Source organism: Podarcis liolepis, assembly GCF_965112155.1.
Source record: "Podarcis liolepis genome assembly, chromosome: 13".
NCBI classification, from domain to species: domain Eukaryota; kingdom Metazoa; phylum Chordata; class Lepidosauria; order Squamata; family Lacertidae; genus Podarcis; species Podarcis liolepis.
In genome coordinates, this window is record NC_139573.1 from 38,207,215 (window position 1) to 38,316,248 (window position 109,034).

The 109,034-nt window shown below is 46.0% G+C and overlaps 3 protein-coding genes and 2 long non-coding RNA genes across 10 annotated transcripts; 3 read left to right on the plus strand and 2 right to left on the minus strand.

Annotated features, from left to right (window-relative positions):
* Window positions 1–30,530: 30,530 nt before the first annotated feature.
* Window positions 30,531–56,990, minus strand: KCNA7 (potassium voltage-gated channel subfamily A member 7). Its single transcript, XM_083469978.1, has 2 exons — window positions 55,734–56,990; window positions 30,531–33,741 (listed from the first exon to the last, which is right to left on the minus strand). Exons 1-2 carry the CDS (start codon window positions 56,307–56,309, stop codon window positions 32,860–32,862), a joined length of 1,458 nt encoding a protein of 485 aa, XP_083326104.1. The 5' UTR covers window positions 56,310–56,990; the 3' UTR covers window positions 30,531–32,859.
* Window positions 56,991–59,279: 2,289 nt separating this feature from the next.
* On the minus strand, window positions 59,280–62,270 carry LOC310690854. The gene is made up of 3 exons (XR_014518213.1): window positions 62,177–62,270; window positions 61,407–61,550; window positions 59,280–59,534 (listed from the first exon to the last, which is right to left on the minus strand). It is a non-coding gene; the product is annotated as an uncharacterized lncRNA (long non-coding RNA).
* Window positions 62,271–62,387: 117 nt separating this feature from the next.
* Window positions 62,388–77,380, plus strand: SNRNP70 (small nuclear ribonucleoprotein U1 subunit 70). Of its 4 annotated transcripts, none has more exons than XM_083470017.1 (10): window positions 62,388–62,526; window positions 64,491–64,647; window positions 64,786–64,848; window positions 65,084–65,138; window positions 65,338–65,402; window positions 66,631–66,693; window positions 67,570–67,651; window positions 74,581–74,682; window positions 75,760–75,847; window positions 76,429–77,380. In XM_083470017.1, exons 2-10 carry the CDS (start codon window positions 64,501–64,503, stop codon window positions 77,117–77,119), a joined length of 1,356 nt encoding a protein of 451 aa, XP_083326143.1. In that variant the 5' UTR covers window positions 62,388–62,526; window positions 64,491–64,500; the 3' UTR covers window positions 77,120–77,380. The 4 variants fall into 4 exon arrangements, with proteins under 4 accessions (XP_083326143.1, XP_083326145.1, XP_083326146.1 ...); XM_083470019.1 differs by having other exon boundaries at window positions 62,389–62,526; window positions 76,465–77,380; XM_083470020.1 differs by having other exon boundaries at window positions 62,391–62,526; window positions 64,488–64,647; window positions 76,465–77,380.
* On the plus strand, window positions 64,126–97,622 carry LOC310690831. The gene is made up of 2 exons (XR_014518175.1): window positions 64,126–64,272; window positions 93,105–97,622. It is a non-coding gene; the product is annotated as an uncharacterized lncRNA (long non-coding RNA).
* Window positions 80,910–97,622, plus strand: LIN7B (lin-7 homolog B, crumbs cell polarity complex component). 3 transcript variants are annotated; one of them, XR_014518158.1, is made up of 7 exons: window positions 82,386–82,612; window positions 83,145–83,263; window positions 85,055–85,126; window positions 88,044–88,253; window positions 89,646–89,809; window positions 92,261–97,029; window positions 97,174–97,622. XR_014518158.1 is itself a non-coding variant. In XM_083470320.1 (6 exons), exons 1-6 carry the CDS (start codon window positions 82,254–82,256, stop codon window positions 92,280–92,282), a joined length of 618 nt encoding a protein of 205 aa, XP_083326446.1. In that variant the 5' UTR covers window positions 80,910–82,253; the 3' UTR covers window positions 92,283–97,622. The 3 variants fall into 3 exon arrangements, 2 of the variants coding, with proteins under 2 accessions (XP_083326446.1, XP_083326445.1); XM_083470320.1 differs by lacking the exon at window positions 82,386–82,612 and adding an exon at window positions 80,910–82,284 and having other exon boundaries at window positions 92,261–97,622; XM_083470319.1 differs by having other exon boundaries at window positions 92,261–97,622.
* Window positions 97,623–109,034: the final 11,412 nt, after the last annotated feature.

A 109,034-nucleotide genomic window follows, 5' to 3' on the forward strand; every position in this document is an offset into this window, starting at 1 on the left:
CAACAACAATTTTCATCAGAGAAATGTTGGAGGGTATGCTGAATGTTATGGGAGCGGGGACAACAGAAAATGTTAGAATGGAATAGAGTGGCTGCACTCCTGACACACCACGCTGCAACATTTTATTGTAGGTCCCACATCCCTTCTATAAAACCAGCAGACATTTGTCATATAGACACTCCTGAGGGCCCTGAACTCAAGCAAAACAATAAAATAAAAATAAATCCCACCAAAGTCTTCCCAAATGAATTTTTATTGGGTACAAGTCCAATTCTCTCCCAACGTTTCACAGATGCTAATATTTGGGGCAGAGAATAATATCCCGATTTCAAAACAAACATTGCTTTACGAGCCTCATTGCCTCTGCTATTAAGTGTTGAAGGCTCTTGTCTGGCTGGCAGGCATATTCTTTTACTCTGCAGTCTTTCCCCCTACTTTTGGTGAAAGATAGTAGAATAACATGTTACCTACAGGCCTTGTGCTCATATGCTGTCATGTCGCCTTTTGTACATGTATGCGCATGCTTACATCTGTGTTAGGCGTGTCCACCCACACAAAGATTTAGGACACAATCCTTTCCTTTAATTACACTAGCTGAGGAGCTGCAAGACAGGGTGCGGAACCACCTTTTTTTAATGCCCAAAAGCCACATTCCCTTCTATGCAACTTTGCAAGGCCCTGGATAGCTAAGTTGGTTAGAGCGTGGTGCTGATAATGCCAAGGTTTGCAGGTATGATTCCGGTATGAGACACCTGCATATTCCTGCATCACAGCGAGTTGGACTACATGATCCTGTTATAAGAAAAACTGCTCCCTTTCCCTTATGGGGTATTCCAGAGTCCTTAAGTGGATTCCCTATTGGTAGGAGAAAATAACAGAGGCCAGTGGTACCTCAGGTTACAGATGCTTCAGGTTACAGACACTTCAGGTTACAGACTCCGCTAACCCAAAAATAGTACCTCAGGTTAAGAACTTTACCTCAGGATGAGAACAGAAATCGTGCAGCGGCAGCGGGAGGCCCCATTTGCTAAAGTGGTACCTCAGGTTAAGAGCAGTTTCAGGTTAAGAATGGACCTCCAGGACGAATTAAGTTCTTAATCCGAGGTACCAGTGTATTGAGAAGCAAAGCGGCTAGTAAGCCTGGTCTTTATTAAAGGAAACAAACTGTTGTAACAGAGTCCCCGCTCACCACACGCAGGAGGGAGGAGGAACCCAGAACAATGGTGCACAAGCTCTTATATAGATTTTTGAAATTGCCTACCCTGTAGCCCAAGACCACCCCCCAAAACATCATACATACATCACAGAAGGAGGCGGTCTACTGCAGAAATCATGTCTGCCGGGATACCTGATAATGGTCACTGATTGCATTACCTGGGCAGCCTGGCCATTCTTTTGTGATGGTTAATACTTTGGTTCCTGACTCCAGGTCACAGGCTCACCCTGTTCATACACAAATATGCCCTTGAGACAGGATTTGCAAGCAAAAAGACAACGGGAAGGCTTTTCCCATTTGCCTCCCTTACTGCAGAGGAATATTTGAGGTCCCTGGGAGAGTCAAAATGCCATCAGGTTTGCTCTCCCTTACTATTTCAGACACATGGCTCATATATTTAGATATGTGTGCATTTATGAATATTTATTCTATGTTTGAGACCTTAAAATTCTTATAACACAACTCTACAATTCTATGATTCTGAGAAGGGGCAGAAACAGCAGCAAATGTCTCCCCCCCCCCTCTTTTGTACAGTAGGCTTGTTTCTATGCGCAACTGAAGTATCCTTCTCTAACCTCCATCCAGGGAAGCAAGAAACATTCTCAGAGTTTGAGGGCAAATTTCAGCTGGGCAAAAACATGCCAGGAGGGTGAAATGTAGGGCCAGTGAAGAGTGCAGCCTGGAGAGAGTTTCAAGGGCCACATGGAGTGGCCCAGGGGCCGCATTCAGATCCTAGGCCTGCAGCCCCCCATCGCCGCTAGAGGATATGGCGAATGTTGCACCAGTGTAGTTTTGCTGCCGTATCTCTCTCGCTCTTTGGCGTATTTGCAGTGTGCGACTGCTTTACTCGCTTCTAGAAATCTGGAGAGGGAGCTAAACCCTAGAGAATAACAATTAAAGCAAATCACACCAACATAAATTTAAGAAGACATCTCCCCCCCCACCCCACCCTGCAAAGGGGTAGGTGCAGAAGTAGGGATAGTGATAGCGTAGGGACGGGTGTCAGGAAATAGGGACTGTCCCTGGAAATTCGGGACCACTGTAGGATTTGAACTCAATGCCACCTTGACATTCTGCCTATAATGGTGGAAAGAGTTAACGCCCCCAAAGAAAAGGACACAAGCAAATCATATGCAAGCTAAGGGGGAAAGCCTCTCCTCCTGACCCCAGCAAGCCATAAATGAGAATCTGAATACAAATTAGAAGATGGGGGTATGGGGAGTGTTTGCCAAACATCTTTGCAAGAGAATATTCATAACTGGCTTCTTTTGCCTTTGCTATGATTTATGTGATGCCTCCCACCCCCACCCCGAGCCAAGGAGAGACAACCATTTGGGACTCATCTACATTTGTAAAGATAAAGCGCTTTGTATGCGTTATAACACTGTGACACCAGATGTCACTGTGGAACCCCATTTTTTCGCCAATGAGATTTCCCTTTTATCTGACTTGCTTCTTTGATGTGTCTAGACCAGGCATGGGCAAACTCAGGCCTCCAGATGTTTTGGGACTACAACTCCCATCATCCCTAGCTAACAGGACCCCAGGGGTCAGGGATGATGGGAGTTGTAGTCCCAAAACATCTGGAGGCCCGAGTTTGCCCATGCCTGGTCTAGATCCAGGGAAGTTTTAAAAAAATGCTTAATGTTTTATTATGCTTTTTATATATGTTGGAAGCCTCCCAGAGTGGCTGGGGCAGCCCAGTCAGATGGATGGCGTACAAGTAATAAAATTACTATTCACATCGTCTCTTTGCCATTCATGTGGATGGTATATAGTGGAATATATTGCTATCAGTGCAGTAGTCCTGATAGTGTAGGAAGCCCTTTACAATTCTGCTTGTAGTTTACTGTGGAAAAACAATGATTAATAGCATGCCAAAAACTGCCCATCTGGAAACAGCCTGTTTGAAGTTGTGGAAAGGCATCTCTGAGCTCTGATGCAAAAGGTGATGGTGTCTTTTGTGCTAGGATGAAGGAAATATTGCAGCTGGTAGCATTTCAAACACCCTGTTTAGTATTTCGACATGCCAGCACGCACCAGGACTTAAACCTCCGTGGGTGTAGCCAGAGGGCGACAGGGGGCAGCTGCCCCCCCAATCAAGTAAATAAAAAAAAAATACTTAACTAACGGACCGATCGCATCACAGCTAGCTCAGTTCTTTCCCCTTCCAATAAAAGTCCTGCCCCCCCCCCAATTCCTGGCTATTGCCCATGATAACCTCCATTGTATCAGACAGAGAAGTGCTGATATTGCAGCAGAATCCCGTTTTCAGGCGAGTTATTGTCTGGCAATACATTTTAACTGTATTTAGTTATTTAATAAAGTTTATACACTACTTGCTAGTAAAGAAGAAGAAGAAGAAGAAGAAGAAGAAGAAGAAGAAGAAGAAGAAGAAAACTCTTATTTATTTATTATTTAGATATCACATTCGTGACTATTTTTTCTCACCAAATCGTGTGTATCTGAAGGCACTTCCAGACTACCCTTATTTTTGGGTAGAATTCAATCACATACAGTACCAACTAGCTCGGTTTGCGCCATTAAAGTTGATTTTGAGCTTTTTGTGCTTCACTCCCTGCCCTCTCAAAAGGAACTTTTTGCACGAAGGAACTAGATGGGTAAATGCTTTGGAAAGGGTGGGAGAATAACACTTGCAAATGAATCAGAATGAATGCTCAGGAAATAATAGCTGATGTTTCCTAACTAAGCTCCTGCAAACAAAATTCAGGGCGAATGTTCAACGTACAGCTCATCTCGACGTGACCTAAATACTATACAGGTCAGGATTTCAAAACTTCGTATGTGTCAGCGGCCAGAGAGCTGAGGCGGTCCTTGAGGTATTGTGGTCCTGAGCCGTTTAAGGTTTCATAGGTCAAAACCAGCACTTTGAATTGGGCCCAGAAACTAATTGACGGCCAGTGCAGTCAGACCAGGATCAACCTGGCTGCTGAATTCTGCACCAGCTGAAGTTTCCAAACCAACTTTGTATAACTCGTTGCAGTCAGTAATCTATCCTAGAGGTTAAAAGAACTGCAACTCAGTGCAGTGGTACCTCGGTTTTCGAATGTCTCCGTTGACGAACGTTTCGGAACTTGGATCGCCGTAAACCTGGAAGTAAATGCTTCCGTTTTCGAACGCACCTCAGAAGTAGAACTTCCAAGGCGGCTTCCTGTTTGAGTTTTCCGTTTTGAGGCTTCCGTATTGAGTTTTCAGTTGTTTCGGAACTCGAATGGTCTTCTGGAATGGATTACATTCGAAAACTGAGGTACCACTGCTTGAGCTTGCTTTTCCCTCCTCAATCCCATTCTTTTTTCCTCATTCGTTATATCCTTTTAGATTATAAGCCTGAAGGCAGGGACTATACCTTAATACTGGTTTGCCAGCAAGCCACTTGAGGCTTTGGGGCTAAAGGGCAGGGAATGGATGCTGTACACAATTTAAAAAATAGGTGGCGCTGTGGTCTAAACTACAGAGCCTAGGGCTTGCCGATCGGAAGGTCGGCGGTTCGAATCCCTGTGACATGGTGAACTCCTGTTGCTCGGACCCTGCTCCTGCCAACCTAGCAGTTCGAAAGCACATCAAAGTGCAAGTAGATAAATAGGTACCACTCCGGCGGGAAGGTAAACGGCGTTTCTGTGCGCTGCTCTGGTTCGCCAGAAGCGGCTTAGTCATGCTGGCCACATGACCCGGAAAACTGCGGACAAATGCTGTCTCCCTTGGCCAGGAAAGCGAGATAAGCGCCGCCGCAACCCCAGAGTCGTTCACGACTGGACTTAACTGTCAGGGTCCTTTACCTTTACCTTTAATATTGGATAACTTTGGCAGAAAATTTTCATGGTCTCCGGCCTGGTGTCCCTAACCACTTGCTACCCTCCTCCTGCAAAAGAACTCAGGATTGTTGGCTTGGCACACCCTGTTCCATTCAAGTTTGAATCCCTGCCTCCCTCCGTTTTGTCTCAAGCACAAACAGAAACACACTATTTGGACAAAGAATGTGAAATAATGGGTCAAATCATATGTTTTTAAGGGGTTTACTGGGGGGGGGAGGGGGGAAGGATGAATGAACCAATCAAGATCATTGCTGAGGTGGGAGGGAGAGGAAATTGCGGGGGGTGGGGGGGCTTGTCCCACATTTGGTAAATATTAGTGCCCTAATCCGCCAGTGCACAGCCATATGAACAATTCTTTTATTGTTCATTTTGCCCTTTTAAAAAACCATTTTCCAAATTAATAAAAGGGATGCTGGGAATGAATGTGCTTGAAGGGATATGTTTGCGAGGGCTTTGAAGTCTTCCCTTCCAGCCCTCTTAGATGGATGGATAGACGACTGGATGGATGAGGAAAAGGGAGGAACAGAGCAGGCAAGTAAATTAAAAATAACTGATGGCCTGGTTGTAACATCTGCTGAGCAAGCGAGAGAAACCCGATAACTCTTGAGCCCTTTTGTAATTCACAGGGACCAAAGAAATGCAAAAAAAGAGAGAGCAAAAGACCCCATGTTACATTTGTAAAAAGGTAAAGGACCCCTGACAGTTAAGTCCACTCACGAATGACTCTGGGATTGCAGCACTCATCTCGCTTTACAGGCTAAGGGAGCCAACATTTGTCCGCAGACAGTTTTTCCTGGTCATGTGGCCAGCATGACTAAGCCACTTCTGGCGAAACCAGAGCAGCGCATGGAAACGCCGTTTACCTTCCCGCCGGAGTGGTACCTATTTATCTACTTGCACTTTGACGTGCTTTCGAACTGCTAGGTTGGCAGGAGCTGGGACTGAAGAACAGGAGCTCACACTGTCATGGGGATTCGAACCACTGACCTTCTGATCGGCAAGCCCTAGGCTCACAGCACCACATTTGTACCTCACAAATAGATGGATGGATGGATAGATAGATATGGGGGAAATGGATGGAGGGAAACTGGGGGAAGGAGGAGAGAATGGGTGTGAACAATGAGGACTAGGGCCTTGCACAGAAGTAAGTACATAGGAAATGGCCTTATATCACCGGCCCATCCAGCTCAGTTTTGTCAATATACCGACTGCTGCTAGGCTTTCTGACTGTGGTTTCTCAGTTTGACCTGGAGATGTCAGGGACTGCGTTCATAACCTGAGTGTAGGGGAGTCAGGGAGAAAGAGGAGGAAGGCTCGTTCAGCATAGGCAGATAGACAGATGGACAGATGGATCTCTGTGTGAGCATGCATTTGGACTGCTCGGTCAAAATGAAAATTGCAACAGCAGCCAATCCAGTATGCACGATAAGTGACATCTGTTGCCGCCTGTAGGACAAGGCTATTTCCCAGAAATAAGGGAAGCCTGTTAAAATGATTGCATAGTCCCCCTGCCTTAAGAAGCATGGGGTGGGTGGTGATTCAGATAGGGTTGCCATATTTCAAAAAGTGAAAATCCAAACACAAGAGTTGAGCTTTTTCTTCTTCCTCCCAAAATCTCAAAATAAAATAAAATGAATTTCTGAGATATTTTAAAGGAAATTTGCCAAAATCTACACTTCCCGGATTTTCCCGGACATTTAAGCAATTTCTGCCAAAACGCTGTTCACGAGGGCTGAATCCTGGCTACGTCCAGGAAATTCCGGAGGCACATATGAGGAAGGTGGATGGGTGGATGGACCAACAAGTAGAAAGGACTTAAGTGGTGTAGTAAGCTGCTGATCAGAAGGTCGGTGGTTCGAATCCCCACGACGGGGAGAGCTCCTGTTGCTCTGTCCTAGCTCCTGCCAACCTAGCAGTTTGAAAGCACGTCAAAGTGCAAGTAGATAAATAGGTACCGCTCTGGTGGGAAGGTAAATGGCGTTTCCATGCGCTGCTCTGGTTCGCCAGAAGCAGCTTAGTCATGCTGGCCACATGACCCGGAAGCTGTACGCCGGCTCCCTCGACCAATAAAGCAAGATGAGCGTCACAACTCCAGAGTCGTCTGCAACTGGACCTAATGGTCAGGGGTCCCTTTACCTTTACCTACCCTCCTATACCTGCACCACCATGGTGAGCGAAAATGTTGTGTCTGTGTGTTTGCCATTAAGTCTGTTCCCGCCCCCCTTTTTTCTGAGTCTATATGTGCAGAACCACCAAGTCTCCCTATTTTCCAGGGACAGTCCTGGATTCATAGAAGCCGTCCCAGTTTCTGATTTGATCCCGGAATGTCCCACTTTTCTTTAGGACATTCTTGTTTTCACTGGAGGGTATGGAGTTCTGCGCGACCCCCGAGCCAAGTAACTATACAACCTTTAGAAGACATCTTTAGAAGGCAGCCCTGGATAGGGAAGGTGGGTTTTTTTCCTTCAGTGTTTAATGTTTTATTTTTTAAAAAAATATATATTGGAAGCCACCCAGAGTGGCAGGGGCAAGATGGGTGTGGTATAATGATAAATAAATATCTTTGCTCGAACACCCTTGAGCATTTTGGTTACTGATTTATTTAAGGCATTTAAATACCTCCCATCGTGCTGTTTATCCCAAGGTGGTTTGCAATGGAAATGAAAGCAAATGAACGTTATGCAATAAATTGATATCTAAACAGCACATTTATTTGTTTAACAGGCGTTTAAAATGCTTTTTAAGGCAAAATTGCCTCCCAAAGTGGTTTACAACCACATACAAATAAAATCTCCATAAAATACAACAATAAAACCATTTAAAACAGTTAAAATATCAATATTTATCCCATAAACATACATAACAGGATATCATACAATTTCTATTATTTATTATATTTTTAAGTCACCCTTCCATCCATAACCTATAATCTAACTCTGAAAAACAAATAATACAATGGGATAGTAAGGAGAGCAGCAGTGAAAATGCGATTCCCAGTGTTTAAAATACAGTAGCCTTCCAGTACCTAAAACACAAGCTGTTAGAAAGCCGGGAAAATAAAAAGTACCTAAAACTGATGCCTAAAAGATAATTGCTGTTGTGTATTATTATTACTATTATTAGCAACTATCAAATTATGTGGCTTTACAGAGTAACACGAAGAACAGCAACAACAAAAAAGGGTTTCTGACACACAATATAATTAATATAAATCTCATTACACGAGGCAGTCAGTATGTTACTTTCATAGCATGCAATTACCACAAAAAGACCGGTTCCCATATTGCTATTGAATTATCTCTCTCAGCAGCTCCAGACAACTTGTTTATTCAGCATCCACCCTGATCGTTTGCACTGAGCTTATGCAGAGTTTGGATTGTGTTGGGACTTTATTTTTCATTCATTTGTTCTTATTTGCTCATGAGGCAGATATATGACAATGAGCATTCACCCTGATCTGCTTGTGAGAAGTTGACACATCTTCCTGTTAATTGTTTGTCCCATCCCACACTTTCCAGTACAGTGGTACCTTGGGTTAAGTACTTAATTCGTTCTGGAGGTCCGTTCTTAACCTGAAACTGTTCTTAACCTGAAGCATCACTTTAGCTAATGGGGCCTCCTGCTGCTGTTGCGTCACTGGAGCACAATTTCTGTTCTCATCCTGAAGCAAAATTCTTAACCCGAGGTAATATTTCTGGGTTAGCGGAGTCTGTAACCTGAAGCATATGTAACCTGAAGCGTATGTAACCTGAGGTACCACTGTACATCTCTCTGTCACTTTCCTAATCAGGAAAAAAAATCTGAGTGTTTTTTTAAAAAAAGTGAATTTGTTGTGCTAGGGCAACAGAGTGAACAAACCTAAATTTCTGGAATCCTTCCTGCAAATTACTGACAGACTAGAGATGCACCACCACCTCTCTTGATTCAATTGCATGGTCTCCTGGATTACAATTGCTCCAACAGGCAGAAGAAAATCCTTAAATGGTTCTCAGAAATTTTCAAGTGGCCCCTGGAGAAAAAAGTTTGGGACCCACTGCTTTATAGAGAGCAGCTCATTTTCCTTTCTATGCAGAAGCACAGAGAGAGGATAGACGGCTCTGTGATATCCTGCCATTCCTCCAGCAAACGTAATTGTCACACTACTCTTTTCTCATTACTATTTCAATTCCTTACTTTTTAGCTGAGTCACAGAATCGCATAATTATAGAGTTGGAAGAGACCCCAGGGGTCATCTAGTCCAACCCCCTGCAATACAGGGATCCTGCCCACAACCGTCCCTGAGTGGGCTCAAACCACCAACCTTCTTGACTTCCCTCCACTCCCCCTCTTGGCTTCATTGTTTAACACTTATTCATGCACTTCCATAAAACCTTATATTCTTAATAATCCAATTTTAAACCTTCTTCATCTTAATACAAGTGAATTTTAAAAGTTATACTAATGTAAAAAAAAACCTACATAAATTTATGTGTGATTTTTTTACTGTTTTTTATTTTACTTTTTTAATAATGCTGTTGTTGTTTTTTGGGAAAATTAATAAATTGTTATATGTATAAAAAAGAACCACCAACCTTCTAGTTAGCAGCTGGATGCACTGACCCATTTTACCACAGACAGGGTAAATTATAGGTATGTGCAATTATAAAGCTGGTCATCTTACTGTTATATCTGCATATACTGCTTTGATTAATGCCAAATTGACTTTTGTGTGTACCTCCATAATATTTATTGGAACGAGGGAAAGTAGGCATAATGTTTATATTAGCTAAACAGCACTAGGTTGAGATTTTACAAGTGATTACTGCTGTCTTTGATTTCTCTTCTCCTCAACCCATTATGAATAAACTAAATCTAATTGTCCATAGTAGTCAGATATTCTGAACTATGAAAGGTGAAATGTCAGAGGTCCTAACTTGCCAGGCCTGGGTGGCAGTGCTTGACTAAATGAACCTCCTGGCTTTTAAGGGCTTCCGTTCTCTCTGAAGGAAGGCAAGGCCATCGCCACAAAGAAGGGGGCAATGGGTGCTCTTTTAGCAGGTAATGCAAACCATCTTCTTCCAAGCCCAGAGGCATCGGGGAGACAAGTGGGAGGGTACAACAGCAGCAAGAATACTCATTGCAAAGTATTGGAAGAAACATGATTTACCCACTCTGGAAGAATGGCAGATGAAGGTGATTGACTACATGGAATTGGCAGAAATGACTGGCAGAATCCGAGACCAGGGAGAAGAGTTGGTGAAAGAAGACTGGAAGAAATTTAAAGACTATTTACAGAAATATTGTAAAATTAATGAATGTTAGAAGGATGTTGGATAGAAACTAAGGGGTTTCCAGCTGTAATGCTTTAGGAGATACGAAAAAAAAAGGTTTACAAATGGGTAAAAGCTTAATGGTAAGGATTTGCTGAACTAACAAATTGAAGTGGAATACAAAGAAGGGAGGTATGAGGAGGTCTGGGGAAATAAGCATAAGGAAGATATGTTATGGAAAATTATTTGTTTTTTAACTGTTTTTATGTTGTATTTTGTTTCTTTTTATTTTATTTTTTTCATTGTTATATTTTAAAAAACTTTAATAAATATCTTTTGGGGGGGGAAAGAGAGAGAGACAAGTGGGAGGGAACAGGAAATACGGTTGACAATGCTATACATCCTGACCCTAGGTTTGCCCTCCTGCAACATTTGGTTATACAGTGGTACCTCGGGTTAAGAAATTAATTCATTCTGGAGGTCCGTTCTTAACCTGAAACTTTCTTAACCTGAGGTACCACTTTAAGTAATAGGGCCTCGTGCTGCCGCCGCGCGATTTCTGTTCTCATCCTGAAGCAAAGTTCTTAACCCGAGGTACTAGTTCTAGGTTAGCGGAGTCTGTAACCTGAAGCGTCTGTAACCTGAAGCGTCTGTAACCCAAGGTACCACTGTACTGTAGATACCATCCTTAAGGCTCATAATACCTTTCAATTAAAGGGACACGGGTGGCACTATGGTCTAAACCACTGAGCCTCTTGGGCTTGCTGATCAGATGGTCGGCGGTTCAAATCCCCCAACAGGGTGAGCTCCTATTGCTCTGTCCCAGCTCCTGCCAACCTAGCAGTTTGAAAGCACACCAGTGCAAGTCGATAAATAAGTCGATAAATGGGGAAGGTAAATGGCATTTCCGTGCACTCTGGTTTCCGTCATGGTGTTCTGTTGCACCACAAGCGGTTTAGTCATGCTGGCCACATGACCGGGAAAGGTGTCTGTGGACAAACACCGGCTCCCTCGGCCTGAAAGCAAGATGAGCGCTCGTTGCAACCCCATAGTCACCTTTGACTGGACTTAACCGTCCAGGGGTCCTTTACCCTTTTTTTTTTTTTAACCTTTCAATTGCAATACAGTGGTACCTCGGGTTGAGTAGTACTTAATTCATTCCGTACTTAACCTGAAACTGTTCTTAACCTGAAACACCACTTTAGCTAATGGTGCCTCCTGTTGCTGCCGCGCCGTCGGCACACAATTTCTCTTCTCATCCTGAAGCAAAGTTCTTAACCTGAAGCACTATTTCTGGGTTAGCGGAGTCTGTAACCTGAAGCGTATGTAACCTGAAGCATATGTAGCCTGAGGTACCACTGTAATGAGGAATTCAGTAATGTTTCCCTAAAACATTTTGTACGGAACCTCCAAATACTGCAATCATACCAAAAGGGATCTTATTATGCAGGCGAGTCCCCATTTACATGGGGGGTGACTGTCCTTGGGGATCCGGACATCTTCCATTCTGTGGATACGACCAAGCCAGTGTAGAGGTTGCTGAGACAGGATTTGCGAACGTGCTGGGAATGTGGGCTTGAGAGAGAGCACATCTTTGCCAGCCTTTTGCCTGTTGACGCCTCCTTCAAGTCTGGTAGGCAGGGGATGGAGGAGGCTGCTCCCGTTTCAAGCTATCCTCCGTGAAGCAGGTGTGGATTTCGGATTGACCTGACTTTCCCTGCCACTGCCAAATTATTTAATACCTGACATCTGATAGGAGCAAAACAGAGAGAGCGTGGAGGAAGCGAGAGGTGAAGAATCCAGATGGCATTGAAGAGAGAGGCCGGAGTATCAAAAAGGAGGGCGCTGGGACTGTGGGAAGAAGAACTGGCGATCATCAAAGGGACACGCCAGGGAGAAGACGCTTTGCCATGGCCCCCACCACATCCCTGGCAGAGATCACGAGGAAGGTGCCCTAATGATCATTAAAGGGGTGTGCTGGCAGGAAGGTCCCTTCAACACTGAGGGGGCCAGACCCCCTGCCCACAAATATTTAGGAAGTTAAAACACCTGACTCTCAGCACCTTTAGCAAATGACAGCTCCCAGAATCCTTTGGGGGAAAGCTGTGACTGTTTCTAGTGGTATGCCGTAAATATGTGGTGTGTATGTGGCCTGACTGAAAAATGCACAGGGAAGTGCCATTATGCTCGAGAGCTTTCTCCACTGCCCAAAAGAGAGGCACACTCCTCCTGCGAAATGCAGAAGGGATAGGCAAGAACATAGCCTTGTTGGCCTAGTGTAATAATAATAATTGCTTTTGAATTATGGTGCTGGAGGAGTCCCATGGACTGCAAGAAGATCAAACCTATCAATTCTGAAGGAAATCAGCCCTGAGTGCTCACTGGAAGGACAGATCGTGAAGCTGAGGCTCCAATACTTCAGCCACCTCATGAGAAGAGAAGACTCCCTGGAAAAGACCCTGATGTTGGGAAAGATGGAGGGCACAAGGAGAAGGGGACAGCAGAGGACGAGATGGTTGGATGGTGTTCTTGAAGCTACCAGCATGAGTTTGACCAAACTGCGGGAGGCAGTGGGAGACAGGAGTGCCTGGTGTGCTCTGGTCCATGGGGTCACGAAGAGTTGGACACGACCAAACAACTAAACAACAACAACAATTTATTATTTATGCCCCGCCCATCTTTCTGGGTTTCCCTATCCACTCTGAGCAGCCTCCAACCGAATATTAAAAACAACACAGCGTCAGACATTAAAAACTTCCCTAAACAGGGTCGCCTTCAGTTGTCTTTTAAAAGTAAAATAGTTGTTCATTGCCTTGACATCTGCTGGGAGGGTGTTCCACAGGGTGGGCACCACTACCGAAAAGGCCCTCTGCCTGGTCCCCTGTAACCTCACTTCTCGCAGCGAGGGAACCGCCAGAAGGCCCTCGGCGCTGGACCTCGGCTCGGAAACATACTGGGAGCTATGCTTAGTTGTTTCGTCCTGCTGCTAATCTAGTCGTCTTTCCCACACGCAATCCATCACAGAGACACCCGATGATGTAAATCACATTAGCACTCCTGCGTGTGGTGAAGTTCCCTCAGTGTACATTTCTTCTTGTCTAATGGCCTGTGGAAGCACAGCTTCCCGGTGGTTTGTTTGAAACAGACCCAGTAGCCACCTGGGAAATGACCTTATAAAGACGTTCCAGAGGAGAACGTGTGTGAGTCTGATGCGTCTGACAAAGCAAACGCTACAATAAATTAGTTAGCCTTTAAGATGCTGCAATACTTGAGCCTGAAAACAGTTGCTGAATGGGGTTAGGCCAGATGTTGTTTCCCCCCCTCTCATGTCTTTCAAAAAGCGATTGGTGCCTTCGCTTGTCGTAAATGAGTCGTACAACACACCCAGATGACGAAAACCGATAGCCTGTGAAAGAGGATAATGGATATGGCAGCGTTCGGTTTATTAGCAACCTTAATGTTTGTTCAGGCGTACCCTGATATTTTATAGCCATCGCTGATATTTTATAGGAAGATTCACTGGTTATCTTGAAATACATTGTGTATGCTAGTAGGCCATGTTAGCGCATTTTGGCCTGATTGTTCTTATTCTTTTCCAGCTGCTAAGTAAAGCTTTTCTCTCTGTTTACTTATGTTTCAAATAAAGTAAGACTGTGTTTAAAGGCTGGCTGGGCTATACATTGTGCTCTCTCCGAACTGCAACACAGTTATGCTGCACATTTTAGAGCTTCAAGAATACGCCATCGTTTTCAGCACTGTGTTGAGGTCCACTTCTGGATTGCTTTCGAATTTGTCATCATTTCGAGGGAGGGATTCGAGAGCACAAACCAGAAACTTGGGTTTCTGCAGTTAAGGTGGATGAAAGGGCTCTGTGGCCTAGCACAACAAAGCCAATTTTAAAAAGAGCCAGGGTTATTGCGGTTTGGAAGTGTGGGGGGAATGAATGACCACTAACAGGAAGTTGTGTGAATACCTCACAAGCTTACGTATCTACTCATTGCATCTTTCCTCCCCATGTTATCCTTGCAATAACTACCCTGTTGTTAGGGTAGGCTAAGGCACTGTGAGTGGCCCAAGGTTACCCAGAAAGTTTCAGGGCTGAGCAAGGATTTGAACCAGAGTGGATTTGATTTAAATCAAATCGATTTAAATCACAATTTAAATCACTAGTCATTAAGACTTGATTTAAATCACTAGTCAGTAAGACTTGATTTAAATCATTTTTTTTTTTTTTTTACAGAAAGACTCATTCTTGCTGGTATAATCTCAATATTTACAACCAGATGAAGGTTTCATTTTTGAAATAATAAATTTTCAGAGTAGTTTTTACAGTTATATCAAAAATTGCTGATTTGGTTATAGTATTAGAAATACAAAGGCAGGTAATTATGAAATTATTGTTTATATTTGGACAACTTTTCTGCTGTACTTTATTGGAAGGAGAAAAAAAAATCATATCCTTAATAACAATTTAAACTATTTATTTAACTAAAACAATAACGTTATAGCATATGTATCCATGTTTGTTAACTAATGTGGTTAAACGATTAAAAAACACACACCTTAGACTGAGTTTTAGCACACATGAAAAACTTAAAACAAATCCTTATTTCCTGATGAATAGCCTCTGGACTATAATGTAACTTAAATAGAAAACTATCTTTATAAAGATTTTTCCTCCAAAAGCATTTTATTTTCAAAAATCCGATTTAAATAAAAAAAATCTGATTTAAATAATAATAAAAAATTAAATTGCCTGGTGGCAAGAGCTGGGAAGGGATATAAGGTCAGCATTTTCCCTTCAGCTCTTTGCCACAGTAACACGTTCTCTGCCTTGCTGCGTTTGACTCCTTGCTTCCTGACCCTCGGACTCCTGACTTTGTGACTCCTTGCTTCCTGACCCTCGGACCCCTGACTTTGTGACTCCCGGCTCTCTGACCCTCAGACTCTTTTGGCTTTCTGACTCCTGGCTTCTGGACTCCTGTTCCTGCTCCCACCCCGTCATTTTGCCCCCAGTCCCGACGTCCCCAGCCAGGACTTTGATCGCCTGTGAACCAGACCGTGACAGATTGTTCATCTAGCATAGGTAGGCAAGCTAAGACCCGGGGGGCGGATCTGGCCCAATCACCTTCTAAATCCAGCCCCCGGACGGTCCAGGAATCAGCGTGTTTTTACATGAGTAGAAGGTGTGCTTTTATTTAAAATGCATCTCTGGGTCATTTGTGGGGCATAGGAATTCATTCATTCCTCCCCCCTTCAAAAAAAAAAGTCCGCCCCCCCCCCCAAGGTCTGAGGGACAGTGGAACAGCCCCCTGCTGAAAAAGTTTGCTGACTCCTAATCTTAGAGCAACAAAGTGTATTAATCCACTTGGATGGAATTACTCCCACAAATGACTAGACTTGTAAGTGGTCGGCACTGTGGTTACATATAGAAATAAATGGAGCAGCGTGAAACTATGAGCTGCAGGGGGCAGCAGGGAGAAAGAAAACAAGGGACACAGACAGGCTGCAAAAAGGTTTGCTGGGCAGCTTAATGCGTTACATCACATTTGAGCCACCCCCATTCAACTCATTACTGAAATGTTCCTTTTTGCCAAGGAGCTGTACGAGGAGTGAACACATGTATTCCTTCTCAGGGGAGGGAATCTCTTCTGTCTCCCCACTTTTCCACCCAGATGTGCCCCTGCCTTGCTGCCCTGCTTGCCTAATTTCCTGTTTTCCCCAGATGCTGAAAAGATGCTTTATGGGGGGTGGAAAGTGGGGGAATCTTGCTCCTAATCCCAGATTGACACTTGTTTTCTAACTAATAGGATCAAAAACAGACCAGAGAACTAGATCTGGAAGGGGAAATGTACAGCGGGAGGGTGCCCAACCCAGGGATCACCTTTTCCTAGGACCATTAAAATAGAAAGGTTTTTGGGTTCCAACTCTCTGCAAGCTTGCTTATATATTGTTGTTGAAGAAAAAAAAGGGGCTTTTTGATGTTTCGTTTCATCATTATTCAACGTGCTTTAATTGAAAGCAGAATCTAAAATAATTCACACCAGGCTAACCTAGACAGCATCTTAAAAAGCAGAGACATGACCTTGCTGACAAAGGTCCGTATAGTTAAAGCTATGGTTTTCCCAGTAGTGATGTATGGAAGTGAGAGCTGGACCATAAAGAAGGCTGATCGCCGAAGAATTGATGCTTTTGAATTATGGTGCTGGAGGAGACTCTTGAGAGTCCCATGGACTGCTAGAAGATCAAACACATCCATTCTTAAGGAAATCAGCCCTGAGTGCTCACTGGAAGGGCAGATCCTGAAGCTGAGACTCCAATACTTCAGCCACCTCATGAGAAGAGAAGACTCCCTGGAAAAGACCCTGATGTTGGGAAAGATGGAGAAGGAGAAGGGGACGACAGAGGACGAGATGGTTGGACCGTGTTCTCGAAGCTACCAACGTGAGTTTGACCAAGCTGCAGGAGGCAGTGGAAGACAGGAGTCCCTGGTGTACTCTGGTCCATGGGGTCATGAAGAGTCGGACACGACTAAACGACTAAACAACAACAACCCGAAAGACCACCTGCCCCCTGTATAGAGCTGTAGTTTGCAATCGGGTGTTGGGAATTGTAGCTCAGTGAGGGGTAAACTAGCATTCTTTGGAGGGGAAGTCATGGGCTTTAAATATATGGTATGTATGTAACCTAGAGGTCTCCCACTCTTACCTTCCCATCCTGCTTTGTGAACTTTCAAAAGGAGATATCTCACAGAGCGAAGCCCTCCTGCACACTCCTCTTTTCTGTCTGGAGGTGTCAATTGTCTGCCCAACTAGATGGGCTCCAAACAGCTGCTGGAATGGGAGGATTGCTCACCCCCCCCTTTTTTTCTTCTTCTTTTATGGGCGGAAATTGCATTCTGGCCAGTAAAAGCCAGATGCAGCAGATGTAGGGAAATGAGACTTGTATTGTTGGAGGCTGGTGCGGGGGAAGAGCAAACTTTAAAAATGGGCATGGTTGGTTGTTGCTGAAGTTGTCTGCCCATAAAAGGCTTAGTTAGTTAGCAGATGCCTCTCTGTAGTAAGATGTGTAATGCTAAGGCAGGCTCTTACCCAAGTACAAAATCCAAGATCAGGAAAAGAGATAACTCTTTGTACACTGGGCATCACCTTCTGAGGCAGTCCATTCCACGGTTGAACAGCTCTTACCATCAGAACTTTCTTCCTAATGTTTAGTTGGAAACTCCCAGTGGTACCTCAGGTTAAGTACTTAATTCATTCCGGAGGTCCGTTCTTAACCTGAAACTGTTCTTAACCTGAAGCACCACTTTAGCTAATGGGGCCTCCTGCTGCTGCCGCGCCACTGGAGCCCGATTTCTGTTCTCATCATGAAGCAAATTTCTTAACCTGAAGCACTATTTCTGGGTTAGCGGAGTATGTAACCTGAAGCGTATGTAACCTGAGGTACCACTGTAATTTGAATCCATTGGTTTGGATCCTGCCCTCTGGAGCAGCAGAAAACAAACTTGCTCTGTCTTCCATGTGGCAGACCTTCAGATATTTGAAGATGACTATCATATCACCTCTCAGGCAATTGAGATATGCTACTTATACAGCATTCCCCTGATCAACAAAGCTTGTAACACTATGAAAAAAGGAAAAAAATATTAGTCTGGCAATGGCCTGAAGGCCTTCAGTGTACCTGGCCAAAGAGGAAAGGACCCTGCCCCCCATGGGGCTGACAATCTAAAATATGGCATAGGAAAATCAAAAAGTGGGTATGAGGATGTTGCTAAAGTACAGCTCCCATAATCCCTGTCCATGTTTGCTGGGGCTGGTGAGAAGTGTAGTTCAATAAATATACAGAGAACCAAAGGTTCCCCACATAAAGGAAGCAGTAAACAGGAAAAAGATTATTAGGATTTTTATTATACTGTACATTATGATTTAACGGGATGCGGGTGGCGCTGTGGGTTAAACCACAGAGCCTAGGACTTGCCGAGCAGAAGGTTGGTGGTTTGAATCCCTGCGACGGGGTGAGCTCCCGTTGCTCGGTCCCTGCTCCTGCCAACCTAGCAGTTCGAAAGCACATCAAAGTGCAAGTAGATAAATAGGTACCGCTCTAGCAGGAGGGTAAACGGTGTTTCCATGCACTGCTCTGGTTCGCCAGAAGAGGTTTAGTCATGCTGGCCACATGACCCGGAAGCTGTACACCGGCTCCCTCGGCCAATAAAGCGAGACGAGAGCTGCAACCCCAGAGTCGGTCACAACTGGACCTAATGGTCAGGGGTCCCTTTACCTTTTACCTTTACATTGTGATTTACAGGGGAATGATAATCGTAATAAATTGCAGGTAGCCATGCTGGACGAAAAGGACCTTTATAAAGGCCATTGAAAATGCTGCAAAGAAGTCAAATGTTTACTTACATCAGAACTGCTCATCAAGGGTGTATGACTAAGAGTTTTGATGAACCTAAAAGCTTGCACGCTTCTTTGTAAGCTTTTTACCTGGTACTTATTATCAAAAAAGCAGGTGATGACAGGTGATGCACCTGGGCAGAACGTCCTGTGCAACTTTTAAAGGTACAGCTGCTCTCTCTGCCTGCAAATATTGAGGCTGTGCTGTCATAAGGGCAGACTCCCTGTGTCAACACACTTCACTCTCTCACCTGGTAGAGGTGCATCTGAGGCTGGCTGTCAGGGCTGAGATTAGCAGCACAAAATAACTGGTGAAAAGATCGTGCAGCGGCTGGCCTCATCCTCTTCCCACTTCAGGCCCTGGAGGGATGTGGGAAGTTGGCAGTCTCCCTCCTTGGTCATGAATATGTCCAGGAGGAAAAGGGATTAACAGAGCTAACTATAAAACAGACAGGAGTTTATTTGGCCCAGGGCTGGGGAGAGGTAACAGCATGGAGGAGAAGGTGGAGTCAGGGGTCCTTGGGTAAGATCAAAGCGAGGGATGTATCTCACATCCTTCCAATAATAATAATAATAATAATAATAATAATAATAATAATAATAATAATAATAATTGTTATTATTATTATTTTTATTTATATCCCACCCTCCTCAGCCAAAGCCGGGCTCAGGGCGGCTAACAACAATAAAATAATGCAACATTCTAAAATCATTTCATTATAAAATTAATTCAAATCAAATTGATGGCAACCATTGGGCTAGAGTTCTGTGAAGATTGCCAAAGGAGGGAGTCAAGCTGTGCCCTGGCCAAAGGCCTGGTGGAACAGCTCTGTCTTGCAGGCCCTGCAGAAAGATGTCAAGTCCCGCAGGGCCCTAGTCTCTTGTGACAGAGCGTTCCACCAGATCGGAGCCACAGCCGAAAAAGCCCTGGCTCTGGTTGAGGCCAGCCTAACCTCCCTGTGGCTCGGGACCTCCAAGATGTTTTTGTTTGAAGACTGTAAGTTCCTCTGTGGGACATACCAGGAGAGGCGGTCCCGTAGGTACGAGGGTCCTAGGCTGTATAGGGCTTTAAAGGTTAAAACCAGCACCTTAAACCTGATCCTGTACTCCACCGGGAGCCAGTGCAGCTGGTATAGCACCGGGTGAATGTGATCTCGCGGCGAGGACCCCGTAAGGAGTCTCGCTGCGGCATTCTGCACCCTCTGGAGTTTCTGAGTCAGTCTCAAGGGCAGCCCCGCGTAGAGCGAGTTACAATAATCCAGTCTGGAGGTGACCGTTGCGTGGATCACAGTGGCTAGGTTCCTTGGGAGACAGACATCTAGATTCCTTGGGAGACCAAAATGGTCGATCCGTGGTCCTGGAAGATGGATCGTTGTGTCTTTAAGAACTGTGTGCGTGCCAAGCAGATGTTCAACAGATGAAGCTTTCCAGGAACTGAGCTAGTGGTCGAGAGAGCTCTCGTGTTGAATTTCTGACTCCGTTAATGGCACAGGAATCCTGAAGTGAGACAGGTCAACAGCCCTATTTGTGAGGTTGGATTCCTGGCAGGATGAGCTCCATCCAGCTTTGTAGAGGACCAGGACAAAACTCTCTTCTGGTAGGCCCCTTCTGTGCCAGTGAGCCCTGATTGGCTTATTTGGTTGCAGCGGTCAAATCTCCTACAATGCCCAAGAATGATGCTAGGTGAGAAATTTGAAGGATGGTTAGATCTGGCCTCTGGTGCTGCTTGGAGAGCTGGATTGAGACGGGAGGAAATGGAGGAGTAATGCATGCCTCAGATGTAGGCATGACCAAGAATGCCAGCTCTGGTTCATGGGTCCTCAAGAAATAAAAGAGTTTTGGCTGGAAGAGATGTGAGAACAAGGAAGAACTGCCAGGGAAATTATGGCATGCCCACTTTCTCTAGAAGAAGTATACTTGCAAGAATACTGATTTTTCAGGAGTATGGCAAGAATATACGTACATCGGCTCTATATTTTGGAAAGCGATTTGTCTGTCAGTCTCGCTAGCTGTCCATCTGTTCTCTAGGTGTTCATTCATGTGCCTCTCAATATATTGTTGCCTGATTTGGCACAACGGTTCCTTATTTCAAGTAGATTGTTTTGGACTTATTCTGGATACTATCCAAAGCCATATTCATTCAAGATGATGGACTAGACTAAACTGGCACAAAGGTTTCTGAGATGGAGGAGCAGGTTTCGGTTTACGTTTGGAAACTGTTGGGTTGAATCAAGATGGCGGAGTGAACCGCTCTAAATCGCACTGATTTGTATATCTCTGAAGATAAATAAAGGTAAAAGGACCCCTGACTGTTAGGTCCAGTTGCGGACCCCTCTGGGGTTGCAGTGCTCATCTCTCTTTATTGGCTGAGGGAGCTGGCATACAGTTTCCGGGTCATGTGGCCAGCATGACTAAGCCACTTCTAGCGAACCAGAGCAGCACACAGAAATGCCATTTACCTTCCCGCTGGAGCGGTACCTATTTATCTACTTGCACTTTGATGTGCTTTGGAACTGCTAGGTTGGCAGGAGCAGGGACCGAGCAACGGGAGCTCACCCCGTCGTGGGGATTTGAACTGCCGACCTTCTGATCGGCAAGCCCTAGGCTCAGTGGTTTAGACCACAGCGCCACCCATGGCCCATCTCTAAAAATATTGCTGCCCTATTTGTCATGAAGATTCCTAAGATCGGGGAGCCTATGCTTGGACGTGGGACCTCATTTTGAATCAAGATGGTGGTATGAAATGTTCCAAATGGCACTAATTTGGCCGCCTCTGAAGATTTTGCCAACCAATGTGGTGTGATAGTTTCCAAGATCGAGGAGTGGGTTTGGGTGTGTGTTTGAATACCATTGGATGCCATTTTGAATCAAGATGGTGGACTGAACTGTTCCAAATGACGTGCATTTGCACACCTCATAAAAGTAAGATTTTGAATCAAGCTTTTGGACTGAACCTTTCGAAACTGCTTTGATTTGAACCAATTTTTACAGGAAATGTATTGGAATGTCCACTAGATTCAGCCAAAGCTGCAACTCTGAATTGAATCAGGCCAATTCAGCTGTTCAGCGATGAAACTGACTCCCTCAAATGGTGGGCTGTTCTTCACTAGAGGTTTTAAGCAGAGGCTGAATGTCCACTGGTCAGGAATTCTTCAGCTGAGATTCCTGCATCATAAGGCATTGTACTCTTTGAGTTCCTTCCACCTCTACAATTCTGTGATTCTGTGAATCAGTTCAGGTGGATCTGTGCTTTGACTGAGTCAGGTCAAAAAAGCCCTGAATTGCTCTAGGTTGGGCAGCCTGGAGCAACCGTCAGGGTGCAGGGCGTCAGACAGGAAGAAGGAGAGGTAGATAGTGTCTGCCAAGCGCAGTGTGGGGCTGTTTTCAAGAAGGCCTTTGAACAGCTCTTATACTGCACTGTGGCTGTTTGTTTCCAGCAGAGGAAGACACACACGCATATGCCAGTCTGAGCTGAACTGACCCTCAACTCTCTTATCACTGCAGGGGTCTGTTCTGCCAGCATTCTCCTTGCAGGGAATTCTGCACCCGGCAGAGTTGAACCCTCCTGCCCTCTGCAGGGCAGTCAGGGAGGAGGGGGAAAGAGACGCATCTCCTTATCACCCTCCCCTTCACTGTACAGGGTTTAAAAAAACCTCTTATTAGTAGACATTAGCTCTGCCCTCACCCCCGCCTGACTCCAGATCCAGATCATGTGTTCCCCAGATCCCTGGCTTGATCCAGCAGGAGAACAGCCGCAGCCCTAGAAACTAACAGAAAACACTATTTATAACTCTTGTTAATTTTTGTTTCTTAGAATTCCTGAGTGATACCTGGAACTTTCAACTGCTACTCTATACTGCATGGAAAGGCAAACTAAGGCCCGGGGGCTGGATCCAGCCCAATCGCCTTCTCAACAGGTGATTGACAGTCCAGGAATCAGTGTGTTTTTACATAAGTAGAATGTGTCCTTTTATTTAAAATGCATCTCTGGGTTATTTGTCGGGCATAGGAATTCATTCATTTTTATTCCCCCCCCCAAAAAAAAATATAGTCCGGCCCTACACAAGGTCTGAGGGACAGTGGACCGGCTCCCTGCTGAAAAAGTTTGCTGACCCCTGCTATACTGTATTGGGTTTGCTAGTTCTCATTCCCTTTGTAGGCACTGCCTCCTGGTGTACGCAACGGGGACCACTCCTTTCTTGTCACTGGACTCTAGAATTCCCTTTTTCCCCAGCGCTGCCTCGAGGGCCTGGGATTACCTGAATTAAGGTCGGGTGGGGGCTCCTGTGGGCTAGGAAGGCTGCTTGTTGAGACATCTTTCCTCAGCCAAAAGCCTCCCTCTCTCTTGCGCATCATTGAGTGGCATGGGAGCCCCTCTTGGGGGCAAAGAAGGTGGTGAAGTTTCCCTGTCAGGAATTACTGCCCCTCAGCGGGACATTCCTTTCCCCTCTGGGCTTTTCCCACTTCAAGGCCAAGGAGGAGGTAAACCCTGTTTCTCTCCTCCGCTTGATCTCTCATGTTACCAGGACAGGCTATTCTTAGCTACCTGGAGATGCAGCGTGTTTACGTTGGAGACAGAAGTTTGCCCTCAGCTGACGGGGAACCACGTGTGATTCCCTGGACCCAAAGTTAGCACAAGGCATATGGGGTGGGGCGTGTGACATCTGCCACTGCTGCCTCCAGTGACCCTGCTCTCAGATACCTACCTGCCTCCAGAATTACATATCTATCCATCCCTCCATCCTTTCATCTCCTCACTTGGAGCAAACCTTACCTTTAATACCATGCATACAAGTGTTTTCAAACCTTTCTGGATCCAGGAGTCTCACCTTCTACTTTTAGCAAGGGATCTACTTCTTATGCTTCTTCTTCTTATTAGAAGCAGCACCTTTCTCCTCCATCTTTCCTCATCCTTCTTTCTGTGGCTTTTTGCTTCTTCCCTCTGCCGTTTTGCATCAGCTTCGGACAAGTGTTCAGCTGCAGCCACCAGGGCCGGCCTAAGACATTTTGTTACCTGAGGCAAATGGTGCCTACCACCCTCACCCCACCTGGCCACAAGTCCAGGTGCGCAGTATCCAAGGCTGACAAAGTTATTTGGGCAACTGAGACAGAAATCCCCCCCAAAGCACCTGTCTCTCGAAGCAGGCAAGTAAATAAAAAGGCAGGGGAATCCATTTCCTGCTTTTTGTGACACGCAGAATTAGCTATCTGAGGCACATGTTTCACTCTGCTTAATAGTAGGGCCCACCCCAGTAGCCATTTTAGATGGACTTGTGGTCTATCAGCCAATGATCCCTCAGCTGAAGATTAGTAATGTATAACAAGAATAGCTCTCCCCTTATATCACAGACAGAATAATATTTACCATGTCATGGTTCCACTACGTAGCTCTAGAAAAAGCCCAGGAGCCCTGGGGGGAGATAAAGGTGGAAACCCACCACAGGTGATCTGACGCTGGGAGGCGCACAAAGGGCACCACCATTGTCTGCCCAATAGAAATCATTGCCCCCTCCTCTGTTCTTAGGCTTCCTTCAAAACTTCCCTGCCCCTTCTCTGGTTGTGTACAGTATTGTATAAATGTGGTTCAAAATGCAGCGAGGAAAATGACCTCCTTGCATTTTAGGCTGCTAATGTGTACACACGGCCAAATTTATGGAGGGTTAAGACCATCAAGAGGGACGCGGGTGGCGCTGTGGGTTAAACCACAGAGCCTAGGACCTGCCGATCAGTAGGTCGGCGGTTCGAATCCCCGCGACAGGGTGAGCTCCCGTTGCTCTGTCCCAGCTCCTGCTAACCTAGCAGTTCGAAAGCATGTCAACGGTGTTTCCGTGCACTGCTCTGGTTCGCCAGAAGCGGCTTAGTCATGCTGGCCACATGACCCGGAAGCTGTACGCCGGCTCCCTCGGCCAATAAAGCGAGAGGAGCACCGCAACCCCAGAGTCAGCCACAATTGGACCTAATGGTCAGGGGTCCCTTTACCTTTACCTTAAGACTATCAATGGCTTCTAGCCACCATGGCTATTTTGCTGTGCCTCCACAGCCACAGGCAGTAGTGGTTCTGCTGGGAACAGCAGGAGGGGAGAGGGGTCTTGTTCGCAGGTCCTGCTTACGGGCTTCCCACAGGCATCTGGCTGGCTTCTGTGAGAATAGGATGCTGGACAAATGAGCCACTGGCTTGATCCAGCAGAGTTCTTCTTGGGTTCTTAGAGAGCGCACTTGGAAAAAGGCCCCGTTCTGCAGATCTTAAATTTTGGAGCAGGTACTACTCCTCTTCTATCCCTAGTTGCTACAGACAAAAGGGGACAGATCGAAGGAATTCTGTGGTGGTAGGTGGTGGTGCATGTAAAATATAATAATAAAAATAATAAATAAAATAATTTATTTATACCCCGCCCATCTGGCTGAGCCTCCCCAGCCACTCTGGGCGGCTCCCAATCGAGTGTTAAAAACAATACAGCATGAAATATTAAAAACTTCCCTAAACAGGGCTGCCTTCAGATGTCTTTAAAAAATAAGATAGCTGCTTATTTCCTTGACATCTGATGGGAGGGCGTTCCACAGGGCGGGCGCCACTACCAAGAAGGCCCTCTGTCTGTATTGTCAGACATCCATCCAAACTTGAAACCTTGTCCAAAAGCCCTAAACATACCAACAACAATGATGGCGGTATGTCTGTTTTCTTGTAAATCTGTACAGAGGGGAGGAGAATTCATTTTGTGTGTGTGCATTGCACCCTGAAGCTTTACAGTGCAAAATTTCAAACTCTTCTGTCGCCACGTACATTGCTTTCTATGTGCTAGCCAAACCGAACTCAATTTAGCTGAATAATGCAGCCTTTCCCTCTCTAGGATTTGGTCCTCTTGCCAAGGCTTCATCTGGGCAACTGGTTTCCACCAGGGGACGCCCTCGCCCTCAGAGATGTCATCCCGCATTATGCCTTTTTTAACAAGAGTGTTCGGCTCCCCTAAAGTCTTGCTTGTCCAGCCAATTTTTTGTTGCCTGAGCCTAGTTGGAATCCAGGCTATTCTGGAAGCCTATATTTAAACTTTGCCACCTCAGCGGGCCAGAGGTGATGACTGGGCCTCCCAAGACAGGGATGGAGCTAGGCTTATGTACCATGAGGGAGAAGCTGAGAGGAGAGGCTAGCAGGGGGTTCATTCTGGGTTGCTCCTGAGCTAATCAAAGGCCTCTTTACCTCATCCTGGGTTTTGTTGACACAATCTGAAGAGGATCCCCGGTGGGGAAGGGAAATAGAAAACTCTTCTCTGTTCTCAACAAATAACAAGTGCCGTGTACTTTATTGTAGATAAATAAAACGGGATGAGAAACCTTTTCTCTTCACGGCAACATACAAGATGGCAGCTGGGAAGTTCTTCTATGAGAGAGAGAGAGACTTCTCTATAGCGAAAAGCAAAAGCAGTGTTCTGTAAAAAACACAACCTCTGACATCAGGTGGAAATCCAGAACCCCAGTAATCCATTGTGTCAGTCACTGGATTCATCAGTGTGTGACGTCCGGTTGAGAGTCCTCTTGAACGTCAAGTGTGAGTTTTTCAAAACGGCACTTGGCAAGCAAATCGGCAACTTCTCCAAATGTTGAAACGTGTCCAAATATTCCCCCGGAAGAAATGGCCTCATCATGAGCCTGTCATTGCTGACAGAAGCCAGTTGCCTAGGTACATAGGAAGATTGTTTCTTTGATAGAGGCCCAACTTAACTTCCGCTGGAAGGCGACAGAACTTCTGGTGAGCAGCCATGGGGCTAGTAAGTCAGATAAATAAGCATCAGCACCTGAGGTTCATTCGCTTGGCTATTCTCTTTGCAAGGGGCTGATCAAGCTGGAGGAACCAGGAAGCGTTTCCACTTCCACAATATGGGGTAGAGGCATTATCAGAGAGCAGACCTTGTGCCACTGCTGAAAGGTGTGATGGCATCAGAGGCAAAACATCGGGTGGGGTCCACTTGAAGCCCCCTTTCTTCTGAGGTTTCAAGACAAGGATGGGGAGATTCCATGTATGGACAGGGTCAGAAGACCCCCTTGCCAAAGGTATATTAAACCCTGCCTCTGAAATATGATGGGGTATTGTATCACAGAATCGAGCAATTGCTATGTATAGTTCACTTTTAACAAATTAGCTGTCATGGGAGATGCTTCACAGCATAGTTCCACAGTTAATCCTTGTGTGTGGACAATCCCCAGCAGGTATAGCTGCTACATAGCTGAGAACAACCAAACTGCCAATCTCTTACTCTGAAGCATTCCCACCCGCACCGCCCAATCATTTCCATGTTTACTCAGAAATATGTCCCACTGGGCTCACTGGGAAGCATGTGTCCTGGAAACATGTGTACCACTGCAGCCTTAATGGTGCTGCTATGGGAGGAGTGAGGAACCAGTTGCTCTCCATAAGTTATTGGACTACAACTCCCGTCGTCCCAGGCTGGCTGGGGTTGATGGGAATTGGAGTCTAATAACATCTGGTGGGGCACAGTGTTTCCCTATCCCTGCACTATGGAGTGAATCACATGCATATTACTGTTCCATGCACAACAGTTACGATGTATGAATAGCACTTGCAACTAACCTATGGTTACCAGATTTTTTTTCAATGAATCCGGGGACACTTTTTTTTTTTTTTGAAGCTGAGTAGCAACAGGGAGTCAGTAGTGGGGATGGTGAGGCAAAAGACCCTAGGGCCAAGCACACATGCATATTGTATAAAGGTGCAAAGTCCTTCTTTCGCACCCTGTGAAACATAAATGCATAGAGTTTTTAAAAAACTGGGCAATGGCGCGCTGCGTGCCCATAACTCCCGAGCCTCCCCCGATCTCCTGCCCCCTTCCCCCTTTATTTTGACCGATCGGGCGGCCGTTGCCCAGGAGGGGCACAAGGCGCGCGGTTTCTCTGCCAGGCAAGGTGCAAAGCCCTTTTTTCACACCCTGTGAAACATAAATGCGCAGAGTTTTTAAAAAACTGGGCAATGACCGCCTGCCCACAACTCCCAAACCTCCCCTGATCCGTCAAAACAAAGGGGGAAGGGGACAGGAGATCTGTACACCAGACATCCCCGGTTCCTTTTCGGCAGTGGCGGCGGAGGCAATCAGCAGCCCAGAGCCTGCCTGGTGGCGCAGTTGGCTCTGGCTGGCATCAGGAGCTGCTTACTGCTATGACGCCCACTATTTTTCCTCGCTGGAAGTCCCCATATGATGTGTTGCGCTCTGGGCTGCTGAGGCTGCCACTGCCACGTTTCCCGGGGACAGATTTGCAAATCCGGGGACTGCCCCCAGGAACCGGAGATGTCTGGTAACCCTAAACTAACAGCAACTTACACAGCTCAGGACTTTAATACCTTAAGGATTGCCTCTCCCCATATGAACCGACCCAGACCCTGCGTATGTCATTGGAGGCCCTTCTCACTGTATCTTTAATAGGTGCAGCTTTGGCTGTGGAATTTCTACCTGTGATGCAGCTGTTAAAGACCCAGAACCTCAATGGGGTGGGTGTGGGTGGGGAGAGAATGGCTGTCACTCTTATTTACTACACTATGCACTCAACAGTAGCACCAATTCAGAGAGTCATTCTCAGCAATTTACATGTCATTTTTACTTTTAACATGACAGCGCCCATCTCTAATGCCGTTTTTGTGCAGGTACACATAAGGCATTTATAAAATTCACCATAATTGCAGTTCTGCAATGGTAATGGAAGACTTAGAACTGAGCTACTCATGCAGCAGAATCACATGGTAGCCTTTCCTGGACAAGATTGCAAGAGAAGAGCAGCAGCTCTGAACATTCCCCTAAGACGGGGTTGTAATCTGCATATAGAAAACTAGCTCTTAAGGGGAAAGCAAGTCTATCTTCTGCACAGACAAGGAAAATGTGTATGGGAAAGCATGTGTCTGAGGGCAACAGATGACCACTTTTCTACATGATAAACTTATGCAACAGTTTTCACGTGGGTTCCAGATGTCTAGATCCACACAATAACAAGCTCCTGCTTCTAGACTACTGAATTGTATCTGTTCTTTAAAGAGTGACTTGTGTGTCCACAACAGCAGAGTAATAATTGCAAGGTAATTGAATATCAACAGCGACGCAGCCAGCGCAAGTTTGGTTAGCAACGACAGTGCAGCTATTCTGTACACAAATCACACTGCGGTTACTGGATTACACAGAGAAATTACATGCTACTTGGATGTTTGAAAAATGCAGCATACATGCGAGGTCACAGCTGTTACAGAGATGGTTGCCACCTATATTTGTGGTCCTGGTTGTTAAACAGCTACAATGCAGCCACTATGAGATCGAAGGTTTGCCTAGTGTGCAGCTATGAAGTTCCTCCTCTGTTAAAGGCACAGAGCAGCAATCAGAAAAGAAGGGGACAACCTAAATAAGAGTCACCTTTTTTTCTTCTTAGCTGTGTACACTGGCTTAAAATGCAGCTTTCTTTTCTCAATTCAGATTGAAGCTGCGGTTTGGGGGGGGGAAGCATCAAAACACAGTATTTCATAAGGAATTATGGGATAGATAAGGATTGTTGCTAATGTTGTACAGTACACAGCTTCCCAAACCAGCAGTGGGAGCACGCTGGGTGCAAAATAAATGGGAGTTTACTCCTTTCATTCCAATTCCAATGTGCTCCCACCAATGGTTCTTGAGGTTCAGTACACAGGACTGCAATGCATATGTAGCCTGCATTCTTGAAAAACGGTCCTCTGTGATGTGCTTTCCCTGATGATAAGAGCTGTTTGACAGTGGAACAGACTACCTTGGAAGGTGGAGGACTTCACTGGAGGTTTTTAAATAGAGATTGGATGGCCATCTGTCAGGGATTCTTTAGCTGTGATTCCTGCATCGCAAGGGCTTGGACTAGATGACCCTTTGGGCCCGCTTACAACTCTACAGTTCTACGATTCTATAAAACCAGCCTCCATCCAATTAGAAAACAGAAGCTGCAGCGAAGGTGAGGTTGTATACTTTGGAGACCAGCTATCATGCCTGTGCAGATGTCAGCACATGCACAGATATCAGCTTCAGCGAACTGGAGATCAAATCAGATAATGTGCTCTGGGTGAGAAACATCCCTCTTCCTCTCTCTGATGTGTAAAGCAATGTAAAAAAGAGACTTGAAACACAAATGGGAAGGGGTGACCTCACTGCATTTCAAGCTGCTAATGTGTACATATCCTGACACCTAGTTTAGTTGTAATAAGTGCACGTGCACAGTTTGGAGAATGTGGAAATAATTTCTCTCTCTCCCTTTTTCATAAAACTGGAACCCAGGGCATGCCACTGAAACCATTTGGCAGGAGATTTGACCATAGGCAAAGAGGAAGCGGTAACTTTGTGCAGTATGCAATTTGTGACATTAATCCACATTGCCCCAGATAAAAGTGGATGGTGCGCTACTAAGTATTACCCAGAAGTAAATGGGCCTAAGTTATTCGTAGAGGGCAATTCTGTCCGTGGCTGCTGGTCACAATGGCTGCTTGAAGCATCAAGTGAGGCAGTGTGCTGCTGAAGACCGTGGCCGTGTGCCACTGCTAGGATTACAACTGCTTGTAGGCTTCCCAGAGTTATCTAGTTGGCCATTGTGGGAAATATGATGCTGGATTAGATGGGCTTTTGATCTTACCCAGCGGAGCTCTGCTGGAGCCATACTTGCATAGATGGAACAGCACCTCAATGATCACAGGGTCCTGTCTTGTCCCTGCACACCAGTTACAATCTTCATCCACTGTGGTTTGCAATGTAAGTTAACACTCTGACATAACTTACAATTACCTTGCAAACCAAAATCTGATTGAAGAAGTGGGGGTGGGGAGGCAGTATTAGCATAACTGTAGCTACCCTTTTATTTATAGGTACCACAATCACCCTATTCTTAGGTAATTGCACGGCTCTTCATTTCAACCCAGACACCTTCAGCTTACTCACACACATTACTCACACAGTAGCTTTTATTCTCTTACGGCATAAGTCTTACGCACATCCTAATGAAGCCCAAGTAACTGTGGATTTCTTCTTCTTCATTTGTAAAGCATTTCTGCTCTGCGTTCTCTCTGCAGCCAGACAGGGCGAAAATGTCACTGTGGATGAATGAATGTAAACTTCCCCTTAGGTCTCGCTCTACCCAGCCTGTAAGACCAATGGAGCAGGAAACAATACATATTAAGACAAGAAAGGTGGCTGGGAGAGTAGGGATCGGTTGCTGGATACTTGCTGGGTTAAGACTTTTGAGAAACGCTTCACTTGTCCCCTCCTGCGCAAATATCTCAGGCTCGATCATAGGGGTTGACTTTGAAAGAGACATCACTTATCAGAGCAGAGATTCCCTGGAGGGAGTGACGGGTGCTCTTCAGCTGGCAGAAGACCAAACTGAGCTCACGTGGCTAAGTGTTTTGTAGCTAGCCAGACTGGGGTGGAAGAGGGCCGTGCTGTGGCTTGAGTGGATTTGAAAATGACTGAACTGAAGCGGAAGGCGATTTTTTGCCCAAGGATGCCAGAGAATTGTGACTGGGCTGAGAAGAAGGGTCAACTCAGAGGGAGCAATAAGGCAATCCCCTTTCGAGTTATGCAGGTGGGAAGGCTGTAGCTCAGTGGTAGAGCATCTGCTTTGAATGCAGAAGGTCCCAGTTTCAACCCCTGGTGTCTCAAAGTAAGGCTGGGGAGATTTCTACCTGCTATTTCTACCTGCTAGTTATGTAAGGTTTCCTGGGAGAGACACTGCCAGTCAGGGCAGATAGTACTGAGCTAGATGAACCAATGGTTTGACTCAGTAGGAGGCAGAATTCTAAGCTTAAGACATTCTGGTGCCAGAAGCAGAATGTTCAAGCAGTATTCTTCGCTCTCCTCCTTTCCATGGTGGTAAACATTTAATGCTATCTCAATCGAGGTGGCTGCCCTGTGGTTCTCCCTGGCCCATTGACTGTTCTAGCTGGGGCTGATGGGAGTTAGCATCTAGCGGGCCACCCCTGAACTCGGTAACTGATCAGCTGCTGCCCCTTCATGGGTGTCACCAAAATCTGAAGCATGATCTAGGCTGCCCTGCCCTGCCTAATGATCAGTAGGGAGTCAGTCCTAGAGATGGGGCAAAAGGTTTGGCTGTGCTGCACTCAACTGCCCTCTTGGGAGGGACACCGAAGCAGAAGAAGAGGACAGGCTTGGCATTTACCGCCTTGCGATGAATGGAAGAATGGTTTGGGGCTGAGTCTTGGAAGAAAAGGGAGAGCTGTCATAGGATCTGCATGCAATGCAGATGCTCTACCAGTCAGCTATGCTCACAACAAGAGTTATGTAAGCATTACACCTTTGTTGTAGCCTAAGAATTAACATGTGTCTGCCCCTATCCCTTTCACTGTGGATTGTCAGCAAAATGAAATATAGCCACCTAATGAAAGGGGATCCTATAAAGACGGACAGATGGATGCTGACAACTCCTTTGCTTCTGCCAGTTGTATCCTGGAGATGTATTTACAGTCCCCCCACCTCAATGCGCTAACAGTGTTCCCTATGATGCCCTGATTCAGAAGCGGGTGGCTGATGGCGTTCCCTTATTTATCCCCCGCTCTTGCTATTTGGGACCGGGTCGCTCTGGGTATGTTCCACTGTGCGCTCCAACAGATGTAACCCAAGAACGCATTGCTGTGATTTCATGGAGGCATCTTCATGCCAGAGCCTCTTTGACTCACAGAAGGATAGCGGCGTGTGACAAGGCAGAGGGAGAGGGGAGTAAAAAGGAGCAGAGGAGGGTAGGAGGGACTGTTTCTTCCTGGATGGACTGAGCCCTCAGCCAAACAAGCAAGGAGCAGAGCAAAAGGGTGTGTCTGTTTGTCTAACTGTCTCCTTGCGACCGAGTTCATGTGATGCCCCCTTATTTTGTGTCCTGCCATGTGCTCCGCCAGCAACCCACTGTGACTTGCCCCATCCCAAATTTAATCACAGCTGTCTTTCTCCTCCAGTCTCCTCTCTAAAAGTGATGCGAAAGGTTCTCTCTGTACCCAATGTACTGTCTTTGGGTTCGAAAGCCAAACCAGAGACCGGCGTTTGGGCTAATTGGTATTTTGGGTTTTGCTTTTGCAGAGCCTTCCAGTTAAGACAATGAGGTGCAGGGCTAAGTCAGGTCGGGGTGTGGGGATCGGTCACTTGGATAGGTAAGGTGGGTCACACTTGGGTTACGAGACGTTTGCTGGGGTTTTCCGAGTTGCCCATAGGCCCCACGCCGTCTAGCAGTTCCGAATTGGGCACAGTATGGGGGGTATCCCCATGGTGATGCTTCTCCTTGAGGTGGGCCCTCTCCCGGATAGCGGCAGGGGCAGGGGAGGGCGGCGGGGTGTATGGGCAGGTGGTAATGTGAATGTACTGCCCTGTCTCCTCGCACTCTGTCTCGCGGTGGTAGAAATAGCTGAAGTTGGAGACAATGACAGGCACCGGGAGGGAGATGGTGAGCACTCCAGCGATGGCACACAGGGAGCCTACAATTTTGCCACCTACAGTCTCAGGGTACATGTCGCCGTACCCCACGGTCGTCATGCTGACCACAGCCCACCAGAAGGCAGCAGGGATGCTGGTGAAGCTTGTGCCTTCGTGGTCAGCTTCGGCGAAGTAGACAGAGCTGGAGAACAGGATGACTCCGATGAAGAGGAAGAAGATGAGCAAGCCAAGCTCCCTCATGCTGGCCTTGAGTGTCTGTCCTAGGATCTGCAAGCCTTTGGAGTGCCTGGAGAGCTTGAAGATTCTGAAGACCCTCACCAACCGGATGACCCTGAGGATTGCCAAGGACATGGCTGGCTGGCCCACGCCCCGCTGGCGGGCAAACTCTGTGCCGAGGGCTACAAAGTAAGGGATGATGGCCACGAAATCAATCATGTTCATGACGTTCTTGAAGAAGGCGGGCTTACTGGGACAGGCGACGAACCGCACGAGGAGCTCAAAGGAGAACCAGCAGATGCAAATGGTCTCAACAATGAAGAAAGGGTCTTCAGCATGGGACTTTGGTGGTGGCAGGTGATGTACTATGCTGCTGTTCAAACGGTGATGGACCATCTGTGGAAAGCAGGAAGGGGTGGGAGAAAGAGAGAGATGTTAAGGCATGGTTGTGTTAATATGGCTTGTTAAACCTGAAAGAGTTCACAAAACTCTCTATCTGCAGCACAGCGAGAAATCTGGCTGTCATGCTGGACTCAAATATGATGCTTAGTACCAAGCTACACTGCTCATATGGGTTTTTTTCTGATTTTGGTTTTGTTTGAAATTCTTACTCTGTTTCAGCAGAATTATAACAAAAAATATCTGTATAGTACAAAGCATTAGGGTCAAGGGAAAGTGTTTAGTCCACTTCTTCAAAGTAAGATGCAAGGACTTGCATCCCTGGATATATTTTGTGCCATTCTGCCAACCTTTCCCCAAAGACCACTGCATCGCCTCCTTCAACACAGAAAACGGAAACAAAGCCTTCCTGCCTTCTTCACATTTCCCATTAACACAATCACAGCTAAAACACACAATTCACATCACTACCATAGCATTCACACTAGTTCAGTGTTTCCCAACCACTGTTCCGCGGCACACTAGTGTGCCGCGAGATGTTGCCTGGTGTGCCGCGGGAAAAATTAAAAAATTTGAAAGATTTTTTTTTTAAAGTCAAATTTTCGATTGGGGCGCCGTCACTAGATGACCCTTGGGGTTCCCTCCCTCCCTCCCGCTCTGCGCCTCCCTCCTCCTCCTCCGGGGAGGCCCTTCCTGGCTCTCAGCCAAGGCTTGGTGGCTGCCGCTCACTCACTCGCTCGCCCACCCGTCCCTCCATCCCTGCACCCGGCCTCTCCCCCTCCGTCCCCGGCGCGGGGGCTGCTGGGATCCGTAGTCCCCTCGCCCTTGGGCTCCGCGCCCGCGCGGGGTGCGCGAACTACGTTTCCCAGCGTGGCCTGGCGGGCCGGGCATTTTGTTTGAAGCGCTCTTCTCCCGGCCATGGAATGAGCGCAGCGGCGGCGGCCGGGCGGGCAGGGGCTCTTCCGCGCAGACCCCGCGCAGCCTGCCTGCGCCCCCGCGGAGATCGGGCGGCAGGATGGAGCCCGGGGATCCCCGCGGAGGCGGAGCGGCGGAGGCTGCCCCCCAGGTAGGGCTGCGTCGGGGGTTTTTTATTTTTGCAATGCTGCATCCGCGCCGGAGGGGACGCATCGGACCGCGGGGAGACCCCTTGGCGGGCGTGCAAGGCAATGCATGCGTGCAGGCGTTGCATGGAGTGCAGTGCAATGCAATGGCAACGTGGCGCCCTGCATGCATGCATGCAACTTCCACTGGTGCTCTGGACTTGGCAGGTGAGGGGGGTCCCCAGTGGGCGGCAGAGAGAGCCGGGAGGGCGAAGGGGAGCCGGGGGGGAGCAGCGCTCCCCCCGGGCTCGGCTCGGGGAGCAACTTCGGCGTCGTTGCGCCAGGTGTTGGAAGCGGAGGCTGGCGGGGGCCCCTCACCTGCAAAACCTGGTCGCCTCTCATATATTTCGTGCATTGCATTCATCGCCCGCTTTCTCCTCCAAGGAGCTCCCGGGGGCGCGCGTGGTTCTCCCCGTGTTATCCTCGCAACAACAGCCCTGCGAGGTGGGTCAGGCGAGTGGCCCAAGGGAGCACCCAGGGATTGTCCTGGCCAGGTGGGGTGATTTGAACCCTGCTCTCTGCCCGGTCTTCGTCCTCATTTAGCCCCCACATGTGCATGACTGTGCATGACTGAGGTTTTCCCCCCTCGTCTTGGCTATGGTGTGAGTCTGTGCTGTTAATTAAGGGGTTCTGCCTTCGGAGAAGATGAGCCAGCCCTCAAGGAGGTGATTATGTAATTTGCTAGCAAATCATGTCCCTCCCGGCGTGACGCTGCGCGCTGACGTCACGGGGCTGTAATGGTGGTGTGCCTCGAGATTTTTTTCATGAAACAAGTGTGCCTTTGCCCAAAAAAGGTTGGGAAACACTGCACTAGTTCCATACAAGGGCCGTGGCCGGTCCTCCACTCAGGCAGATGGGGCATCTGTCCTTGGTACTACTGAAGGATGCTGATGGGAGTGCCAAGGAAGCTGTATCTTACACTACAGCAGGTGTAGCCAACATTCTGCTCTCCAAAAGTGGTGGACTTCAACACCTATCAACCCCAACCAGCATGGTCAATGGTGAGGGATGATAGGAGTTGCAGGCTAAAGCACCACATTGCCTACCTCTGCCTGACAGGCTGTGCTGTCTGGGAGGCGGCAGCAAGTTCACAGAGCCAGCCTACAAGCATTCACAGTTGTACCACAGCTGCTGCACTACGGTCTATCTTGCTAGTGCCAGGCAAATCCTTCCACATAAGTATTATAGGTGATCTCCTGCTACTTTAAAGCCCTAAATGGCTTAGACCCCAAATATCTGGAAGTCCCCCTTCTTCCAGCACTACTGGGTGTTAAGATCAACAGAGGGGCCTATTTGGTAGTTTCACCACCCTCAGAAGTTCAGGGGTTGGTGGCCCAAGAGGGAGCACTCTTTCATAGCCCCCAAGGTGTGGAATTCCCTCTCCACAGAGGTGCATCTGCCACCTTCCTTGTATAGTTTCCATCATCTGCTGAAGACACACCTCTTTACCTTGCTTTTTGACACCTGAACATGGGTATAGCCAGGATTTATGTTAGCGGGGCAGAACCTCAGTTAGTTTTTTTATTGATTTACTTGATTGGGGGGGGGCAGAGTCCACTCCCTGGCTATGCCCATGTACTCAAATAACAACAACAACAACAACAACAACAACAACAACAACAACAACATTTATACCCCGCCCATCTAGCTGGGTTTCCCCAGCCATTTTTGGCAGCTCCCAACAGAATATTAAAAACACAATAAAACATCAAACATTAAAAACTTCCCTAAACAGAATTGCCTTCAGATGCCTTCTAAAAGTCAGATAGTTGTTTATTTCCTTGACATCTGATGGGAGGGCGTTTCACAGTGCAGGCGCCACTACCGAGAAAGCCCTCTGCCGAGATATATATTGTCATAGATTTGTAGGTGCTAGAGCAGGGGTCAGCAAACTTTTTCAGCAGGGGGCTGGTCCACTGTCCCTCAGACCTTGTGGGGGGTCGGACTATATATATATTTTTTGGGGGGGGATGAATGAATTCGTATGACCCACAAATAACCCAGAGATGCATTTTAAATAAAAGCACACATTCTACTCATGTAAAAACACCACGCAGGCCCCACAAATAACCCAGAGATGCATTATAAATAAAAGCACATATTCTTCTCATGTAAAAACACACTGATTCCCGGACAGATTTAGAAGACGATTGGGCCAGATCCGGCCCCTGGCCTTAGTTTGCCTACCCGTGTGCTAGAGTTTAATTAAGGCTTGGAGTACTAAAACTGGGAAATAGCCAGGCTCATGTGTCTTCAGGATAGATCCATGTATACCACAAGCTTCCAATCCTTTAATTAGCATATGTGCAAGACTAATGAACTTCCTAAACTGTGTATTAGACACCTCGCCAACCCCTTAATTTTAAAAGTGTTAAAAAGTAATAACCCTTGAGATGATTGTCTGGGGTAATGGGTCGTTCACACAAGAAGATCAAAGGAAGTGGGGCCTCTGTTAAAAGAGGCCAGTGCTTAGGTTAGGGAGGAGAGTAGGATGGGATGTGATTTTGGAAGCAAGGGAAGCTGCAGGGCACAGAGCAATGAAGCTGCTGTGGCTAGGGGAGAAGCAGGACTTGCATGGAATGCTGATGCTCTGATGCTCTCTGGCAGGTTCAGGTTGTATAGATGGGTAAATGAAACATATAACATAAAGACACCACAGTCTCTGCTGTGCCTCATTGTCCAAAAGGAAATAGAGACCCTTGTAAGTGTGCTTGAAACTCCCTGGAATCTCAAACTGCTCAGAGATTGAGGGTGGCGTGTAACAATACTTACTACTACTACTAGCCTTCATTGGCACAAGGTGTAACAATATTTTAGGCCCTACTCCGTTATCTTCATCGAAATCCATTTTAACTGTGTTAAATTGTATTTTTGAAATTACTCTTGGACCTCATGATGGCAAGGTAAGAAATCTACTATTGTTGTTCTTTATTATTTTACTTGGAAACCATCCAAAGCTACTTCAGCAGGAGGAGGAAAGCAACAGGCGCAAGCTGACTTTGGACGGCGGCAGCAAAAAAGAGCGACTTTGACCTATAAAAATAGGGAAAGCAGAAAGGAACAAAAGCAGGTGGAATGAAAAATGTGGAGCTAGGTCTAGAACACTAAAAAAACAAAAACCTTTGCTCAGCAGATTTAATAGCTCCCTGCTATCCTGTCTTCTTTTCCTAGTTTAGAAACTACATTCCACTGAATGCTTCATAATCCACCATATCAACACTGGCTAAGTACACATAATATATTTATAGCTCATGACCCCACCCCAAAAGAATCCTGGAAACTGTAGCTTCCCTCACATAGCTGCAATTCACAGCACCCTTATCCAACTACAGTTCCCAGGGCTCTTGAAATGTGTGTGCTTTAAATTAATGGTGTGTATGCAGCAACTGAGAAGTTCTCACTTTTCCCAAAAGACTTCCTCAACTTCCCCCCATATAATTCCTGTTCTGTACATGACACCACTGTTACACAATTTTTGCACCACAGAGAGCAGCTCAGGCTGTGCTTTCACATTGTACTCCATGACATCCTACGCACTCCATCCTGCAGATGACCTCTTCTTGGTTGTTCAGAATAATGGGGAAGCCAGGAACAGAGGTGGGCATGATTCAGAGATTGGTGGGTTACAGGCATTGATTCTTGGCCAGGGGTTTGCAACCTGCGGCTCCGGAGCCGCATGTGGCTCTTTTACACCTTTGCTGCGGCTCCAGGGCGGATACTAGCGAGGGGAGGAGGCGCATTGTGCGCCCCGACACTCCTCACTGTGGCAGACGCTGTACTGGCTGTGACATTGCATGGGGGCGGTGCGTGCGTTAGTCACACACCGTCCCGACGTCACCTTCCCGCCCGCTGTCAGATCGTGGCTCCGGAGATATATTTGTTTTAAATGTCACAATGGTTTTGCGGCTCCCAGTTGTTGTTTTTTCTTCGGAAACTGGTCCAAGTGGCTCTTTTTGTCTTAAAGGTTGCAGACCCCTGTTCTTGGCCATCACTGTGAGGTGCTCATTCATACATGGAGAGAAGGCAGAGTATGGTAGCTAAGAGACTTGGCTGTGAATCAGGAAGGAGGGAAGGGGAAGGGGAATTCTGTTCAGATTTTAATGCAAACCTTTCGTTTAACTGACACCTTCTCATATGCAAACCAAAACACAGCTAGCTTTCGAAATTTGCACTTCTTTGAATTTTGCATTGCACTTCTTCAACCAAATAGTGTGCATATGTTAGTGAAAAGAAATACAAGAATGTTTGCTTAAAGGTGTACATCAGGCAAAATTCAATACAAAAATGTGAATATCAAACAAATGTGGAAGATAGGAAAATGGGAAGCCAGAATGGGCAGATTCATTCTAACTGCAGGTCCCTGGTTGGAATCTTGCTACTGACACAAACCCATAGGCAAGCCATATCCTCAGCCTTTACAACCCCCTCTCTCTGCATCAGCAGTGTGGAAGACAATAACACTGGCATGCCTGGCTTAAAGGGTTGTTGTAAGAATTGTAGCTAGACACACACAGGAAGCACTTTGAACACTTACAAGTTGTATACTGGTGTTAAATATTATTTTATTAGTGTTCACCCTGAATGCTTCAATTGAATTAAGTTGAATGGACAGCACATTTTGTTCTGAATGGATGGTATTTTGTTTCTAATGCTTTGGAATTGAAAAGCAATGCAGTATCCAGAAAGGGTACATTCCTTTACTGATATGCATATACAAGAAAATGAGAAAGATGGAAGAGCTATTTATTTTTATCCTTTATAAGTTGGCAAGTGAGTTCTGTTAAGCAACTTAGGTCTCCTGTTCTGTTTCCACAGCTGGCCATTTCCCATCCTCACTGGAAACAAGCAATTTGAGGGAATCAAAGCAATTTTTGAGGGAACCTGTGAAGAACAGATGAAAGTTCTGGGTACGTTTAGCTCAGTGAAGAGAAAATTCTGGCTGTGTCACTATTCCTTTAAAACACGTTCAGAACACCCACCCCAACAGTTTGTTAAGAGTTGCTGGGAATTGTAATTCTGTGAAGCGCAAACTACAGTACCCAGAATTGGGGGGGGGGGGCATGAATGTACTTTGAATGTGTTTTAAAGATATAGTCTGTATGTAGCCACAGGGTAACTGTCTTCAAATATCTGAAGAGCTGTCAGACAGCAGATGGGAACAAATTTGTGGAAACTGCAAAGAAGCAGATTTTGGCTAAGCATTAGTAGAACATTCCTCATGGTAAGAGCTGTTTGACAGTGGGACAAACTGCCTCTGGAAATGGTGAGATCTGCTTTACTGGAGGCATTTAAGCAGAAGATAAATAGCTGCATCTTACAATGTAAATCCTGAACTGAGCATGGGACTAGTGTAGATGGCCTAGATGGTCCCATCTAAAACTTTATGATTTAGACCCTTTCTGAAACTCTATGATTCTGTGACTTGGGCTGCATACACACTATACATTTCAAGCACATGGCTTCTCTCAAAGAAACCTGGGAGCTGTAGCTTATTTAGATTGCTGGGAATTGCAGCACTGTGAGGGGTAAATTACAGTTCCCATGATCCTTTGTGGGAGCAAGTAATCTACTTTGGGGGATTCTTTGGGGGAAACCACATGGATCCACAGTGGGGTAGGGAGAGAAGGGTCATATCAAAATGTATATATTGCCCATTGGGAGCAGGGACACACACCAGCTTAGCCTATATATTCTCAGGGAGAATCAAAGCTGTTTCTAAAGTCTGGAGAAAAGCCGAATGTCAAGGTCAAACACCCCTCCCAACTCTGTCCTCTGGTCAGCTCTAATTTCCTGGCTCGCTAATTTTGACTCCTGTTCACTATGTAAGAAGGACTTGTTTGCTTTGCAAGCAAGTGAGGTGTGTAGTGGGTTAACGGGAATTCTGTCTCAGATCTGTTCGGACTCAGAATAGCCCCTGGACTAGGTCAGTCTGTCTGATGCCCATGTGTAGAGAGCATACTTAAGAGCTGCATTCAATGTCAGGCATACGCAGAGCATGTTTTAATGAACATGACTGCCATGCGTCCATTCATTTCAATTGGCCTCCCCTGAATAGAACTTAGTTGCTTCACACTGGCTTAGATGCAAACAAGGCTTCTTTACATTTGTGGCGGAGAGAACCCCGACAGTCTCCAGAGAAATCCTGCATTTTCCACGCAACCTGTGTCAGTTCCTTAGTGCCTACTGTTCTCCGGACAGCTCAGAGTGGAATCAGTTCAGCTGTCAAGCAATCTCTAATCCAGCTATTGGAAGGCCTCAGATTTACTTCACTCTGGTCTACAGAGGGAACTGCATCATTTGCCTTTAGAGACCACTCTCTAAAACCCATAGCACATCCTACATACTAATAGCAAAAATATTCTCCAAGCTAGATCCTTATCCATCCGAAACAGCACCACCTCCATGCAAGAGGGAGACATCAACCAGTTTAGGGCATCTCAGCAGTTTGCAAAAGTACAAAAAACCTTTTGGAGGAAATCCTAAAGGTGGAGAGAGAAAGCCCAGTTACAGCTTAATCAGTGGCATGCGGTGAAATTTTTTTTAGGGGAACAGTTAGGGCCAGAGGTACCAGTTTGAGAGGGCGATGAGCAGGGTAATGTTGCACATGTGATGTCCCAACATTCTGACATCATGCGCATGAGGTTCCTGGGCTTTGGGAAGGAGGCACCAGTGTGTTGGAGGGCAGGGGGTATACGCAGCTAATACTTGGGAGGCTTGGCGATAGCCTGGTACTGTCCCAATTCTCACCATTTTTGGTCCAACAGGAAATTAATTAAGTGACAGAAGCATCCTACCCACATTTGCCCTGGAGGAAACAGGACTGAAGTTGCCTTTGTTCTGCAATTTTATTATCCATTCTGACTCTTTAGAAGGCACAGGCTTTAGGCTTAAATAAAACAAATAATCTGTGCTAGGCCTCATGTAGAGGATCAAATCCTGCTGCCATTATGAGATTACGCAGACATATTGATCCTACTGATTTCCAGTGATTCAAACTGCAGATGTGTAGCTTGTTACTCCACCAGGGGAGTTCCACTGTATTTAGCCTCTCCTTGATTGCAATGCACATATTTCTATACTAACCAGAGTGCAGAAATTGTGTACAGTATTTCTGGGCCTGATTTAAGGTGCTCACCCTAGTGTTTAAAACTCTGGGTGACTTAGGTCCCAAATATCTGAATGAACGCCTCCTTCCCTACAGACGCTCTCAGAGGTTAAGATCAACAGAGGTGCATCACACACATTAATTTTACAGCTTTTGTGGTGTGCTGAATTCATGGGAGGGGTGAAGTGATGTACTTGAAAGGTATGGTGTGCATGCAGCAATTTGATGTCATTTAAATGGTGCCATAGTGGGCTGCCTCACCCTTTCTGAATTGTAGGGCTGGTCTAGTTTGCCCTATAATCACACCAGCAAGCTGAATGCTGGTTCCCTTCATGCCTGAGGTGAGCTGCCTGCACTTAAAAAACATTTATTTTAAACAGCCATATAATATTGATCCTTCACCTTAAAAAGCAAACTAATGAAAACAGTTGAAAACTCCTCTGGGAACTAGGGATAGGGATTTTTCAGAGCTTATTATGTGACAGAGAAAAGTCTGTTGAGTATTGAATGCTAAGGGCGTCCTCGAACTGGCCTCAGAGTACTTAAGGCATTAAATATTGTCTTCCTAGGCTCTTGACGGTTTAAGTCAATAGTTACAACATGAAAAGGGTAATTCACAAAGCTCCTTCCAGATCTGGAAAAAGGGTACTTCAGCCAAGGTGAGAGAAGGGTGAAACTAAAGGCGCTTCCAGACTGTCAGCATTTTGGGATGAGATTCAATTGCATTTCAGCACATTCAGATTCAGCGATTAAAGTTGAATTACAGATAGGTAGCCGTGTTGGTCTGCCATAGTCAAAATAAAAAATTCCTTCCAGTAGCACCTTAAAGACCAACTAAGTTAGTTCTTGGTATGAGCTTTCGTGTGCATGCACACTTCTTCAGATACCTGAAGAATCTGAAGAAGTGTGCATGCACACGAAAGCTCATACCAAGAACTAACTTAGTTGGTCTTTAAGGTGCTACTGGAAGGAATTTTTTATTTTAAAGTTGAATTGCAGCTCTTGCGCAACAAAACCCCTTCCTCTTCCCCCCAAAACAGGCTTTTTGCAGGAAGAAAAGTGATAAGGAGAAAGTGGGATAACATTTGCTTGTTGCAATGTTGCCTAACCTCTCCACAGACAAAACTGAATGAATGCTCAATAAATAGCTGACATCACGTCATCCCCTAACACAAACTTTCTGCAAACAAATCAGGATGAAGGCTTGATTAAACAGGTCATCTAGGAAGCAACTTTAGCCTCAAACATATGGAGGTTCTTCACATTTCAGAGGTCATCATGGCCTCACGAGAAAAGAGGGGAAATAAACTAAGGAAACTTCCAGATTGTCACCATTTTCAGGTAGTATTCAATCACATTCAGGTAAATTCAGGTTGCGAAATTATAGTTGATTGGGAAGTCTTGTGCAGCAAACCTGTTTCCTCAAGAGACTGGACTTTTTGTGATAAGGGTAGTGATGGGGGAATGCACTGGAAATTGTGGGGCAACAGTGGCTTTGACACAGTATCATCTAACTTCCCTGTAAACAAATCAGAATGAATGCTCAATAAATAGCCAACTTTCTCTAATCTGACTGCAAACAAATCAGGATGAATGTTCAATAAACAATTAACCAAACTGCAATCCAAACTGAGGCCACTGGCACAAGCCTCATCATGGCACAAAATCAGAGAAGCAAGGGGTGCAACAGAGGAATGTACACACTGTACACAGAAAGCACATTGAAAGCACATTACTTCCACCCAAGAATCCTGGGAACTGTAGTTTGTTAAGGGTGGTTGGAATTATTATTATTATTATTATTATTATTATTATTATTATTATATTTACATCCCACCTTTTCTCTTGACTGGGACTCAAGGCAACCTACAGATAAAGTAGAAACAGCTAAAACATTGGGGGGGGGACCATCATTAAAAAGAATTAAACATTAATAGAATTAAAACTATACATATGATCCATTAAAATTAGTAGTTCTGTGAGGGGATAAACTACAGTTCCCAAGATTTATTGGTGGGTCATGTGCTTTAAATGTATGGTGTGTACATAGCCATAGAACTGAAACAAAAATCAAATTGAGCAGAATTTTCAATTCCAGATCCCCAACCTCAACATTTGAGTTTTAGGGATGCTTTTAAATGTTAATCACACACCAGTAAATGTTACGGTAATTGCACTGGTTTTAGGTATGAGCTTGCTAAATTTACTATGCCCTTATTTTCGTTTGAGTGGCTCAAAACAACTGTTTTGGTCCTGCTCAGGTTCACCTTAACAACTAAATATACATTGCTCTTCAGTTAGCTATGTGTATATATGTGTATATTAGGGGTGTGGGAAACTCCTACTCAAGGGAACTAGCTTGGCGCAGCAATAACTGTGCCTTAGTTTAACCCCCGCCAGCTGCCATCAGGGCATTACATAAAACAGCTCTGCTGAATATAGTTCCAAGTAATTAGCCTGTGGTGTTGATGGCTTTCTAGACAGTGGTGGTGACCAAAATAAGACAACAAACGCCACAGATATGTCAGCTTCTCAGTTTCCGAGGGGATGGGGGGGTGGGCTTAAGACTGTGAAAGGAATATCTTGTGAGTGACCTGTATAAGGGTTAACTGTGTCTTGTGCAAGGAAAACAGCCACCTCCAGACTCTGTGTGCCCCTTCAGGAGGAGTCCCACAATGGGCACACAGAGAGCCCTATATTAAATTTGCAGGAGAGGGCTTTGGTTCAAGCAGTTATGAAACACCACTTTTTAAGTATAACTTAAACCTTGTGTCCCCAGCTCAAGCTACTTACGATACATTTTGCATAGCTGATCCCATACTACATAAAACAGTAACAGAAGTCTTCTGGAACTTAACACACTTTAAGATATCGCACTCTCACACACTTTCCCCCTGTCAATAATAGGAAAAGCCTTGCGGATGTTTTTAAAAGTTTATCACGATTTTATATTTGTTCTAAACCTATTCCCCTTTCCAAATGGCCTGTAATTGATACATTTTTCTATACTGTATTACACTGTGACTAAATCAGTAAGAAATTGCTACTCCGTTTTTTAAACAGGTTGCATAAATATGAGCTAGTTACTTGTGTTCAGTCTTATCTATTATTCATGTTGTTGTGAACCTAAAATGGAGGAGGGGAAGGAGCCACAAATGCTGCCCTGAGCTCCTTGGAGCAACCGGTTTGGTTGTGCTGGGTTCAGAGCCTTGGGGGCACTGCAACATTGATGTGGAATGGAAGGCAAGAGGAGTGGAGGCGTTGAATTTTGGCATCGCTGAAATCTGAGACCCCAAGGTCCACCACTGCTTGGAGGAAGGGTATGTGGAAACATAATAAATATATACGAAGTAAAAATGATCTTATGAGATAGGGCTACTCTAAAAGAGACTGGGCTGGATCCAGACTAAGTTAGTAGCACTTTAGTTTTATTGAAAACATCGGGAAGCTTGTTGTGTCCAATGCCCCACTGATTTCAGTGGAACAGAGATGGGCAACCTGCAACTCTCTTGATGTTGCTGGACTCCAACTCCCATCAACCCTATGCTGATGGGAGCTGGAATCCAACATCTGGCAGGCCACAGGCTCCCCATCACTAGACTCAAGCTTGACTAGCATAGTCCGGATCAACCCCAGTTATTCACCTGGGTAAATGTCTCTGGGTTTCCTGCAGCTCAATTCCCAAGGGACTGTGGTCGTATTCTGATTTTCCAAACCCACATACAAACAGGTCAATGTGTTCTTACAAGCAATCACACAAACAGTCTCAACCCCCACAACTCACCTAAACCCCTGCTCTGTTTTTTCCACCACACCAGGCACTGTAGAAGCCTGTTTTTTTATCCCCCAGTTCAGTCCATAAACCCAGAAGAACCCCAACCCTGAGCCCCCCAGTTTAGACAGCTGCTCTACCAACCCCCCCCCCATGGTCTGGCACTTGATATCCTTTAACTGGGGATGCCAGGATGGGTTGTGGGACACGCTGCATGAAAAGCATGTGCTCTACCACCAGGATCCAGTCCCTCCCTGCATAAGTCAGGGGATGGACAGGGCCCTCTGAGTTACCAGATGCATATATGTGTGTGATGAGCATCTCTCAACACTCAGTTTGTTCATTTCCTTGAAATTCAGATCTTTAAATTGCCCAAGATCAGCATGTGACTCCAAAACCCTTGATTGTTTGCACATGTAATACTTAAATTGTTGAGCTGGGGTTCTCTTTTTGCATCTGCCATATCTGTCATTTGTATTTTCTCTACACCTACACAAAATAGAATGTGCATTTTTAAAGAAGTCTGTCTTCCACTTTCTACCAAAGTTTATACACAGAGTAGACCCATTGAAAGTAATGGTCCTAAGTTAGGGACATGTCCATTAAGTTTAATGGGTATACTCCCAACAACATCCCAGTATGTACACTAATAATACAAAAGGCTCAAAAGTGATTTTAGTGTCATGTGCAAAACTACTTCAATTTAGCTATTCTTTCCATCCTGTTCATATAAGGTGCTGTATTGTAAACACACTGAGTTGTATTCAAGTAAGTATCCTACTCAGAGTACGTCCAGTGAAATTAATGAAACTAACTTAAAAAGGTAAAGGTAAAGGACCCCTGACAGGTCCAGTCGCGAACGACTCTGGGGTTGCAGCGCTCATCTCGCTTTACTGGCCGAGGGAGCTGACGTTTGTCCGCAGACGGTTTTTCCAGGTCATGTGGCCAGCATGACTAAGCCGCTTCTGGCGAAACCAGAGCAGTGCATGGAAATGCTGTTTACCTTCCCACCAGAGGGAGCTGGGACCGAACAACGGCAACTCACCCCGTCATGGGAATTCGAACCACCGACCTGATCGGCAAGCCTTAGGCTCAGTGGTTTAGACTACAGCGCCATCCGCGTCCCTGAAACTAACTTAGTCATGCCCATTAGTTTAAATGGGTCTGCTCCGAGATTGACTAAAGTTGGATGCAACCCATTTACCTGGAGAATTAAGCCCCACAGAACTGAGTGGGGCTAACTTCCAAGTTGACACAATAGCATTGCGCTGCATGAGCGATATCTACCTTCTGTGAAATGTGTCTGTTCAACCTGCAGTTCATCCTGTAGTAAAGTAAGTGGTCACGTGATTGCTCACGATGCAACTCAGTTACAGCTTACCCCACATTTAAAATGCCACTGAAACCTTTGAAAGAGGTTGGTGTTATTGACACACGCAAGGCATGACAACCACGTTCAAAGCACATTCTTTGCCTTGAATAATTGTGGGCACCATAGGTTACCCCTCAGAGTCACAATTCCCAGCAACTCTTAACAAACAGCCATGCCCAGAATTCTTTCATGGAAAGAATGTGCTATGGATGGATGTGCTTTAAAGGTATTATAGTGTGTACATAGCCTTTAGTCACATCCAAACTGTGCATTTAAAGCATGTTGCTCCCCACAGAGAATCCTGAGAACTGTGATTTGTTAAAGGTGCCAGGAATTGTAGCTCTCCGAGGGGTAAACTAATGTATGGTGTGAATACATTTGTGTTAAAGTACACAGCAATATAAGAAAGATGGGGAGCAGAGGAAAGAAAAGGAGTGAGAAAGATAGGGAAAAGTGAACATACATAGGAGACTAGAATGCATATCTGCTTTTATTTTATTTATTTTATTTATTATAATCTTTTTTCTTTCTCTTTCTCTTTATTTTATTTTCTGTAAAGTAGGTGTATGTAGTAAGTTTTGCAATGTGTGGTGTATATATTGTATTGTTGTGTAAGTTAATGTTGATTATTTAATAAATATTTTTCTGATAAAAAAATAGAATGCATATCTGTTATTCTGCTTGGATATGAATAAGGTGTAAGGGATGGATACATTGGCTGGGTTCACACCTTTACATGCTGTTTTATCATGGTTTTTTTGTTGTTGTTTTTTTTACTTGATCTTATTGCAGTTGTGAAGCAGGTCATAGTCAATAAAAGGAAACATAGAACACAAAGGAAGCCAGCCACCTTATACCAAGTCTGACCACTGGTTCATCCAGTTCAGCAATGGCCTGGTTCATACAACACGGTAAGTTAAACTATCACTTGCTGGGACTGTGCAACTGTGTGGGCTCTTGGAGAGGAGCTCTTAGCTGCTTTGCGTCTTCCTAGACCTTTTTAATGCCGCACTCAGCTAAGGCAAGGTTTGCCGTTGCATGTCATTCAAACCAGGACTTGGGGTTGAGCTCTCTCCTCACCAGTGTTCAAAATTCCCCTGGTGCCAGGCACATTCTGCAACTGGCGCGGGTCCAGTTGTGACCACGTGGAGATCTCTGAATACCAGGTTGGCAACCGACATCTCCATCTGGCTGACCCCTCCAGTTTTCTTAAGCAGGTAAGCAAAAAGGTAAAGGTAAAGGAACCCTGACCATTAGGTCCAATCATGACCGACTCTGGGGTTGCGGTGCTCATCTTGCTTTATTGGCCAAGGGAGCCGGTGTACATGTGGCCAGCATGAATAAGCCGCTTCTGGAGAACCAGAGCAGTGCACGGAAACGCCATTTACCTTCCCGCCGGAGTGGTACCTATTTATCTACTTGCACTTTGACGTGCTTTCAAACTGCTAGGTTGGCAGGAGCAGGGACCAAGCAACGGCAGCTCACCCCGTCACGGGGATTCGAACCGCCGACCTTCTGATTAGCAAGTCCTAGGCTCAGTGGTTTAACCCACAGCGCCACCCGCGTCCCTAGGTAAGCAAAAGAGCTTATTTATTGCAGTTATATGCCACCTTTTTCTCCAAAGAGTACACGGTTCACCCCCCTCCTCAGTTATTCCCTACAATGACCTTGTGAGGTAGGTTAAGTGGCTTGTCCTTCCACAAGACGCCTCAAACACCTATCCAGACATTCATTAATTTCTAGGTTAGATTTTCCTTTGAAATCCATGAGGACTAGAAACAAATGGGTGTGGAGATGTTCAGGATTTTGCTTAAAGGTTTTAATCATAGCTGCTGTCTCAGAAGAGAAAGCAAAAATTTGTGTTGGTAATTGAAATGACTGCTTACTTCCATTAAAAAGAGTCAAAACCTCACCTCGCTGAAATATGGAATTGTTAACTGTAATCAGTTCTCAATTAATCACTTCAAAGCAAGAACACTTATGTAGCAAAAACTTTTCATCCAGGCAGAAGGGGAAGAAAAACCCTTCCGAGCTGCATTATGCACCAGGTATCTCATCTCCATGGCTAAATAAACTTTTGTCATTTGCAAACGATTGGCTCAGCTACCATATATAGCTGGTGACCACCAGCATTTTAGCATCTGAGGGGGCTGGTATCAGCAACAGAATATTCTCTAACATTGCAGCTGCTCTGCAAGGGATCTGAAAAGTCAGTTTGACTAGGCACTTCAGGACTGATGGAGAAAGCAGAGGTGGGGTGCTGGCTAATCAGACAGATTATAAATAATAATAATTTTTAATAAAAAAAAATTTAATAATAAAGACCAAGAGGTGGGGGAGTTAAACATAGGAAGCAGAGAGGAAGGGTGAATGAAAGAAGAGATCATAGGAACATAGGAAACTGCCTTATATGAAGTCTGACTATTGGTCCATCTAGCTCAGTATTGTTTTTTGATGCCTGGCAATGGCTCTCTGGCATTTTATCCCCTAGTCCTATGTGGAGATGCTAGGGATTGAACCTGCAACCTAAAGCAGATGTGAAACTACCACTAAACTATGGGCCTTCATGCGAAGAAAAAAATAAGTTTGCTGAGAAGGAGGGACCTGAAAGAAGTATAGATGGAGAAGACTGGAGCCTGAGAGAAAGGTGCAAGGAGGGGGGTGCAGCAGAGAAAGGGGAGATGACAAGGAGAAGTGTAGCTAGAGACTAACTGTCCACAGGCTCCAGGGACAGAGGAGGCTGGGGGCTGCTGAACCATGGGGGCAAGATGAGGAAGAAGGTCCCTTTCAGTACAATCCTATGCAAGTATATTCAAAAGGAAGCCCCGCTAAGTTCAGTGGGGCATACTACCTACAAAGGCTGCAACCCTATATAGCACAATTACCTGGGAGCAAGTTCCACTGCACTTAACGGGCCTTGCTTCCGAGTAGACATGCATAGCATCGCAGTGTTAGTGCCCCATTACACCCATCCGCCAATTTTGACGACTCCTTCCTTGCAAGGGGGTTGGGGGAAATGTACAAAACACCAAGCTTTATTGTGAAACTCCCCAAATTTAGGTTCCAGAATTTAAAAAGGGCCCAGAGAGAACAGGTTGCTCTGAAAGAAGAAAATGGTTTCTCTTTGCAAAATGTTATTGGAAAGCGGCATTAGGATGCAGGTGTTTCTATTGGTGATGTAGATGCTTCCCTGCTTGCACCGAAACAGGTATCAGGTAAGGGAGGGTGTCTGTGTGATGCAGTCCATGATGTGGAGGGGCAGTGGGGGCTCTGCATGGCAGTGTGCCCCATAGGGATTCCCCTCTTGGCCTCAGAAGCCAGGTCCTTTTGGCCTTTAAAGCTAGAAACATCACATCAATTATCTCCTGCTGCCTCCCCTCATCCTGCTGCTGTCAGGATCCCTTGATAGTGAACACAGCACCAGGGGTGTTAATCCAGCCCACCTGCTCATGCCCCCTCCCACCCCCCCACCAGCCGCTGCTGCAGAGCCAGCAGCAGGTTAACGCCAGTCACACCAGCAGGAAGGCAGGCGCCAGAGAAATCTTGCTGGACAGCCAATTAGGGTGCCTAGGCTATCTCTGAGAGGATGGGGATTTGCAAGGTATGAGCAGAAAGTTTTTAGGAACGATGCACAGTGGTTATAAAGAGGATGGAGGTGGACAAATTAGTCAGATGCAGGCTGTGTACACGCTCCCATTTACTCTGTATCCAGTGTGCTCCCACCAATTATTTGGGAAGTGGTGTGCACAATGTCAGCCACAATCCATATCTATCCTGTCATTTCTTATGAAATACTGCATATAGATATGTTCCCCCCCCCAAAAAAAAGAACCCCAAACTAAATTTGATCTGCATTGAGAAAAAGAACAACCTGGCTGCATTTTAAGCTGGTAACTTACATATGGCTGTTGTGTTGTCATTTTTTAGTTGAAAAGGGAAAAAAATCATTGGTACTATCAGTTGCATCCAGACTCAGTTAGCTGTACTTGGGTCCCATTAAAATCAGTGGGACAAGTTAGTTACAAAGTCCCATAGATTTCACTGGGAATTAAACTTTCAGTACAACTAATTGTTGTAAACTTCCCCAAGTGATGTGTGAACACTAGAAGGCTGAGGTATAAATCCTTATGCAAATTAATCAATAAATGCTTCCAACCACAGCAACGACAGTTCGGTGTTAGTTTTCATCACTGAACAGAGTCTTATGTTTTGAAATAAGTCATCTTCTGCCTGATCACGTGAAGGAATTTGCTTAGATCAATTGAAGGACCAGAACTACCAGACACATGACTGAAAAAGAGCACACTCCATTTGAGAAATTCATTTGCTGTGTTGTGCAATGTTCCAACAAGAAAACAAGAAGAGCCTAAGTTAGGAAAGAGGAACCTATGGCCCTCCAGATACTGCCAGATTCTACCTCCCATCAGCCCCAAGCAAGCATGGGCAATGGTCAATGGTGATGGGAGTTGTAGTCTTAGAACATCTGGAGGGCCACAGATGCCACACCCTTGATGTAAATACAGATAACTCTAAGTCAACCTTCTTCAGTTAAATCTAACTAAATGGTCACGGCTCCCTCTCCCACATGCTGCCATACAGCTGAGTCCACCACATTCATCAAGGCTAATAGGTCTAATCCCCCTGCAAAGTTAAACACCCACCACACATACACCCTATTTCAATTCCTGCAGAGAAATACGACAGCTGGGAGCCAGAACTCCAGAGCCCTCTTGGAAAGTGTCTAGTGGTTTAGAGTAAACTAACTGTGGGACACAAATGTGTGTAACTATGACGACCTTTAGCAAATCATCTCAACTTTGACAGTGGACATTTTTGCCGGGATAAATACTGTAATAGGGGGGAAAGGAAACTTAACTCTTTCTCAGCCCAATGTTTTCCTGCCACAACTTCCCAGTTTTATCTGCCCACTAATTTCCTGCTGTGATTTCTCTCTGCCAAATACTCCTGCAGAGTTTTGAGTGCATGTTTCTGAAGGTCTAAGACGTTTGAAATGGCTCTCTAGAAAGGAGGTTAAATGGGTTGAGAGAGAGTGGAAATCAGGACTCTTGCATCCCATCCCTATCACTTAACTTTTGTACAGCTACAAATTACACAGGCACACTTGAACTTATTTTTTGGTCTCAGTGCTGGAGTGGTGATGGGAGGGCCTAGGTAGAAACATCTAGGTGAAGAGACTGTAAGGGAGAATTGACAAGGAGAGGAAGAGTTAAGCATCCACTTCCTGTCCACCATACTTGCTTGCAAACATCTCCCATCTTCATATTAATGATAAAGGGACAAATACAGGATTGGGAACTCCATGATATGCAGTCTTAGGGGAGGGAAAATAAATTTATCACATCCATACCATACAATTAAAGTACTCTTATGCCACATTAACAGTCATGGTTTCCCCCCAAATATCCAGGTGAACTGTAGCTGGGAACTGTAGCTCTGTGATGGTGAATTATTCCCGTCATTATTTGGGGGATGCCGTGACTGTTAAAGTGCTTTAAGAATGTGGATGTGACCAGAGAAGAGAGAGAGGAAAAAGAGATCAGAAACAGGACTCAGCTATCTCTGGTACTTCCGTGTAAAATATTATGTTATGGCCAAGCTCTCTAGTCAGCGGTTATTTCTAATAAGCTAAGATATTTTGCTGCCTGATAGGGAAAGCAGCAATTGGTGTTCTTCAGCTCAAGGTGAAGTGCCCAAAGCCAGTGAAGGTATATTGGTATTTGAGGCACAAAATCCTAGAAGCACACTCTTCCTGGGTGGCAAAAATACAACAGAGATAATGAAATAATAATTTATATGATGCCCTTTCATGATGCCCCAAATCACTTGCCTGAGGTGGCTGCTTCACTCTACCTCAAAGCATAAACTGCTGAGCTCTGTTTGAAAGCCATATCTTCCAACCTGGAATCTCTTAGTCCCTAGCACATAGGTTATGCTTGCTCACTGATGGGGGAAATGCATTCTACACAAGTTTTAGAGATAAGCCTTGGCTCAACATAGTCCCTCCCTATTCCCAGGATGATGGAATCTCTCTGTTCTTTCTAAGTCCCCTGATCTAATCATACCACACAGGAATCTTACTAGCCACTGTTATGGAATTACTCACTCCAAAGCCCTGTAGCACCCAGCTTTCATCCACCACTGCAGTTCTTTTCTTTTGCAGGTTTCCTTAAGAACCACTTAAAGATCCTACCACATGGATCCTATTTTTCTGACCAGTTTCACACTGGCATTCTTGATGTCCAGGTCTAAGGCCCCACCTGCACTATAAATGTAAAGCAATATCATAGACTTTAAACAGCAATGGGTCGTCTTTGTCCCTGCCAGCCCCAAATCCTGGGTTCTGTAATTTGCTAAGGGTGCTGAGAATTGTCAGGAGACTCCTATTTCCTTTACAGAGCTACAATTCTCGGAGTTCCTTGGAGAAATGGATTGTTAAACCACACTGGGAACTAAAGCTTTCTGAGGGGCATAGGGAATCTTCCAACAATTATCAGTACTCTTAACAAATGACACTTCCCAGGATTCTTTTGGGAAAGCCATGGCTATTTAAAGCAATAGGCTTCAAATGCACAGTGCAGATGGGACCTATATCCAAATCAGACAATATGTACTGAGTTACATTCAGTACAATGTATTTGTTGCTTTACATTCCACCAAGGTCAAAGCAGATCCAGTGGTCATGGAAGATGAACAGGACATAGTCTAGTAAAGAGTGAAAACAGTGTGTCCATTCCACAGCATCAGAAGATTGATTATAACCACCCGGCAGTGACTGGGGGTTAGAAATATCACAGATGGTGTAGGCACTGGAGATGGCAACATGATCTGGGGCTTCTGAAGGTTTGCAGTTTGGGGCTGTAGACTAGAAAAGGCATCTTTTCATAACATTAAACCTCCAAGTGTGAATTCATGCAAATGTTTCTCCCACTGCTACAGGATTGTTCCCAACAGAGACACATGTGTAGGTGGGACATCGGAAGGGTCCAAGGTATGGTGAGGCTGTGGGCCCATCAACATTAATCACCATATGTATTGGAATGGGACCCTTCCCACTATCTTTTTCTACATGTATTTGTGGCTAGATGGTGGCAACCAAAGCTGTATGAATCCACCTTTACTACCCTTCTCAAAGGTGTTCAGGTTGCCTCTAAAATAAAAAGATAAAATGCTAATAATATGAAAGCATAGCATGCAGGGTTGTGCAATGTATTTCATTGCTAAGACATTGTTCCACAATTCCAGGATGTCATAGCCTCACAGGAGATATACTTACCAATCCATAATATTACAGCTTGTGATTTATCCCTATTTCTGCTAAAGGTAAAGGGACCCCTGACCATTAGGTCCAGTCGTGGCCGACTCTGGGGTTGCGGCGCTCATCTCGCTCTATAGGCCGAGGGAGCCGGCGTACAGTCATGTGGCTAGCATGACTAACCCGCTTATGGCGAACCAGAGCAGCGCACAGAAACGCCGTTTACCTTCCCACCAGAGCGGTACCTATTTATCTACTTGCACTTTGACGTGCTTTCGAACTGCTAGGTTGGAAGGAGCAGGGACCGAGCAACAGGAGCTCACCCCATCACAGGGATTCGAACCGCCAACCTTCAGATCGGCAAGTCCTAGGCTCTGTGGTTTAACCCGCATCCCTTTCTGCTACTTTCATCTAATTGATGGCCCTGAGAGGTTCTAATATGAACCTATATCTCTGAGGAATAGTAGGGGATGGAGAAGAGAATGCTGAAGTTCTTCCCCAAAAAATCACTTATTTGACTCATCAGTAGTTTTTTGAATTGCCTCCTGTTTCTTCCAATACTAGACAGCAGCCCCCAATATTCACAGCTGGTCATATGCGACTCCCACTAAATTGCTTCTGCAATTATAGGTAAGAAACATTTTATTTGGGGAATTATATTATGTGATGTTGGGGCCAAGATAGAGCCTTGGGGGTTCATAGACTGAAGACTTGCCCATATCCCTATCACTCTTTACAAGGAGACATCCTAAATCTCAGGTTTCCAAGTAAAGGTAATGTGGTAAATGGGAAATAAAAAGAAGGGTTTAAAAAAATAAAATATGAAAGTCACATTTGACATTTTTCATATGTCAAATTCAATATTTGCCATCAATTGATTCTCCCTTTCTTCTGCCTGTGAAAAAATACCCTCATATTTTAGTGGAACTACTATCTTGTTGGTAGTGGTGGTAAATGATTATTTCCAAATCTCAGTGGTGAAGCAGGACTCATATGAGAGTTGTATAAAATGTGGAAACTTTGGAGAGGGCTTAGTTATAATCTGACAATTTTGAGGGATAGGAAATAAGAATACCTTTTAATGCTGCTGGCTCTAGGATGTTGGGCTCAGGAATGGCACCTTCAGTGCCCGTCCCACTGGGAGAGAACTCTCTGATACCTGACCTTCTTGGATACTCTGTGCAAATTGGAAATGGTAGCATTGCTAGGGTGGTGGGCCCTCTGCTGGACTTGGAGCCCTGGCAAATGCCCAATATTGCCACCCTCTGGACCTCACCCTGATTTGGAACCTACTAAAAATGTTATGGCAGTGCCACTAAGAGAAGACAAACGTTGGAAAAAAGATCAATGTGAAGCTAGTCACTCACCGGCAACGTCATGTCCCTCTCATCTCGAAACTCAGGAAGGGTCTCCAGGCAGAAGATCACAATAGAGATGAGGATGACCATCACTGATATTATTGCGATGATGCGAGCAGCCTGGGAACTCTCTGGATGCTCAAAGAGCAGCCACACTTGCTTGAGAAACTCCCTATCAGGCATGGGCTGCTCTTCTTCCTTAATGAAGCCCTCATCATCGCGGAATTTGCTGAGTGCCTCCTCCCCTAGCTGGTAGAACTTGAGTTCCTCCAGGAAAACATCAATGGGGATGTTGGCTGGTCGTCGGAGCCGCCCTCCCGACTGGTAATAATACAAGATGGAGTCAAAGCAGGGCCGGTTTCGGTCAAAGAAGTATTCACCACGCAGTGGGTCGTAGTATCGCACGCGGCGTCGCGGGTCACCTAGTAGGGTGTCGGGGAACCTGAGCAAGGTCTTCATTTGGGTCTCGAAGCGTAGGCCCGAAACATTTATCACCACCCGCTCACAGCAGTCCTTGTGCCGACACCCCCCGCCGTTGGCAATGGGTTCATTGTCCACTGCTGTTGGTGGCAATAGCTTCTCCATGGCAGGTTTGCAGCTACAGTGATCCTAGCATGAGGTCAGGAGCCATGAGCTGGACTTCACCCTGATGCCCTCTCCCTCTCCAGAGAATGGTTTCTGGCTGTTCAGCTATTCTGTACACTTCCCAATATCAGTTCACTCACGCCGTTATCTGAATCTCAGATGGCATCTTCTCTCTCTTACTTTCCTGCTGTTCTAGCTCCCTTTCCTTTCCTTTCCTTTCCTTTCACTGATCCACTCCTTACTTCAAGCATATCTGACCTCGCTTCTGGCTTGATTCTCTCTCTCTCTTTCTCATTTGCTTATTACCCCTTCCCTACTTCACACCATCTCTTTCCTTTCTTGGCATGAACTTGTTTTCGTAATGCCAGTCTCCTGCCACTGACACCCACGTGCCACCTCCCTTACTCTTCCCCTCTTGCTCCACTGCATTCAAGCTTCCTCTGGTTTTCTCTCTGCAAAGGGGTTAGACCCGCAATCTAGATCCCCCTCCCCACTGCCCTTCTCTATGTCCCCTTTCTGAGAACACCCCTGCCTTCTAGTGCCAGCGTCCAAGGTTTCTGCCTGTAAACACTTTCCTCAGACCTAGAGGTATCAGGTTGCCCAGGACGGTACAGACTCTTGGCCCCCTTGCCAAAAAAACCAGCACCGCCCCCATCCCCAGCAGTACACTGATCAGAGGAGGGGAGAGCTAAAAATAACTGGAATGGCGGTGACATAGGGGCAGGCAGAGTGCCCGGGGCAGAGAAGGGGGTGGGCAGGGCACCTTCAAGATGGTAGGGAGGCCTGCCAGCCAGAACTCTTGTGCTGTCTAGAAAGAAGGAGTGGTGCTTCTGCCAGAACACCTGGGTCTCTGAGAACAGAGCAGGGTCTCGTGAGCTAGGCTGAAGGCTCAAGGGTTGTTGTGAGGTTTGGATCAGCAGCCAAGGAGACGCCACACTAAATCATATTTAGTGCCCCAGGCTTCTATGACAGCTAAACTAGCTCTATCCTCGCTTGCCAGTAATCACGCTCAAAGAAAATGCAGACACACCAACACAGGGCTGGCCGGCCCTACCATAAGCCTGAGTGAGGCAGCTGCCACAGGTGGCTGAGAGTCATGATAGGGCAACAAAGTTATATTTAATTATTAATGTCTTTTTACTGCACAGGGTGTGGGGGGGAGAGAAGCAATTGTAGGGCTTTCTGCCTCAGGTGCCAAAATAACACAACCAGACTTGGGTTCTAGATGGGGAGGGGGGATTTGCTGCTCTGACTCAAGTAGCAAGATGTCCTGGCCCTGCACAAATGGCACCCCTCATCATTGTATTAAGTTTAAACACCTTCTATGCCTCTTCATGATAGTTGTTCTTCTAATCTTTTTATTGCTTCTTCTCTATTCTTCTCCTTTCACCGAAAACAAAGCTTCATCCTCAGACTTCATTCCTTTTGTGTTATTTCTAATTTCCTTGCTTTTTTTCTCCCACAGTCCCTTGTGCATTGCTCTCTTGTTCTCAATATTTGACTGGCCTTTTCTTTGTCTTCCTTTAAGAACTGATTCAAAATGTCTCTCTCCCACATTTCCTTCTGGATATTCTATTTGATTTCTTCAATTATTTTCCTTCCTACTGCTAGGTTCATAACTGTTCGGGATTTATCTCTTTTAAAGAATTTTTTTTGCTTTTCACTCAACAAATACAAAGGTTTCCCATTCTCTCCAATGTCCCTCTCCTTAAGACTATGTATACAACATACACTTATGGCACATTTGAAGCAATAAACTGTCATTTATTAAAGGTGCTGGGAATTATAGCTCTGTGTGGGGTAAACTACAGTTTTCAGGGTTATTGGGGGTGGGAGATGTGCTGTAAATGTGCTTTAAATGTATGGTGCATACAAAATTGTCTCATGTGTTTTCGATTGTGAGTCAGCAAGCAGGAATCTGTTCATTTTATCCATGTACAACAGCCAGTATATTTTAGATGCATTTATCAATATTAAGCGATGATGATGATGTATGCACCTCAAGCATTTTCCTCATGCTAGTGAGAGTATAAACATTCAGGTATTTTTGCTAGCCAGCTCCTCCAGACAACCTATTTATTGAGCATTCACCCTGATTTGTTTGCACAAAGCATATACGGGGCTCAGATTATATCTGTTTCTTATTGAACATTTATTCTGATTTGTTTGCCAGCGTGAGGGGTTTATATACGACATGTGTATTCAGCCTGCGTTCATCCTGATTTGCTTGCCAAGTGTTTGCACATCTTCCTACACTTTCCCCACACTTTTCAATGCATTTCCCTACCACTCTCCAAACTTCAAAAAGTCCGATTCTTTTTAAAGAAAAAATTGGAAAATGAGAAACTGAGAGAAGCTGAAATTGGCAGTTTCACTTATCCCTACTACTGGTGCTTAGTGCAAACTGAGAATGCATCCTGGGACAATGACTAGCTCTCTCCCATGGCTGCACTTGGCATGGAAGATTGATAGTGGCGTGCAAGGTATGTTTCAAGGATACTGCCACCATTACCGGTCTTCTAACTGAAGAGCCTGATAAACACTGAGGGAAGCCCAGGCTTTTCTGGAAGGAAGTTTGAAGCCTCTGTCCCAGATAATGAAATAGTAGCAGTGCAGGGTGGGATGAGCTAATCAGTAGCTTACTAATCATAATAGTTACTCCAGCCAGCAAGGGATGGAAGAATCGATAAGTTTCGGTTCTGTCTAATTTCTAATTTTTCCCATCTAAAATTCAGTTCTCTACATTTTGCATTAAAAAAAATCCTCATCAAAATTCATCAGCATTTTGGCAATTTATTACATACACCAACAGTACTGGACTTACAGACTGATCAGCAGCAGCATTACAAATTTGGATGTTGTAATTACAGACTACATCTCCTTTCAGGAAAAATAACTTTTCTTTCTTTGTGAATGATGAACTGACTGCTGATCAGACTTTGTGCTCTACCCTTTATGCTGTAGAAACAAAAGTTGATGTGAAAACTTGAATTTATTACAATGTACCATTGTATAATTACTATGTACCATTGTACCATTGACGGAAGGGGTGGGCAGGAGCGTTGGGGGGGTATTTACGTCTGTTCCTGTTATTGTTTGTTTTTCTTCTTATATTTAATAAAAAAAATTTTTTAAGAGCATCGGGATTTTAGTGTGAATTTCTCATAGCAACACGTTTGCAAGTGGTTTGTAAGCATCATCTGGAGAGCCACAGGTTCCCCATCCCTGCAGTAAGAAAAAGGATTAAAGGCTTCTGGGTATGTTTTACATACTCTGGTCTAAAGAATCTGGTCTGTTCTGCCCCATCCAAGTTACACCACAGACTGCTGTGTTTCCTTAACTTGTAATGGTTGTGAGCACAATATCATCATCCATGAGGCCTCCAGTTGTCTTTGTGTTGTGCCCTTGCAATCACGCCTATTTACCGTATTTTTTGCTCTATAAGACTCACTTTTTCCTTCCTAAAAAGTAAGGGGAAATGTGTGTGCGTCTTATGGAGCGAAGGCAGGCTGCGCAGCTATCCCAGAAGCAGGAACAGCAAGAGGGATTGCTGCTTTCACTGCGCAGCGATCCCTCTTGCTGTTCTGGCTTCTGAGATTCAGAATATTTTTTTTCTTGTTTTCCTCCTCCAAAAACTAGGTGCGTCTTGTGGTCTGGTGCGTCTTGTAGAGCGAAAAATACGGTACATAGAACTCTAGCTCTTAGTATGCTGTGAGCCTTGACATTCAGCCCTTTTGCTCTGTGCAGTTTTAGGCCATAAGGGGAACATGGTATCTGGAGCTGGTACTTTCACACTGTTTCTCTGCCCTTTTATGACCACACCTTTCACTGTACTGTGGATTGTTAAAAGAGACAAGGGCTTAACTCTTAAATGTTTTCAAAGTTCAATTTACATCCATATTGCAAGGAGAGCAGGTTCACCATATCCCTTGGAGTCTTGAAAAGGATTACAGCACCACCACGGAGTAATGCCTAATTACTTTTATAATTTAGATACTCCATCGTATAGCAGAGCTTTTATGCTAGCTCGTCTAAACGCATTCCCCTCATCTGTATTGTTTGGAAGGTTTCAAAAAATCCCCTTCCAGATCAGATTCTGTTCCTGTAATAAGAAAACACCAATACATCACATAATTTTGCCCTCTTCTCAATACCCATCACAGAGATCTCCTACCGACTCCCTTACAGCTCAAAATATTGATTTGCAAAGAGTCTATAATCCAATATTTCCTGAGGGATTATACTCCCAAAACTACCAAGATTGTTTTGGGGTACTTAGCCAAGATCTTTAAAGCTAAATCTAAAGTTGTCTGATTTATTCAATGGTGGTTATCTAGTCTTTTATATCTTGTTTGTGTTTGGATTATCAGTGTATTTGGATGACTTTGTATGATTTTTATGATTTTACTGTTTTAACATGCCAATAAAGGCAAGAAAAGAAATCTTGAAAAGTTATGTATTACTGCTTTCTTTCACCTTACACAAGCAGGCAGATCTTCTCCTGATGAATATTTCTGAAACATTCACTATCTAACAGTGCCACCTGCTGCCAGTCAATTCACTTCAGATATATTCCTTTCTGCAAGCTGCTGTGCAGTAATTGAGGTTCTGGTGAGCTGTTTTGGGAAGCTTTTAATGTTTGATTTTTATTTATTTTTTTAAAAAGCTTTATTTGTATTTTTGTTGGATGCCACCCAGAATGCCTGTGGCAGCCCAATCATATGGATGGGATATATAAAATTTATAAAATTTATGATGATGATGATTGTGAGCTGGAGAAGGGTATTGTTTCCCTTTCCTGTTATTGCTTTGGTTTGCCTGCTAGACACTATCCTACTCCCCAAATGAAATTTGATCTGTCCTGTTCACTTACCCTAACTTGGGTTCATGTCTGTGTTTATGTGCATATATGTGCAGCTGCTGCCTTGTGTGGGCTTGTTGAGTGGTGATGTTGTGCTGTTGACATAGGATAATAGAATCTTACAGTTGGAAGGGACCCCTGGGGTCATCTAGTCCAACCCCCTGCAATGCAGGAACGAACATGGAATCTTTATTTTCATTTTGCAGCATTGCAATGCAGCAAAGGAGGTTACTTACACTGGCACCATGAAACTCCTGTCCCTGAGAACTGCTGGCGCAAAGACGCAAAGGTGGTGTCCATGGTTCTCCCTCTCCCCATTTTATCCTCACGGCGATCCTCTGAGGTAGGTTAGGCTGAGAGACTCAAGGACATCCTGTGAACTTCAAGGCTCAAAAGTGGGAAAAGTCCAGTATTTGAACCATTATACTGGCTCCTAGGTTCCTCTATATCTATATACTGTATTATAAAAAGGTTTCTAGCCTTTGTAGAACCTGAGATATGAGGCAAAATGAACAGGTCCTATTCTTTTTTTGTGAGAAACTAGACTGCTCCTCCCTTTAGTGTGGCTTTCTTCCCAAGACTGCACCTTAATCTAACTTTAACCACCCTACTTTAATCGGTAAACACTTTTTGCTATGCGGTGCTAAACGAAAAACGGCTTCTTGCACCAAATCTGAGGGTGGGAAAAGATTCTGTATTCAACATGATCAGGAAAATCTGGGCGAAATGACTTCTAGTCGTCCTTCTGGCCAGAAGTAACCGACGGAACTCCCTTCCACGTGAGATTTACCACAGGCACGTTGACATGCGCCAGCAACGAAAGCTTTCCTGCGCGCGGGTTTTTGTCGCGTCAGGAGGAAGGGTTCAAGGTAGCAAAATGCCACATGGACTTTGGAGTGGGTTTTTGTTTTTGGTGGGGTGTTAAAACTCCTCAGAGGAGAAACATTCAAAATGTGCAGCTTCCCCTCTATAGCCCCGAGGCGATACACTCCAAACCTTCGCCCACCCTCGAACTGGCCTCAGCGCAGCTAATACATAACATTTTATTCTTCTTAAGAGGACTACTTCCCTAGCCCTTCCCCCACCCGCGGCTCCCCTCAGCTTCTTCCAACCGAAAAACTCGCGCGGAGGGATCACCGAGCTTTTAAAACGGCGGTAAAGAAGATCCGTCCGCGTAAGGATCTGGACATGCTGACTGGAGGAGGGAGGGGGGACTGGTTGGTTGTACGGATGTTGGAGGCTGAGCATGCGCAGAGGCAGCAGGGACTAGGCCCAGCCTGAGGCGGCGGCGGCGGGCGCCGAGGCAGCAGAGGGAAAGAGCGCCCACGGCCCACCGCAGTGAAAGAGAGGCGGCGAGTACGTGAGGAAGCGTGGTCACAGCCCAGGGGCGGTGGGCAGTAACCGTGGGAGGGGGCCCGCTACGTGAGAGGAAGAAGTGGGGTTGTTGTGGTGTTTTTCTACCTCCCCCCCCCCCACATTTGTCGCGCGCGTGTCTGTGTGCGGTTGGGCCAGAGGGGAGGGGCTTGGGAATAACGGGTGTTTTTTGGGGGGGGAGGTTAAAGGGCAGCGATTTTATGAAGGGGGGGCAGAGAAGCAAAGGTTGATTACAAAAAAGGAGGGAGAGGGGAGGCTGTGATTATGGGTGAAGAGGGGGAGGGATCCAGGAGCCTCCTGGGATAATAATAATAATAATAATAGTAATAATAATAATAGTAATAACTGTGGTGCTGTATTCACATCGTTCTCAAAGCACTGCACTTAAGTGCTGTGTCTGCTTCTACTGCAGCCCTGCAAGGTAGGTCACCATATGGTTATTTCCCACCCCCTCCATAGGGCCACTTTCTGAGGCCTCTACCAATGCATTATGAAGGGGGGGAGGACGGGACAGGGAGGGCTAAGGTGGTGGAACGGACTGTACCACTTCAAACTGCAGGTGTGCATATGTGTGCGCTCACGTTCTTTGAATGCTCTCCTGCGTTGTGAAAACGGGGATGGAAGAGCTGTGCACTGGAGAGAGAGAGAGGGTTGGTCTATAAAAGTTCTCTTGCTTGTGTGCGTGTTTTCACTCCTTGCAAGTGGTTTTGTACGCAGGGGGAAGGGGCCCCGAGGAGCACTGGACAGTAATAAATTGCCCACTTGCGATGTGGAATGGTACAGTCCACTCTACCCCCTTCCCACCCACCCACCCATTTGCTGCATGTCTGGAGCAGGCCTCAGATCGGAGCAGATTCAAAACAGGACTTCCTGCTTTGAAGCAGTCTCTTACCAGTGGCATTCTCTGGGTCTACTTACTCCCAGATATGTGTGTATAGTATTGCAACACTACTCTCTGCTGCACCAACTGATAAGAGAGGTGTAGTATAGGGAGGAGGGAACCTGAGAGATACTGGGTTGAGCTTAGTACAGTGGTGCCTCGCAAGACGAAATTAATTCGTTCCGCAAGTTTTTTCTTCTTGCGAGTTTTTCGTCTTGCGAAGCACGGTTTCCCATAGGAATGCATTGAAAATCAATTAATGCGTTCCTAGGGAAACCGCCTTCAGACCAGGTCCGGGGACAGTCTGTCCCCCGACCTCTTCTGAAGGCTGGGGGGGGGGACAAGGGCTTTTCTTCCCACTGCCAGCCTTCAGAAGGCTGTTCTGAAGGCTGGCGGTGGGAAGAAAAGCCCTTCTTCCCACCTCCCGCCCCACAAGCTCCGGGGACAGGAGGGCTTTGCTGCCGACCGCCAGCATTTTAAAAGCCCCTGCTGTCCCGGGGCGATTTTAAAATGCTGGCGGGCGGGAGCGAAGCCTCCGCTGTCCCGGGGAGATTTTAAAATGCTGGGGGTCGGCAGCGAATGCTTCGCTCCCGCCCGCCAGCATTTTAAGATCGCCCGGGACAGCAGAGAAGTCTCCAGGACCTCTTCTGAAGGCCGGCTGTGGGCGAAAGTCTTTGCTCCCGACCGCCAGCAATTTAAAACAGGTCTCCGGAAATTTCCCTATGGGCTTTCGTCTTGCGAAGCAAGCCCATAGGGAAATTCGTCTTGTGAAGCGCCTCCAAAACAGGAAACCCTTTCGTCTTGCGGGTTTTCCGTCTTGCGAGGCATTCGTCTTGCGGGGTACCACTGTATGATTTACTTCTGAGTAAATGGACATAGGATTGTACTATAAGTCCAGCTTCCAACCTTTGATGTTCAGAAGTGGTGGTTTGTTTTTAACTGATTTGTGCATGGATGTGGATTACTAACAGTTCTTGTGCCATGTTAAGAACTTCTTAGGGAATGTCTGCACCAGCTGTCTTTATCCTGTTCTCAAACTGTCTGTTCTTTTTCTTATGTGTAGCAGGTTTTCCAAGATGACGCAATTCCTGCCCCCAAATTTGTTGGCGCTATTTGCCCCCCGTGATCCTATACCCTACCTACCTCCTCTGGAGAAACTACCCCATGAGAAGCACCATAATCAGCCCTACAGTGGCATTGCCCCCTACATTCGAGAATTTGAGGTAAGTACATTTAAGAATTGGCCTGATTTGTAATTTGTTAGAACATTGGCTAGTGCCTGCAGAATTTGGCTGTTGCAAGAACAGCTTTTATTTCTCAACACTTTGTCCTTTATTAAAAATGAGCTCTTTCTCTTACAGGACCCACGTGATGCTCCTCCACCAACCCGCGCGGAGACGCGTGAGGAACGAATGGAACGGAAGGTATGTACAGGGCCTAGTAATTTGTGGGTTATTGCAACAGGAGCTCTGATCCAGGATTCCTAGATTGCATGGGGGAACGCCTCAGGTTCCACCCTTGACTGTTTGTTAGTAGCTTTCTTCCTTAGAAGCTGAGGTTTGTGGGTCCCTATTTCTTTCAAAGGGATGTATTTCTTCAGGTAGTTAATCTGAACTGGAAGGTAAGCATTAATTTTCTCCTTGACACCTTTCCTTGCAGAGGCGAGAGAAGATTGAGCGCCGGCAACAAGAGGTTGAGACTGAGCTGAAGATGTGTAAGTCAGGGAGAGGAGCAGTGGGGGAAGGAATGAACTTTGTGAAAGTCGCACCACTTTTGGTCTTTAACCATGAATGAATTCAATGTTTCATTGATTACTCTTAAGATGGGCCTAATGTTCACATGTGTGAAAGAACAAATGACACCCCCCCTTTTCCTTCATTTCTTATCCGTTACCTTATTCTTCTTCCAATCAGGGGACCCTCACAATGATCCCAATGCTCAAGGAGATGCCTTCAAGACTCTCTTTGTGGCCAGAGTTGTAAGTTACCTTCTTCCTTCTACCAACACTTCGTTTAAAATAAATTGCTAGTGTCCTTACCAGTAAGAGAGGTTAGATTACAGATGGAAACAAACAGCTGCTTTAGCAATTTCCACCATTGCCAACAGTACTGTCCTATGTAAATAAGCTTATAAAAACCAGGATTAAAAATTGTGGCACAGCTCTTAAGGTGGTGTTAAAAGTACGGAAAGAGCACAAAGAACCCCTCGTGCCAGGGATCTCCCCAATCATCCCGATACAAGGTCATTCTGATTTTCTTGAGAGAAACAGGCCATTTCTGAATCACAGAAACTGGCTAATCTTCATAAACTATTGGAATTTTACATGGGAATGTGGCTCTAGGGAGCCATGGAAGCATTAACTATACCATCCCAACATTGTGTGGCTTTCATGGTAGCAAGTAGGATCATTTTCAGATTGCCCCACATTATGGGACAAGCAACCAGAGACCTGGGTCAGTATGAGAAGATAATTTTAGAAGTTAGTGACAAAGATGTAAAGGGCTAGTTTCCAGTTTGCATTAGTTCTTAATACAATGGACATGCAGTCACCTGAAGAGTTAGGAAAAGTCTGGGAAACAGGACTGGGACAACACAAAAATGATAATTAACTCCCTTAGGAATTTCTTACTTCACAACAATGCATAAGCATTATGTTGTAGAGGTTTTTAGACAAACGGTATTTCAAACACATGTGGTGGACATGTCATAAGGGATGAGATATTTGAGGAAATTTTCAAAACAACTAAGCCAACAAATTATGAAATCACCAGAAATAAATATTACATTTGTTTTTAAATAATAATAATGATGGTCTGAAAATTAGGGCCTTAATTGGTTATTTGGTGAGGGCAGTGATTGCAAAAAAAATTGTGGAAGAATCTGGAGCTACAATGAATATTTGGAATTCAAATAGTCTGGCTGAAAAGCTATGCAGATTGGTAAAGTTTTATTTCATACACATAAATGAGAAAATAACAGAAGGGTTCCCAGGGTATTTCAGAATTTGTGCATACTGTATTGTGTAGCATGCGGTCTGCATCAAATATTGCTCTTTGAGGGGAGAAATGGGTTCTCTTCTGTGAACCTTTAATTGCTTCTGTCAGTTTGTTTATGTCCTTTAAGTCATATCTGCAAAGCAAACAAAAACAACTACCAGTTATAATCTCTATGCCTCCTCCTTATTTGACTTCCCATTTTCCTTGCAGAACTATGACACAACAGAATCCAAGCTGAGGCGGGAGTTTGAAGTTTATGGCCCTATAAAACGAGTAAGTAGAAAGGTTATTTTTGAATCTGTTTGGCAATCAATCAATAAAATTCAATAGCTGTTAGATAATAATTTATTGAACATAATTATCACCATATTTCCCAGTGATGAATTGCGTAGACCAGTATTTTGTGGTGGGTGGGTGGGTGGAGTGGTTTCTGCCCTAATTTCATTGTTTTAATCCCTGTTTACCTCTTTCTAAGAGAGCAAGTTTTAATCTTCGTTTTCTTCCCATATCATTTTACTTCATTTCAAAGATAATTGTTTTGCATTCAAATGCTTCTGATTTATCAGAAGCACTTCATATATTTGGAACATATCTCTAGTTCTGTGGTTTAGGATAAACCAACTTGATTTTAACATTGCTATCTTTCCAGTGCCTCCTGTCTCTCACATCATTTTATCAAAGACATTCACAATGCTGGGGTGGAGAGAGTGACCCCTGGGAAAAAGCTGTTTCTATCTCTGAACTCATTGGAGCACTGTTCTTTTTTTTTTTTAAGCGCTTATACATGGAAGACAGAACTTGTTCCCTGCTATCATTTCCTCATTTCTCTAGTGCTCTCACAGCTACTCTATATAGAGGGCACAGTGGGAATTTCTAGGCTTCGTTCACACAAAATGTAATGTGGGCTTTGGAATCTGGAGCTTCCTGTATCACTTAGGTATCTTTTTTTTTGCAGAAATGCCCCTCTAATTACACCATAGCAGGCATGGTCAACCAAGAAGCCGAGAGTTGAATGTGTACTGATCATTTTCCTCTTTGTGTTCTCAAGTGGAGTTTTATAAGGAGGTGGACTTCATTTGGGTCCTAAGAAGGTATTAGGGCTATACATTTAACCAGTTAACCCTTGCTGCCACTTCAATTCCATTCCAGATCTACATGGTGTACAATAAGCACTCCGGCAAGCCACGTGGCTACGCCTTCATTGAATACGAACATGAACGTGACATGCACTGTAAGTACAATAGTTTTCTGGGATGTTTTTATGATTTGTGTGTTTTGTCTTTTTATAAATTAGTTTTTCTATTACAAAAGCATGTTTTTTCAAAGCCCTTGAGTTATTTGAGGGCTTGGGCTCCCCCAACAGGTAAGTACAGAGTGGGGGAGCCTGGCTTGGTTTGGCAAGCACCCAAGTTCCGTTAATCTGGCCCTCTTGGGTTTCCGAGTGAGGACCCTTCCACTCATACCAATAATAGAAAGTGGGGGGGAGGTGGGGGAGAGACTCCTTCCAATCACATCAACAGTAGAATCCAGAAGGGAGGAAGTTTTACCCTCTTCTCCCTATATATTTTGTCATTCAGTCATTCATGTAGGGTTTGGACTTGGGAATCTCAGTTTTACTCTAGGTAGGCTTGCTCTCTTTCGAGAGCATCACTTCCATCTCTTTGTCTAGTTCTGAAAAAAGAAATTAACGTAGCTGGGGTGCTGCAAATGCAATGTGTGTGTGTGCGTATGTATGCTAAAGTAACAGGCAACAGTTCAACAGCTCTCATCTTTACCCCTCAAGATTCCCTTGTGTTGGGGGGAACCCTGTAGACCGAGGGTGGGCAACTAGTCATGCCAGCATCTTTTTGGGCAAGCTGGAGTTCCTGCTTGCATTGCAGAACCCAGCAGGGTCATAAAGGCTGCCCCCACACACTGAACTGTTGCCCATCTCCTTTCTGTTAATTTATTTTAAAGAGGGAGAATGAATGCTGTGAAGAAGTAGTTCTTCTAAAGCAAGTGTAACTTTGACCTGTAGCTGTGTTTTGAAAAAGATGCTGTTGTTGAGAGGCGTGTTGTGAGCGGGGTGTATTAATTCTGTGTTCTTATTGTCACTGCAGCCACCTTTCTGATGGCTATTGCCACTGCTGGCTTGCAGCTGATCCTTATGCTTCCCCTTTACAACATCTCATTGTATGGTTGGTATAAGGGTTTGTATAATTGGTAAGAAACCGCAGTACCCAACACACTTCTATACACAAGCCAGGTCAAAGGCAGATGCTAGGTGACATGACTTAGTGTGGAGGTGGGGTGGAGGGAAGGAAGGAAGGAAGAGGAATGTGTTTCTCTTCTGGCTTCTGCGCTGTTCTCTTGCTGTGTGGAAGGAGAAGGAGAAATGGGTTCCTTATGCTTGGTTGTTGGCCTTAACATTTTGCAGCATAAATATAATGGGGAGGGAGGGAAGAATAATAATAGGTCAGCCCTCTCCAGTAGGGCTCAAATATCCTGAGTGAACCCTCCCTCTCCAAGACACACATTTGCTGTTTTACGCTCTTCAGTCTGTGAGGCTGGATTGGCAATCATTAAACAACGCAGGCAGAAACAGTTGGCGAGTGAGAGTTATTTCAAAAATATCATTTTATTATGTTTGCCCCAAGTAGGTAGGGGCTCCTCAGTCCTTTTCAGACTGGCTAGACCAAAATGCTTCCTCTCAATCATTAACACACATAAGAAAGCATCACAGTATTTGAGGTCACTTTCTGAAATCGTCATGAGAATGTTAATCTTTCCACCTTCAATCACTGCTTACATTTAATAGTGTAGACACAAGCGATGGTAAAGTCTGATGCTAATACGAGGCTCCCAAATATCCTGGCAGACCTGGGTTAGATTGTGTTAGTGCTCTTTGGAAAGGACTGGGCTCTGTTAGTCCTCTTTGGAAAGGTGGGAAAACCTAGACTACATCATTCTTAAACATTCTATCTTATATACTGTAAAAGCAAGTTGCAGCATATTAAGGTAGCTTTGTAATTTAGCACTTGCCTGATGTTTGTGGCCAGTGACAATTCCCGAAAGAAGCACCTCCAGTGCCAGAGGGATAGAGCCACTCACATATAAGCTCCATTATTCTATCTTGAAAACAAGATAGCATTATAAAGTATGTGTACCTGGCTGTCTTGGACAGACACCCGGACTAGGTGCCTGGGCAGTGGAGTGACTGGTAGCAGTGAGAGGTGGAGTGGTACTGGTAAGCTTAGGAATGAATGGGAAGCCATCCTCTGAACAATTATTTGCACAGCTGTATTAGAGAGCAAACATCTACATCAACTACCACTTGAGTCAGTTCTTGAATTTAAGAGTTTTAACAGATTGTACATTTGTGGCATGGATTCTTCCCAGTTATTGGGTCACTTGAATCAGATTGAGACACACGGGGCTTTTTACATTTTAAATCTTTTGGCTTTGGTGCTTTATCTCTAGGTACAGAAATTGCATTGACTAACAATATTTTACCATGAGCCACTGCAACTTGCCCCTGGCCAAACTTGGAGGCAAATATCTTTTGATGCTCTTGTTAATGTACATAATCCCTGAGTAAGCTGATGTGTGTTTCTTAGGAGGGAGTGCATTTTTATGCCTGTGCTCTTTGATTGATAGGAACCAGGACTGAGGATATTTGAGCTCTGCTTTTAGTTAGGAAGCTGATGGGTGGTTGGGTAGTTAGCAAGAGTGGGAGCACAAAGCTATGTAGAGTAATTCCTCTGGCTACCCTTGCAGGGCTTGCCAAGACCGTAATGGGACCTGCAAGTGGGACACGGTTGGGATGTCTGTCTCAACAGAGGTTCTAAATCGTTGATCCCCCAGTGTGGGTTTTAACATGCAAGCAGGCAACTATATCACTGTTGCTGGGTTCCTAATTATTGCTAGAGAAGGCAGTTCAGAGACATCACACATACCTTGCTGTTCTTTCTTGTTATCTTCTTTTCTGTCTGGCTCCTTTAGCTTAGATCTTTCAATTGTGTAGTATTTGGAGCCCTCAACCCTGCCTAATGCAGGCTATAGCTAGGAATGCCAAGGTGGGGGGAGGCTTGGTAAAATTCAGGACTTAAACCTGAAAAGGACCATCCTGTTGCCTCCCAGTATTTACGTTGGAAGGATGTGTTCTGTCAGAGGCCTTTAAGCTTTGGAGTATTGAAACTTAATAAGGATTTAGATGGGGCCCTTCAGCTTGCCATCGTCTGCAAGGCAAGATCTAGAATGTCAAAGGCAGCAGTATATCGCTAAATAGCAAACCGTAAAGGCCAATGTGCACGTACTGTCCACCTCTGCATTGCTTTGGGGCACTGTTGACAAGGTTGGAAAGTTAATTAAACAAAGAAAAACCCACCTTTGCCCTTGAAACTTAACTGCTGACCTCTGAATCCTAGGGAAAAAGCGGTAAGTGCTGCCCTTGGATCTATTAAAGAACAGGGAAAATCAAGAGTGCCTATGAGTTTAGTATTGGAGCTATAAACTGCTTAGTGTGCTGATTAACAGGTGTTCGCTGTTGGCTCCTTGAGGGACTTGGTAAATTCTGAAAGCTCCCTCCCCAGCATTGTGATTATGTGTCTCCAGCAATCCAGAGCAGAGTGTTACTTTGCCAAATTCTGATAAGTAAGTGCTACTTACAGAGAATCTCATACTCATCTTTTACATAGCAATCTTGTCACAAGATGGAGGGATTCCTTATACATTCTTCTCTGTTGATTTGGTCTCATAAAAGGATGAGAGAGGTACAGTGAATGGAATTGCACACCCTGCGTGTCCTTGCCTCTTATTAATTGTGCAAGCACATGAAAGCATGAAGAATTATTAGGAATCTCTTTGTGGTGAAATTTCTGTATGAAAAAATGAATTCACCAATTTATCCAGAGTAACGTGTGAATTGGCCTCTCCTAGAGAGAAAAGTTTGAAGGTCTAACTTGGCATTGAAAAGCTTTGAAAACCCAGGGCTTGGTCATTGATGGGATACCAGAAAGGGCTTGAATAGTAACTTTTCAGGCCTAACTAATGTGACAACAGAGCTGTTCTAGGTGAGCTTCCCCAACATGTCAGCTGCTGCTGCTGCTCAAAGCCCTTGAATGCCCTGAGAAAAGCTTGGGGATTTTTATGCTAGGGCCATTGTGCTTAATTATAAAATGTCCCAGGAAGGTAAGATGCAATGCAGAGGGTGGTTTCAGGTAAGCAATCTGGGACTCGCCCAACCATGGACTGACCTCTTCACTGGAGAAAAGGCCCAGCTTCGTCTCCCATCTTCAATAAAATGGTGGTGAATATGGGGGGCAGGGACGTTGCTCCTTGCTGACTTTGGTCCACTGGCTGCCCATTTTGGAAATGAGCCATGAGGCTAACTTGGAGACTCAATTTGTAGGGGGTGGCGGTCTGTCATCGTGCCCCAAGATCCAAACTGTGACTGGCTTCTGATTCTCAGGGCTTCGAGGCCCAGGATGACATCTTTGCCATTGGTCATTGGACAAAGCCTGACTTGACGATGAAGATCTTGTCAAGCTCCACCTTCCACAGCTTTCTCTAGTAGCTGAACAATCTCCACTTTTTGTTCTGTTTTTTTTTTTTTAATGAAGGTTAGGGGGATGGCAGACCGTTGGAAAATACATCCTCCTTCAAAGAAACTGATTTTTGGACTTTTAAAAAAATCAGAGCTTTTCTGCTGTGTACTGTTGCATCAGGATTTAGAACAGGTGAAATCAGAACAGGTGAAAATGTTTTGTGCAGTAATAAGTTAGAGCCAGTACTTTTTTCTTTATTTCATGGAACCTTCTGCTTGAAATGGAGAGCTTCCAAGTCTTTTTTTCTGAAGTAATATTTTCCCATTAAATGTATGTACATCAGAAGATTTTTGCCATTTGTTTCTATAAGAAGGGAATTTCAACCCTTTCCCCCCCAGTTACGTATATGAGAACAACCTCCTTGAGCATATATGCATGAGTGAGGAAGGGGAAAATCCTATGTACCCACATCGAAGAGAGAGATTATCTCTTATCTTTTTTATGTGCATACTTAAGGATAATGTGTTTATTTTTTCTCTAATGCACAGTTTATGCACGCGGTTAGCTTTAAACCATTATAGTTACCGTATTTTTCGCTCTATAACACGCACCAGACCATAACACGCACGTAGTTTTTAGAGGAGGAAAACAAGGAAAAAATTATTCTAAACGAAATAGTGGATATATGATTTTTGTGGTTCATGCTGTGGCCACAGACATGTGATCTGACAGTGAGTTTGGAGTAGCCCAATGCAAAAATCCTGAGGATCCATGTGGATCCATGCTTTGTAACCATGGAGGGAAGGAAGGGGAACCATGGATCCTCTGCTCACGACTGCAGCAGATCCCCCCCGCCACCCGCAGGCATTCGCTCTATAACACGCACATACATTTGCCCTTACTTTCTAGGAGGAAAAAAGTGAGTGTTATGGTGCAAAAAATACGGTAATTTGTTGTGCTTTCCAACGAAATACAGCCCCTGCATTTTTATCTAAAAATAACTGTGCACACATTCCCCATCTCTTTTGAACTGTGCATGCTCAATAAAAGTAAAATTTCATTCCTGAAACTGTCCCCAAAAAGACATACATTCAACTATCTTGCTCTATTTTTTTGTAAAAGACACCCAGCACTTTGATAACTGATAATAAACAATAGCAACATTTGGCTCTCTGAATTTGGTGATGGGCATGTTTTTAAAAGGGAATACTTCAGAAATTTGTGGATTGAAGTCCTCTGGTAGTGTCTAGCGCTGCTTCACTGACCATGGGACCTACTGCCCACACCTGCATTCTTGACCACATATAGGTCCTTTAGTATATTTGAGGAGTGGTGGCGCGTGGGAGCCACAAAGCTTGCAAGGACCCCTTAAGGCATAAACTATCTTCAAGCTCTTTAGAGTTTTATGTAGTTTTGGGGAGTGGGGTGGTGCTGGGGGGACTGGGGAGGGGCTGGCAAGGGTGGGGTGGGATCTGAGTGTCCGACTTCCGCTGCTGAGACAGGTAAGGCAGGGAAGGTCGGCTCAGCGGCTAAAATGCAAAACCCAAAATACCGCCCCAGCCGGGGGCTCCCGGGCAGGGGGGAGCTGCGCCTCGGGCCCCAGCGCTAGCAGCCCGATGCAGTGAGTTTGAGGAGTTAAAAGTTGCAATGGTTTTGTAAGTAGTTTCTCCAGGTAAATGCTTTTATTTCCTTTTTACTTGTTAGCTGTGCTCGCCCACCCTTCCTTTAGCAAGTGGCTTGAGAACATTTCCTCTCCCCTTAAAGTCGTCCTAGAGATTTGCAGTGGGTTTGAAAGCGGCGTGGGTGAGGGCGGGGGGGGGGGATAGCGGGTTAAAGTGGGCTGGGAGTGTTGAGCGAGGGTGCCAGCCAGTTCCCTGAGTGTTTTTCCTTGTGTATACTACCCTCTTCCTTCCCCGCCAGACCTTTCACTCCCCTGTAACCTAGAAAGCATTTCTATATACCTCTTTCCCCCCTCCCCTTCACCTGTTTGGTCCCCCCCCCCCATTTTTATTTATTTATTTATTTTGATGGCAGGAACTCTTGCTTTGGGGTTGGGTTTGGGGGCATGGCCAATCTTGGGACTGGCTGGCTGGGGGTACAAATAAGCAGCAGAGCCTGGTTTGCTGGGAGGGCTGGGGTGGAGGGCTTGCTTGTCTGTACCCAGCCTTTTTCCCAGTTCTGGGCAAGTGATGTATGTAGCGTGAGTCTTGACTGCTCAATAACCTTCCTTCTTTTTGCAGCAGAGGCCAGGGGGCTGCATTATGAGGTGGTGCTGGGGATTGCTCCACAACTCTGGGGCTCTGGGGCAGCTGTGGTCAGGCAGCCCATAAAGTTTCCTTCCAGTTGTGTCCCTGACCCACCCACCCACCCACTCCCACAATGGTGTGGATTTTGCCCAGCTACTTTAATCAAGGCAAGCTTTTGTGTTCAGGACGAGCTTTGAGGCAACGCTTCCCAAGCAGATGTGGAGCAATCCCTCGCCCGGGGCAGCGGGGCCAATGGGAGCCTCCTTCAGATTCCTTTGTGTGTGGTATATGTCTTTGGGGGCGGGTGGGCTTGTTGATGTGCAGTCGGGATAATGGCAGTTCCCTTTGCCCTCCCCTCCCCCCTGGATACCCCTCCTAATCTGTTGCAGCGGCATACAAGCACGCCGATGGGAAAAAAATAGATGGCAGGCGGGTGCTGGTGGACGTAGAGAGAGGCCGCACGGTGAAGGGATGGCGCCCACGCAGGCTTGGTAAGTGTGTGCAGAGAGCTATACCATGCTTGCTGCCAGTTTTTCTGCCCCACCCTTGTCCCCGATAGTTGCAAGCCCCAAGAAGTCTTGGCGGGGTGTGTGTGAGGGGCCGACATCAGCGCTGCTGGACTGCTGCATTCTGGCCGCCAAGGATGTTGACATTTAGTAAGTAGAGATCAAGCAATCTAGAAGACAAACTGAGGGAGCTAAATATGTCCAGCCCAGAAAGAAGGAAAATGAAACATAAGGAGTTGTGTACTTAAAGTGGCTATTCCCTATGTTTTCTGAGGGTGGGCCAAGAATGGTTAGGTCTTAACTAGAGGAAAGTAGACTCGAGTTAAACGTTTCTTTGAAAACCAGCTTACATGTGGGAGCTGTTTGCCAATGAAGAAATGCTTTTGAAAGGTAGAGAAATCCCCTGTGCTTGAGAAGTTTTCAAGATAATGCTAGATAAGCATCTGTTGATGTTTTCTGTGAAGGTTGTTGTGTTGGGCCAGAGGTACTTGTTGATTCTTAGTCAGATTCTGGAAAGATGAACATGAACCGTTCCAAGGTGCTTTCATCCTTCCTTCTGATCCCTCCATTTGGCAAGGTCTGCTTTCTGTACGTTTTTTTGCGAGGCAGGAGAAATTGTTCTCACTGCATATGTGGCTCAGAAACCAGGAGAGATCCTTTTCCCCTCTCTCTCTGGTTTCAGATGAGTTCAATTTAAGCAAGATATACTAGAACTAGAACAGCGCACACTGGGCATACAAGTCTGAAGGACGATAGTTTCTTCCAGCCCTGGCCTTCTAATTGTGAACAAGCCTGGAAAGACCCAAGATTGTCAGTGTGGTGTAGTGGTTAAGAGCAGTAGACTCGTAATCTGGTGAACCGGGTTCGCGTCTCTGCTTCTCCACATGCAGCTGTGGGTAACCTTGGGCTAGTCACACTTCTCTGAAGTCTCTCAGCCCCTCTCTCAGAGTGTTTGTTGTGGGGGAGGAAGGGAAGGGAGAATGTTAGCCGCTTTGAGACTCCTTTGAGTAGTGATAAAGCAGATATCAAATCCAAACTCTTCTTCTTTCCTCTCCTTTGCAGGTGGTGGTCTCGGTGGCACCCGGCGAGGAGGTGCTGACGTCAACATCAGACATTCAGGCCGGGATGACACCTCCCGATATGATGAAAGGTGAGTTGAGCTGCATAAAGTATCCAACATTCATGAATGCATAAAGTATCACTGCCATTCTCCCTCTCTCCTCAGAAAGTTATACTGTTGTAGGAATTTCATTTCTAATACAAGAGAATGATTGGTGGCAGCTCCCATTCAAAGTATTACTTAGCTCCAAATGTGTGCTAAATGTACAGAAGGCTTACAGGCTTATAGTCAAAAGCAAATATCCTAGCATTTAAAATTAGAACATTTCTCAATTGCAGCCAGACCCTCCTCTTGTATCTCTTAAAAATTAAATACACACAAAATGGGACAGATTGAATATTTGTATAATTTGTTTCAAACTGCCCCCCCCCCCCCCCCGATTGTAAAGATAAGGGTATGAAACCAGATTCTGTGATTAAGGTAGTTTGGATTGCAAACCTTTTATTGTGTGTTGCTTTTGTATAATGCTGGACCATGGAAGACATGACAGTTAAACTAGTTTGTAGTGCAGATGTGTCCTTGTATAGATGGCATGTTCATTCATGGGTTTCCTCTTGTGTTGTACAGTGCCAAAGTAGTAGTTAAAGTCAATTACTTGACATTTGAGAAAGTACATTCTGTCCCCTCGCCACCACCCCGGCTCACAGGGATCGAGACCGCGAACGGGAGCGTGATCGCCGAGACCGCAGCCGAGACCGAGACAAAGAGCGGGAACGCCGTCGCAGCCGATCCCGGGAGCGCCGGCGGCGGACGCGGAGCCGAGAGAAAGATGAGCGGAAGCGCAGCCGGGAGCGCAGCAAGGATAAAGACCGGGAGCGCAAGCGCCGCAGCCGTTCCAGGGATCGCAAGCGGGACCGGGAGCGGGATAGAGACAAGAAGGAAGAGCTGCCAGAAGTGGCTGAGGCCCCGCCTGATGAGGCCACCCTTGGCGAGATGGGCGTAGATGGGCTGGAGGTGAAGCCCGAAGTGGGGGAAGAGAAGGGCAGGGACAGAGATAGGGACAGGGAGAGGGATAGAGAGAGGGATCGGCGGCGCAGCCATCGTGACAAAGACAGAGACAGGGATCGTGACAGAGAGCGTCGTCGTGATAGGGACAGAGACAGGGACCGGGACAGGGAGCACAAGCGGGAGCGGGGGGAGCGGGGAGGGGAGAAACGGGAAGAGAGGGGGCAGGACAATGGCATGGGAGAGGCCTTGGAAGAAACCAGCCAGGATATGTTCCTGGACCAAGAATCCATGCAGTCAGCTGATGGTTATTTGTCCACTGAGAATGGATATATGATGGAGCCCCCAATGGAGTGATGAATGGAGACGCTTCCGTGCCCCGTGTGGTCCAGTCAGGTGAGGCTTTTGTCTCCCGGGCTGCCTAACCAATGAGGCCCCATCAGCCAGTTGATGTAATTGATTTTAACTGGTTTTGTTTAGAAGGGTAAGTCTGTTTCAGTTCTGCCTGTCCTACCCCATTTCTTCTTAACATGTAACCTTCCACGGATCCCTTGTGTATTTGGATATTTTTCTTTAAGCAAGAATAAAGTGGTGTTAATGTTTTCTTCTCCATGTGAAGTGTGTCTGGAACTGACATGTTTAAAGAGAGGCTCTGCTGGATTCCAGGTTGTCGGCGGCTCAGAGATCTACAAAGAAGGTCTTGGTTATATGTCAAACGCATTACTGTTGCTGGAACCTTTACTGGTAATGGAGTTATGATTCAGCTTTTTGCTTGCAGTGAAAAGTAGGGGAGAAGCAGCAGAATTTGGAAATGAACCGAAAGACAGTGAGAACTTCATTCTGTGATTTCAGTTATAGGAGGGGTATAATAGAAAGATAGTGAGCAAATGCTAAAAATTGGTTAGGAGGAAGTATTTCAAAAGGGACTGGTGATAAAGGCAAGCGGGGTTCATCCCTGTACTGAAATTAAGCTCAAGTTTATTTAGACTTTGCCTAATGATGGCATCTGTGAGGAAAGTGCTCTATGAAGTTTAGGTTTTGTCGTGGATAATAGCCAAGGATTGGGAGAATTTAATTTGGAGCCCAGCAATAGGAAGAAAGTCTAGGTCCAGTGTTGTCAAGGCTGTATATTTTCTACTGAAAGAAACTAGTTCTGTGTCCAAGTAATCCAGATTTTACACTAAGAAAAGTTGACTGTCACAATTTGTATGTTCAGAAGTATGCATTTTAAAATTATTTTTAATAATTTATTCTAAGTGATAGGCAAGGGTGGGACAAGATTTACACCTGCAACTCACTGGGCATGTTTTAGCCAGCCCTCTTGTCTTTCAAGATCTTTGCCAGTACAGTGGTACCTCGGGTTACAGACACTTCAGGTTACAGACTCCGCTAACCCAGAAATAGTACCTTGGGTTAAGAACTTTGCTTCAGGATGAGAACAGAAATCGTGCGGCGGCGGCACAGCAGCAGCGGGAGGCCCCATTAGCTAAAGTGGTACCTCAGGTTAAGAACAGACCTCCAGAACAAATTAAGTTCTTAACCCGAGGTACCACTGTATTGCTCCATTCACTTTCAAGTATGTCTTTGAAGCTGTGTTGGTAAGGCCCAGAATCCTGTTTTAGTCATATGAAAGCAGAGATTCCTAGGAAACCGTAGTGTACACATAACCCTGGCAGCTCAGAAGCTGGAGTCGTGGCTTGGCAGTAAGGCCTAGAGGTGGCGGCTGAAAGCTTTGGTGATGAGTAGATTACACTAGACGAGCAGAATCGAAGGCTTTTGGTGCCCTTGCTACCACCTCTCCTGAATACAAAATATATCTACAAATAGAATGGTTAGGCTGAGGTGGAGGTATTAAGAAATACCTTTTATGATTCTTCAGCAGGGGCCTACTTTCCTTGCAGGGTCTGAATATCATTTGTTTAGAGAAGTGGACATTTTCATGGCTCATCCTTCACGTACTGCATCTCTGCTGCAGCTTAATTTAATAGGAGGGCAGGCTCCTACAAGCAGAATTTGGCAAGGAGGCAAGCTGCATACAGCTGCTAGCCCAAACTGGTACTGGAGTAGAGAATTGCGTAAGGATGCCTGGAACAGTAGCAGAGTGTGTGGGAGAAATGTAGGCTATGAGCATGGGCTGTGGAACTCTTGCTTAGAAGCCCCATCTGCTGGTCTGTGTCTGAGCTGTTTACCATGCTATTTTTCTCTTGTGTGGGAAGCGTGCCACCATGGCAGGCTCATTTGTTGGAGAAAAATTGAATGCTTTGCTAGAGAACATTTTTATCCCATATGAAAATCCCACAAGCAGACTAATATATATATACAGTGGTACCTCGGGTTAAGTACTTAATTCGTTCCGGAGGTCCGTACTTAACCTGAAACTGTTCTTAACCTGAAGCACCACTTTAGCTAATGGGGGCCTCCTGCTGCTGCCATGCCGCCGGAGCCCAATTTCTGTTCTTATCCTGAATCAAAGTTCTTAACCTGAAGCACTATTTCTGGGTTAGCGGAGTGTGTAACCTGAAGCGTATGTAACCCGAGGTACCACTGTGTATATTTAATATCATTTTTCATTTTTTAAAAAAATTTATCTCATGAGAGCAGATCTGCAGGGGGACTACGCAGGGAGGGGCTGTTTGGAACTTCCATGCCCCCTGCCTGATCTACTCACCCAGCTACCAAGAGAGAGTTTGCCTTGCATTGGTTTGTCCTGTTAGATACCTGCTTGCAGCTTAAAGTGGGTGCTGATTGCAAGTGATACTCCTTGAATGTTGACTGACTGCCTATCAGCTAAGGCATGGGGGTGGTCCAGAGCCTGCCTTACTGTAGCAGCAGACTTGACACGTCTGGCAGAGTTGACTGTGGTGGGGTTGCTGCCTTTGGGGAGGTAAAGGGGCACGCACCCGTCAGTCAAGATAGGGAATTGTAGGTCAAGCATTGCAGGAGACAGGCCCATGACATGGTGATAGCCTGGAGGAAGGGAATTTTTGTTTGTCGGGTTCCCCTTGATTGAGGCGCAAAGGAGTGTGGCATGCACTTTCTACTTGGCCTGTGGCCTAATCTGCCAGCTGTGTAGGTGACACTTAATGATGGCACTAAGTTGTATCTGGGTCGGCAGATAGCAGGGAGTTGAGAAGATGCCCCAGTTTCAGTGGTGGTGGGCTAGGGAAGGTATAGTTGGAGTGGAAGGGTTGACCACCATCTGGGACGGAGATGGCCCCCTGTTGCAGTCTTCCTACTCCTTCAGAGGTTACTGGCTCCTCTGGTTTGGTGGTCTTATAAATGAATGCCACAATAGGACCATGCTCCTCCATGACTTAATTGCGGGTGAAGGGGGTGCACTGGGTGTCACTGACCTGACTCAGCTGTGCCCATCTGGGTACTCAATACAATACCAGTCTGGACTGGGTCGTGTGTGTTGGCTACCATAGAAGCACCATCTCCTTTACCAGAATACCTCTTGGGGTGGTCTTAGAGGTCTGCATCTGGTGGTGGGCTCGAAAGACAAATTGGGGGTGCTGCTGGTCTACTGGCCACCCTGTTGCCCAGTGGCATCCCTAACCAAACTGGCAGAGGTGGTCTCTAACATGGTGTTAAGAGGATCGTAGGACAATAGTCCTGGATGACTTCAGTATCTATGTGGATGCTGCTGCTGGGCCAGTTTAGGACCTCATGGTCACATGACAACCATGGGGCTGTCTCAAATTGTCATTGGTCCAACATTCAAAGGTTTGGAAGGGCACACCCTTGATGGAGTCTTTACCTCCGAAGGTTTGGACTAGTAGTGGCAATTTCTCTGCAAGGATGTTGGGTCAGTTCTCACAGTAGCCACCTGCAGTGCCTGGAGAAACCCAGCCAGAAATGTGGGGTATTAGTATTATTTCCAGCAAGTGATATTGCTTCTGGAGGCAGAGCATAGCCAACATAAGTTTATTTAACGCTCTTCCAAGTTGGCCATCGCCTCCTGCAGCAGTGAGTTCCACAGTTTAACTGCACTGTGCAGAGAAGTACTTTCTTTTGTCTGCCCATAATCTTTAAACATTCAGCTGCATTGGATGGCCACTGCAGAGAGGAAGAAAAACTTCACTATACACTTCCTCCATGCCATGCATGAATTTGTAAATCTCAATCCTGTCACTTCTTACCTCTCCAAACACTGCAACTTTCCCTCATAAGGGAACTGCTCCACCCCTGATCATTTTGGTTGCTCTTTTCTGGACCACCTCCAGTTCTACAATATTGTGAGATGACCAGAACTGTACACTGTATTCCAAAGGCCACACCATAGCTTTCTTTAATATCAGCAGTTTTATTTTTCAATTCCTGTCCTAATGATTCCTGATGTGGAATTAGCTTATTCACAGCTGCCACCCGAATGGATCAACATCTTCATCAAGCTATCCAAGGTCTCGTTCCTGGTCAGTCACCCCATGGATGTTTATGTGACATGAATTGCCTTATCTCACACTGAATTGCATTTGTCATGCTACTGCCCATTCCCCCAGTTTGGAGAGGTCCTTTTAGCGCTCTTCACAATCTCTTCCACTCAGCCCTGTTTCTCCATAACATCTATATCAGGAGGCCTTGCAGGCCCTGGACCAGTCAGTACCTGGATGCACTGATGGGATGAATGAGTGAAAATAAGCTGAACTTGAACCCTGGCAAGATGGAGGCACTGTGGGTAAATGGTTTCCTTACAATCGAGCAGAAAATTTTGTTAAATAAAAATTATCCAGGGAGCTAATTCTGGTAAACATGATTGCCTCCTCCATTTGATCTTCACATCCATCTTGTGCAATAGATAGTGATAGCAGTTCAACCCGTGGGATCTGCATGATTCAGTGGGGAAGAGAAATGGCTCTTGCATCCTGAATTCTGCAATGCAGCCCACCTTGAATGCCGTCTACCTTCCCATATATCCTATTGAAATCCAGCGTGTATAATTTTTATGCTCCAGATAGTTTGTGCAAATTTAACATGTTTGTCAGGTGTTCGCCTTTAGCTTTTCATTACACAATCGCCTACTATAAAAAATAACTTGAGACCAGCTGGATAAATTAAAGGGGGGGAAGCGACACAGTGAGTCACCTGCTGACTGGACCGCCGTTTTCCACTTCGCTCTGGGTGCGAGCTTCTGGAAAGGAGGCCCCAAACATTAACAAAGATATTTTCCTGTTCAAGGCTTTCCAAACCTGTAATAAACGTGTGCGTAAGGCACGGGACTTCTGCAAGGAGGTTGGGTTGCGTCCGATTCTTCAAAGGCGCCTAGAAGTGGCAAGTTCAAAGCGCTGATTCACCTGCGATGCGCTTTAATAACGATGCTAACATCCGCGTAAGGCACTCTCGCGGGGTGGGGGTGGAGAAAAGGAAGTCGCTGCGCATCCTACACGGGAGGGAGCACGCGTGGAAGGGGATGCAGCGGTGAGCGGATCTCCCTCGTCGCCTCGCGCTGCTGCTGCAACGACGACCAAGGATCTCGCCTGGCCAGTCCACCATGGTGCCCCACCGGCTGCGGGTCGGACGCGGTACGTAGGCGAAGGGGGTGGAAAGGGCGCGCGCAGGATGATGGCTCCTCCTCGGGCTGCTTCGCTCGGGCGTTTGTGCGGCGCGGCGCGGGCGCATCTCCTGGCCGCCGGGCCTAAGCGGTGCACGGGAGGGGGCCGGGCGCCCTCCGCACGTGCCGCGGCAGACACGCGCACCAGCAGCCCAGCGGGCAGGGCTGCGGCGTATCAGGTTGCAAAGCCCTCTTCCCTCCCCTCGCCGCTCTCCGCGCGTTGACGTGCGAGAGGCGGCGGTGGGGCTTCGCAAGAGCGAAGATGGCAGCGCTGGCCGAGCCTCTGGGGCTGGAGAGGGGTAAGCTGCGCCGGCGGTGGAGAAGGAGGGGAGACATGGTCTTGGAGAGGGGTGGGCATCTCCTGCGCCTGGAGTGGGAGAGATCCGCGGGTGGCTGGAAGGGGGAGATTCCCGCGTATATGAAGGGAGGAGGAGGAGGATCGGGGCGGATGGATCCGCCAGCGTCGACGCACCAAAGCGAGCAAGAGCCGTGCGCCCTCGCTGCGTCCCAGGGGGATGGCGGGGAGGGAAGAGAGCATCGCCGGGGCGCGCGCGGGAAGGCGAGATCCCGCGGAAAGATGGAGGTGGCGGGTGGGTCCTTCCCCTCTCCCTCCCTCCCTTCCTCGGCATGGCTGCTGAGGAGGAGATCGGCGCCGCTTCCTCGCAGCTCGCCCGGATCTTCGCTTTCGCGCGCTCTCCTTTACGCGCGGCGAGAGCGCAAGCGAAGCGCGAGGCGATGTTCGCCGGGGCGGCTGAGGCGCGTCGCCCGAGGCGGCCCGGGTCTTCCTCCCGCTCCGCTGACAACCCCGCCGTCTCTTCTCCCTCTCCTCAGATGTGGCGCGGGCGGTTGAACTGCTGGAGCGGCTGCAGCGCAGCGGGGAGGTGCCGCCCCAGAAACTCCAAGCCCTTCAGAGGGTGTTGCAGAGCAAATTCTGCTCGGCCATCAGGGAGGTGAGCGAGCGACTCTTCCTGGGTCCTTCCTTGGCAGACGCTTCTCCTTTTCTTCATTTATACTTTCGTCTCTCCCCTCGCCTCCTCTCCTTTCCCGCGCTCCTTGCCTGGCCTTCTTCCTCTGTACCAGTTCGTCACCCGCTTCCCCCACCTGTCACTGCCAGTTGCACCTGTGTCACACGCATCTGGCCTCTTGTCACTCCCCTGTCACCCCGACCTTTGTCCTATGTTTGCAATCAGGCAGTGGCAGACTTGGGGCTTTCAGATTTCAGCACAACGCCAAAATCTGGTGCATCTAGCCTCTGGCCTTCAGCTATCCATGCTGGTGCCTGGATAGCTCAGTTGGTTAGAGCACTGTGATCCTAACGCCCGGATGGGACAGCTGCATTTCAGGGGGTTGGACTAGTTAGTCCTTAGGGTCCCTTCCAACTCCATGATTTTTATGATTTCTTGCAGCGCCCTCTCAGCTCGGCACTCAGGGCAGGCAAGCCACTTACACTCCCTAACTCCGCCTCTGAACCAAGGCGGCCCTACTGTTAGGTGCTCGCCTCAGAGGGCTGATTTGAGGTTTCCTAAAAAGAGCTTCAAATCATTAGTTACTTAGCTGTATTATTATCTGCGCTTTTAACGTTAGGCAAAGGGGAGAGGTGCTTGTGGGATTTTTCTGCCTCAGGTGACGAAATAACTTGATGGGCCTTGGTGCACTGTGCGCCTTTCATAGGAGGGGGGCTGACACCACTTGCTGCCTCACGCAGGAAAATGTCTGAAGTGGCCTCTGTCTGGACTCTCCTTTAAACACTCCTAATCCCTTCTGTATCCCCTCAAAGTCAATACAGTGGTACCTTGGGTTAAGAACTTAACTCATTCCGGAGGTCCGTTCTTAACCTGAAACTGTTCTTAACCTGAGGTACCACTTTAGTTAATGGGGCCTCCCGCTTCTGACGCGCAATTTCTGTTCTCATCCTGAAGCAAAGTTCTTAACTCGAGGTACTATTTCTGGGTTAGCATAGTCTGTAACCTGAAGCGTCTGTAACCCGAGGTACCACTGTATCAGGAAGAAGGGAAGCAGCCTTATATATTTACTCAGACCATAGGTCCCATCTAAAGCATTACAGTCATGCCTCGGGTTACAGACGCTTCAGGTTGCGTTTTTTGGGGTTTCGTACCACTGCGGACCCAGAAGTACTGGAACACGTTACTTCCAGGTTTCGGCGGTCGCACATGTGCAGAAGTGCTAAATCGCGCTTTGCGCATGCACGGAAGCACCAAATTGCAACTCACGTGTGTGCAGACCTGCCGCTGTGGGTTGCGAACATGCATCCCGCATGGATCATGTTCGCAACCCGAGCGTCCACTGTACTATTTCTGGGTTAGCAGAGTCTGTAACCTGAAGCGTCTGTAACCCGAGATACCACTGTATTAAGAAGAAGGGAAGCAGCCTTATATATTTACTCAGACCATAGGTCCCATCTAGAGCATTATTGTTTACACTGGCAGGCAGCAGCTCACCAGGGATTCGTACCGAGGTATTTCTCATGTCTACTTGGAGGTACTGAGGATTGAATCATAGAAACATAGCACCATGAAAGGAGATGTTCTGCCTGCTCTCCCCGCCCCGCCCCCGTCTTGCTTTCATGCCCTCTTATCTCTTGTCCATCCCATATTCCCATTGCACAGCGGATGCTTCTTTCCAGTATCCTCCTTAGCATCTGTGTTCAAAATGGTGTCAACTCTGGACTCAGCGTACAAATCTCCCTGACCCCCCCCCCTTATTGTCTCTTTTCTGGACAGGTCTATGAGCAGTTGTATGACACACTGGATATCACGGGAAGTGCTGAAATTCGGGCGCATGCCACGGCTAAGGTATGAGAAGAAACCTGTTGCTTTGCTTCCAGTTGTGTAGGTTCCCACCATCTGCTACGCATTTTGGGAAGTTGTTTGCCTGCTTGTTGGGATTCCTCTTGAAACATTTTAACCAAATTTTGCATGACCAAGGAATATGATTTCGGTCTATGTTTGGATCCAGTCAGATGCCATTTTGAACAGAGGTGGCTGGCTGAACCTTTCAAAGCTGTACTGATTTTAACCAGTGGTTTTGAAACAGCATTGGTTTCAACTGCAGGTTTCGAAACTGCACTATATATATTTTTTATCATTCTGTTCCTTAGAATTCTTGTGCAACGCTTGGTCTGAAGTTGCTAGTTCTCTTGACTTTTTCATACAATTCATATTTCATTCAACTTACTGAATTTGCTGTAATGGTGCTAGATAGCTTAAAAGCAATATTCGAAATTAGCCAGGCGCGTTTTGCATCTGACTTTCCCGGGTGCCAGGATGGTGCCTGATGTCTCCACCATCTGGAGATGCCTGCCTGGTGAACCTTGGATCTTGGCTGTTTCCACACACTAGCAGCACATCCTGTAGAATGCAATCCGTTATATTTTATCTGCACAATCGGAATGAATTTCAGGAACCAACCACAAAGTCGTATTGAAAAATACTGCTTCCAAGCTGCCTGGCCCCAAAATCAACTAACCATTCCGTTTTGGTGAATGTGACCCTGGTTTAAGGAGCCATTTGGTGCCTAACTTATATAGCTGAGTTTCTAACATGGCTTAAAAGGCTGTGGGCCGGCCCTTTCATTAGACAGAGTGAGGCAGATGCCTCAGACAGCTCACTTTCAATGTCACGAAAGGACAACAACCTGATATTTAGTTTTGCTGGGCTTTTTAAAACTATTATTTACTAAGCGATGGTTGTACACCCAGAGAGAGGTACCCATGGGATTTTTGTGCGTCGGGTGTCAAAATAACTTGACCGGCCTTTGGCTGCAAGCACCTTGACGTGGGGCCGGGATGAGGGCAAGATGCCATCAAGCAGCAAAAACAGCTTAGTCCGGCCCTGATTAAATAGCTTTAGAAGGGGATTAGACCAACTCGGGAAGCAAAGAGACTTTCAGTGGCTATTAGTCATAATGGCTATATGCACCCTTTGGGTCTGGAGGCCGTATACCTCTCCGGGTACCAGTTTGCTGGGAACAACAGCAGGAGAGGGCTGTTTTGCCTTGCTTTTGGCTTCCCTGTGGCACCTGGATGCTCTGTGCTGGAAACAGGGTGGTCAACTGAATGGAGCTTCCTTAGAACTAATATCTGTATTTAAAATATGATGTGAAAATCGCTAGAAATGGGCTGTTTGTAAAGTGGTCTGCCTGTGCTCTTCTGCTTGGTAGTGTTCTAAAGCGGCTTGCATAAGATGAGTAAAAGCAATAGGAAAGTAGGTTGTCCCTGTGTGTGCAAGTTTACAGTCTAAAAGGCATGGCACGAAAGGAAAAGAGGAGGAGGAGGGAGGAGGAAGGGATGGGGACTACAAGACTGTATGTGTGTCACAGTTTTGTAGGGTGAGGAGGGGGAACACAGAATGTTACTGTAGTTTCAAAATCTAATTTCTGAGATTCTCTGCTTTCATTTCTTTTTTAAAAAACCAAGTTTCTAGTCCTTATAGCCCCAAATATATGCTTGAAAGTTTGGGGACTAATACGTTTTCCAGTTATTGGAAGTGAGGCTTCAGGGCCCTGTGCAGCGCCTACCCCAGTAACTTGAAAAAGGAAAGAAAGAATAAGTCTTACAACATAAGTGATGACATGGCAGCTGAGCAATTCGCATAATTTATATGGGGTTGTAAAATTCAGTTTATCTTGGCACTGAATTTATTTACTAATGCTTAGCATGGAGTATGCAGAACCCTGGGTAGAAATATGCACATAGGTTAATTTGAGTAATTTGACAGTGGCTGGGGGAACCTAGTTAGATAGCCAGCGTATACATGATGATATGATATGATATAATAATAATAATTTATTTATACCCCGCCCATCTGGCTGAGTTTCCCCAGCCACTCTGGGCGGCTCCCAATTGAGCGTTAAAAACAATACAGCATTAAATATTAAAAACTTCCCTAAACAGGGCTGCCTTCAGATGTCTTTTAAAGATAAGATAGCTGGTTATTTCCTTGACATCTGATGGGAGTGTGTTCCACAGGGCGGGCGCCACTACCAAGAAGGCCCTGTGCCTGGTTCCCTGTAACCTCACTTCTCGCAGGGAGGGAACCGCCAGAAGGCCCTCGGAGCTGGACCTCAGTGTCTGGGCTGAACGATGGGGGAGGAGATGCTCCTTCAGGTATACTGGACCGAGGCCGTTTAGGGCTTTAAAGGTCAGCACCAACACTTTGAATTGTGCTCAGAAACGTACTGGGAGCCAATGCAGATCTCTCAGGACCGGTGTTATGTGGTCCCGGCGGCCGCTCCCAGTCACCAGTCTAGCTGCCGCATTCTGGATTAGTTGTAGTTTCCAGGTCACCTTCAAAGAGAGATGATGAGGGATGAGTTGGAAATGAAAACCCAAGGGAATTGAGGCACGAGGGGAAGGGTGTTGCCACTGTGGTGTAGTGGTTAAGAGCCAGTGTGGTGTAGTGGTTAAGAGTGGTGGACTCGTAATCTGGTGAACCGGGTTCGCGTCTCCGCTCCTCCACATGCAGCTGCTGGGTGACCTTGGGCTAGTCACACTTCTTTGAAGTCTCTCAGCCCCACTCACCTCACAGAGTGTTTGTTGTGGGGGAGGAAGGGAAAGGAGAATGTTAGCCGCTTTGAGACTCCTTAAAGGGAGTGAAAGGCGGGATATCAAATCCAAACCCTTCTTCTTTTTCTTCACTGACTTTTAAAGACGTCTTCGAAACAGTCCTAAATACTGGTGCAGACTCTTCTCTGCTTCCTCCCCATACCCAGGCGACGGTGGCTGCTTTCGCAGCGAGCGAAGGGCACGCACACCCACGGGTGGTGGAACTGCCCAAGACGGACGAAGGCCTGGGCTTCAACATCATGGGGGGCAAGGAGCAGAATTCTCCCATCTACATCTCCCGCATCATCCCAGGGGGCGTGGCTGACCGCCACGGCGGCCTCAAGCGAGGAGATCAGTTACTGTCGGTCAATGGCGTGGTGCGTATATTGGGGGGCAGGCGATACGAGAGGCTTCTTTTTGGGTGTATGGAAGTGGGATAAGGGTTTGCAGGAAGCGGAAACAGTTGGGGTGGGTGGAGGTCCAAAACAACTCAGGGGGTACAGAGCGTGCTCAGTCAATTGCGGAATGCTGATTGGCTGATTTTATTTGTGGTTGCACACGTGTTGTTGATTTTATATAGACATAATACATAAAATTGGGAGGCGGGTGGCACTGTGGGTTAAACCACAGAGCCTAGGACTTGCCGATCAGAAGGTCGGCGGTTCGAATCCCCGCGACGGGGTGAGCTCCCGTTGCTCGGTCCCTGCTCCTGCCCCCCTAGCAGTTCGAAAGCACGTCCGGCGGGAAGGTAAATGGTGTTTCCGTGTGCTGCTCTGGTTTGCCAGAAGCGACTTAGTCATGCTGGCCACATGACCCAGAAGCTGTACGCCGGCTCCCTCGGCCAGTAAAGTGAGATGAGCACCGCAACCCCAGAGTCGGCCACGACTGGACCTAATGGTCAGGGGTCCCTTTACCTTTACCTTTAATACATAATTACATGGTTTCCAAAAAACCATGTGTGCTGTTCATCTGGAGGTTTACTCCAGCTGATAGTTGTTGTTTTTTTCTTATCATTTGTTAGATTTGTACACCTATAGATCTCAGGGTGGTTCACAACATAAAATCGCAATAAAATAAAATAAGAAATATAGTGGTACCTCGGTTTTCGAACATCTCCGTTGACGAACATTTCGGTTTTCGAACTCCGTAAACCCAGAAGTAAATGTTTCGGTTTTCGAATACGCCTCGGAAGTTGAATGGTCTTCTGGAATGGATTATGTTTGAAAACCGAGGTACCACTGTAATAAAAAGAGCAGAAACAAACCAATAATCCTCTCTCTACAATACATTTTAAAAGGGCATTGGATGTCAGTTAGCCAAAGTCCTGGTTAAAGAGGAACGTTTTCGCTTGGCGCCTGAAGGTGTATAATGAAGGCGCCAGGCGAACTTCCCTGTGGAGAGCATTCCACAGACGGGGAGCCATACAGAGGAGGCCCCGTTCTCGTATTGCCACCCTCCGGACCTCTCGAGGAGGCGGCACACAATGGAGCCCTTGGAAGATGATCTCAGGGTCTGGGTAGGTTCTTATGGAGACAGGCAGTCCTTGAGGTGTTGTGGTCCTGAGCCATTTAAGGAGAGGAAAAATGGGGCTGGCTTCACGCTGCAGCGTTTTGCTGCTGGCCCCGCTTGCGTAAATAGGTCATTTGAGGCAGGGACGGCTGCTTCTCACGGACCTCAGCAGTGACGATGGGCGGTGAAAGCTGGAGTCTTGCATGAGGAAATGCACTTATTTCTCTTGTGGCGTTGCTTTTCTTCCTTGTTTCCTGCAGAGCGTGGAGGGCGAGCAACACGAACGGGCGGTGGAGCTCCTGAAAGCAGCCCAGGGTACCGTGAAGCTGGTTGTGCGCTACACGCCCAAAGTACTCGAAGAAATGGAGGCGCGCTTTGAGAAGATGCGGACGGCACGGCGCCGGCAGCAGCATAACAGCTACTCGTAAGAGCGGGCTGGGAAACAGGGCTTTCCAAGCAGCGGTTCTTCCGGGGGATAGTTTGGGTGGCCAGGGGCAGAAGAGGGCGGGGCTGCCGCACCTGGAAGGTGAGATGGCAGCAGGTGTACCGTATTTTTCGCTCTATAGGACGCGCCCGACCATAGGACGCACCTTGTTTTAGAGGGGGAGAACAAGGGGGGGAAATCTCCCCCTCTCTGCGCAGCGCCCCTTCAGCGAAGCGGCAGGAGAAACGGAGCCCCTTCCATTTCTCCTACCGCTTAGCTGAAGGGGCGCTCTGCCTTAGCTGAAGGGGCACCTACCCTTCAGCGAAAGGAACCCGGTGCGCACCGACCCCTCTCGCTCTCCAGGCTTCAGTGAAGGCAACCCGAAGCCTCTGGAGCGCAGCAGGAACGCTCCCTCTGCGCTTCGGAGGCTTCGCGTTGCTATCGCTGAAGCCAAGGAGCCTGCATTCACTCCATAAGACACACATACATTTCCCCTTAACTTTTGGAGGGGGAAATGTGTGTCTTATAGAGCGAAAAGTACGGTAGCTTGAAGCCAGGTGGCTGACAGTGTAAGCTGAGTCACACAACTCCAGCCATTAGGTTTGGGAGAAAAGTTGGGGCTTCTTTTTGGAACCTGATTTATCCCCATTGCGGGCATCAAATCTGAAATCCCAGTGTTGAAATCTTCCTGGTATCTGATCAACCTGTGCAAATCTAGAACTGGGGTAAGGAATACATGCTTTCCCTCTGGATTCTATTCATCTGTGTGTCCCTATAGAGAGAGGGAGTGAGATCAATATATGATTCTTCTGGGAGAGCGTCTTGCAAATGACACAGTTGGGTGTTGGCAACGGGAAAGGGCAGGCACGGAAGAGAGGAGAAATCCGGGTGCAGAACCCTCAATATTAATTTATTTAGGGCCATTTATTTTAAATATATCTAAGGAGTAAATGGCAACTTAAAAAAGCAAACAAACCCAAATTACCAAAAGCAATACAGTCACACCTCATGTTACGTTTGCTTCAGGTTGAGTGTTTTCAGGTTGTGTCCCATGGTGACCTGGAAGTACCGGAAAGGGTTATTTCCAGGTTTCGTCGATCGCGCATGAGCAGACATGCAAAGTGACGTCATGCGCAGAAGCGGCAAATCTCAACCTGCAGAATCGCAGGTTGCGTTCTGCTCATGTTGCAAACGGGCCTCCGGAACGGATCCCGTTCACAACCAGAGGTACAACTGTACAATAAAACGATCAATGCAAAGTACTGACAACATCAGTAAAAAGTGCAGAAATGCAATAAAGCATGATAATATAATAACAATATTAATATTAATAATTTATTATTTATACCCAGCCACTCTGGGCAGCTCCCAACAAAATATAAAAAACGTCAAAATTAAAAGCTTCCCTAAACAGGGCTGCCTTCAGATGTCTTCTAAAAGTCAGATAGCTGTTTATTTCCTTGACATCTGATGGGAGGGTGTTCCACAGGGTGGGCGCCACCACTGAGAAGGCCCTCTGCCTGGTTCCCTATCACCTCGCTTCTCGATAACATGCAGAAGATGATTGGCTTTAATGATTGGTCAGAGACGAGGAGGAGGTGTCTTCAGAAATTGACTGAAGCAGGTGACTGACAGTAACGCAAAGAGGCAGCATCATAACTATGCAATGTTAACCAGGAACCCTTAACCCTTTTAATAGTTATATATGATTTTCAAGCTTACAAAAAATGGTTGTGGTACAAGGAACAGAGGAAATGAACAATGCAAAGTCCTTAGCTCCTCCTCCTCATTATTTCACCTTTGTTCAGAAACCAATCGATCTGGTTTTCTTGTCACCCACCTCTTCCTGCCTCTCTCTTTCCATCATCACATCCTAGCTTGCTCTTACCTCTTAGTTACCATATTTTTCGCTCTATAAGACACACCTTTTCCCTCCTGAAAAGTAAGGGGGAATGTGTGTGCGTCTTATGGGGCGAACGCAGGCTGTGCGCCTATCCCAGAAGCCAGAACAGCGAGAGGGATCACTGCGCAGCGCTCCCTCTTGCTGTTCTAGCTTCTGGCTTAGCCCCTCGGTCCCTTCCCCCACCTCCCGGAAAAGCACCCAAGAGCCGCGCTCCCTTTCACGAGCCGCGTGGAGTGTGTGTGTGTGGCTCTTGGGGCCTTTTCCCCGAGGAGGTACTGACGGGCTGCCCTTCTCCCTCCGCGGGGAAAAGCCTGCAAGCGCCGCACACACGCTCCACACAACTCGTGAAAGGGAGTGCTGAGCAGAGCCTGGGGTGGTCTTATGGTCAGGTGCGTCTTATGGAGCGAAAAATACGGTGACTAGAATGACCATATGGTAAAAAAAAAATTAGTTCTTTCTCAGAGTTTTAAGAAAAACTTCTTTTGTGGCTGCCTGCCTCCCTGCTTGCTCTCACGGTTGGTATTTCCTGTCTCTCTTTGTTTCCTCAGATCTCTGGAGTCCCGAGGATAATTTGCATCATTATCTATCTGGTTTGTTTGGGCTGGCCTGCGATTTTTTTCCCCACCCCACCGCACCCTCCCCGATGGTTTTATCTGTATAGCAGGAGACATATTTATCTGCCTTCCTCCTCTTTGCCAGGAGGTGGGCTCCTATGTACAGTATTTATTCTCCACAATCCTCTTATTTAAAGATGTTCTGTGTGAGTGACTGTGTATCTGTGCGAGTCCCTACCCTTTGTGAAACTGAAGAAGCCCCCAAGAGCCTGTTCTTTGCTGCCTATGATGTACAGGGCTATAAAAAATTAGAGGAAAATTGAAAGCTCCCACGTATAATTCCTCTCCTCTAGGGATGGTTTCGTTTCCATTGCGGGGTGAGGGGTCCCCTCTCTAGCCAGCCTCCACCCTAATAATAATAATAAATTTTATTTATATCCCACCATCCTCAGCCAAAGCCGGGCTCAGGGCGGCTAACAACAATAAAATAGTGCAACATTCTAAAAACAATTCATTATAAAAATTAATTAAAATCAAATTGATGGCAACCATTAAGCTAAAGTTCTGTGAAGATTGCCAAAGGAGGGAGTCAAGCTGTGCCCTGACCAAAGGCCTGGTGGAACAGCTCTGTCTTGCAGGCCCTGCGGAAAGATGTCAAGTCCCGCAGGGCCCTGGTCTCTTGTGACAGAGCGTTCCACCAGATCGGAGCCACAGCCGAAAAAGCCCTGGCTCTGGTTGAAGCCAGCCTAACCTCTCTGTGGCCTGGGACCTTCAGGATGTTTTTATCTGAAGACCGTAAGTTCCTCTGTGTGACATACCAGGAGAGGTGGTCCCGTAGCTACGTGAGTCCTAAGCCGTATAGGGCTTAGACACAGAAATGCCAACACTGATGAGAAGGCACGGTGCAGCCCTGGCTTTGGGCCTGGGTTCAAATCTACCTGGCTGACCATATCACCTGTCCCTCTCTCTCCTGAGCCTAACCTACCTCACAGGGTTCTTGTGAGGACAGAACAGTGAAAACCCATGTTTGGTGCCCGTGAGTTCCTTGGGATATCTTGCCAATTAATACTGATAAGAGCCTTGGAGGGAGAGAATTGTCCCAGGACTCTAGGGCTACAACTTTACCAAGCCAAACCATTTTTTCCCCTATAGCGACCCATAGTAGAATGTGATTTTTAATGAAAAAAGCAAAACAAGGTTGGATATGGATGTGGGAAATCACAATAATTTCAGCTGCAAAGCTCACTGGCGATCTTTGGGTAAGCTTGTGTACACTCAGCCTCAGTGTTCCCATCTGTAAAATGGGGCTGGAATGGCCTCCCTCGCAAAGTTGCTGTGAGGATTAATGAGATAAAAAACAGCGAAACGCTATGGAGTTTTATGAATAACACGACGTGTGTGTAAATAATGTCTGTCCAGATTATACTAAGTAAGAAAAGAAAATCCCCCTTACCCCACAACAATCACAACAGACCTCTATTTTAGATTTCTCTTAACAGGCCTCTAAATGACTATCCTGTCACAGACAGCTTTCCGGGTCATGTGGCCAGCATGACTAAACCGCTTCTGGCACAATGGGACACCGTGAGGGAAACCAGAGTGCACAGAAACGCCGTTTACCTTCCTGCCACAGCGGTACCTTTTTATCTACCTGCACTGGTGTGCTTTCAGTTAGTTCCAGGGGCAACAGCTCCATCAGAGTGTTGGCAGAAAGGGGAAAAAATCAGAATGAAATAAGCTGCAGTGCAGTTTGACTCTTTGACCAGCAGGTGGAGCACTTAATGAATCTCTGATCAGGATTCATGAAAAAGTAATGTTTAGGTGAATTTTGGGGAGAAGTTGTGGCTCTAGCTGCATAATAACTATTTGAGAATGCTGACATAAAATATCATGGCTCCCAGCCCCATCAGAATGCGAAAGCCTGTAGTTTTCAGCTGATCCATGCTGACTTGAAGTCACCTGATTGCTTCAGTCTGAATTAGTTGGCATGGGTCAGAGAAACCCACTGTTACTTGCCGTGACATTCAGAAAGCCAAGCCAAAGAGTTACCGTATTTTTCCGTGTATAAGACGTCCCCATGTATAAGACTACCCCAATTGTTTGAGCCCCAAATGAAGAAATAATTAATTTCAACATTCCGTGTATAAGACGACCCCCAATTTTAAACTTTTAAAAATTGGGGGGAAATATAGACTTATACATGGAAAAATACAGTATATGCAGAAAGGTCGCCCAGGCTGGGAGTTGGCACAGGTTTGCATAAAATCTGCCGGTTTCATGTGTCAATAGGGTGCAATTTAGGAAGAAGACCCATAACTCAGTAGGTACAGCCCATGCTTTGCCTGCAGTAGTTAATAATAATGACAATAATTTTATTATTTGTACCCCCGCCCATCTGACTGGTTTGCCCCAGCCACTCTGGGCGACTCTTCCAGGATAGGTTCAGGCCCTGGTGTTTTTCAGCTGAAAGGATCGGATGATACCTGAGACACAGGAAGAGTCATTGCTGGTCAGAATAGATAACACTGTTAAGCTAGACCAGGGATGGGGGAAACCCTCTATTCGTTGCCGAACCACAACTCCCATCAGCCCTTGCCAGCATGGCCACTGCAGGGGTGGATGGTGGGAATTGTAGTTCAGGAACACCCAGAGATGTTTCTGCGTGCCTGATATAGAGGATTGCAGGTTCTCCACCCAGGCCTAGATGGACAAAATTGTCTCTGACCTTGTGTGAGGCAGGTTCTTCGCAGAAAACGAAGCGTGCACTAGCGAAAGCCTCATGTTGATAGGCTCTGCGTGCAAACAAAATAAAATAAATCTCCTAGGTTGGGAACAGATGGACGAAAAGCCTCTGCCCCTGTTGTAAGGCGACTTCCTAATTTACAGCGAAATAGATAGCTGAGCAGGCTGTTCAAACTAGTCTTTCATTTAATCCCAAGAGCACACCTGTATGCTAAAATGCAACTCTTAAGAGTTGTCCAGCTCTTGTGTTCAGTCCAAGCTGGTTGTATTTACGTCTGCAAAATGTGTCAATTTGCAAAAATTTAAAAAGAAATATTTTCCTGGATGCTGGGATTCGATAAAATAATCCAAAAGGAGTGTCAAATCTCCTTGTAAATGCCTAGATTTATTTGAATACGGTGTTGCTTTTTTCCGGATCTGTTCTCTGCATACAGTACTTCCCCTGAGCTCAAATGAAAAACTGAGTTTTTTCCCAAAAACATCCCTCCTTTCAAGTTGTACTTCTTCGCAGAACTGGGACCCACCCCACGTATGCGCAGAATATGGGCTCAGGGCCAAGCCACAGACTTGACGTGCTGGTTTTCTAAATGCAGGTTGCATCAGCTTTGAGGGGTGGGGGCCGAGGGTGCTGATAATTAACGGGATTAGTGCAGGCATGGAGAGCGAATTCCTCCCATGTCACAGTCCGGAGGAAAATCTTCTGTAATTGGGGCTGTAAACCAGAAGTTTATGCAGGAGTTACGTTCCGGCGATCGCCTCCAAAAGCCAAAGTTGTGTATAGTCAAAACATATTGGCTTCAATGGTGGCTGGGATTGCCAGTGTCATTCTTTCCTGGAACCCTGCACTCTTTTTAATTTTTCCCACATGTGTAAAACTTGAAGGTGCACAAGTTAAAGGTGCACAAGTTGTGGGCTTACTGCCTTTGCTTTTGGAGGATGATGTTTTTACCCACTTATCTCCAAGAAACTCACACCATGTTCAAGAGGGCTTTCCTTCAAGACTGCAGAATGGGAGGAAAAGGTTAAATTTCCCTTCTACGTCTGCTCTGATCCCGTTAATTATCGGCCCCCTAAGTATGCTGATAGGATTTTGTTATTAACTTGCATTAAAAAAAATAAATGCAAAAGGCTTTTAACTTTAGTTTGGCTCTGAGAGGAGGTCATGAAAAGAACATATGCTTTAGCGCCTTAAAAAGCAAATACCGTATTTTTTGCTCTATAAGACTCACTTTTTCCCTCCTAAAAAAGTAAGGGGAAATGTGTGTGCGTCTTATGGAGCGAGTGCAGGCTGCGCAGCTATCCCAGAAGCCAGAACAGCAAGAGGGATTGATGCTTTCACTGTGCAGCGATCCCTCTTTCTGTTCTGGCTTCTGAGATTCAGAATATATTTTTTCTTGTTTTCCTCCTCCAAAAACTAGATGCGTCTTGTGGTCCAGTGCGTCTTATAGAGCGAAAAATATGGTAAATACAACTTTTCAGGTCCTGGCTATTGATGCTCACAGTCTCTGTTGGGGGTTCCTTGGATTCATGCCTTTGCTCAGTCTGTCCATTGGTTTTGGGTTTGTTTAAAACTCTGTATTCCCATCTCTGATCAGCAGATTCCTGTGTCATGTTTCACGGCACTCCCAGGCTTCCGTTTTTTAAAAGCAATTTGCCATGCACCACGGAAGCTGGATGAGCGAGAACGCAAGCTCAGAGGCTCCCTTGGTCTTGTTGTCTCTTCAGATTGCTGAAACGATCCAGGATGCCGTGCCATGGTCAAGAACGAGAGCGGCGAGCCCAGTGTTTCCCAAATGTGGGTCTCCCGCTGTTTTTGGACCACAACTCCCATCATCCTTAGCTAGCAAGACCAGTGGTCAGGGATGATGGGAACTATAGTCCAAAAACAGCTGGACACCCAAGATTGGGAAACACTAGGCTAGCCCTGTGGCTTCCCAGATGCTATTTGACGCAGTTCCCATCAGCCTTAGCTGGCATAGTAAATGGGACTTGTAGTCCAGCAAATATCAGGAGGTCTGCAGGTTTGCCACACTTGATTTAGAGCAGTGGTGGCCAAACTTGGCCCTCCAGCTGTTTTGGGACTACAATTCCCATCATCCCTGGCCACTGGTCCTGTTAGATAGGGATGATGGGAGTTGTAGTCCAAAAACAGCTGGAGGGCCAAGTTTGGCCACCACTGATTTAGAGGGACCAAATAGCTTGCTTGTTGCATTATGCCCCCTTAATAATACACTGTTTTTGGGGAGCACATGCAACACTTCGCCATTGCTCTGTGGGGTGCAAATATCTTTTTCCTGGCCCAGTCAACCCCCCCACCCCACCCTATCTTGCCCAAAGGCTCAGCCAAAAGTGTTGTGCTCCTCCTAATAGCTGATTAACCCTCTCTAGGAAAATCTGTCTTCCTTTAGCAGAACCCCATACTTCAGTGGGCTTTTTTGCCAGCTACCCGGTCCCCATGGGTGTCATGTGATTATACCACTAGCAGGTCACTGGTTGATCAGCGCTGTAAGGGAAGCGTGCCAGGGAACGCCTGTGTAAGCTGTTCCAAAAGAAGAGTGTGATTTAAGTGTAATACATCAATAAACTAGTAAAGCACAGTGTTTGAGAAGCCTCACTTCGTATTACAGTCTGTTTTTGCATCTCCCCACTCCCCTTTCTGCTCTTTAAAATGGGTGTTTGAACCTCAGTTGGAGAATGATTCTGCAAATGTACACACTAGGGTTGGGCGATTCCTGGTTTTCAATATTGTGATATAGGTAAAGGTAAAGGGAACCCCTGACCATTAGGTCTAGTCGCGGACGACTCTGGGGTTGCGGCGCACATCTCGCTTTATTGGCCAAGGGAGCCGGCGTACAGCTTCTGGGTCATGTGGCCAGCATGACTAAGCCGCTTCTGGCGAACCAGGGCAATGCACGGAAACGCCGTTTACCTTCCCACCGGAGTGGTACCTATTTATCTACTTGCACTTTTGACATATCACCTGCCAAACATGGTGATATAATGACATATCACAATGCCTGAAGTAAGGATGGAGCTATGTAGAGGTAGAGGCGTTGGCTGGCTTCACGGTTTTTCTCACATTGTGATTTTTGTGTAGCGCGCACACACACGCACACACATGATTTGTGATATATTGCAAGGTCAACAATTATGAAACCGATATCACAATATGGACTTCAAACCAGTTTTGGACGCTATATTGCCCATCCCTAGTACACCCCCAGCTTAGTTCTGTGTCACAACACTCAAGGCATTTGTTACACCAGGGGCCTCTCGTCTCTCTGTCAATAATATGTGGTGTTATGGTGCTTATCATACACAACTATTCCCTTTGCCGTAGAAGAAACGTTGGAAGACTTGATTCCAAAGCAGACTAGATGAAATATTGGCAAACTTGGTTTCCAAAGGCCCTCTTCTGTCAAGTTTGTTGCTTCGTTCACCATTCACAAAAAACCCCTAATACTGTACAATTAAGTGATATAATTTAAGATATTAAAACTGCAATGCAAATATTAAAATACAGCATCCAGCTAGGCCAGATTGACATAATGAAACCTCTGGGACTAAATATCAGCAGAGGCCTGAGAATATGCCAAAACATCAATAGTGTCTGCCTATCTGAGCCTACGGAGACGGGGCCAGCACCAAGAAGGCCCTCTGTCTGATTACTACCAAATTTTTCTCCAAAATGGCACAACCAAGAGAAGCCTCCTTGGTTAATCTTAGTGAATGAGGAAGGTGATGCTGCAGGTAATGATCGCCAGTTGAAGGGCTTTGTAGATCAAAACCTTGAACTGGACCCAATAGCTTATTGGCAGCCAGTGGGTGTCTGCAAGGTCAAGGTTCATAAAACCAGTGGCTAGGGCTCTATGGCTGGCAGAGCACCCCCTACTGGGTTTCTGGTGTATTTACACCTCCTTTAGTGCCTTGCTGGCACTGCATTCTGTTTGTGGCCATTCCATTTTCATGGTACGTGTTTCTCTTGGAATAGGGATGTTGCTTTAGCCATCGTAGGTGCAAAATCTGTTTCACCAGCGGCTTTGTCCTGCCACATTACTGAGTTGATATATCTGGTTTGGGCAATGGGATCCTGGTTACATACATGATGGAAGCGTCCCAAGGTGGTGGTAGGATCCTGGGAACGCTGTAGGTTTTTATCTAGGGAAAAAAGGTAAAATTTATTTGTGGTTTTATAAAAAAAAAATTAAGCTAAAATATATCCTGTCATTTGGCCTTCAAAAAGGTTCACAAGGCAAATTTTAACATCGAAACAATATAGAAAGCAAAACGCTAACATCAAACACACACAAAATGGCGCACTGTCTCACCTAACATAAGCAACAACTAAAATTGGGGAGCAATCTCAGAAGTCTGGGAAAGAGGATCTTTCCTAACGATCTGAAGGCAATGAAGCTGGATGGACTCCCTTGGAAATAATTCCACGGGGAAGATTTCTGGCAGCTATCAAACTGAGCTTAAGGCAGACCCTTACATGTCACCAGAAGAGGATGGTTATTTGCTTAAAATGTGCATATGCTGTTTTTTGTGTTTAGATGCAAGTTTAGAAATAATTACTATAATTGTAAATAGAAATACAGAACACCTCACTATCACAGAGGATGCTGTGACCTGCATGCGTACTTAGTTTGCTATTTAGGAACTCAGTGGGCAACTTCAATGCTCCTGAGCTCTGTCTTGTCTTCTGTTATGTACTGAGTTGAATAGGATCCAAACTGAAGCAGTCTGATTGGTCCTAGAACTATAGGATCCAAATTGCAGCAGTCTGATTGGTCCTAGAACAATAGGATTCAGAATGCAGCAGTCTGATTGGTCCTAGAACAATGCAGCAGTATGATTGGTTGGCAGGAACCACCCAATCCTGCTCCAGATATAAGTGAATCCACAACCTGATTGGCTTACAGTAGAATTCCGGAATTAGCCAATCATGTGCAGCCCATTGTGTAAATAATGTATATAAAGCAGATACTGTGAGGGGACTTCCATTCATTCCTCCTCACCACTATGAGCTGAATAAAGAGCATGAAATCACTTTGCGACTCTGAGTATATTTCATCTTCAAAGGACACAACTCGGTGCACACCCCTGCTTCCTCCCTCGTCACCATCTCCAAACTCGAGATTTCGTTCAAAAACAGGGAGGAGTGAGACATGCTCCTCTGTTAGATCCCATTCATGAGGCATCAACTGACCATCCTGCTCCATTCATCAACAACCCATTTAGCAAAGGAATGGTCAGTCAGCAACTGAAATTATATGTTTCAAATTACTTAAAACAATGAAACCTTGGGTTTGCTGGATGATTTTGCTAAAAGTAAACCGATGATAAATATACTAAGCTCTTGCAGTCTTGAACACAAGTGAGCTGATCCCAAAGTGTTTTGCTTTCATCTTGCAAGCTCAGCTATTGGGGGGAAGTCTCATTTCATCATTTAATTTAATATAACATTCAGTATGCTTCAGTGATCACTGTGAAATTGACCAAAACAAGGATGGCAAATCAGCCTTCAAACTCTCAGCAATATTTTTCAAGGCTTGCTTTCGGATACGTTTAAATGGTAAAGAGAAGCAGCATGTTTTATGCATGGCAAAGGCATAGATCCCTTTGCTTCAATTCTAAAAGGTTCTGATCTGTGCTGAAAATCTTGCTTGGTTATCAGTTGCTCCTTTATTACCTTCTTAAGTAAAGGAATGAGTGCCTTTGGTATGTGAACCTAGTAGAGACCCATTGGTTTGTTTGTTAATAGTAAGTCACTCGGGGTTGTATCCAACTAAGTTATTGTTGGCTTCCGTCGGCCTCAAAAGACAATGGAGTGCGCCTCCGGGGGTGAAATTGAACTTCTGGAGAATCACAGTGCCTGCTGTGGCTGCTGCAGAGACTGGTAACTTGTAACTGCTGCCTCCGGCATTTGTGCTGCATTAGCAGAAGCAAAGTGAACACTCTGGAGCACAAGCCTGAGCAACATTTATAGGGATCCTGGGGTGCCCTGACAAGATCCCCTCTCTGCCTCACTGCCTTGGTCCAAAGGAAAGCAGAGCAAAACAGTGGTACCTCGTGTTAAGAACTTAATTCGTTCTGGAGGTCCGTTCTTAACCTGAAACTGTTCTTAGCCTGAGGTACCACTTTAGCTAATGGGGCCTCCCGCTGCTGCCGTGCCACCGCCGCGTGATTTCTGTTCTCATCCTGAAGCAAAGTTCTTAACCCGAGGTACTATTTCTGGGTTAGCGGAGTCTGTAACCTGAAGCGTATGTAACCTGAGGTACCACTGTACATTTGGCACCAGCTTGGCTCAGGAGTTGCTGGAAGGAGGCCTACAAGGCGCCATCTAACCATCGTAGGGAATCCACTCTGGATAAGTGATAGACCCTTTGAAATGAATAACCTGAAATATAGGGACTCCTGAGGAATAATCATATGTCACCTAAAACTGAAGTGTGGTTGAGCAGAGGTCAACTTATTCCTACCCAAAAGGGCACCCCAAGACGCGATGGTTGGAAGGTTTCTGTCAGTGAACCAAGAAGGGTCCCCACTACTGAGGAAATCCTGGCTTTCAGGTTCCTCTGGCAAATACCAGTTCTTCATTAAAGGTTCCCGTGTTCCGATATCCTTCAGGACACATGTATTTCTAAATATGGAAATGGTTATGCCAATATACCTTTATTCTAATACAGGGGTGGCGAACCAGTGAACCTCCAGATGTTCTTGGGACTCCCAACTCTCATCAGCCCCCATAAGTAGTCAGGGACAATGAGAATTGGTCCAGCAATGCCTGGCCACTGGTTCCTCATCCCTTCTAATATATGTGATCATCAGTGGATATATCTGGCTATTTGATGTTTTGTGTTCACATTAAAAAAGAATGGTGGTGTGTTTCTTTTCGTGCCGTCTTATCATATCTGTTTGTTTCACTAAAATTTATAGGTTCTGTTTTTAGGAATTACAAATGGCAGAGGTTTCCAGCAGGGCCAGCCTCAGCTCTTTGAGGGTAATACCCTCAGTGGGTGTTAAGTTGTGGATGAACATATCAGACGAAACAGCGATTATTCAAACAGCTCTTGTTTATTCACAGGCCAGAACAGAACAGAACTGAAGGGTTCAGCCAGCCTGCTTATATAGAGCTCCAGTACAACGTAACTGTAACAACTTTCTGTAACTATCCAATCACTGAACGTCACTTTGGATCCCTTATTTGCATATGTGGACCTGAACTATCTACAGTATCCCCCTGCTGGCCCAGTGTGAGAACTTCAGTACATAACAGTGGGGTGCGTGTGTCCCTTCCTATACCCTCCTTGCCTAGCAGCACTCCTCCATGGAAATTTTCCACAGAGTGAGGCTGTGTCAAGGGCCTTGTGGGGAAATTAAATGGCAGCTGCCTAACGCTAAGCACCATGGGATTAAAAAAAAAAAAGGGAGTCCATGACAGGTGTTGGAGGTGGCCCCTGGCAGGTTGTGATGGCCTCAGCAGCTTCCTAAGGATGCTAGATGCAATTCTCAGGGTTTGCAGCCCAAAAGTGAAGAAGACATGACACATTAGGAGGAAGGTTATTTCTCTCTCTCTCTAACGCAGAGTTAGTGGCCGCTGGAATCGCAAGAAGGAACGTGCACCTGGGTATTTCAGGACCACAACTCCCATCGTCCCTGACCACATTCTTTTTTCTTTTCTTTTTAAAAAATATATCTTTATTGTTTTAAAATAGATACATTTATGCCAGGAAAGCAGACAAACCAACCAACAAACATACAATCAAATAAACAAACTATAAATTGACAGACAATAGGAATACAGTGGTACCTCGGGTTACAGACACTTCAGGTTACATATGCTTCAGGTTACAGACTCCGCTAACCTAGAAATAGTACCTCAGGTAAAGAACTTTGCTTCAGGATGAGAACAGAAATCGCACGGCAGCGGCAGGAGGCCCCATTAGCTAAAGTGGTGCTTCAGGTTAAGAACAGTTTCAGGTTAAGAACGGACCTCCAGAACGAATTAAATTCTTAACCTGAGGAACCACTGTATAGGAAACAACACAATTCTTATAACTACATCATTTGTACTCCCAATGATGTGAACGATTGTACAACTTGTAAAACAAGAAATTAAAAATGACTTCCAATTAGTCTCTCTTTACTTTATCTGTTGATTATCTTACACCGCATAGTTACATATTTCTTATATAGTTTCTGTGAAGTTCCCTACAAACTTATATTTATACAATGCAAGGTTCAGTCTAATTCTGCTCTGACCACATTCTTGCTGAAGTGAGTTGGAGTCCCAACAGCATCTCCAGTTCTTCATGGCCCTCAGGAGACCCAGGTATATCCTGGCTCCAAACTGCCTCCATTTTGCTTGCTGCTCCCTATCGCCTCCAAGCAGGCCTTTGGGCGCAAAGCATTTCAGGTCCCAAATAGGTTTTTAATGGCAGGTTCCCAGCCGTTCCTCTGGCGTGTTCCCCTGCCGCCATCACTCCCTGATCCCGATACAAGGTCATGTTTTTTTAAAAAAGACGGGTCTGTGCTTGCTTAATGGAACAGGTGCCCTTTCAGGAGAGGCAGGTGAGGGGAGCCAGAGGCACAAAAACCACACATGTGCCCAGCACCACACCCCTCAGTCTCATGCGCTAGGCCTATTCCCTTCGTAGGCCAAAAGAGGGAGCGGGGGAAGTAATGGCTCTGTATTGCTGTGTGTTTGCCACCTACTGCTACAAATTGAGGTCTCGGTCTTGTTCCAGAAAGACGAGAAAAATGCTGCTCCCTGCCCAATGGGTATGTGAGTCACCCCACTACGCTTCCAGAGTTGGTTTTACAGGTTGGGTTGCCCTCTGGAGACTCATCTACCAGAAAGGGTGGGGAGAAAGGACTCTGCAAGCCAGCAATGCCTCTTTCTCTCACAGGGCAAGAGAGAACCTAGCAGGAAGAGCAGGAACGCGGTATTTCTGGGTTCTTTGGAAAAGTTGCCATTCAGGGGCAGCATTGAAATGAATCGGGATGGGGGGGGGTAGTTCTCAGGCAAACCACAAAAAATAAAATGTTTCTTCTGCCGTTTGAATGCAGCATTCTAATGTTAAGCCCATGAGGTTTCGACAGCCACAAAAGCGTAGAAACAACATTAGATCTGGAGGCCCGATATTTAACAAAGTTGCCTGGACGTCAGTCAACAAGGCGGGTGGTACTCAAGCTAAGCCCTACTCAGAGTAGACCTGCTGAAGTTGGTAAACCTTAGTCACCTCCATCATCTTTTATTGGTCTTAACACTATCCAGTAGGCACCTTTATCTCCCACGTTTGAATTTTGGAATCAAAACGTGAGATTTTGAAACGTTCTCAGGTTTCAAATTTAGGTCTAATTCTGCAAGGGGTGCAGGTGGGTTGGGACTGGGTAAAATGCCCAACTCTTGCCAACGCTTGCAGCATGTCCCTCTCCCCAAGGGCCAACCTTTCTCATTGCCCATTGGCCTCGCTGCAAGCTGTGGGCCGGGGGGGGGGGCAGGTCCCCTCAGTCCCACACCCTGCGAAGGCCAACTTTGACAGTAGGGTGAGACCGCCCCTCCTGTCAACCACTTGGTGTCTTAAGAATGCCAGGTGATTGACACCTGTCAAAGTTGGACGGGGATCGCTGTAATCGCCCCCAATCAGCTGATGGATTGAACGCGTCCACCCCGGGTTGCACCCTTTAGACAGCCCTTTTTGGGACAAAGGCACACACACAGTGAGGTTCTCTTGGTATCCTGCTTCTCACTCTGCAAGACAGTTGAGGGCTAACTCTAGCCTTGGGCATTTTGATGGTAGGGGAAGCGTGTGCGTGGGTGCATTTAAGTTGACTCGCCATCATCTTGGTTTAACCTCTATTCATTTATATGTCAGTTCATGTTGCAGTCTCTGCTCACATCTCTGTGTCGGTTTCCCCAGCTCCTGCCTGCCTGCCTGCCTATAATTCGATTGCAGTTCTGGCGCGCTTCAACATTCCTGAGTTTTTAATTTTCACCCGGTGGTCTGATGAAAACAAACACTATAAAGTATGCCAGTGTGAATAACATATTTTCATTGATATGAATTACATTTGTACACCACCCTACAGCTGTAGATTTCAAGGCGGATCACAACATAAAATTACAATATATAAAAACAAAACACATAATAAAAATGAGAACAAAAACAAGCCAGAAATCTCACCCTCCCACAACACATTTAAAAGGGCATCGGATGTCAAATCATTCAAAGGCCAGGTTGAATTACCTCCAAGGGCATCAAGTTTACTGCGGTCCCCCATAAAGGAACAGCATATGCCAATGTTGCAATTACTTTAGCTTTGAATACTTTCAGGGCAGATGGAACATGAAGAGCCCCGTCCGAAAAGAAAAAGCGCAAAAGCGCAAAGGCCAGGTTGAATTTTGGGAATTGTGGTTTGCTAAGGATGCTAGGAATTGTAGGCCTGTGAGGGGAACTGCATTTCCCAGGATTCCTTGGGAGAAGCCATGTGCATGGTGTGCCCATCCCACCTAAAGAATGCAGTATGCAGTGGCACCAAAGGAGGCAGAAGACCCCCTATTCTCCTCACAGAGCTACACTTCTGTGGGAAGATGATTGTTAAACCACAGTGGGAATTTTAGTTTTATGAAGGGAGCAGGGGTCTCAGCACTCTTAGCAACCTACAGTTCCCAGGATTCTTTGGGGGGAGCCATGGCTGTTTAAAGTGGCATGATACCTGCTTTAGATGTACAGTGGTACCTTGGGTTAAGTACTTAATTCGTTCCAGAGGTCCGTTCTTAACCTGAAACTGTTCTTAACCTGAAGCACCACTTTAGCTAATGGGGCCTCCTGCTGCTGCCACACCGCTAGAGCACGATTTCTGTTCTCATCCTGAAGCAAAGTTATTAACCCGAGGTACTATTTCTGGGTTAGCGAAGTCTGTAACCTGAAGCGTATGTAACCTGCGGTACCACTGTATAGTGCAGCAGGGTCCAGAAATGATAATTGCAGTGCTTCTGCTGAAGCTTTGAAGCAGATGAAAAGGGGATGTTGAAGGCATAAAAGAAAGGAAGTCGGGTGCTGACTGCTCTGATCAGTCTAGGAATACAGGGATTCCTGTTGTCTGTTCCCAGAAAGAGCTTTGGAGCTGCCGGTGGATGGCAACAAAAGCACCAAACTCTTGGCTAGGCTCATTGCTTCAGCTATGGGGGAAGAGGTTCCATGGCAAAATTCCATGGCAAAATTCCAATGAACCTGCAGTTCTGTCTAAGTCAGAAACTCTGCTCACCAAACTGGTGCCCTCTAAGTGTTTTGGCCTATAATCACGCGCAGGCTGGGGCCTGAGATCCAAAAACATCCAGAGGGCACCAGATGAGTAAACGCTGGTGAAATCTAATCCCAGGTGCAAGGGGCAGTGTATTCTAACAGGTGTGGGGAGCCTTTGACCTTCCAAATGCTGCTGAACTACATCTCCCATCAGCCTCGGCAAGCATGGCCAATGGCCAGGGGTGATGGGAGTTGTGGTTCAGCAACATGCAGAGGGGCCAAAGGTTACCCACTCCTGTAATACAGGCTTCCGAGAGTTGGCCAAGTTAACATAGAATCACAGAATCTCAAACCCACCCCCAAAATCTCCACCTGAGGTTCCCCCATCCATTTTGAAACCATACTGGGCCCTGCTTAGCTTTGCAAATGTGCTAGCAGTTTCATTGCTGCGCCACAGACTTCTGAGGCTCACCACTGTTTTCTGATGCCCAACACGGGAAAGGCGGTGAATGAAATGATTTTTCTGTGCTAGCTGGGAAAATGACTAAACTACAGTACATGTTATTTTCCTAAAAGGGAGGTTGATGGGTAGAGTCTACAGTAGTACCTCGGGTTAAATACTTAATTCGTTCCGGAGGTCTGTTCTTAACCTGAAACTGTTCTTAACCTGAAGCACCACTTTAGCTAATGGGGCCTCCTGCTGCCACTGCACCGCTGGAGCACAATTTCTGTTCTCATCCTGAAGCAAAGTTCTTAACCCGAGGTACTATTTCTGGGTTAGCGGGCGTCTGTAACCTGAAGCGTATGTAACCTGAGGTACCACTGTATTCTGTAGCCCCATGAAGATACAAAGGCTTAAAAAATGGTGTTAGTTATTACTGTTGTTGTTATTTCTTTTTTACCATTGTCCAAATGTAGCTATCTCATGTCAAGGATAGGAAACCTTTCCCAGCCTCAGGGCCACATTTCCTTTTGCGCAACCTTCTGGGGGCCACATGCCAATGTTGGGCAGAGCCAGAAGCCAAAACAGGCGGAGCAATGAACGTAAACTTTACCTTTGTACGGTGGGCTAGATCGCTATCCCTGATGTATTCCTCCTTCCAATGAACAATATGGCTCTCAATTCAGACCCGAAGCAAGAAGCACAAATAAATATCCCCATCATAATTGCGTATCATGATTCCTGCCTCCTGAAGCAGCAAGAAGATGCTTCAGGGCGTTATCCTGGCTCAGGCTGAGCTCTTCTGCTGTAGCCACCAACCCTTCGGACCGCAGACCAACAGGTCCCCCAATGTCACACGGACCAATGATCCAGAAGGAAGCGATCTCCACATCAAGGAATTTTTAGTGAGCGTTGTCTAAAATTAACCGATGGCTGCTATGGAGATAGGGTGTGGGATATTTTTAAAAGAACCAGACAGAGATAAAAGCCAAGCAGGAAGGGTTTACAAGAAGGTTTGGTGCAGGGATTTAATTTGAGTATACCTAGCAAAAGGGGTGCACTTTCAGATTTGGGGGAAGGGTGGAGATGCGAAGATTTCTGTAGGGAACGCAATATTCCCAGCAGGGATGATAGAAATCTGTCTTAAATCGGGGACAGACTGGTTCTCCACCTAGCTCAAGGCAGTCTAGCAGTGACTCTCCCTTCACCTGCTGCCTGATCCTTTGAATTGAACATGGATGCAAAGCAAGTTCTCTGCTACTAAGCTATAGCCCTGAAGTGGAGAACCACCCCCCCCCCAATTCTGGACAGCCATGTGCCAGTGGTAGCAAACACACAAATGACAAAAATATCTAAAAACACCAAAATTCCAACATTTTTACAGTGGTATCTCGGGTTACAGACGTTTCAGGTTACAGACTCCGCTAACCCAGAAATAGTACCTCGGGTTAAGAACTTTGCTTCAGGATGAGAACAGAAATCATGTGGCAGCGGCACAGCGGCAGCAGGAGGCCCCATTAGCTAAAGTGGTACCTCAGGTTAAGAACAGTTTCAGGTTAAGAACGGACCTCCAGAACGAATTAAGTACTTAAACTGAGGTACCACTGTACCTAGTTTCTGCAAGCGCTTAACACATTCTCTGTAGTTTCCATTCTGGCAAGCAAGAGGCGTTTTCAAATTTCTGAGACACATTATAGTGGTACCTCAGGTTACATACGCTTCAGGTTACACACTCCGCTAACCCAGAAATAGTGCTTCAGGTTAAGAACTTTGCTTCAGGATGAGAACAGAAATCGTGCTCCGGCGGCGTGGCGGCAGCAGGAGGCCCCATTAGCTAAAGTGGTGCTTCAGGTTAAGAACAGTTTCAGGTTAAGAACGGACCTCTGGAATGAATTAAGTACTTAACCCGAGGTACCACTGTACCTGCATACGAAAAAACACTCCACCTCCCATCGGCCCCAGCGAGCCTGGGCAATGATCAAGGATGAAGGAAGTTGTAGTTCAGAGAGCCATAGATTCCCTGTTACTAAAACAGCAGTGATCGTCCCTGTAGCAGAGTCGTCTTTCTCATGGTTTAGACGAATGATGTGGAGTCTATGGCCCGCCCAATGAGGCTGGACCACACCTCCCATCATCCTTGACCATTGCCCATGCTAGCTGAGCCTTGGGAGGCTGTAGGGCCACAGGTTCCTCATCCCTGGCTTAGACAAACACAGAATGTTTCTAGGAACACCTATTGGCTGTGACCTAGGATAGCTCAGCTGGTTAGAGCGTGGTGCTGAGAACGCCAAGGCTGCAGGTTCGATCCCCGTATGGGACAGCTGCATATTCA

What these genes read in the sequence shown, in the direction of transcription:
- SNRNP70 (XM_083470017.1), top strand. Translation starts at nt 64,501, where the DNA reads ATGACGCAATTCCTGCCCCCAAATTTGTTGGCGCTATTTGCCCCCCGT. An exon ending in CCTACATTCGAGAATTTGAG is followed by an intron (nt 64,648 to 64,785) that starts GTAAGTACATTT and finishes TTTCTCTTACAG; the next exon opens with GACCCACGTGATGCTCCTCC. An exon ending in ACCTCCCGATATGATGAAAG is followed by an intron (nt 75,848 to 76,428) that starts GTGAGTTGAGCT and finishes CATTTGAGAAAG; the next exon opens with TACATTCTGTCCCCTCGCCA.
- KCNA7 (XM_083469978.1), bottom strand. Translation starts at nt 56,309, where the DNA reads ATGGAGAAGCTATTGCCACCAACAGCAGTGGACAATGAACCCATTGCC. An exon ending in AGAGGGACATGACGTTGCCG is followed by an intron (nt 33,742 to 55,733) that starts GTGAGTGACTAG and finishes TGCTTTCCACAG; the next exon opens with ATGGTCCATCACCGTTTGAA.
- LIN7B (XM_083470319.1), top strand. Translation starts at nt 82,576, where the DNA reads ATGGCAGCGCTGGCCGAGCCTCTGGGGCTGGAGAGGG. An exon ending in GGGCGCATGCCACGGCTAAG is followed by an intron (nt 85,127 to 88,043) that starts GTATGAGAAGAA and finishes CCCCATACCCAG; the next exon opens with GCGACGGTGGCTGCTTTCGC. An exon ending in TACTGTCGGTCAATGGCGTG is followed by an intron (nt 88,254 to 89,645) that starts GTGCGTATATTG and finishes TGTTTCCTGCAG; the next exon opens with AGCGTGGAGGGCGAGCAACA.